Here is a 123,890-nt window from a genome sequence, read left to right on the forward strand (position 1 = left end):
AAAGCTAAAAATTGCTTTCTTTCCTTGGCAAATCACACTACAAGCTGAGAAATCGCTTGTCACAGCCAAGAATACGGCTCTGGTCACAGGCATTGGCTGATTTGAACATGGTGCGCTCGTCGTTACCGAGGCCGCCACTTGTCCACGAGTACTTGCGCGATCGCACTGAAAAGCCGTGTCACGATGTGCGTGTGGAGTATTTTCTTTCACCGTGCTACTCCTCCCTGCTTACCTTCCAGCTATTTCATGAGGATGAGAAGAGAGAATGCGATTGCAACATGCAACAAATTTTTGAAACTCTACTCGTACTGGACAGATTCTAGAAACTTTGCGGGGGTAAATTTGTGAGGCAACAAGCATGTTTACTGGCTCCATGGCTACTTGAAAAAGTGTTGCAGGGCTCTTTTAAAGGAACATGTTACCCTCAAATAAATTCATTTTGTTAAGCTGCTTATGATGGCTTATATGATCGAAGTATAATAAATTCTAAAACATTAAGTATCTTACAGGTTAACCTGATAACCTGAGTGAGGTTAACCTGAGAGATAATTATCACTCACATCCTACTGAAACTACTACTCAAGGTTGTTTCGACTTCCCTTGAACGAAAAAATATATGGCATTTGCATAGAACCCCTATTTCAATTGAACCCCTATTTCAAGATATTGTGCAGGTTGGCTGGGTCATGATAAATATTCTCTTTTTTTATATGTCATACATACTATTCGAATTCGATTCAAAATTATTCGATCAAAATGACTGTTCACTTCAAATTCTCTTCGAACCGAAAATTCACTATTCGCACAAGCCTACACATATTAAAGTGACAGCCTTGTCTGTTCTTGAAATAGATTATCTACAAGAAAAATTAGAGCACACCTATTTGAAATAGGCATGAAAAATAAGAAAAGTACTATATACTAGCTTACCAGACTTTCAAATCTGCTCTTGCTTGATGCAGTGTAGGGAGCAGAAATAATTTGAATATATCAAAAAAGAACAGCGACAGCAAGCAGAATTTCGTGCTGTTTATTGTCACATATATCTAACTGCCCTCTTACTTTGCTGCTTTGCAACAACTCCTTTCTAGTTCCACAGGGCAACAAAAGCTATACAAATATATTATACATACAATATACATACATGGTAAATGTAATATATGGTCGTGCATATTTATATACATACACAAACACACACGCACAAAAGTGAAGTACATTAGGCCAGTCTACGAGCTTCCCATTACTCCAAGGAGGTGTTGTCGTCCTCCAAGTTGAACCTTAGCCGACTAGTAGGCCTAAAACCTATGAACACTATTTACAGCACTAGCGTTTGCAGGTCACAGAAGACATGTGCCCCACAGAAATGGTGTTTTGCATTTTTGACAAAAGTTTTTCTTGGGAAGTCGCACATGGTGGCAGTACTGCCAAAAAGCATTCTCGCAACATGACAGCGCAGTCATTTTAATCGTAATGAAATTAATTCAAAAATGCACAATATGCTTACAAGTTTTTACGTAAGGTAAATTGCGTAATGATAAATTGTGTAATTATAAAATACATTAAATCGAATTTGGTACAAGTGAATGATGATAGGGGCGATTGTGTATCTCCAGGGACGGAGTGGACTAGAGGGTGAAGCGATGCTCCGTGCCATCGGCCACCATGAGGATGACGATGCGGCTGGTGACCCACACGAGCCGTGCCATCTTGAGCGGGTTGGCAACCACACTTTCTGGCAATTGAGGCGTCGCGTGGGTGCGCACACAGCGCGGCTGTGCATTTCCCAGCCCAAACAGGCCCGACGCCGTCTGCAGCAGAGGAAATAAAAAATACGCGTTCAGAACTTAATGGTGTCACTGTTTTACACAACTCAACAGTGAAGGCAGGATCATATAATAATATTCGCAAACAAAGCTCCACACTTGATTTAGGGTTGCACACCACCAATTCAATGTGAGAGCAGTTAAGTTGAATTGTGTTTATGTGTTTGTAGGCTCGCAATTTCATTTTATATTGAGTGGAAATCGAACTTAAGTTGATAAATATGTAAATAGCAAAACTTCAAAAGTCAGCTTTAAATTAATTTACTAATTCACCTAGTACACACTGCTGATATCTTCCATTATCTCGAAGGGCACCTAAACCGTAATGAGCAACAGTAACTTGTCTTTCTCACTCCTTCCTCTCCTGAGTGTTTTTGTCCATGTTTCTATATACTCGTACTTCTTTGCAAGACATATAGATAAACTATATTAATGGAAACTGACAGACAGTGATGCCAGGAGAAGTATAGGGTAATTTATCTGACGTAATTCTAGCATCAATAGAAAACAATAAAAGGGGATGAAAAGGTAACTTGCTTAATCAATATCATGTCAAATATTAGTATTAGTATAATAATTATTAATTCTTCTGTCTAACAAAGAAAATGAGCCTTTAAATTTACACTTCTTTCCTTTGTATAAGTACACTGCCAGTACATCTGCATGACAAAAATGTTCAAGGAAATAACGATGCCATGCACATGATGATGCTGATACCACCAACTTGTGAAGAATAAATCAGAAAAGTATGCAGAGAAGCACATGAACAATTTTTATTCAATTGAAGAAATTTTTTTTTTTGAATTGAAGACACTTTCTTTTCTGAAGGTTTTTTTCTTGCCTTCAAAATTGTGGCACTTTATATTCCATATTATACTAGTAGTGGGAAAATGCCCTGAATAAAGTTCAATGTCACTGATCAGAATAATTCTAAAATATACAATCTTCAGTATGCATACCAGTGCATACTGACAAAGATGACAACAAATTTGCAATCATATCTACAGAAAATCAAAGGAATTAGAATGCTACAATATTGCCCAGCTTGCAAGTCAATAACTGCAACTGGTTCATGCAGGAAGTTCATAACATTTGCCACAGCACATTCCGACAAAAAGCAAGACTTTTTGTACCTACAGTCATCGTTGCCATGACGGACAACAGGTGCACATTTATTATAGTGTGATAAGATTTCTTTCATGATATCTGATACTTAATCCATTACATACAGCCCACATTTTTCAAGGTAATCAGTGGGCATCTATTGAACGTACGTGGTATACTAAAGGTGACATAATGTGATAACGTTACCTGCCAAAAGCAGAGCTTGTTCTCCCCGTTAGAATATGTGGCCAAATACTTGCCATCCGGAGAGAATGTGCAGGCGTCCACAGTCGCCGCGTGGGCCAACGTAACCTGCACCGAGAACAAGAATTCCCCAGCAAAAGAGGGCGAAGAGAAAATCAACAGGTTCAAGTGCCTCCCTGATCAATCAATCCACAGACCAAGCAGCCACACAACAAAGGCCCATAAACAATGACAAGCACCAATGACTATTCTCTTGTGAACTGCATTCTCCAACTACGAATCTGTACTTCGTGCATGCTGACCAAGCCAGTTCAAAGTATTATCACGCAAAACCTTTGGCTCTTCTCCAAAATTACTTTTACACAATGTACAACTCTTGAGGAGGTGGAATCGCACATTTATTACATTAAACTCTGTACCAGTGAGGAAAAGGTGAAGTTTGGCTGAGTGGCACGCTTGTACAGTTTCTCTAATGTGTCTCTAAATATGCAAGCTTGCCTGAGAAATTTTCAGGGTGTTTATTAGGATGTGTATCTGCCAACATGATGCAAGTATATTCATATATTAATACACATACAGGTGACATGGCAGAGAAATTTCACACAGTTTAATGAAATGAGCATGACAAGAAGCTGACACATACCACAACACAATCGTATGCCTTTGCCAGTGCCTTTTTGATAGCTGCCACTCTAGAGTTTAGATATTTGTATGATTCAAACTTGTAGAATGCATTCAGTAATAGGTGTCTCGATATTGTCACGAGGTTGTGATACACGCAGCACTTGAGAGGAAGCACGCAGGAGTCAGGGCGGTGTCAGGCGAACTGTTTATTGGGCGAACTTGTGCCCAGCAAAACAGGGCCAAACACAACTCACAGCAACAGCGGCGTGAACAGTCGTCGGCCGACGGAAAAAAAAAAAAGACCCCCAGTGGCGCACTGCGCCGGCTTTTTATACACGCGTCGTAACGCGTTCCAAAGTGGCATACAAGATAAACGCGGCCTGCGTTGCGCTTAACAGAAAGTGATAGCGTCTTCCTTCGCAAACGAAAAGAACCGCACGTGTCAGTTTTTTATACACGCGTCGTAACGCGTTCCAGAGTGGCATACAAGATAAACGCGGCCTGCGTTGCGCTTAACAGAAAGTGATAGCGTCTTCCTTCGTAAACCAAAAGAACCGCACGTGTCACTACCCCCCTCTGAAAAAGCATCGTCCCGATGCTAAAGACAGAACATAAGAGAGAGTACATGCAATAAATTACATTAACAATGCGTCACAGCTAATCAGCGCGCGTAATAAGGTTTAAGTCGCACCACGTGTACGACTTCGGGTCGTGCACGGCGTCGTTGGGATGACGTTAAGCCATCGGGCACGACCTCATAGTCCAGTTCACCACGACGTCGGACTACCTTGTAGGGTCCAAAGTAGCGTCGCAGGAGCTTCTCAGACAATCCCCGTCGTCGTATCGGCGTCCAGACCCAGACAAGGTCACCTGGTTGGTATTCGGTGTGGTGTCGTCGAAGGTTGTAGTGGCGCCTGTCGACCGTCTGTTGGCTCTTGATACGCAGGCGGGCTAGCTGTCGAGCTTCTTCAGCGCGATCCAGGTAGCTGGCGACGTCGAGGTCTTCTTCGTCGGTGCCAACCGGTAGCATGGCGTCAAGCGTCGTTGTTGGGCTCCGTCCGTAGACGAGCTTGTATGGAGCAAACTGCGTCGTTTCCTGCACGGCCGTGTTGTACGCGAAGGTTACATACGGGAGTATGGCATCCCACGTCTTGTGCTCGACGTCCACGTACATGGCCAGCATGTCGGCGATGGTCTTATTTAGACGCTCGGTGAGGCCATTCGTCTGTGGGTGGTACGCGGTGGTTCGGCGGTGGCTTGTCTGACTGTACCTCAAGATCGCTTGCGTTAGGTCAGCCGTAAAGGCCGTACCTCTGTCGGTGATGAGGACCTCGGGGGCTCCGTGGCGGAGGACGATGTTCTCAATGAAGAACATGGCGACCTCGGTGGCAGTGCCCTTGGGCAAGGCCCTTGTTTCGGCATAGCGGGTGAGGTAGTCAGTCGCTACGACAATCCATTTGTTGCCAGAAGTTGACGTCGGGAACGGCCCCAGTAAGTCCATGCCAATTTGTTGGAATGGCCGTTGAGGTGGTTCGACGGGTTGCAGAAGTCCGGCTGGCCTAGTTGTCGGCGTCTTGCGTCGCTGACAGTCTCTGCATGTTTTTACGTAGTGGGCGACGTCGGCAGCGAGGCGAGGCCAATAGTACCTCTCTTGTATTCGTGACAGTGTGCGGGAAACACCAAGATGTCCGGCTGTCGGGTCGTCGTGTAATGCTTCCAGAACCTCTGGACGTAACGCTGAAGGTACCACGAGGAGGTGGTCGGCGCGGAGCGGCGAGAAGTTTTTCTTCAGGAGGACGTTGTTTCGCAGGAAAAACGAAGCCAGTCCTCGGCAGAATACTTTCGGCACGTCGGCGGTCTTGCCTTGCAGGTAGTCCATGAGGATCTCGAGCTCCGGGTCAGCTCGTTGGCGTTCCGCGTAGTCGTCGGTACTTATGGGTCCCAGGAAAGAGTCGTCGTCCTGGTCATCCTGGGGCGGCGGATCGACAGGGGCGCGAGACAAGCAGTCGGCGTCGGAGTGCTTTCGTCCGCTCTTGTAGACGACGGTGATGTCAAATTCTTGTAGTCTGAGACTCCACCGTGCGAGGCGCCCTGATGGATCCTTCAAGTTAGCTAGCCAACACAAGGCGTGGTGGTCACTCACGACTTTGAAAGGCCTGCCGTACAGGTAGGGGCGGAACTTTGATGTAGCCCAGATGATGGCAAGGCATTCCTTTTCTATTGTGGAATAATTGGCTTCTGCCTTCGAAAGTGACCGGCTAGCGTAACTGATGACCCTTTCAAGTCCGTCGGTCCTCTGCACGATCACGGCGCCGAGCCCTGTGCTGCTTGCGTCCGTGTGAATTTCGGTGTCAGCTTCTTCGTCGAAGTGCGCCAGTATTGGCGGCGTTTGCAGGCGTCGCTTTAATTCTTGAAATGCCTCGACTTGCGGCGTTTCCCATTTGAAGTCGACGTCGGCCTTCGTGAGGTACGTCAGTGGCTCGGCGATCCGCGAAAAGTTCTTCACGAAGCGCCTGTAATAAGCGCAGAGGCCAAGAAATCGGCGTACTGCTTTCTTGTCGGTGGGTGCAGGAAAGTCGGCGATCGCAGCAGTTTTCTGTGGATCAGGGAGCACTCCCGACTTGCTGATAACGTGGCCAAGGAACAATAGTTCCTCGTAGGCGAAGCGGCACTTTTCTGGCTTCAGGGTAAGTCCCGAGGCTTTGATTACCCGAAGAACAGCTTCAAGGCGCCGGAGGTGCTCGTCGAAGTTGGAAGAAAATACGACTACGTCGTCCAAGTAGACGAGGCAAGTCTGCCACTTCAAGCCTGCGAGTACTGTGTCCATAACCCGTTGGAACGTCGCAGGCGCCGAGCAAAGACCAAAGGGCATGACCTTAAACTCGAATAGGCCGTCTGGTGTTATGAAGGCAGTCTTCTCTCGGTCTCTCTCGTCTACTTCGATTTGCCAGTAGCCGGTTTTGAGATCCATCGACGAAAAATACTTGGCGTTGTAGAGTCTGTCCAGAGCATCGTCTATCCGTGGGAGGGGATACACGTCTTTCTTCGTGATGTTGTTCAGGCGACGATAATCGACGCAAAAACGTAGGGTTCCGTCCTTCTTCTTCACCAACACCACGGGTGATGCCCACGGACTCGTAGACGGCTGAATGATGTCGTCACGCAGCATTTCGTCGACTTGTTGCTTGATGGCCTCGCGTTCCCGTGCAGAAACTCGGTAGGGGCTCTGACGGAGCGGACGGGCATATTCGTCGGTTATGACGCGATGTTTCGCGAGAGGGGTCTGACGAAGCCTCGACGACGACGAGAAGCAGTCCTTGTATTGGTGGAGTAAGGCTTTGAGCTCCTTTTGTTGCTGCCTGGAAAGGCTTTGATTGACGTCGAAGGCGGGCGCGGACACTGCTGTCGACGTTGCGGCTCCCTGAGAATCAGTGAGGGCGAAGGCATTGCTCGCTTCCACAAATTCGCTTAGATGTGCTACCGTCGTGCCCCTATTTAAGTGCCTATATTCGTTGCTGAAGTTCGTCACCATTACCTTGGCTTCGCCGTTATGAAGCTTGGCTATGCCTCTTGCGACGCACATCTGACGGTTTAGGAGCAGGTGCTGGTCGCCTTCGATGACACCTTGTAAGTTGGTCGACGCTTTGGTGCCGACGGAAATGATGACGCTCGACAGTGGCGGGATGGTTACCTGCTCTTCTGTCACATTCAAGGCATTGTGAGCGACGTTGCAGTCTGATGCCGTCGCATTATCCGTGGACAGCGTGATTGACCTGGATCTTAGGTCGATTACTGCGCCTTGCTGGTCCAGGAAATCCATGCCTAAAATGACGTCTCGCGAGCATTGCTGCAGGACCACAAAATTCACAGAATACGTCTGGCTGTGAATCGTGACTCTTGCCGTGCAGGTTCCAGTCGGTGTTATAAGGTGGCCCCCTGCTGTTCGGATATCCGGTCCTTCCCATGCAGTCTTTACCTTCTTGAGCTTAGCGGCGAAGAGACCACTAATGATAGAGTAGTCGGCGCCGGTATCGACTAGGGCGGTGACGCTGTGGCCGTCGATGATCACGTCGAGGTCGGTGGTTCGTCGTCTGGCGTTCCGGTTAGGTCGGGGCGTCGGATCACGGCTGCGTCGGCTTGGTCCGGTGCTGCTATGTCGCGTCGGCGGCGAGGCTTTGTCGTAAAGACTCTGCTCAGGCGGCGTACTGCGACTACGTCGGGAAAGTTCGTGCGTCGTGGTCGTCGTCATCGGCAGCGGCGGCGGCGGCGGAGGAGGATCTTCGGCATTGCGTCGTGCAGCAACCGCACCTCCATCGGTTGCTGCCTTTAGTTTCCCGGGTAGGGGCTTGGGGATCGGCCCCGGTTAGGGCCGGTGTACTGGCGGCGATCCGGGGAGACGTAGCGGCCAGGCGAAGGTGAACGGGATGGTCGTCGTTGTTGCCACTGCGATCCGGCGATGTAGTCGGCGATGTCGCGAGGTCGCTCACCTGGGCGCGGACGCGGCGCGTTCACGTCGAAGCCACGCAGTCCCATCTCACGGTACTGGCAGTAGCGGTAGGTGTGCCCGGCTTCGCCGCAGTGGTAGCATAGTGGGCGGTGGTTCGGGGTGCGCCAAACGTCAGTTTTCCTCGGCGAGCGCTGGATTACTGGCGAGCGGGAAGGCGTCGGGGGTGGCGGCGGTGGCTGGCGACGAAACTGCGGAGACGTTGGGTCCTGGTGTTGGCGAGGAGCGGCGACAGGTCGTCGTGCAGTAGCGGCGTAGGTCATCGCCTCCGGTTGGGGCTGTGGCCGTTCAGGAACGCTCAGTGAGCGCTGTAGTTCCTCGCGGACTACGTCTTCGAGAGAGGCGACTTGGGGCTGAGACGATGGCAACATGCGGCGCAGTTCTTCACGAACAATAGCACGTATGGTCTCGCGCAGGTCGTCGGGGCAGAGTCCTCGGACTTCTGCGACGTCTGGCGACATGCGCCGATCGTATTGGCTGGTCCGCATTTCAAGAGTCTTCTCGATGGTGGTAGCCTCGGAGAGGAACTCTTGTACCGTCTTTGGCGGGGTTCTGATCAGTCCGGCGAAGAGCTCCTGCTTCACTCCTCGCATAAGCAGGCGAACCTTCTTGTCCTCAGACATGTCGGCGTCGGCGTGGCGGAAAAGTCGCGTCATCTCCTCCGTGAAGATCGTTACGTTTTCGTTGGGGAGCTGCACCCGAGTTTCAAGCAGTGATGCGGCTCTTTCCTTCCGCACGACGCTTGCAAAGGTGCGCAGGAAAGCAACGCGGAAGTCGTCCCAGGTTCGAAGCGTTGACTCGTGGTTCTCGAACCAAGTCCTTGCGGCGTCTTCCAGGTAAAAATACACATGACGCAGCTTGTCGTCCGGGTCCCACTTATTGAGGGCTGCGACGCGGTCGTAAATGTCAAGCCAGCTTTCCGGGTCTTCGTAGGTCGATCCGCGGAAGGTAGGCGGCTCTTTGGGCTGGTTGACGACCACGGTTGCCGAAGACCTTGCTTCCGTCATCGTGGATGCCGGCTTCGTAGCAGCCTTTGTTTTCTTGTCCTTGTCGGGGAGTGGCAGGTATTCGGGCGGTAGTCCTTGTTGTCTTCGGCTCACTCGAACGACCGGGTCGGCGTCGTCCTCTTGGCGGCTTGGGCTTGGCTCACGGCTGGACGGGGGCGTACGGTACATGGACAGAGAAGCACCTCCACCAGATGTCACGAGGTTGTGATACACGCAGCACTTGAGAGGAAGCACGCAGGAGTCAGGGCGGTGTCAGGCGAACTGTTTATTGGGCGAACTTGTGCCCAGCAAAACAGGGCCAAACACAACTCACAGCAACAGCGGCGTGAACAGTCGTCGGCCGACGGAAAAAAAAAAAGACCCCCAGTGGCGCACTGCGCCGGCTTTTTATACACGCGTCGTAACGCGTTCCAAAGTGGCATACAAGATAAACGCGGCCTGCGTTGCGTTTAACAGAAAGTGATAGCGTCTTCCTTCGCAAACGAAAAGAACCGCACGTGTCAGTTTTTTATACACGCGTCGTAACGCGTTCCAGAGTGGCATACAAGATAAACGCGGCCTGCGTTGCGCTTAACAGAAAGTGATAGCGTCTTCCTTCGTAAACCAAAAGAACCGCACGTGTCAATATATTCATGCAATGTTTTGGATATTTCCTTTGAAGCTTCTGGCACACTCAATTAGACAAGCTCTAGAGCATAATGAGCATGTTTTCAAAAAGTTTGCTGATATTGTTACTAATTTTGTGGCAAGACGTGCTTGTCTCATCAGACTGTAAATGTAATGCATATAGTACAGTACAATCTGGATTATTATACATAAATAGACCCAACTGCTCTCAAGCGTAAAACACTCCACACGTACTCTACAAAATAGCAATAAGATTTCAGCAGTGTGGTTTATCAAACATTGTGTTCAGATACTGCTAGCCATGCTCCCAAAATTACTGTTATTTTGGTGTACATTAATTTTTTTTTCTTTTCTGGAAGCCCTCTCCAACTATTCTCATGAAATGAATGAATGAGATATAGAGGCCACATTCTCAGTTTGACAGCACACATTTTCATGCAAACACTTTAATGCAACACAACAATGCTAAACGTTTGTGAAAATTTCAAATGTTTAAATTTAATATAAGAGTGTACTTTGTTGTTTTGTTTTATGTGACAAACCTCCACAAAATGTGAAAGAGTCTGGCAAGTGCTGATAAAACAAACAAGCTAAAAAACACATTAAACATATGCAGCCTGTCACACAACGTTTGTCTAATTGTGAATATACATGTATTCAGCAGCTGGTGTCTAAGCAAGCCAGAATTATAAGCACATCTCAGATCACTAAGAAGTCTGCTGGTGTTTGAAAAGGCGTGTATCGAGGACAAGTGATAGATCCCGGTTACAAAATGAGGGGCGACTTGCAAAAACACTCAGGCATGAAAAAAAAAAACACCGTAACAGACATGCCTGCGACTTTGAGGCCTTCAGTTCAAAGATGGTGAGATTGCCATTCTTGCCTCCGACAGCGATGCGCCGTGTTGCCTTGCAGTAGCTGACCATGTTAAATCTGCACAAAATGCAGAGTTCAACACACATTTTCTTGAAAGAGCCCTGCAACACTTTTTGAGCATAATCAGTAAACACTGCCGATTGGTAGTAGAGGCTCCCAAGAACATGTGAGCCAAATATTATAGTGCAGCGTGCGGCCTGGAATTCACAATAAATTATCAAAAAATGTCAGCTAAAGATTTCGATTCCTTCTCTCGACAAATGATGTAGAGAAATTCAAAAATCACTCGTAAAAGGCCATTTATCAGCCATTGGCTGATTTGAACATGGTGTCCTCGATCATTACAAGGATTGCCGCGGGAGGTCGCCGCTTGTCCACGTGTGCACGCTTAATAACACTCAAAATGCCGCGTAATCGAAAAAAAGAAAAGAAATAAGAAAAAGTGCTCAAGGTCACAAGGCGCGCGTGAATTATTTTCTTTGCCCATGCCATCCCTCCCAGCTTAGCTTCCAGAGCTTTCGTCTGGATGAGAGAAGAGAAAATACAATTGCAGCTTGCGACAAACTTTTGTAACTCCACTCGTACAGGACCAATTCTTAAAACTTTTACAGGATTGAATTCGTGAGGCGATAAGTTATTCTAGAGAATTCATTCCATGGTTACTCGAAAAAGCGCTTCACGGCCCCTTTAGGAGATTACTGTAACATCGAAACCATGCAGTAAATGCAGTAAAAGAGATTCTGTGTGTTATATACTCCACATGCATACAGGTTCAATAATCTCAGCAACTGTGACAGCACATTACTTATCACCACGAAATTAACATAGAAATGACGACATTGCTGAAATCATTATCTCCATCCTGCACTGTATGATGGCAGTAGTGTAACAAGATTATGCGTACATCGCAACAGTAAGTTTATTTAGTACATACCGATGCGACCTGTCTCAGCCTTTGTTCCCATGACCCATAGTTTTATTTGGTTGAGCAGTTTATTAGAGCTGGCAAATAAAACAAATTTTGGGTTCATAGCAAGTTCAAATATTAAAGTTTATGTGCAAATTGAATCAAATATTTTAAAGATATTTCTGGAATATTTGTCGAATACTTTAAAGTGATATTACAAAAGAGAGTTGGAGAGGATTCCTAAGCATATTCTTATGAGATAGCAACATTAAAGTGTTTTTTTTTTGGCTACGCTGCATGCTGAAGCACTGGTGGGGTAGTGTTTCATAGATGTCATATCAAGATTAAGGCAATGCGAGGCCTAATTGTATTTATGTACATGATTTGGTGCAACCCTAAGTGTTAATGCTAACAACACTTTACACGTGAAGGGCAAAGATGCCATTTCCTCAGCCTCTCCTCCTCTTTCAAATTCTGTGGAAGCCCAAAAGATGTGGCAGAAAAAGGTGTGCTCCCTTCCAGTCCAGAGTTTAAAATCTGCCTTGTAGACAGTAATCCATAAGAACATATGAAATACTGGGCGCTAAGAATGTTTGGCATCCAATTTTTCGAACTTTCTTCCTTAATTATAGGTCCAAAACAGCATCGACTCAAAACAGCATCGATTCAAAACAGCAGCACCTCTGCAATATCTATCCTCTCCATGTTCGAACCAGCATTTTTTTGAGTCAATACATTAGCATTCATAGCAGAGCCTGAAGGGCTGCTTCATAAAATCTTGGTAAAGTGAAGCTTTGTGAAAATCTGGAGGAAGCCACTGACACTTGGACGACTGTATTTGTCTTTGGGAAGTCTGAATAGTTTGAATAGTGAAATTCCAGAGTGAATCAAACAGCAAACACTGTTAAAAAAAATATTCGAAATTTATATTATTAGCACACCCCTGTAGATTAACTGTCCTGAAGCCACAGCCAACTAAAATCAGCTAGCATTTTATTTAGGAATAACTATGCAGGTATGTATTGTTCACACAGTATTTAAGGAAAATAAGTATGACGGCAAAGCTATTAAAATAAATTTAAATGATAATTATTGAGTGTGAAACTGTGATGAAATACACAAAATGCATACTATGCCCTTCAAGTTCTTCAAAAGAAAACCACACACACACATAAAAAAATGCTACGAGATCCCAGCAAGCATGGCAAGAGAGGGAGAAAAAAATGTCATTAATGGTAATAGAATACACTAAACAGATGGGTAAGAATAGCAAAGAAAAGACAAAGTACTGACTGGTAACAACACTTCATTGCAATGAGATGTGAATAAATATACAACTTAGTTGAGTTGTGGTGGGTGGGCCAGCTTGATGGAAAGTAAAAAAAAATAGATGGAGATGATTGAAATAAAAACAATTAGTCACCCACACCTCATACAGCTTAATCTGAGGTGAGCTAGCACTTTACCCAGTGTTGCTGTTTACACAGCACCATGGCCTGTCACATTGCACTAATCAAGAAGTAATTGATACGGCAATTACTGCAGTGTGAAACTTCTAGGTGGCCATATGCAAAATCTTGCACACTGCTCAAAAGAGGTATGCTGAAGACAACAAAATGAAAGATGCACCTGCAGATTGGAGGGAACAGCTCGCCGAGTCCGCGTGCCTTCAGTTGGGTGGGATCGACGCAGTGTAGCACGATCTCCATCACCTGCGCCGAAGTGAAGACAGAGCACTAACGTAGTTACACACTCTGACAAGAGATGGCCTAGGGCAATTCATTGCAAAAGACGATTGAAAACATTCAAGACAACTTCACAATAGTAGTACAAAACCTGAAGGAACAGTAGTACTGGGCAGCTTTTCTTGTTTTTATTTTCTTTCCTATCTTGCCTTCTCTTTTCTTAAAAACATTTTTGTCTTTTCCTTGATAGTAGTTTTTTTTAAATTTATATCTGTGTCTCTCACTGCTCGTATTTTTTTTGCCTTTATTCCCTTTTTTTCTGTCTCCCTTCATATCTCACTCACTGTTTATATTCTTTTTCTATTTCTTTATTCTTTGTTTCTCCTTCTGTATTCTCTTTCTCCTCCATTTCTAGTTTCCTGTTTCTACTTCTTTCTCTCCACTTATTTCTCTCTCATCCTTTCTATGATATGCCTTACTCTCTCCATCCCTTTGTTTCCCTACTGCACACCCCGATTTCCCTTTTCAACCCACTCGCAATACTATGTTTACACAAGGTTGCATTACGCTCTGCTAGTGTGCCTAGACAGCATAGTGGTTACAATGCTTACCTTCTGAATATGGGTATAAGTGTTCGAATCCCACCTGATGACATTTTTTTAGCACAAATTTCTTGCTCGCTCTTTCTTATATTTCTGTCTCCCTCTCTTTCCATGGATTTTCTCTCACCTATCATAGTTATCAGAATCATGCAACAGACAAATTGGCAAGCCTGTTTTGTGATCGAAGCATAGGTTAAAGAATAGCACAAACGGGTAAAAGCAAGACATGGCGCATCCTGTTCATGATAATTATAGTTTTCTGGAGACAGATTGCAACCAATGGCTCGCATAAACAGCTCCACTGTAATAACACACAAGCAATCACGGGGAGTTGCATAGTTACGTCCAAGATGAAAATATATTAGACATAGACGGTGACACTGAAATCAATATAGCACAGCAAAACAGAGTGAAATCGCTTTTTATCTAATAACATGTATAGTGAAGCTGCTCATAAAGAAATAAAAAAAAAATCAATACATGTGCAACTGTTCCGGCTGAACCTTTTTGCACCAGCCACAGTGATCATACGAATGAAGCAAGCAAATAGTATAGTGTCACGGCACATTAGCCTCGTGAGTATCGAAGCCTAACATATAGCTAATAAAACAAGTAGGAAGCAAATCGTTTAGGTCGTTCTAATCTTTTCTGGTATTTTTCTGCAGAGTTTAGAAAATTTATGTGCCACAAGAATTGGTAAGTAAATACTGTCATGCAAGTCTCCGTTAACCTATATTCTTCCTAACCAATCAGGCATCCCAACCACTTGCCTCGGCAAGCAGCTCGGCCACTTCCACCTCCATCTTGCTGATGAGCAAATCTACAATGCGCAACATCTCGGGGCGCGCACGACACAGCACTGTCTGATGCAGGGAGATGTTGAGCGACTGGGCGTCCTGTGCGAGTGTGGTGTAGCGGCGCACCTCGCGTGCCAGCGTCGTTATGAATACTGGCGGGCGCGACGTCGCAATCAGGGACAGCGCCTGCCGAGCTGTGCGGCAAGAATCTGCCGCCGGCGCAAGCGACAGCCCGTATGATGCCCTGTGAATGAATAGATTGCCACTGCTAAGGTGGGGGCATACATAAACGTTATTGAGAAAAAAGGGCTGTTATCCTGCTTTCTTAAACAAGACAGGGGGACTCATGAGAAGATGGGTGGTTAATAAATGGTGGTCAAACAGAAGGCCAGCTTCTGCAGCCAATCTTCTCACAAAGACACTTGGACAATGCAGAAAACAGAAGAATAAGGGTCCCACTATCAAGACATTGGCACCTGAGAGATCACTTGTCTGACCAATGTTGACTTCTTTCTTTGTGTATCAGTGGCACTTTCATTCTGAATCATAGATCAACAACCTGGCCCATACCCTATGATGCATGCCGACTTATATATACCAGACAGCAAATTTGTCTGTCTGGGCACATACCTATGAGCCATGCTTCCGCCTAGGCCTCAGTAGCAAGTTGGTCCAAAGCATTTTCTTCTTGCACTTTGTAAGCCTTGATTACCTTCTTATTTTTGGTTATTTGCATCTACTTTACTATCCGTGTGTCACTTTATTTTTGCTGACTCCAGTTTATCTATTTACCCAGCTTTTTGGGAGAAGGGGGGAGAGGGAAGATACTTATACAAGTGGTTAACCACAATATTAATGAGATCTCACAGACAATCATGCAAAGAAAAGTATAGGGGATGTTATTAGAAGTAATTGTCATGTAAATGTGATGAAATAAAAGTGGACAGAAAGACAAAGTTGATGAAGACAAAAAGACCTTAGGGCCTCGTTCTGGCAGACTTGATGCCTTCAGGTGGTACGCGAGAGATTATTGGTCAGCTACCAGCTCGTAATAAGTTCACATGCAACGTTAAGCCAAACAGGCAGATAAAGAGTGTTCCACACTCGCCATCCTGGCTACTAGTGGCGCTGACTGATACTCCCAGGTTTAATGCACTCCATAAAGCGTACAAGGGGATAGCCACTGTGGTAGCTCAGTTGGTAGAAATGCGTTATTTGAAGGTCGCATGTTCGGTCTCTGCCCACGGCAAGTTATTTTTTTGTCCTATTTTCTTTCATTACAATTACTTCTAATAGCATCCCCTATACTTTTCTTGGCATGACTATCAGTTAGATTTCATTATCACTATGGCTGACGAAGAAAACGAGCCCTTAAATGTACACTTGCTTCCTTATACACGTGGTTGAATTTGTGCTGAAGAAAAAAAAAAGACACCATAGTGTGTCCTCGACATGCAATGTCATGTATTGTAATATTGTCTTGCTAGTCAACATAACGTACATCAGCAAAAAATGAGCTTGCCAACTATTCTATTTGCATAAAAATAAGTGCTGTACACATATATGCTGTCCACTTGGGACGTAAAGCCCTAGCCATTATTATTAACAGATATTGTCCACAACTGGGAGCCAGCTCTCGTTCTTAAGTTGAGATCTCCAATCTTTCAGAATAACGAATTTTTATCATTTTATTGTAACTTTCAGAACTTCAAAGGCGGAGAACTTGCACTCATGATGCAAGCACATAACCACTGATGTTGATTTTTCACTCTAGTTAAATGATACAAGTGAAGGGATATTATTTCCAGTATTTATAGAGCACAAGATATAAATTGGTTGAATATTATGTAAGACTATTAGGAACTTGCAAAAAAATGTTTAGTAACTTGGAAGTTGCAGAATTTACGCTTATCTGCTGCATTTTCATGACTCCATAACTATCTTGACAGGCAGTGCCACCAGGACAGAAGAATACAAGATAAGGCACTGACCTGGGGAGCAGCTTGTCTGCATCACAGCAGAGGTCAAACAGACCGAGCAGCACGCGGGACACGTCTATGTATGCCTGCCAGACTGCGAAGCCCCGACCAATCAGGTCAATGGCCGCTCGGCGCAGCGATGAGTGAGCCGGAAGAGATGAAGACGGAGGTGTCAGCAGCAGGTGTGCCAGTGCCTGGCCTGCAGTCACACAACAAGTTCACTCTCAGAAAGCCCCAGTCATGCTCACATAAAAAAGACAGTGAACCGTAACTGCATGCTTATGTTCACATTTCTAACTACAGTTGACATTTAGTTAGCTTATTACATTCTCTTCAATTTTTTTTTTCAATCTGCAGAGCCCTTCCTTTGTGGCTAAAATGCTTTGGTAACTCGAAATTTTAGCACCACCCTCTTTCCGATGGTACACTTTTCTATGCCGCAATATCCAACCTTATCCATGAAAATACCTTTGCTAAATCTGATATTTAAATGTGTCTTCATTAGGGCTAGGCATATGTTTCATTGCACTTCAGTACTGAAACAACTCATAAGAGTGCCAGTGCTTTGTCAGAACAAACTCCCCAGTGCCTTCAGTGGCAGTGGATTACATGTGCACACATCACTCCCTTTCCACTATCCCAACGTTAGAATTATTTCAAACACTGCTCACCTGCCTGGCGAGAGGGCAATCAGGGATATTGCATTAGCCTTAATGACTAAAGCACAAAAAGTGTTCTCGCTGCAATCAAGGGCATTCAGTATTTCATTCCGAACTATCCAAATATCATTTGTGTATACAAAAGAATGTGGATTAAACATATGATAATGTTCTTATGTCTTATTGTTAAAAAGGAGAGTCATTAATGCTAATGAATGAATTAATGAATGACACTCGTGCAAGGAGACTCACTGGTCTGTCGTGCAAGAGAATAGTTGGTGGGTCCAAATCCCTCCACAACAGACTTCTTTTTCTGGTCTTCGGCGCCCTTCCGCTTGCTCTGTTCCATCTCCTGGCCATACTCGGCTCCAATTACACCAAGAAGAACAATGGCTGTAGACTGCTTTCGGCGGGCTTCAGCAGCACTCCAGGAGTGCTTGGTCGCCTTCCCACCTGAGCGCATGCAGATAATCAAAGCCTCAAAGCATTAGAAGGGACTGTGTATTGTGACCCAAGAATACTATGGCAAACAGTATAAACTATAAAGGCAGAACAAGCCTTGCTAAGACGCTTGTCTGGTGCGGATTTCGCACTTTTATACCTTGCCACATGCCGACATGGAATGATTATAGACCCAATCCAAAAAAGAACAATGTATTCAGACCAAGGGTGGTAAATGTTAGCAGTGTCAGTTTTGTAGAATAAAGAAACACTGACATAACTGACCGTTAAATAGGGCTTAACTGTGCATTCAACTAAGTTTATGTGAATATTTTTTGTTATGCTAGGTGGCATTAGCTTGAATTCGATTTTCCGTATTCTGTGTTCTCGAAGCGCTGCTCGCAACTAATTTTTCCGACTTGCTTGACTACAGAGCATTCTCGAGGGCATGAAAATAGGCTTGTGAAAATAGTGAATTTTAGGTTCGAGGTGAATTTGAAGCAAATAGTGATTTTGCACGAGTAATTTGGATCAAATTTGAATAGTATGCATCACACTTTATAAAAAAAAATGAGCATATTTGTCATGAACTAAGTAACCTGCACAATACTTTAATAAAAATTAATACAAAGTCTGTCCATTCTTTCAATTCAAAGTAAGTGAAAACAACTTTGATAATAGCAGGATCTGACGTTTGACAGAATGCAAGTGATAACCTATAAAATATGTTAAATTTTAAAATTTATCATACTTGTCATATAAGCTGGTAAAACACGCTCCTAAACCTAAAAACAATTATGAATTGAAGTGAGGGTAAAATGTGCATTAAAGTGAGGCCTCAATGAACACATTACCCTCACATCCTTGAAGTTCGACTTCGTGGCAGGGCGTATTTTCTTTGAATAGGCGTTTTCACAATTTAGCATTTTTCTGTTGCAGTGAAACCACCTTTACAAAAGATCACATGCAAATTAATATACATTTAGATAAGTGCTTTCACCGCTTAGCAACCTCAACTGCAATGAAATCACTTTTATAAAAAATACATGTGAACTAATATACATCATTTTGTTGATTTTGAATCCTTTGAAGTTTTTGATACTTTAAATTTGAATCGAAGTGAATTTGGATACTGTATTAGTCATTAAAATATTCAAAGCATTCAAATATTTACACAAAATCTATATGTAAAGCATTCTTTTATTTCTACAACTCTGCCTGTATAATTTATTAACAATGATAACTAGACCTTCTCATATCTTAAATGGCAGACAAGAAGAAAGTTGGAGTCATTTGAATAGTTGCCCGTGCCCTGTTTTTTGTCAGTCATGCGGTTTCTTGGATAGCATGGCTGCTGTGTCAATTTAGAATTAAACCTTAACTTTAGTGCCCAACACAATGCCAAGCTGTACTTCTCTGGCATAATTCCCAAGTAACTAAGTATGCAGCAAACTGTCGCAAAATGCTTGGTCTGTGGTAATATGTTCAGACAAGTGACTCACCTTTCATGACATCATCTAAGTCACATAATGGTTGTCTATAGATTAAACCAACAATGCATTTCCAGCCATCTCAATACAGTGTGGTATCACTGATATTATAAATATGTGCATTTTCCCATCAACAGACCAAGATACCCACAATTCTTAGGAAAGATTCATTACTTGCATGGACTACACAATTCCCACCTTTCACTGATTCAAATGAATGGCGAAGGCAGGCAGTTAGGGTCACTTCACAATACTTGTTGCTGGGCTAATTGGTATACATGCTGGCATACAGAAAATGTGCAACATATTTTTCTCTTTTGCCTACTTTCTACGGCAGTCACACATCTTGTGTATTCCACTTAGCTACTGTTTGTTCACATGTGCTATGTATAAAAAGACGAAGGCAGAAAGGCATGAATAGATGTATTTTGTCCAAAGTTCTGTGCCTGAATTAATTTAGTACGCAGCGCAAAAACAAAATAAGAACGTACATCTGTGCTCACACATGTTCATGTTCACACATACACTTTGGCAATTCTTCACTTGTCCCTCAAAACAGTGAAGTGGGTGAATGAGCATGCTTATCACCATTGAGCATGCCCCCTTATATGCAGCGCAATGTGGGTGCCCGCTCATCCTCACCATCTCTCTCTTCCTCCACGTCTTCGTCAGACGAGTTCTGCTCATTGGTCGTTCGCACCGACTGCGTCTCACCCTTGAGTCCCGAGGGCGTGCTTGCGCCTGAGGAGGCCCGGCTGGGAGGAGCACACTTCACCTGGAAGCTCTCGATGCTAACCTGCAAGTCATGCAAGCATCATCAGCGTGAAGTTGAAAGCAACGATGCCACGAGAACAAAATGCAGCTCAACTATGATAAAATGAGGTAGCTAAAATCGTCATTCACAGAAAGTACACAGACACCTACATATTCTTTATTTACATATTTGCATAATGGGCAGTGTGAAAAAAATTTACTCTATTTACACCATTGTAAGTCAACCCATTTCATCTTAATTTGAAATTCGAAGTTGGGAGAAGGTTGACCTGGAATTGAAAACTAGTTTTGATTATAGGTCAACCCCCCTCTCTAACCTCATGTCCCCATTCCCCGTATTCTTGCAAAGCTGGCTTTTTTATACAGCTTTCAAGCACTGCTATGAAGCCACCTTGGCAAAATTCCGCTTTTTTCGATTTGGCGGAATTCGACTGATAGTTGCCTTGTTGAAATGGAGAATTATGTGCATCTTCAAAGCAACTTTAGTCGGCTACTTTTTCTGCAGCAGTGCATCCATCAAAATAGCTTCTATTTGTGACAAAAGTGCCTGTTGGTTCTACCTACATTCACTGGGATCATAGCACCCCAAGTAGAATGGAAGCTGTGGCCTTTTCAAAGAATAATCCAATGTTCAGCCCTATAACATGTGCAGTTGAAGTGCAACTCTATAGCGAAATTTTATAATGCATACAGGAGCAAAACTGTGGCAATTCTCATCTAGGTAAATTGTAAAAAGCTCCATGCCTGTAACCACAGGTAGTGTAAAAAACTTCAAAAGTTGGAGACATGCCTCGCGTGCAAGAGAGCGCGGGGTGCCACCGCCGTCAGGAGGAGGCACCGGCTGTGCTGCCTGTCCCGGCTGAGGTGCTAATGCAGTGGGCCCACCAGCCGAAATGTGGGGTGTAGCGGCAGAGGCATCGATGTACTTTGGCAGGTACATGGCCCATTCGTCCACAACCATCTTGCGACCCTTGTGACCAATGCGCCGTAGCTCCGCAAGAAGAAGTGACTGAGCTGCCTCGCGCACCTGGAACACAGCCAATCCGAACCCAATCTTGATTCTTTAAGCCAATCTTTTTTTTCAAAGGCAAGTGCAGAAAAACATTAGAACTTACAAAAAGCCTAATTTAATGTTTAGAGGAACCTCCATGTAAGGCTTAACATCTGAAATACAAATGAAAGTGTAACAGAAAGCTTGAAAAAAAGAATGGAGATTTTTATGCTAATTGAAGAAAAATTTAATTTACCATCATTAAGGCTCACTAGAAGTCCCACACAACAAAGGTATGACCTTGCTGACACGCGAGTGCTTCTCAGCACAACCTTTGAGAAAATAGGGTGCTAAATTATGCTGAAGACAGTGTTCCTGAACCTATATCATAGCGCAACCATCAGGCACAAGCATCATCTACTAATATGCTCCTTAAAAGATGCTCACAGAAAGCTATATCATCACAGGTTCTGTGGCTTTCACCAAGGAAGCCTCAACAGCATATATATTTCAGCCAAAGTGAAATTGCACTTTGTAGGTCTGCAACCACAGAACACCGAAACACCATCCTACACCAATGAAACAAAAATGGCAGCATGTTCACGGAGTGAATGATAGATAATGGGGCGAAGCATCCGTCCGTCCATTCGTTCTTGCTTCCATCCATCCATGCGTGCGTCTGTGTGGCCGCCCGTGCGTCCATCCGACCGTCCGTGCGTGCGTCTGTTCATGCGTCCGCACGTTCATCTGTGAGTCCGTCCCTGCTTTCGTCCATGCTTCCGCTCCTGAGTCCATCCATGCGTCCATCCATCCGTGCATCCGTCCATGCATCTGTCTGTCCGTTCGTCCACCTATTCAACACTCCAAGTACCACCATCTCGCATCTTTTCATCATATATTCCTCATATAAAAGTACCGCCATCCAGCGGACATTCCAAGGACTGAACGAGAGGAGGCACACGCACACTTTCTTATGGCTTGCGCTTTGTGTCTACTTCCCACCTTTAACCACCTCGAATTCATGGTATATACTAGTTCAATGTATTCATGGCACTGCGGCCCAACGCTCCCTAAACCTTTCTAAAACCTAGGAGGTTATGTCCAGCGAGAATAATGTAGCAACCCTTTCTTCTCTTCTGTGCGGTGTTGAACAATAAAAAATTCGCAGCGTGTGCGTTAACTAAAAGCCGAATTCTTCTGTCTCTCATTCCCCCTTAGCCGCCATTGGCATGTACATTGAGCACTATTTTTTATTGTTCAACAATGCACAGAAGAAATCTCTCACCGGCACCACCTTGGAGGTCAAAATGTAATACTTGTTACACAGTACTACTACGGCTACGAGGGACGAATGGGTGCCGCTATAAGGAGCTTCGCCCCTAAAAAAATAAACAAGAAAACTTCGCCTTTATTTATGACCACAGAGAGTTCAAATATAAATAGAAAATACAGCCATTTCTATGCCATGCTGCTGCTGCTGCTGCTATGATGGCACAGGGTAGACTAAGACAGTCTCAGTGTGAAAGAGAGGGGCAAGAAGAGCCTACCTCAAAACAGCGGTCCTGCCACCGGCGGGCGAGTATTTCGACCTGAGGCTGCTTGAAATCTGCCGTGTCTACCAGGTCAGGCAGCAGGATGGTGTGCAGTGCAGCCAGCAAGCTCCAGCCTTGCCTGATGTCAGCCTGCTGCTGCGACAGAACCTCCTGGAGGACAGCCAGGGCACCGCTGCTGTCCACAACACCTTCAGCAGGCGTCATCATGAAGGCACGGCTATCGGCACGGCTCAGTCGCCTGCATCACCGACAAGAGTTAGCAGTACAACCACAAGCTTACAATACAGTACCTACATACTCAACTCTAGTATGCAATGGGGAGGAGCGCAAGCTTGGAAAACACAAACCAGAGAACACAAGTAGGAGGGAGCAGAAAGGTCGGGCGCTATACTTTCTGCTCCCTACTACTTCTGTTCTCTGATCTCTGTTTTCCAATTTCATGCTACTACGTAACCCATTGGCGTTAACAAACTTATGCAACAAGTCTTACTCTAGTATGCAATTTTTTGGGTCCTGACAAATCAGTTCAGCCATCAGACATCCCGACACCCAGAAAGTGCAGCAAGATTGAAAGAAGAAAAAAAAATTGTTGATTCATAGCACGAAATAAACAAGATTTCTCAGAAATGAAAGCTTCCCAGTTTCTGAATAATCTGGTCTGAAATAGAAATTGTAAACTGGCATGGTTGAGTCCCAGACCTGGACAAATTTTTAAGCATTAATGCCTCTATCGATAGCAGAAGAAAATGCTTATTTTCCATATCTCTCAGAAAAAAAGCTTTTGCCAGTTCCAAAGTATTCCAGCAAACTTTACAGCGTACCAAATGATGTATAATGAAATACTCATTCGAAAAATATAAGTTGCAGATTAACAAAAATATTCTGGAATGTACAAAAATGTGAAAAGTGTCACGTATTGAGCCGGAATTGAACTTGGGTATTTTGCGTGGCAGAAGTAGTCTACCACGAAGTTATGCAAGAGTTTCGAACTATTTCGAAAAAGACCATATCTCAGGAGCATGATTTCAGGAGGCCTATTTAGGTAGCAGTGCAGGATACTTGCTTTTATATGAATGTAATATAGATTAAATATGTACACACACCATTACCCAGACTGTAGTCAAGTGTTGCCCGAACACACCCATGGCTGCTATTTATGACATGTACATTACACCGCATCGCGCACTTTGTGGCAATAAAACTATCATCCCTGCACTAATGTGAGTGGGAACATTGCATCAGATGATGAGCTACCTTTTAAATGGCAGCGTACTTGGCATGCCTCATAAGCACCAAGCTTCACATTAATGCTTGGTTCAAAGTGAAAAATCTAGTACAGGCTGCTACTGCTTCTCATACAATTAATTCCTGTGTAGGATAAATTATATGAGAAGGTTTGTATAGCTTATTTCTGGCAGACAGAAGTAACTGCATGAAACGTTAAACTTTGCCACGAACATAAAACTGCAGACGCTATTTCCTCTATTTGAACTTGCACGTTACGATCACAAAGGTGGTCTACTGTTGCTTGTGTGAGAATTATGAGCAACTTTTTAAGAGGCAGCATATTGTAAGCCTCCCCAGGAATTTCTGAAGTGTGAACTCACCTGTGCAGCCTTCGGCGCTTCTCCTGCTCGGGTACAAAAGTGGCGCTTCGCATCGACTTGAAGGTATTGGCCAGGGCAATCGCGGAGATCAGGTGATTGGTCGTGACAGCGGTCGATAACTCCCAGTGGCCTTTCGATGAGAAGCATCGTGCCCGCTCCTCCTCTTCAATCTGCTCCTTGGGCACTGGCATGGTCACCACCTTACGCTCCTTGCTGCCGCTGCTGCTTCGTTGTGATCAACAGCCAAATATTGAAAAGACAATTTACATCGATTCCTTCCACTCAAGATTCATGTTTGTGGGGCTTCTTTTATAAAAAATGTTAATGCCTGACCTCTAAAATGACAACTGTCTTTCTGTAATGCACATAGTGTCTTCATAGGTACTCCAGCATAGGCAAAGAAGAAAATGACTGGCTTTAGCAAGATGCCGATGGGACTGATATGCATACATATAGGAACACCACATACTATACTGGCAATGTCATACAGCATGAAAAGCCGAGAATAAGCTATGACAGGTAAGCTAGAACAATCTTATCATGATAATCAACGTGCATCACGGCATCAAGTCGTTGCTGTTATATAGACTTTTCATCGGAAACAATGGGCAATGTATGTTAAGACTGGCAGTCATATCTGTGTTTTTTGCCGCGAAGTAGAAACAACGCTGTGCTTCCCTTCTATGACGTGGAAATAATTTTTCTGTGTAAAGACTATGCACCATCCAATAATTAATCAAAACGGTAGGGACAATCAAGTTCTTTAAAAAGAATTCTGCAAAAGATTTACCTGGTATTTGTATCATTAGCAACGAAATTTCCTGCATGGGGGCCAATCAACATGGCCTCAGCAATGACAGCACATATGGCCGGCATTTATGACCCTTTGATGCTACAAAGTTGTTTTTGGAAAACTTCTAAACAGCACCACTGCTTCTTTATGAGCTAGATGTGGGATCCCAAGTGGGAGAGGAACAGAAAAAGAGAGGCAGGGAAATTAGGTGTAAGAAAAAGTCCAGCGAGTTATCCTGCATTGAGGTACAAGGACAGGATGGTCGAGCTTAAAAAATAGGGTAGAAAAAGAGACGAGAAACACAGACACACCATACAACATAAGGCACATGGCCTGTGGAATGATGAAGCAACTCTGAGTTCATGTACTGCTTTGCTTGTGACTGAACAAAAACAAGAGCATTTACCCTGTAGATCCAGCATTTGGAGAGAGAGGCATCATGCTGTACATGTGGGTGGGAAGCAGCAGGCTCATGTGGTGGCCCCGGGACAGCAGGCCAAAGCAGGTGGGTCGCATGGGGCACAGTAGTCCTAGCTTACTTTCACATACCTGTGCATGTCGTACGTGGCAGACAACAGAAAGGTCTAGCACCCACTCGGTTGCACCATAGCAGCCTAAAGAGACGACACATTTAGCACAGAAAGCTCCACAGCAGTGACAGCATAAGCTTAGTAGGCAACACACTGCGTGTAACTAGCTTGGAATAAATGGCTCCATGCAGCAATAGTGACTGAACTTTAATGAAATTACACCAGTTGTCGCTCAGTAGCAGATGGCAGTGCAGACAGGCAAACACATACAACTGTGTTTGCCTGTCTGCACAACTGTATTTGCCTGTCTGCTCACGGCAGTGCAGACAGGCAAACACAGTTGTGCGAAACAACTGGGAGCACAAAAAATGACCTCACACTGTTATGCTCATTTCCACCTGTTAGTAACTTTCTGCCTGTTAGTTTCCACCTGTTATTACCTTTCTGGCAAGCATGATTAATCAGCACCAATGTTCAGCTTATCGTCAAACTACAGGCATACAATACACATTCCAGCCAATAGATCTTATGTGCAACAGCGAAGTTGTGAAGCATTCACAATCAAGAACAGTGGCCAGCTGCGTTGACAGCTTTCCTACGGCACTGCAGCCTGCGTCACTAAAAAACATTGACATGCTCTCTTCCCTCATAGATTACGGTGCCGGCCATTGTACACATTGAAATCACAGCTATCGCTGCCAACCTGATCACAATAAGTGCAAATATGGCAGTATGCATGTATCTTTACTGCTGTTAGTACTGTTAGTTTTCTGTGCTTTGGTGAAAGTAAGCCGAGGCCCTGCTGTTGGTGCATTAGGCAGCATTTACCGTGCCATCCCATTTTTTTTTTTGGATCCTACAAGTAGGGCACGTATGGAAATACAATCTTGTACCTGATGGTTTTTACTTGCTACCACTGTTTAGCCATGCAGTATTCTTGGCAGGCAAATATGTGCTAATGAGGTTTAATTGTATAGCAATTAAAATTACCCATATAGCAAGCCAGTACATCCACGATGGACAGTGTTTCACAATAAACTGGCAGCCTCACCTTGTCGAGGTCAGGGTCGAGACCCCAAGCATGCAGAACAGACAACAGTAGCTGTGAAATCTCCATGGTTAGATTGGTCTCAGCTCGGCTAAGATGTGTCATCTTGGCACTGGCTTCAATGGCTGCTGCATTCTTCATGTCTCCTACCTGTGAAAACAGGCAAGCAGAGAGTATTTTGAATGGGGCCTACAAAACAATAAATGCTACTCCAACTGGGAATGCAAAGATCACCAATTACTTCAAGAACACTGACAATTTGTGCCAAAAATAACCCCGTTTCAATGGCACACATTGCTGTGACATAATTAGCACTGAACTGTACATGCATTGTGCATTTATAGCTAAAAGTGATACATATAAAAAAAAGATATGTGCTTATAATGAATATTGGATATATGAAAGGGCACCAGGTTAAATTTTTTTAAGGAGACTAGACTGTACTATAGTTATGAACAACATCTCGAACGATTAAGTGCTGCCATGTCAAAACGTAGACAGAAACATACGTCTTAAATAAAAAAAGACTATGAGCTGTGAGCAAATAAAGGTGATATTTTGTAGCATTAGCTACACTGGCCTCGCTGAGCCAATTTCGCGTGGCACAGGTCTGCGCATGGGCAATGATACTCCGTCGTTGCTGCGCGCGGCTCGCCACCGGTGTGCGCGCAATTCAATGCGCTGCACAGGCGATCAGTGGTGTCACGCACCGAAGCCGGCACCTCCCTCGCTATCGGCCGCGCGCGACTCGCCACCGCCGGTGTGCGCTTTCCAGAGGAGTGCCGTCATAGCCTTGGTAGACATATGGACGCCGACACGCGTGCCTTCCCTGTGCAGTCACCATCTGACACTGCGCTGGAGCTGCTTGACAGCACCTTTGACTGGCGTTTGCCACTGTGGTATAGCCATGGAGAAGGAGAGTGCAAATGCTGCTCAACGGTGCAGTAGAGCGGAAAAGCTTAACTCATCGGATTCCGAAGTAGTTGCCCGGCAAAATAAATATTGCCACGTTCCATTTCCCAAGTTTTCGTTATCGTCCCAAAACACCACACGATTCTCAGCGCAAACCGCGCCTTCAGTTTTCAAAAAGGTTCCGGACTGTAGTAGATCATTTCGATAAGATCACGCCCACTGTGCGAATGGTACAGATTGTTCTGGAACCTACGCCACCGCCAGCGATAACGCTAGCACATTCGATGGCAAGAGTATAAATGCCGACGCGCTTCGCCGCTTGTCGGTAGTTGAACGAAGGCTGACGCTCCGTTCGCCGCTTTCAGTTCGAGACTGCTATCTGTGCAAGACTGCTGCTGTAATCGGACTTTCCGTTTACTGGGCACAGGTTCGCCCAAATAAACAGTTAAATCCCAACACGAAGTCTCCTGTCTTCGGCCACGTCACGACCCCGTGACATCTGGTGGAGGTGCTGCTTCGTTCATGTACCGGACGCCCCCGTCAAGCCGTGAACCCAGCCCACGTCGCGAAGAAGACACCGACGCCAACCAAGAGCAGCGAACAAGCCGCCGACAGCAAGGTCTCCCACCGGAGTACGGGCTTCTACAAGACAAGGCGCGGAAAGTCCAGGCCATGACCTCTACTGCAGCGACTATGACAACCGGAGCGTCCCAGCCCGCGATCGTCATTCATCAACCCAGGGAACCACCAACGTTTCATGGGTCATCGTTTGAAGACCCGGAAACCTGGCTAGAAACATATGACCGGGTGGCCGCCCTCAACTACTGGGACAACGAAGAAAAGCTCCGTCGTGTGTACTTCAAGCCATCAAGACGTCCGGACTCACACTGAAGCCAGAAAAGTGCAGATTTGCGTATGAGGAGCTCTTGTTTCTGGGGCACGTTATCAGCAAGTCTGGAGTTCGTCCCGATCCACGGCAAACAGCCGCCATCGCCGACTTCCCGCCGCCCACTGACAAGAAGGCCGTGCGCCGATTTCTGGGCCTGTGCGCCTATTATAGGCGATTCGTGAAAAACTTCGCCCGCATCGCCGATCCTCTCACTAACCTTACCAAGGCCGACGTGGAATTCAAGTGGGAAACGCCACAGGAACACCCTTTCCAGGAGCTTAAACATCGCCTCCAGACGCCTCCGTTACTTGCCCATTTCGACGAATTCGCCGAGACAGAAATACATACTGACGCAAGCAGCGTAAGTCTTGGCGCCGTTCTTGTGCAGAGGGCTGACAGACCTGAAAGGGTTATTAGTTACGCCAGCCGATCGCTATCCAAAGCAGAAGCAAATTATTCCACAACAGAAAAGGAGTGCCTCGCCATCATCTGGGCTACGTCGAAATTTCGCCCCTACCTCTACGGCAGGCCCTTCAAAGTTGTGAGCGACCACCACGCCTTGTGTTGGCTAGCCACCTTGAAGGACCCTTCAGGTCGCCTCGCACGATGGAGCCTGAGACTTCAAGAATATGACATTACTGTCATTTACAAGTCCGGCAAAAAACACTCCGACGCCAACTGTCTCTCTCGTGCGCCTGTCGACCAACCGCTACCCGACGACCCGGATGACGACTAGTTCTTGGGAACGATAACTACAGACGACTTCGCTGAACGACAGCGGGCCGACCCGGAACTTAAGGCCCTAATAAAATACCTCGAAGGCAGGACCGCCGAAGTCCCGAAGGTATTCAAGCGCGCACTTGCATCGTTCTTCCTACGAAACGGTCTTCTACAAAAGAAAAACTTTTCACCACTTCGAGCTAAGTACCTCCTTGTGGTGCCTTCAGCTCTGCGACCAGAACTCCTGCAGGCCCTGCACAACGATTCGACGGCAGGGCACCTCGGTGTTTCTCGCACGCTCGCGAGGATACAAGTAAGGTACTACTGGCCACGTCTTACCACTGACGTCACTCGTTATGTCAGGACATGCCGGGACTGTCAGCGACGCAAGACACCGCCGACAAGGCCAGCGGGACTTCTGCAGCCAATTGATCCACCTTGCCGACCTTTCCAGCAGATTGGTATGGACCTACTAGGGCCGTTCCCGACGTCGGCTTTCGGAAACAAGTGGATCGTGGTAGCTACCAACTACCTCACCCGCTACGCCGAGACAAAAGCTCTGCCAAAAGGCAGTGCATCCAAGGTAGCTAAGTTCTTCGTCGAAAATATCGTCCTACGTCACGGCGCCCCGGAGGTCCTTATCACCAACAGAGGAATGGCATTCACTGCCGACTTAACTCAAGCGATCTTGGCATACAGCCAAACAAACCACCGCCGGACGACACCATACCACCCACAGACCAACGGCCTCATCGAGCGGCTTAACAAGACGATCGCTGACATGCTGTCAATGTACGTCGATGTCGAACACAAGACGTGGGACGCCATTCTTCCGTATGTGACCTTCGCATACAACACGGCGGTGCAGGAGACGACGCAGATATCTCCATACAAATTGGTCGAAGGAAGGAGCCCGGCAACGACGCTCGATGCCATGTTACCCAACGTCACCGACGAAGAAAGCCTCGATGTGAGTGAGTACTTTCAACGCGCCGAAGAAGCCCGACAACTCGCGCGTCTCCGTATCAAGAATCAACAGACGACCGACAGCCGCCGTTACAATCTTCGACGACGCTTCGTGGAATACCAGCCCGGTGAACGTGTTTGGGTGTGGACGCCGATACGCCGACGTGGACTAAGTGAAAAGCTTCTGTGACGATACTTCGGACCGTACAGGGTGGTTTGACGTCTCGGCCCACTTGATTACGAGGTTGTCCCCGACGGCATCACGAACTCTCAACGACGCCGATCGCGACCTGAAGTCGTCCATGTCGCGCGCCTCAAGCCGTGTCATGCGCGTTGACAAACTGAAACGGTGTTTTTTTGTATTATTGTATCGTAATTTATTCATTGTACTTTCTTGCATTATTGTTGTACCTTCATCTTTAGTTAAAGCATCAAGACGATGCCTTTCTTCGGAGGGGGGCAATGCCACGTTCCATTTCCCAAGTTTTCGTTATCGTCCCAAAACACCGCACGTTTCTCAGCGCAAACCACGCCTTCAGTTTTCGAAAAGGTTCCGGACTGTAGTAGATAATTTCGATAAGATCACGCCCACTGTGCGAACGGTACAGATTGTTCTGGAACCTACGCCACCGCCAGCGATAACGCTAGCACATTCGATGGCAAGAATATAAATGCCGACGCGCCTCGCCGCTTGTCGATAGTTGAACGAAGGCCGACGCTCCGTTCGCCGCTATCAGTTCGAGACTGCTATCTGTGCAAGACTGCTGCTGTAATCAGACTTTCCGTTTACTGGGCACAGGTTCGCCCAAATAAACAGTTAAATCCCAACACGAAGTCTCCTGTCTTCGGCCACGTCACGACCCCGTGACAATATACATGTGCCACATGATACGTATACCGTGTGTGTGTCATTGGAACAGCTGTAAGCATGATATATGGAAAGCTAAGAATAATCAGCTGAACCTTTGCTAACGCTACGTATATCCTGGCATAGCTGAGCTAAGCCACTGCCATTTTTTTAAAACAATTTGAAATCGAAAAATCTATCATTTCCACTGCAGGGCCTCTCCTGCACCAGCCCTCAATAATCCCATACCTATAAGATTCCTACGTTTGCCATGCCATATAGGATGGCTATGGCATTAATTAACGGCGCTGTCACAGTTTAGTGGCTACGATGCTGCATTGCTAAACACCAGGTTTTGGCTTCCATTCCTCACCATAGCAGCTGCATTTTGATGGGAGTAAAATGCAAATCTTGTGCGCGTATCAATGAACCCCAAATTATCAAAATAAATTTGAACTCCAGTGATAAAAAGGTGTGTCTCAGTGCCTATGTCGAGGGAGAGAGTGGACTGTAGAGGAGAGGTGGTGAAAGGGCAGTAGCAGCACAAAAAAGCACCCGTATATGTTGCTGCTGCTTTTGTGAGCATTGGCACACATAACATCACAGCCGTCAATGCACAGCTCTGCCCATGCTGGTGGGCCTCCAAAAGATGGTCCTCCAAAGAGACGTGCATTTGTTCAAATATATGTGAAATAAACATCGTTTATCAGAATAGATAGACCTTAAGGTTGAACACAAACGTTTTCAACATTTTTCATATTTATGTTCTGTATCCCTTAAGTATTACACCTTTGAGTTTTCATTTCATCAACTGTTCAAGCTCCTTCATTATCTTCCATGAATAAGCAGTTTAAAATGAGCAACGGGATGCATTACAATAGATTATGCAAGAGCTAGAAAATAAGGCTGCATACCTTTCCGCCTGATGCCTGGTCTGCTTTGATGCCAACGCTATGTGCCGTGTCTCTCACTTTGATTCCAACGCTCTCTGCGGTGTCTCTTACTTTGGCAATGAAACCTGCACCATGAGGTCATGCAATGATATGCAGCAATTTTTAAATGGCAAAAATTTGTGCAGATTGCCCAATTAATTTAAGATATATGTTGAGCTAACTGCATACACACTGGCTTAGTTAATCGTATTTGAAGACCATTATCACAGGCTAAATCATGTCAGCCATAAAGCTTATAACATAGAACGGGATGCTACAGGCAAAAATTCTGAATATGTATGAAAAGAAACGAGCTGTCTTGTATCTAAATGACAAGGTCATCTTACATATCGTGGTTCATTGTTGTCATTAATGGAGGCAGTTTAGCGCTTCATTACATTAAGCTCAGTTAACATATTTCAAAGTCTTTTTGTGTTTGTGCCAATCTAAGACCATCCTTCATGTATCTTTTATCTTTTTTTTGATGCTTGTGCCAATTCGTGATCATTCCTCATGTCTTTTTTTACACCAGGGCTTCCTTTTCATGATTTAAACAGTATAGTTGAACTGCTGCAATAAAAAAATAGTCAGTTCATCAATGAGCTCACAAACACACAGGAGGAACTGAGGAATGTCTAATGTCTCGCAGCTAAAAAACAACAGGAGAAATTTCTAATGAGATGCCACCATTAAGTTTCATTTTCATGCAGTGAGAGGCTGTTGTAGCTTGCCGCAGTTTGTGCCATGTCACCAGATAGCTCCTCGGGAGGGTATGTGCCACGGGAATCGAGCAAGCCCCACGATTGCGCCCAGCAAATGAGGCAAGAGTTGAAAGAGAGAAATAAAGAGAAAGAGAAAAATGGAGTAAAAGGAAACGCAGACATAAAAGGTAGATCAAGAAAAACATAGAGGGAGAGAGAAAAAGATAGAAACAAAGGCAATGAAAGGAGAATGATGTAGAAGGAAATAGAGAAAAAGGTAGAAAAATAGAGGGCAATATAGAAAGAGAAAGCAGAGAGAGGTTTGATTGATAAGTGGGGTTGAACATCCCAAAACCACTATATGATTATGAGAGATGCCGTAGTGGAGGGCTCCCGATATTTCGACCACCTGGAGTTCTTTAACGTCCCCCAAAATCTGAGCACACAGGCCTGTACAGCATTTTTGCTTCCATCGAAAATGCAGCCGCCAATGCAGCCACCGCAGGCAGGATTCGATTCCTCGACCTGCGGGTCAGTAGCCGAGTACCTTAGCCACTAGACCACCATGGCAGGGCAAAGCAGAGAGAGAGCAAGGCCAAAGGGCAAAGACAGAAAAAGTGAGAAATAAATGAAGAGAGAGAGATAGAAAAAGAGAAACAAAGGTAACCCAGCTGTAATTCTGCTGCAAGTCAACCAGTATTGCAAAGCTGCCACAATTTTTTTTTTTTTTTTTCAGGTTATGGCTTTGGGCTAGCAGAAGCCTTAATACAAAGTTCCTCTCTGCTGAGCTTTGCAAGTCGCCTTGATAGTTCACGACCTAGCACAAACAAAATATAAAAGAATTCTCTTTGATATGTTCACAAAGTTGAACCTGCCCCGAGCATCTCGTGACCCTGCCACATGTTTTAAAGTAATCATCACAACTTGACCACATTGCAGTGACGAGACTAAGCTGACTGAGGCATGCGTTTTGCTAGCATCACTCATGATCTATACCACCCTGCAGTCTTCCTTGAGAGCAAGAAGGAACAGCAAGAGGGTTTCAAGAAAAACTCAAGCCCGTTGTCAAGTTCGACTCACACAAAGTTTAGATCATCTTCTTCACGCGCACTTGTCATCCTGTATATGTCCTCATTTTATCATTTGTTTAGCGAGCAGCCCATCTCTTGAATTTTATGATGGATGTGCAGAGCCAAGCATATAAGCTTACAGAATCAAGGTTCCAGAAGAAAAATCAAATATCATTACCATTTTAGTTCATAGCCTGCATGTGCAGTACAAACCACGTGCCCAGCCACAGGAAATATTGCACTTCAGTCTGACACCCCACATATAGGCTTCCTATTCTATCTGTACAAGACACATCTGTGCAAGGGCCTCTCAACATACCCGAGGATGCCTTTTTGTGTGCCTCTGGTGACGTAGACAAGGCGAGGTATTTCTGGTACTCTGACTGATTGATGTGGCCCCCGAACTCCAGCGTACCTGCTGCCATTCCGAAATTCTGTTCGGATTGCATATGCACTGCAAGGTGCAAACACAAAGATCTGTTAGGGAATTTCATTATTCAAGTTACTATATCTGGTTTAAGCAGGCATGCACCTAGGTTTCGGAGGTTTTAATATTGCTTGAAAAGTTTTGGTAGAAATGGAAAGATTATTCATCATATAAGTGGCAATAAGCGTGCTCTTGCCCCCAAAAATGAAATATTTTTAATCTGGCTCTGAAAGTCACGAAAGTACTATGGCCGCTAGTGTCATCCAGAGGCAACGTGGTTCAAGCCATTGGCGGGACTCAAACACCCCGCATATATGCTTATTTTGCTTGAAAGCAATATGTATAGCTTTAAATTGTAATTCATTCACTTTTGATAGCTTTTGCTGGTGTCAAATACACGGAGAAGCTGCACCTTTGAATTCAGCCAGCAGTTGTGACATGTCTCGTGAGGAGCTCATCCCCGCCCGAGCAGTGGAAGCATCCCTGCGTTGCCTTCCTTTCAGGGAATTCAGAAATCCTTGACAGGAATGAAGAATAACATGTGCAGTTGGGGATCAGGCAAGGCAAGAAACAACAAAAACAATGCATCTAGCAGGGACAGAAAACAGGCAAACACAAGCAAGAGTTGACAGCTGGTAGACAAGTATAGGTAAGGAGAAATGAAAGATGAGTAAGACGGAATAGAGTATGATATTACATTTGCTAGGTGCAAGATTTCTCAGCCATCTAGAATGTTTTTCTTTTCCCTGTCATTCTAACTCTCAGCTGCAAATGACAGCCAAAATTTTTTTTGTATGGTGTGCTGTGTACGTCCTCAAAATGTTGTACATTCTACAGCCCAACTAACAAGGCAGTCATCAAACAAAGTTCCTGCCTTGTTGGCTAGGCATAGATCCACAATATTAAAGGCACACTATTGCGAGACACTCTGGATTGACGAATTTTACTCTTAAAACTAGTGTAAATAATTTCACTCCCACAGGTTCATTAACAGAACGGAAAATTAATGTCAAAACTTAAATTTTCTATCGAAATTTTTTATAAAGTCATGGAACATTTATTTCTTTCATGTTTTGACCACATTAATCCAACAAAATTTTCACGAAAATGAGTGTGTAGAAATTCTGGCTCCCTCAGAAGATAATGTACCTTATTTTTACCATTTAGAAAGTATGTGGGCTCTAGCAGATGCTGTCGAAATCTATGATGTCACTGCAATTGGTGATGTCACTGCAATCTATGATGTCACTGTCACACATTTCTGTTTTACATTTTGTTGCAGCAAGTGTCGTCTGATCAGTACCATAAAGAGTAAGTAACGAACACAAGAAAAACCATTTCTTTTCCTAGTGTCCCTTTAAGGTTGCCTAAGCTTAATTAAATGGCATTGGTCAGTGCTAAAGCAAGGGGTCTCAAACATGCAACACGGTGACCACTCACTAGTTGTACAACCTGCACATGACCGTTCTCACCCCAAATATTTCTTTAATTTGCTTAATATGTACATTCATGAGCTATAATCATATTAGTGGTTTCAAACAATATTTTCGGAAGGCCACCTCCCATGTGGTCACCAAGTCATAAAACATGACAGTAGAATGTAACATAAAGGTGTCCCGATTTCAGTCATTCTAGATATCAGTACCAATGTATGTTTCTCGAAACATGACATCGCATTTTCCTTCAGAGATATGAGAAAGACCTGCTAAGTGTCACCATAAGCTGACATTTTAGTCAAACTTTCAGCTTCCCTCTTCCCCAACTTTTAGTTCCAACCTTCATCAAGGTCTGAGTCCTTATGACTGCAGCCTGCTAGACGAGGCAGGTTTGATACCCCTAGCCTAGAGGCAGGCAATGTGGAGCCGGGACAAAAATTTAATGGTGGCCAGCAGAGCACATGGCAATATGCCACCATGCACCTAATGCTTTCTGGTCAGTCAACTTCTCACTTTGCACAATTTAACTTCATTCAATTAATCATAATTAATTAATCATGCTTGTGTTAATAGTGAATTTTAGGTTTGAAGCAAATTCAAAGCAAATAGAAATTTTGGCCAAATAATTTTGAATTGAATTCTATTATTATACATCACATGTAAAGAAAATGGGTATATTTATCATGAGTTAAATACCCTCCACAATATTTTTTTAAAAATTGAAATAATGCCTTTGTGCAAATGCCTTTTTTTTCAATCAAAGGAAGTCCAAACAACTTAGAGTAGTAGCAGGATTTGACTTTCGATAGGATACAAGCGATAACCTGTAAAATATGTAACATTTAAAAAATTATTATACTTAGGGGCATAGAAGCAGGCTTAACAAGCTTGTAAGATGATAGAAAAGACGAATAAATTTGAGGATAATATTTAAATGTGATGTGAGGCTTCGTGGCAGACCGGATTCACTCTGATTATGCACTTTCATGGCTTGACACTTCTAAACTGCAGTGAAACCACCTTTACAATAAGTTACATGTGGATTGATATACACATTCGTTCATTGCGAATACTTCAAAATTTTCAATAATTTAAGTTTGAATCAAAGTGAATTCAAATACTCTACTATTCTTTCAGATATTCCAAGCATTTGAATATTCACACAAGCATAATCATATTCGCGTCGCACGCCTTCGAACCATTGCATCTCAACAGCGCTCCAAGACCCGGTACGACGCCCACCATCACTCCGTTGCCTACACAAAGGGTGACCTGGTGTGGTTGTGGACACCTGTCCGCAAACGTGGTTTATGCCAAAAGTTTCTGGCCCACTACTCCGGACCATTTGTAGTCATTGACCGTCTCAGTGACGTCACATACGTCATCTCCGGCGTCACAAGCAATGGTCGGCGCTCTAGCAAGACACAGCTGACACACGTCGCGCGCCTCAAGCCATATCACCACCAACCTTCCTATTGACTCGCCCAGTGGGCATCGTCTGCGAACGGGGGAAATGACACACCTCGATGGGCGCATGAAGAGGAAGAGGTGGAAGCGGTCTGGCTCACGAGCAGCTCGGTCGCCGGTTTTCTGGCTCTGAGCTGTACCGATCTCAACCATTTCCTGTAAATAAACGCGTTCCTTCGTCACAATATATATTTTCTGCAAGGTACCGTATTCTGTTCCTTGAATTGTGTTTCCTCTTATTTGTTTCCTTGTATCAACTGCACTAATGAAAATGGCAGGATTACTAACCCTAATTTCTTTCCCAGGCTTTTGTAGCAAGATGTGCAGAACAAACAAGCCATGCAAAATACCTACCAATGAGTGCCTCAATGTCAAAGAACAGCACATGACTGTCTTGATCAATGGGGTTGGTCCTGAGCCCCTGAACCATGAGCGGGTGTGCCCGAGATCGCGCATGGGCACCATCTCCAGCTTCATGTCCTCCATGCTGCATTCGGAGAGTGGAAACAAATGGCACCCGTCAGTTGTGGCCATTACGTGCCAACGAAAATTGTGCCCTGTCTTGCATCACCATACCAAATCAGCTAAAGCAAGAGCTGAGTAACTGGAGATGACGGGAAAAGAGCGTCATCCCACAATAGACAGATTTGGCCAACGACAACAAAGCCCAAGTATTCTTGATACATTTCTTTCTGAGGTTATTCTCTGAAATATTTCATTCATTGAAATGAGAACTTTGATGCTTTAATACATATCTTTCGTTCTGTGGAAACTAAAGCCAATATAAAATTACACTCTTGCACTCCTTGGCATATCTAGAATTCAGTGTCCAATAATTCAGTAAGATCAGTGTTGCCATTTCAAATTTTTTTTTCATTTTTAGTACTCATGACAGTGTATGCAAAAGCCATGTTCATATGTATCTATGCATGAAAATACAGAATGGCTGAAGTTTTCATCACACTAGCCCATAAAATATAATAATGTATAAAAACCATTTCCCCCTTAATTCATGCTTATTCATTTTGTAGCTACAGTTCTTGTTGCAGGTTGTCAAAATCCTCGATGTTGTTACTAACACTGCAATGTCCACTCTGACCAGGGAAAACTGTGAAAAAATTAAAGTACTATCTCTTTCCTTGCACTGCAGTGCAAATTTTGCTGGTGTTATCTGTTCAGACAGACTGAGTGTGTCACACTTGTCAACGCAGTCCTTACAACTTGAAGCACTGTGTCTTTTCAAAACGGGAGAAGTTACCATTTTGCACTTTTATGACATTAGCATTAAAAAGAATGCACCAGTCTCCATGAAAGTAGATATTCCTGAATGTACCATTTTGGGGAGGCTGAATGCGCTCTTTCTAGTCTCCCTCTCTCGTTTTTCTTTCAGCTTGTGCAGCAAATCAAGTTTTCAACTAATTCATAAGTCAAAGCTCATGTCATGCTTTGTGCACGTTTGAATACTTTGGAGGCTGATTCTGTATGTCCTTGAATAAATGAATAAATGTTCCAACATTCTTGCAAGCTCAGCAAAACTATGTCTCTAAGTTGTCGAAATCCTCCACTCTGCAACACAATTGCTAACGAGTCCGCTGTCCCTCACTTTTAAAGTTCACCATGGCTAACAGCACGATTAACATGGATGAAATAAGAAGTAGACATGGCACAGTGCTGACTTTCAACTGAATTTTTCGCTAAGATAACGATAACATTTGAAACACGAACAGCACATGTTGTGACCAACCTGGCCTTGGCCTTTTAAAGCCAATCGATTCAATAAAACTTACAAGGATCATTCACACATGTGTCTATAGCACGAACTGCATGACAATTTGTAACTGGCAACCAAAAAGCAACTCCAGGTGACAGTTGTTCACACCTGCATGTGATCTATAACTCCTGCTGTACATAATTCATGTCTACTTGCATTTCTGTTACCCCAAAATAAGGTTATGCAAATAAGATGTTCCTGAGCACTTGATTGGCTCAGAGCTTTGAAACTGCAGTCGTGTGACAGAAAAGTCAAGCAGTGAGCAACTGAGGCAAAGCAGTTGCTTTGTGACCAAAGTGGCCAGTAGTGATTAACTTGGTGCAATTAACTTGGCGATGTGACCACTGCCGGCCGTAGGTATGAACGAGCTTTTACTCAGAGCCCGTATGATAAAAGATATTCTCGACCTGGTGTCCTGAAGCATGGTGGTGTGAAGAGTGGTGCCGATGGCCCATTCCACGATGGCTGCCATGCCTGATTACAGCCATGTTATGATGATGCCCAGCCACGTTTGCCATGCGTTCTGCTGGGTGCCCAGAGTAGTCTTCGCATGCATTCAGGACTTCCTCTGCTGCCAGACCCCGAAGCACTCTGTCCAAATGGCCTGTACAACCAAAAATATCTGCCGTTCACACCATCATCTTTGCAGATCTACTGATGTCCAATGAAGCACAAAAGCTTCTCTAAAAATTCTCCACTTGCTAAAGAAAAAAAAAGAAAGAAAAGAAGAAAGAAAAAAAAAACTATAAAGAAGAATGACAACATGCCTCACTCTCTCTTTTTTAAAAGCTCATTTGTGCATTGGCTAACAAGAAGTGCACCCATCGAAATTGCCACACAGCTCGTTACAGGTATATAGAAACAGCTAAAATATTCTCGGTCTATATTAAAATGTTCTTAAAACAATTTCGAGACATCACGCATGTCTCAATTATTTCTAATTCAAAGTGAGTGAAAAACTAGTAAATAAATTGAACCCAAAACTCGATCTAAAAAAAACTCAAGCTTAAGAAAAAAAAAACGAGGTTTGGGCATGCTGATATTCCATTTCACTACACGAGGACAGGATGACACATAACACACATAGTACATTGCGCTAGATGCTGAAAATTGTTCAGTGTACGTTTCCCTTGGACTTATCAGGTGCCCACTCTGTAGCCTCTAACGAGTAAGTTTGTGCAAAGGGCTGTATGTGGGAACAAAGGTTAGTAACTTAGTATGCCCATATTTCCATATGGAGTATACTGGTATTCCAGTGTTAACATGAAAGCCCAACCCTTCCTCGCCAGATATGCCAGCACTTTGACACAGGTAGTATTAGGCATCCTGTAAGCTCTCGCTGCTCCCCTTTCATTGGTTGGAATAGAAAGAGGAGGAACTTCAGAACAATCTGGGAAAGGGTAATGGTTTTCTATAACAACGGAAACATTAAGGGCCACTGTTTTATCACAAAGTTAAATATACATATTTGGAAAAAACACCTATCATTGTTTTCTTCACTTAGCAGTTTTCTTTATAATGCTACACAGTTGTCAGAGATGCAAAGAAGTCGACTACAAGAAAATGACAAGATGCACTGCAATACTGTGAAACCCCATTGTTTTATGCCACGTCCAGTTCCATCCTTTGGGTTGGCAGCTCATTGTGGCTGCACGCCAATGAGCACACATTCAGGCATTGTTTCTAATAATTCTCGTTCAGCTACGTACTCCCGAGCTGCACCCTGACCCGTGTGGCTGCGCACAGCCTCAACGCTCTCACCTGTCTCCATCTGCCAGACGTGAACAGAGCCGTCCAAGAGGCCGACCACCATGTAGTCATGTGAGGGTCGCCACTTGACCACAGTGAGAGGGAAGAGGTGCCGAGAGGCCAGAAAAATGCGTTTGCGTTCCTTTAGGTTCAGCAGCGCTACCGAGTGGTCACTGGCCACACTGCAGATGCTTTGAAGCACTCGTGGCTGAAAGTAGAACATGTTTATCAAATATGAACTTACAAAAACTTTTACACCTATAAAAACACCTTCTTCAAGTGTAGAAGTTTTTTTAATTGACCAAACTTAACTCTGTGAAATGCTGGACTATAATTAGGAGATGCTTCTTTTGTAACATGCACAATTGCTATGCGTACATCGCATGTGTGTTCTTGATTTCATGTTCCGCATGATGCATTTACAGATCACCGTGCTTTTCACTCCCAGACAAGATTAAGCTAGGGATGGGCGAACAGCAAGTTTCATGTTCAAAATGAATTCAAACCGAATAGTATTTGGTAGAACAATTTTGAGTCGAATAGATCAAATATATAGTAGGTATCCCACATTGTAAAGGAAAACAAGCATTTTTGTTATGACCCAAATAAACTTTTTAAAGATTGGCGTGTGATTGTAGCTTCAATTTTAGTAAACTGAAAAAACTAAATAGTACAAGGATTTGCATAGCAGTAGTGTGCAAGCTATATTTGGTAAAATATGCTACATCAAAAAATTACCAGAGTATATAAGCTCTTATTACACACTTTTAAACTTAAAACATAAATAATTGAAGTGAAGGTAACATGTCTATTCAACCTTGAAGTATGGCTTCGTGGCAGCGAGTGTTTACTCTGGATGGGTAATTTCACGGCATACCAGCAACATGCTACAGCGAATCCACCTTTACGAAGGATTATTTGAGCTTCAATATGCATATGCTCATTCATTTCAAGTTATCTAAATTAGTGTAGAAATGAATTCAAATACTCTAATATTCGTTCGACATTCAAAGCGCCCTAATATTCGCCCACCTCTTGAATAAAGTCAACCAATGACCACACTCACCGCTGTCTCAGTAGCGTGAGCATTTCATTTTCGTGGGCACAGGTGTGCCCAAGAAGACCTCAACCTTTACCAGTTTGACTGTTGCATTCTTCACTGTTCTTACTATGTGAAAATAACTGTCACAGAGCAAAGCAATGCTATGGAAGACACCACTGAAGAAATAATCTGGGAAAAAATTAAGTAAAACAGCCCTGTAACTTTCATCCGAGTAAGGATGCTTTAATTACGCAAACTTTAGTACTTAAACTGTTTCATTAAGCAAATAAATAGAATACATTATTGCAACTTATGGTTAATTTTTACATTGTTTAACATTTAGTTGCCATATTTGTCATATACTCAGAGCTGTGTAAGTACATCAATTTTATCCAATTCAGATTTTACAACTTGAAAAATATCAGCCAATCTCCACTACTTAAGATCTGATCGCTTAATTTAATATTTATTCAGTAGCTTTGAATTTGGACACTACAACATGGTGGTCTGTTGAGCGTTACTGCCATGTGCATGAATTATTTTCATGTCGTCCTTGTCCGTAACGTTAGACACAAGCAGCGCAGTATAGCTAAAGCAAACACAGCAGCTCTGGGAATCTGTAACATTTTGATACACCAATTAAAAAAAAAAACAGCAGCCAGGGCACTCACATTGCATTCGTTTGGAGGCACAAGAAGCTGCAAGACTTCGCCTGCGTGATCACAGAATCGGTGGAGCAGCGTGCCCCTGTACAGGTCCCACACGCATACCGAGAAGTCCACGCCACCCGATACCAGGATACCAGAATCGTAACGCGAATGCACGTGGTTCGGATACAGCAAACATGTTACTCGGCCGACGTGGCCGCTCAGCACTAGTAGCTGTGGCTGATCTGTGAGTACAGGTTAACACAGAAAACAAGTTACGAAGGCACTGCTTTTATATGCAGCACTTTGAAATTATCATTGTTATTTCTCATTTTGCAGTGCCACAATCTCCTTGTAATGCTGAGCTCACATGTACGAAGGCCTTGCTTTCCAGCGAAAGAAAATTCAGCTATAAAAGGTGTACCTTCCGTTGCTTATGTGTCTGTGATTGTGCAACTTTTGCATAATGGTTTGAATGTCAGACCAGCTGCACGAGTTCATTTGAATACACATGCTGCCTTCTTGTAGTTCAATTCTTTTTCTGCTTTAGGGCACAGATTCTCTTACACAAATGTCAAAGTTGAATTCAAGTAAAGTAGCAAATTGGGCTAGTTGGAACATACTCATTACATGTTCCTTCCATTAAACTTTCAGTTGTTAGACAGCACTTGTGTGGTGCACTTTCTCGTGCTTTTTTTGTACACTGATCGTGACGAGAATGGTGCATTCGCCATGTGCCACGCTCTTACCGTCGTGGTGTTGTTTCCCATAGAGAATCTGCAGCATAACAGCCTGGGTGACTGACACGACAATGATGCTGCCGTCTTCCCTGCCAACTACCAAGCGTCCTTGCAGGGGTAAATAGACACTGGCCGAAAGCCTCGACTCATGGATTTCTTTAGGCAGCTCCTGGGATAAGCAAGCAACAATGCTTGTAAGAGTGTATGAAAACAAACAAGCACTGCAGGCATCTGTGTAAGTTTGCGGAGTTAGTTCTAAAATTGGGACAAATAGGCATTGAGCTAGTGATCTGAAAAACGTTCTCGTGCAGAAGACAAGAGGACCCATTCATATGGTAAAACAAATTATCATTATTATTTTTATTTATGCTTTGTTCTCATCATTAAAGTGCAAATAGTATTATTAATAGTATTCTCAGCAGTCTTAATGATTGCAAGTGTAGCTTTCAGAGTTAGAAATTTCATGACAGCTAAAGTAATGTCAAAGTCTGACACTTCTCACAGTGCCCTATGTGAAATGAAAACTTGTTGCTACACATTCTACTTTCCCGACAATGTAGATGGAAAAAAAATCTTCGAAAAATAATTTCGAATATCACAGGTACTTAAGTGTTGTATTTTCTGAAAGCTAAGGGCAACACAGAGGTACCGAAACCACATTTTTTTTTTTTACCCTAGTCACCCTACGTTACCTATTTGAGTAACTTCCGCACATATCTGTCAAAGAAGCAGTACATTTACTACCATGGTATCCTGTCTAAAATATCGCACCAGCTTTGAGATGCAGCTGCTTCTAAAAATTTATGAACAAAATTTTGCATAATGTACATATTTTTTCTCATTGTAGGTTTGCTGCCATCATAAGGTGGTCTAGAATTATTCCCGGATCACATGGTGCATGGCAGCATGCTCACACTTGTGCTAGCGTAAATATTTGCAGCCATCCCAAACACCATTATGAATCTTTTTTTGTTGTTGCTCAAAATTACTCTGTGAGGCCCTTGCCCATGCAACAATGCCATCATTTTGTAGTGCTTAAAGATTGAAATGCAACAACTTATAGCTAAGTGATACACATACTTATTCATTTCCACTGTTTGTAGTATGGGCGTATTGCCAAAATTCAAAATCGAACGCTCATATCGAAGCCAACATTTCATTTAGCAGCCAGATTTGCAACAACATTATGCACCTGTCCCAAGCAGTTATGCACACAAGTTGTTATTCTAAAAGTGCCGATGTTGTGTTTCAATCTGTGAGTAGCGGCCAATTACAATACAAGTGAGTGTACCCAAATGAACAACATTGTTAAAATGCACACATTTTATCCTGCTATACATATGAGAACCGGTTATAACTTATATGATAGGCATTTTGTTGAGAATGTATAGTTATCAGTGTTCGTGTATGTGTTTCCTTAGAAATGTTTTATTGGTCATAGAGATCATGTTGTAAATATATTGAGTGAAAAAGCATGTAGCTGTGTTTCTCAGATAATTATGCTATATGTCACAGAGTTCATCTTACGATTTTTCAAATATTTAATTTTGTGCAACTCGATTCTTCACCCTCCCTGTGACGACCCTCAAGTGAGGGTTAACAGTATGACAAATAAAAAAAATCTAGCTTTACCAACAAATAATGAATGCATGAATGCTAGTTTCTCAATTGCTTTGTTTTTCCTATGGATGCATCACCACAAAATGTACTTGCTTGCACGACATATCTCACTTTCACAATGATTTTCCATGCTGGAGCCACACCCCTTAACAACATATATTTCTTTCTTGCATTCTTATTGGTACAGGGTGAATGAAGATGCGGCTATGTCTATAGCGCAAAAACACTTTTTTCAAATATGTGAATGTGCTCTTCATTGCTTGAAAGCGAAGAAATTGTGTTAAGTTTTTCACAGTGTAAATTGATGTCTGGCTTTGTAAGGTCAAGCTATAAGAAATGCACACAGCAACACCTTTCTCGTTTTTATATGGTGTATCTTCTAGCTCACAAATCAAACCACTTGTGTTTCATGTAAGAGCAAAGCAAAAAGTGATGATACCAGACCTACCCTTCAAATACTACAATGCCCAACATTAAATACAGTCGAACCTTTTTATAAGAGACATTAATTTAATAGATGAATGGGTATGAGAGGCACCAGTGTGCTTACAGTAAAATGCGGGTTGATAAGAAAATGCATGCGAGGTACTGTGCTTGTAAGAGACATCTCACATATAAAAGACGAAAATCGCTGCCCAGAGTGCACCTCTTATACAGGGGTTTAACTGTATACTACTTGCATAAAATGCACAAAATAGCTGGCTTTTCTTTTTCAACTTCTCTCATGCTCTTTTAAAATTCCAGGGCAGCACCTCAAGCGCATTTGAGCTTTGTAAGTTATTTGAAACTGATTTGCACGAAGCGAGGCCCTAATGTTCACAGGCATGTCGCTGTGACTGCAATGATGCATGCGTGCAGAATAAGTAGCAAACAGACAATGTGAAAGCGACTAACCATTTTGTCCAGAATGCCAGGAGGCGGAGGCTTCATTTCATTCCAAGCATCCTGCAAAGCTAGGCTCAGAAAAGGGTTCATTTCTGCAACAAAAATAATAATAATAAATAAAAATAAAAAAGGCATGAGAAGATAGCCAAATTGTGACCTGTTAGTGATAAGAGTGCTCCTAACAAGCGCCACGTCAAAGCTCCGATTATGGCACTGCTACGCAGTTGTACAGTGAAGCCCACTCTAAAGACCTGCTAATATATGCACGCAACGCTTGGCCTGGAACATTCAAGGATGAAAAACACTGAAAGCACTTGGCACTAGTTGGATTCTTAATAAAATGAAATAGAGGTATCAGGTGTGGTTAATCTTGTTAATCAATTACAATTTAGTTACTACAATAATTAAATTTTCCCTTGAATAATTAACTGCACAATAGTTTGCTATTGCACTGATGTGCTCTTCACACACAGAACTGAAGTTCAGAAAGACATTTCAATTCTTGCTTGATGAGAAACTATATTTGGGAGATATAGAGAGGTCCTCACTTTGTTGACACTCTAGTAGTTTAGAACACCTACAGTGTTGGTCTAGAGTTGGACTAAGTGCTAGCTGAAGTCACATCAGCACACTGCACAAATGAGCAGAAAGATATAACCATCACCAGAGTCACGTCTGGCATAAAACCAGGCAATTTTACGCTGGCAGTGGAGAAAATATAGATCTGTATATTATTTACAATTATGTCTTCTATTTAACAATGAACCACACTGTACCACTAAAAAAAAAAAGTCATGAAATCACTGCTAAAAACAATGGCACCCAAAGCATGGTATGTACACCTCTTCACACTTTCAAATAAACCTCTACTGCAAAACTGGTTCACAGGGACCAGCAGTGGCATATAAAAAATATGCACCTGCAGTGTGTAGTTGAACAGCGTCTCGCGACTAACCTCGATTGAGCAAAATAATTATTTAATAAATATTCCATTGCATTTATTTAGGAGAAAATAAATGCTGAAATGAATTATATTCTCTGCCTCTGTATCAGTTTTGTTCACTGTACTACACTCGAAGCCCTGTTGCTTGCAAATTTTAGAGAGAACAAGGATTCTACTCACGTGCACCACAGTATAGTCAATCCTTTTGAATCATTAAACCACTTTTGCCACAGGGTGGCCAATCAACATAATTACATTCAAAACTTCTGAATCAGCTGGTATAGCGGTATCCCAATTATACTACGCGGGGATCATACTAGATCATCGTATGATAAAAAACTAAGAATATGTGTAGTGCAGTGCAGAATTGCCCAAAACAATGATACACACATCTTAAATAAGCCAGCACCACATGCCTGCACTACAGCAAGAATAATTGACTTTGTTGTTTAAAAAATTAGAAGCAAGCTTTAAATTAGAGGAGGTCCGTGGGAATCCATACATTCAAAAAAAAAAGTCAAAGTACACCGTTTGTCTAACAAAACATGTTTGAATAATGCTTGTACGCCAGGATAGAAATGAAACAATAAATACATTGGCCACAGTATTCAGTAAATACATTGCATCAGGGTGTCAAATCGTGACAGAGCATATTAGCAGAGTTTGTACAGGCCCATCCCACATCCTGCATCACACAACCTCCTCAGTCACAGTTTTCACATGTGTGGATGAAACATTTCCAACCAAATTTTTTCGAGTGGCGAAGAAAGGGCAAGATACACTGTGCATAGAATGAATTGAACCTCCCGCACTGACAACATGCCTTTGCATAACTTCAATGCACAGCATAGGTATGACTGTAGTGCCTTCACCAAAGTGAAGGTACTACAATGTTCAACAAGTCATATGATGGGGCATTTTCCAGGAGCATTGTGAAAAGTATTGTTCTTTGCTCAAAATGAATGCAACTAGAAACAAATTGTTCACACATTTTCACCCTAGGATTTTATTATGCAATATGCAAAAATAGAACATGATTGACAACCCTACAGTAAATAATTGATTACTCGCTCATTATGACAACATTTAACCTCCCTTTATTCACCTAAATATAATATTGAAAGCATATATGTAATGCAATGTGTGGATTTTATACATTTGCAGACAACATCATATTCACTTTTGAAACAGTGATGTTTTATATGTACTACAAGATTTTATTTCGAGACACCACTGATGAGATAATATGCATTATGCAATGGGGAAAGCCTGGAAATAATGTGTGGATTCAACAAATTTGCAGACAGTATCATAATTCACACATGAAAGGTATAATCAAGGTTTTTACAGCAAAGCCACGTATGGGTCAGGCAGACTCGTAAGCAACAAGTTTCAGCAAACAGATTAGCTCGACGAATCCAGCATTTATGCGTAAAAAATGACCATGTTTAGAAGTAAACATAAAGAAGACTTTTGCCTCAAGCACAAGGCCACATGCACAACGAACGAATGTCACGCTATTTTTGTACTTAGGAAACAGTGGGTGGGGTTTCTTATGTACTACAAAATTTGATTTTGAGATGCCATTGATGAGATAACGTGCATCATGTACTAAAGAAACAATTAAAGGGACCTTTTTTTAGTTTCTGTCACCTATTCGCTCAATATATTCAGTAATGATAATATATGCATACGGTATGATAATATGATAATATATACATTCACTATACCAGACACCCCATTGTCACAGCTTTCTTGTCTTCTATCTTCACAGTTGTTGAAGGGCTCTGAATTAGACTACATTATTGGTATGAGGGGCATTTGCGAAAACCAAGCCGACTTGTAAAATGTGTGCGGTCACATGATTGGGAAATGTATAATATAGATTCCACAGTACAACATATATGTGCAAAGCAAATGTGAAATAACAGACACAGCTGTTGTGAAACTGTATCGAGCTAGAAAGAGCCAGCATGTCTAGCATCGCAGTTATTAAAAAAAATTTTCCTGTAATGTGGCTACCATGGCATGCAAGAAATTAAGCTTGCGTTAATTTTGATAGAGATCTTTACGATTCAGTGGGAGCTCCCAGGAAATTGAGCTTAAGTGCACGCAGGGAGTAATGATTTTTAGTGCACACCTTTTGCCTTGGCAACTAACTGGTCATTGGTGACACTCGCCGACAACCAGATCACTACACCTACCTTAACCTTGATTAAAATGCACTGGCTGCCGTTACAAGATATGTTTCAAGCTCCACAGGGAATGCAATACCTTTCGATCTATGTTTTGGGGACATGAGACATTCTAGATTGCTGGCATTTGTTAACCAAAAAAAAAAGGATGACATGTCGTCCAGTTCAACAAAAGCCATCTGATGACATTCTCATGAGCAGTGAGGCAAATGTTTACACCAACTGTCAAAATCATGACTCATAGATATACACAACACACAAAGGTACACTAAAGGGAGGGCATGAAAATACTTACGAATTACATTTCTATTTTGGCGTATGCGAGTCACATCACAAGTGGCTCCATCCACAATGTTCCATACTACAATAGATCCATTAGAGTCTCCTCTGAGGAGCGTTTTTTGAAAGCCACCCCGTGTGCTCAAGAAGTACCCCATGGCAGGACGGCACATGAGCCTCTGTAATGGGACGTGAAAACTATTAAACTGCATTTAAACTACCTATGCAATGTGCAAGCGCGCTTATGCCTTCTTGCTGCATAAGGTGACTAAACACTGTTGTAGGGCATCGAACAAGAGAAATAAAGAGGTTTGATTTAGGTCCAACGTGCTACATTTCCCTCTGGTTCAGTTATGATTAAAAAATATATACGACGGCTCAAAATTTAATTTGCAACACTGGACCAGTTCACAAACTGGTTTGGTACAGTAAGCATTTTTTTCAGCATGTTGCACCGCCCTGCTGACTTATGTACGTGTGCGGGAGCATTGCTCAAGTTATATTAAGCAGGAATTTTGTAACTTTTCATTAATTTCTTGTATGCTTCCAATCACGTGTTATTCTAGCTGGATACAGGACACATTCGCAAGTTTTGTCAGGAGTTGAAAGCGACCCATATATAGGCGGATTGGAAACGGCAATCGTAAAAACAACAAACAGCAAGCATCCCCATAACAATGGCCAGCTTATGAGCACAGCATTGCATGGCGTGTGCAGCTTTTTGACTCATCAGTTACTAAGCACAGTAGATCCTCCTTACCACAATACCTCATTACTAAAAATGTCGCTCTATTAAAACCTTTCCCTTGTTCAGAGACCAACTCACCAATTCTAGGAGAGAGCATTCAAGGTAGATCAACATAAAAATTGGTTTTGTCACAATGCAACATCTGTAGTAGGTAGATTTTGCTTCGGCACTAACAAATGTCTTTGTTAAAGTGTATTATTGGCTCATAGTATGTATTTATAGTGCTGCTACCTTACACTTTCCCTCCCCAAGAGCTTTGTAAGGTACTCATAAAAAAAATAAGAAAATCTGCACAATGTGTGTGCATGTGTCTATAGACACGCGCATACACAAACAGTATTATAACGAACTTGCACCAAGCATATTTTTTTATTTCATACACTCTAGAGAAAACGAGGAAAACAAACAGGGCAGCTATCTCAGCATAGATGAAATAATGAGACACTGAACAACTGTTACAACTTCCCTATAAAATATTTTTTATTAAACTTTATAAGGTTAATTTCACAATTTTTGTTTAATCACCCAGATTATTGGATTGGCAGCGAATAATGCAAGAATGGAACATTCAATCCTTTCAGAACAAGTGCTATAACGCAAGATTTTTCTAGCTTTGTTTATTAAAAAGTTACCCTACTTCACAGATTGGAAAAAATATTCTGACACACGACTCAGGATAGAAAATGCTGGGCCAATTTAATATGCATAGTGCATGTGTTTGTTTTTATATATACAAGGTGCAAGTTAGCTGAAACATCCTATATATCAATCCTACAGTAATGTAAACAAACAGTACAAAAACATGCATCAAAAGCCACTCCCCTATTTAGCAACAACTCCTCAGATATGTTCTCATAGACAGATATGTTCTCATAGACATCTAGAAAATTTTGCCATTTTTTTTGTACAGTCGACACTATAATAGCAAAGTTGGAACCGCCATAATCAAACCTTTGCAGTATTCAGCATTGCGATATGGCTGTTACGTGCTAGTAAAGAAATGTTTTAGTTTTAGTACTTGATCATTGGAATAATTCGTTCTTCCCATGTTCGATATACAGACATTCATATGAAAACAAGTGTCTCGAGCTTTCATGCTGCACAAATGTTGTAACAGAACCTATTTCTTGCTGCAAGGGCTATATTAATGAAACAGAGTTGAAGAGCTCATGTCACAATAATTCCAGTGTCGGCATCAGTGTTGCTATCGGTATGGGCATCGTCGGTTGTGAACGAAAAATCTTTTCCAGAAGGCAATACACATACGGCCCAATTAGGCTATCACCATTCACTCATGAAAATGAAGCTGAGGTGTCCTCCATTTTTTTACAGTTGTTTACTGCAATGGTCTGACCATGACTGAAACTTGCCTTATCATTGGGAACAGCAAGAACACAGAAGAGGAAAGCGTCATCTTCAGGGTTGGGCCCAGTGCGAAAGTCCCTGCTTTCAACAATGGCACTGTAGCAGCACAAGAAATACGTGATGCATCAATGTTAGGTACGAACAGAAACAGTTTATCAGACTTTTTATAAGAACTAGGCTGGAATTAATTTTGTAGTAACAGGCCGATCATTACGTGACAAACTTAAGGTCAATATTCTGCTTTGTAATTTCATCAATACCCTTGTGCTGGTACAACAGTGTGATGTCTGGGATTTCTAGTTATTTTCTTGTAGTGAGGTCATTTTGGCTTGGTTATCTCTCTACCCTGCCGTGCCAAATCAACAAGAGCTGAACAGATGTGGTCAATATTCAAGTCGTCATGGCCACGTTGAGTGACAGCATTCCCACTTGGCATTTCTTGATTTTTTTTCTGATTTACAATACCTCTTCTAAACGCAAGTTTATTTTTATCAATTGTTGTCATTGAAAGCTAGTTTATCAAAACTGTCAAAAAATGTTTTTTTCTTAAAGCAAGCAATACGCCCGACTGTTAGATTAGCACTGTACTGTGACTTGCAGAATAACACTGGTACAAGTGATATGCCCAGACTTCTGCTTTAGGCTATTTTGACAAATGTATCAGTAGAATCACTGCACATACAACTAAGCAAAACTCACTTGGCTGGAAGCTGATAGAGATAACCACGACCTTTATCACTCCAAACGCACACACGATCAGCAGAGATGAAGTCCCCTCCCATCCAATGCTGGTCTGGCAGGCTGTCCGTTGAGCAAAGCAACGCAAAGTCATACGCATCATAGACCTGACAAAGGTAATCAAGAAAATTGTGAGTCATTAAACTATGGTTGATGTAGAAGAGAGTTTTCAACAAGAATAATGTTGCATGAATGAAGCTCCAGTAATACTCCCCCCCCACCAAGAAAACAAACAAACAAAAAACAAAACCGATGTCACTTTCCTTCTTTTCATTACTTGCCACACATTCATTGTTAGCCCTTTAAAAAGTACTTCACTGCTGCCTGTGGGCTATGGCACATCTTTTTTTTATAGAGTAATGGGCATCTTGTATTCCACATTAACCAAAGAACTCTGCAACAACAGTAAATAGGATGGTGGCGAAAGCATTACCTATTCACTTTGATGACTGTCTTATAGAGAAATTCTGTCACAAGCATCGTTTCATATTCAGATGCACAATGCCGGTGGTTCCTAGAATATTGTTGTTCAAGTGAAGTCTGCATTGTAAATGGACAAATACGGAAATCACTGATAGTGAGCTGTTGTTTGTGCCTGAAAAATTTTTCTTGGACAGGTTAAAATAAGTTCTGGGCGATAGAGGGTGCCGGTCACATTATTTCCTCATACAACAGAGAAGTGGAACGTTCTCCCACCAGAACAGCAGTATTACGTCAAATGACAGGCTTTATACAATGCTGTGTATTTGTATTTGCTTTATGTTTTTACTAAATGTACCGTCAAACTTCTGCAATGGTGATAAAGGTACTAAACAAACGAACAAAAAAGTAAACTCTAGTGCACCATAGTATGGTCAAAATAGATACTGCAATAGTTTCAGTGCACGCCAAGTTCTGCTGCAGTAGTGTGTACATCGCACATTGGAAATTCAAAGCAGGAAAACTGTTCTATCACCTGCCAAGAGTTGGCAGTCACCACAAGTATGGTGCGCTGGTTGTAGGCACAGCACGCTAGCCACAAGGTGCGCAGGCACTTGAGAATCTTGGACTCGCTTTCGTACAATGGACTCGGAGACTGCAGTAAAAAAATGTGCTTCATTTGTAACGACGTCAAAACCAACGTCACTTTCGTTACATATTGTTGCTCGCTGTAAATATAGATTTTAAATTCTACCAAAAAAATAAAAAAAAATTAGTTGACGGTAGCGTTTGAAGGGTGGAGCGTCTGTATCATTGCTAATGCAATAAAGGGTGTCGCAAATAGATTCACAAGGTGTGTAAGAAGTATAGTGACAACTTTAATGGAGACTGTTTGCTATGCTAATATGTGGTGCATGAACAATCTTAAATAGTACATATACATTGCACAGCAGATAACATGCGACTGAGCCATCAGTTTGATCCCAAAAATCAATACATTAGCTTGTCAAAAGTGGCTGTATCAAGCCAAAGTAGCTGGCCAGAACATGCAAGCTGCCTCAGAATTTTATTTTGTTGAGCCCATCAATTTATAAATGAACAATTTTATGCCAAAAAAACATACATCGAGCCGTACACAAAAAACATTTAGTTCGCTAAAGATGACAACTGCAATGGTCTGTCATTTCTGCTTCAATACAGCAATTAAATAACAATTGAAATAAAGCATGAACAACAATACATTACTTCATTGCCCCTGATAGCTGGGTATCTCAGTAATCGTCTTTAGCAGCACCCTTGACAAACAAATTGTAGCAAAATTCAATATTATAAATAAAAAAAACTAACTGCACGAAGTTCCACCTTGCATTGTGCCACAAAACTGAACGACATGTACAAAGCATACTGAATAGTATTTGATTTTTCTTTTCATGCATAACATGCCTGTGAAAATACAAGTGAGCTATCACATTTCAGTTCCTTCTAGTGGCACTGATGTTTCAGTTCGTTCATGCATTTTCGTCCACCAGCTCCACAGACACACCTGTACATTTTTCCATACATTTTACTCATTTGAACTCATTAAATACAGAACAAGTTCTTAGGCGATGACTGTGCAATAAGTTGCATTTTTGTAAAAGTACATTTTCTCTTTTGTGTTAATCTAATTTCTAATGAGATTTCTTGTTAGTGGCCACCTTACATATGTTCCATTGAGGACATGGCTGCACTTCCCAGAGCTCGTCTGCTCCTGCCAACAAAAGTCATGGCTTGTGGACTACGTACTTTCTTTCCACAGTAGTAATTCTTTATTCAAAAAGTTGCACTGCAGTGGAACGCCACATGCTGCTATATGCGTTGCTGCCATTTGTGATATTTTTTGCAGAAAGCCATCTTTCCAGTGTCCCGCCATTTTCGATATGGTAGCTATCGTCATCTTCTTTTTATTTCACATGTAAGCAAAAGCAAACCATAATGTCTTTATTATAACTGCGGAACAAAAAATTTACCGTTGACACATCACCTAAAAAAAAAAAGAGAGTTCAAGGCAGAAACAATGCGCATGAAAATTTTCCTAATATCTTTATGGTCTCTTCTGCTGTTTTATATTATAATAAAGTTGAAGATAAAACAAATGTGCTGAAAGTAAAATTTTCAGTATCTCACAAATAAATGGCACAGAGAGTTTTCCATGCTTCAATAAAGTCTGCCGTTGTAGTGACAAGTGTAGATTTTTAGGTCAATACGGCTTAGAACACATTTGGAGTAGTTAGAACATATTTTAACCTAAATGTAATAAAATAAAGTTTAACAAGATACTATATTGATTTTCAAACATTGATGTCATGAAAACACACATTTTTGGGCTCAGATAATTTATTATGTTTCTTCGCACTTCCACTTCAACAAAATACAAAGTCTAACATGATGGAAGCCCAAGGCATACACTGTTACATTATCCCCGTATTTGTACCATATTCATACCAGACATACTGTGCCACAAGGTAGGCTTTGAACAGTGAGAGAGAAACATTTGGCTAAAATTCTAAAAAAAATATCTGCATCCTACAATTCTTTATCAGCATGCGCACACAACGTGAGCCCACAGAAATAACATTCTCGGAGTTTTGAAGAGCAGATTCTTCTAATTGAGGAAGCCTTGGCTATTTCTCAAGAAATTTATACATGTCATAAGACAAACCTTGTAATCATCGTGCGACAGAGTCCAGACCTTGGCCACACCACCAGCGCTAACGGATACGACAACGTCATCTGTACAACAAAGCATTCGACATAAATTTGGCAAGATTAATACCTTCGAAAGCTGTACACACTGAACCACAGCAGAAAATAATCAGTGCTTAGAGCTGAACTGTAGTGAATTTTTTTACCATGTCAATCAATTATAGAAGCAGTATTTGAAGCAGCTTTAGGGGCAAAAAAAAAAAAAAAGCCTAGAGATCAGTACTTACAGAAAAGAAAAGAGTTTCAAGGAAACAAGTTTAAAGTAACAAAATATTGGCACTAATATAAAAGAAATGCTGGCAAAAGCTCGCGCGTCAGTGAGTTCAGGCTTTCGAGAATTCTGAACATGGCTGCAGAGATGGAACTATGCACCTGTCACAAGGAGGCGCATTTTCAGTGATTACTTTAATGCTTTGAAGAAGCAATTATAATTTAAGGCCAGGTATGCAGAAGCCCACACCAGTCATTAACGTGTCACTGCCACCTCAACTGACCAACATGGTTATCAAGAACCAGTGTCTGTCGTATAGGTGCCACTACACTACACTTTTCATGAGCTAATTTGCACACATGCCACTGGAAGGCATCCAAAGATAAAAAAACCGAGTTTACTTTGGCTTGGCTGAAGCAAACACACATCTGAAATGCAAGCCTAGTGTAAAGAACATGAAAAGCAGCTACTTTTCACACCATGTACAGCATTAGTACTATTTTTATCTTGGCACTAATGCAACATAACTTCAACTGAGCAATACTACTGCCTTGAGACGTTCCAGCCCTGTCAGTGGTAGCAGAAATGCCTACAAAGTACGAAAACTATCTTACATGGGAGAAAAAATGTAGTGAAAAATTGGGGCTCCCTCAAGTTTTGCCTTTAGGAGTTGAGCGCGATATCGACATCTTGTCCGTAGTGCGTACTTCAACCACGTTGTGCATACTTTAATTGTTTGGTATTAATTGATAAGCTTAAATTGTATGTGCCTACAATGTAATTGATAAAGTTAAAAGTGGCCTGTGTCAGTGAAGCTTTCCCATGTGGCTGCATTCTGTGTCATGGGTGGCATGCTTCAACTACGAGGAATTATGCGTGCAAAATGTTTTTGAACTTGCTATGCACCCATTACATGCTCTTATAAAGGAATAAACACAGTAAAGAGTGTGCCTTTAGTAATGGAATGACTATTTTAAAACACAAAGTCATTATGGTAATCGCATGTTCTGTCATTAGATGGCAATGTACACTTGTACTACACAATATTACTGTAATATTACATGTTGCAATGTGAAGCCTGTACACAGGATGCGTGCTATATAAACATGAACATTATATTTACTATTTTCCCAAGCAAAGGAAGTTATGCTAACTGTATAACAAAGCAGGCACTTGGCTGTGCGGTAGAACAACTGCTTGCCACACAAGCGACCTGGATTCAATCCTCACTCGAACCCAATTTTTTAAAATTTATTTTGTTTCATCTTTCTCAATATTTAAATCACGCACAAGATTTTTTGCTCACAGCCAACAATGCCCATGCCAATACTGGAATTTCTGTGAAACGAGCTTTTTAAACTCTCGCGTTAAAAACTGAAAACTAATTGAACAATAACTTTTTATTTAATGCATATGAGTGCATAAGCTGGGAAGCTGTGCAAAACATGATGGTCTGGATACTTAAATGGTGAGAAAACAGCGAACAACTAGCCTAGCAGAAACTACAGGCTTGTGACCCCTCCATGTCATTGAAACATGCTTTCTGAGTTGTCTAACAGTAAAGGCTATAATGCCAACAAATTCAGCAGCCATTAATGGTCTCTCATGCAAAATGCCACCACTAAAGCCAGTGGCTGAGAATATTAACCCAACATAGCACATTAAAATGCAAAGTATAATGACGAAAGCCATGATTGAGTGTCTCACTGAAATTTTTGACACATATACGTCACTGACTGAGAGTAATGTCATGTTGAAAGTATAAATCAGACAACTGCGTCCCTGCAATTGAAAATTTAAATGGGGGACTATACATTGCAACTGACATTCAAAAGTGAACCAGTGACTCACCATTTAGCTTGGGCGACCTAATAACATGCGCAGCACTGATCCAGTCCGAGGTGACCCGTGACACCAGTTGGAATGCTACAGTCAACGTCATAGTGTCAAGAATGACAATGTCTGGATAGTAGCCATTGCAGAACAAGTGAGAGCATTCACTCCCAGAGAGCATGTGGGACTGGAAGGAGTGCAAAAGTGCGTGATCCATTATAAATGACGAAGTAAGTTTTTCTTATTTCAGAAAATGCGACAAGAAGACAACTATGCATTCCAACGAGTTTTCATACAAAAGATTGTCAAAAAGTAATTCCATGACAGTTTAATTTTAAACATGTCTTACAGTTTAATAAAGACTGGAACCTACAAAGTCAAGCATAAAAACAGGCAAGTGCTGGGTCACTGCAAGTAACCTATCTCATAATTAGTTTTTAAAAACAATTTTTGTTCTGAATAAACAAATGAAGATGCATCACAATTTTATGCTAATAACAAATGAATGTACGACAAGAACGTACATTTTATATGTAAGAATTGCAACTACCACAATACTGATTGCTTGAGAAACGGCAATATGAGGTCCGCACATACATATAATCACAACTGTGAAAAACCACAAGATGCAAAAAAGAAGTATGCATGTTCCCAGCTTCATATTTTAAACCTGTTCACAGCTCTGGTATTACACTATTTGCATAGCAATGCAGTGCGGTCTGTCAGTGCTGGCAGAGTGACGCTACCCCTCTCACCCGGCTGCCAGTGTTGACTGTGGTGCCTCCCTCAAGTCTCCCGAGATGTTTCGCATGCGCGTAACAGGAGTCAATTCCTCTCTGGGCATCGAAGATTGAGCAAGCCTTTCCTTTCCATTCGTCAACTGCCTTTGTTCTTGGAGCTCGTTCAGACATGCCAACAATGCCTTATGCCTGCGGCGAATGCTTACCTTTCGTTGCCTCTTCCGAATATTAGGTCGAAAAGCAGTGCAATGCGTTCGTGCGTGGTCCTACTACGCCAAATCCTGCCTCTTAAAACCAACGTGAGCAGAGTTTGCCCTCGCTTGAGCAATTGGGCCTGGTGGTCACTGATAGTTAAAAGCGCACAGCATAGTCGCGAGAGCCCATTTCCCTCAGTGGCGTGTCATTACGAACCCTTTTGCCCATGGAGATCTGCTCGTGGCATCATTCGTGTTGTACTTTGACCCATGGCATGAATAAGCCTGTTGCTTTCTTGCTGCCTTTTGCAGCGGGTGCTGCTGTACTGTGTTTTTGGTGTTGCCACAAGCAACAAAATGTTACAACTTGTTTGAGAGCAGTACTGTGTACCATTGAGGTGCGTACTTGCCACGCTGCGCTCAACGCCTAGGCTGTCAGAACACGCGTGTGCAGCGATGTTCGTCAAGCGAGGCAACAGTGAACACGGCCCTGTTGCTCACTATGACCGAACCCATGCTAGGGGCCGTACTCTTTTGTGGCACGTGTAGACTACACACTTGTACACTACAATCCATTCCTATTTTACATTGCAGTTGAAAATTTCAAACGTCCTAAGTCATTTCAAAAAGTGTTTTACTTAGAAATAATGGCAATTTACTGAAGACCAAACAAATCAACATTCTACTTGAGCATTCTGATTATCCTGCATCCATATTTTAAGTGGGAATGCTGATAATATTATAAAGAGGAACAGTAAATACAAAAGCTTCTCGTAAACTTTTAGACACACAAATATGCCCCTAGTAGCCATGACACTAATAAATTTTGATCTAAATGTGCAGATACTAACTTGTGTGCACAAGGAATTAATGCAACCAGTATGTTACCAAGAGATACTGAATGACAGCCGTAGTGGAACATCTCATCATTGATGACCTAGCAGGATCAATTCGATGCACAAAAATACCTAGTGATCTGGTAACTATCAGCCAGGCTTCCATTATAGTAATATCACTCATGCGCTTGCATAAAAAAGAAAAAAACATACTCTACCTGCATACGTGTATGAACATAAGGAAGAATGCTGGACTCCAAGCACCTGCCATCCGTCAAGTCCCACAAGCACATTTCACTGCACATAGACATGTATCGTACTACTAGCGTGCAGGTCAACACAAGGCAAACTTGATGAGAAAAACTAACAATTGGAACATCAACTCACTGGTAATACACATATGTATTTAAAGCAGAATATGCATGCAAAATAGGCACGCAACTTGTAAATATGGGCTTTATTGATTCGTTATAGAGATAAAAAGAGTGTGTCTGAAAAAGCATGCTTGCTTTGAAGAACGTGTAAACATACCCTGTCTCAGAAGAGCTGACCAACAAAGAGCCATCCCCAGTTGGAGAGGCGCTTGTCAGGCACCGAACTCGGCCGGTGTGGCCAAAAAGCATGCTGCGTGGTACAATCTGCAGAGCATATACAACCCAAGAGTACTTTGTTATGATGAAAATACAAAGAGAAAGTGAAACAAAAAATATGTGAGTGCACAAGGTGCTGAACAAGCAAGCGTCATGTTCAAACGCTGTTCTGAACGCAGAGCACACAGCGTTCGGAGTGCTGACTACTTTGCCTATTGAACAGTTTCGGAGCTTTGTGTGTGCGTGCGAGTGTGTGTGTGTGTGTGTGTGTGAATGTGTGTTTGAAGCTGTATGTGGCATCATTCTTGAAAATCAGGGTGCTTTCAGTCGCTAACGATTCCGGGAACTTAGAGGTGACCCCTCGCATGTACGTGGTGACGCTGCATGCGAGACCAAGACTCCTCCTGCTTGTGCCAGGGTGCGAAAAGAATCAGGACTTCACGCCTCAGTTCGTCCTAGTGTGCCCAAGAACTCACACCGCTTTTTTAAGGTGTCGAGTGCCCCATCAACTTGCTTATTCATTGCTTTGTAATCCTTGTAACCCAGTCATTCAATTAAAAGCTTTGGTTTAAAGAAGATATGATTGCACTCGACCCGTTATCTGGCTGGCTAGCAACACGCTTTTCCCAAGTCCGTTAAGAAAAAGTGACCGCGAGGCCAACACAAACACACCAATTCAATGACATAGCAGTACATAGGTAGTTCATTATCTTGTTTCAAATGACTTATTATTTTTCTTTCTTTTCCTTTGCATGGACACTGCAATAAACACCAATAAACTCGTCCAAGTTGGCACCTTAAAATAAAAATAGCATCCAGCAGAACGAAAAAAAAAAAAATACGGGTTCAGTTTTTTTAAGGTTTGTAGTGTACATGCATTCCAAAGGAGTACGGCCACTAGCGTGGATTCGGTTTTAGCGAGCCGCAGGGCACACGTTAACTGTAGCTTCTGCACATGCGCGTTCGAACAGCCATGATGCCAAGAGCAGCGTGGCAAGAGCACCGTATTTCTTTCTTTCTCAGGCCACAACACTTTATTGCCGGCAACAACCAAAAACACATTACAGTGTTCATTGCAGCAGGGGCGGCGGGAAAGCAAATAGGCTTAACCACGCCACGGGCGAGAAGTGCTATGCAAGGTGCCGCGAGCTCGTCTCCGTGGGCAAAAGTTATTCACGGTGACACTGGGACAACAGGACCCGATCGCTCGAGCGAGGGCAAAATTCGCTAGCGTTGGCTTCGAGAGGTACGGGAACACGCGCTTAGGACACCGCACCACTCTTCGTCCTAGCGTTCGAAAGGGGGCAACGAAAAGTAAGCGTTCGTCGCGGGCGCAAGGCACCCTTGGCAAAGTTCGAACGAGCCCCAAACAAAAGGAGCCGACGGATGGAAAAGAAATGCGTGCCTATCCTCTGTTGTCCCAGAAAAATTCTCACTCACTCCCAATGCGCGCGCGTGCGTGAAACGTCCCGATCGAGAGACTCCGCGCACAGTGGCACATTCGGCATCTGCTACCGGGTGAGAGGGGTCACTGTCACTCCCATTTCTCCAGAACGATGGACGGAGGAGAGGAGAGTCATGTTGGGACATGGGAACTGCAGAAAATAGACGAGAAAGCCCACACCATGGCAGCACGCCAGCCTCAACCCCCACAGGGTCAAAGTGGTCCATTTCGTGCTGGTTCAGAGGAATGAAAACATACAATGGCTCGCAAACAGGTTTGGCACCGTGAACCTTTATCCTTTACAAGTAGCACGTCACTACTGGCTAACGCTTGAGATATGGAGCACTGTTAATGCACTCATGAGTTCACCAAAATTTGCATTTTATAATTTTTTCCTTTATTTTCTTTTTGTTTGTAATCATGCATTGAGCTGAGCTTATGGCACATTTGCAAGTTTGGTCCAGAGGGGAAAAAAGCTGGCCCACTAATAAACTGAGAACAGCTATCAATGTTCTTATGTAAATATCAGCAAAAGTTAGTCAATAGAATCAATGTTATTATGTAAATATCAGCGAAAGTGAGTCAATAGCATACGATAGCAGCAAGCACAGTAATTCATTGAAATCTTACATACAGGCAAAACATGTGAGCTTCTAATTTATATGTCACAGTATATTTCAGTGTAATTGATGGGGCTCCTGTAATTTTTAGAATGCATATCACCATTGGTGTAATACATGTAATCTGAATAAATTATTGACAATAACATTTGAGAAACATTAAAATGAAGGCATGTCTTGCACTAAGCAATTACTTTCTAATAAACCTGGGAAAAATGGTCATTGAAAAAAATAACCAATTTAGTGAGCCAACATTTTCAATGGAGCCTGGAGAGGACCTACTTTCAGCCCATCCATAATGTCCCAGACGCATATTTGGCCATCGTGGCAGCCTGTGATGATTATCTTCTGATCCTTTGTGATGAAGATAGATGACACATTATGTGTGGGGGCTACCTTGCCCCAAAGCGTCATGGGAACCACCAGCTGGCTCGAGGTGATCATGGTGGTGGAGGCCGTGTTCTGCAGGCTGACAAGAAGATACTGCAAAGCCATAAAAAGCACTTGACCCTCTGTGGTGACCTTAAAATGATTATTTGCTCTAAAGCGGAGCTCTTTAAGCTTTCCATTTCACGATCTCAGATGACCGGATAACTAAGCTGCACCTAGCCAGTGCAACACAGCAACTCGACCGGCACACACTCTTTATTCTCCTCTTCATCTTAGGATTGACTATAAATAAGACAGTTTGCTCATGGTGAGGTGCATTCAAGAAATGAGGACAGTACATTTTTTTTATTGCCAAGTTTTTTGGCAGATAATAAAGTTTAACTACAAAAACTGCTTGAAAAAGAGACTGCACGTGGTGGCAGCTTCAGCAATTTGAAGATTAGTTTTAAAGAAAGACTAAAGAACATTTAAGACAGCAGAGGGAAAGACACAGCGTACTGGTATTTGTATTCGAAGAGCATTGACTCACACTTGAAAAACGAACTCGCATGACACAGAAGGCACATGCACAAGCACAGAATATCAACTGAAAGTTTATTCAAGTAAGCGCAAATAGAAATAGCAAAAAATAACGTAAAAAATTAGAGATTGGAAGTTAGATAATCTATCTCTAGTTGGTGCAATACGAACAAAGGCCTTGCGACACACGTGTTGCTATGCTTGTGAATATAAAAAAGCCTAAGCAACTTCCCTAGCTGTGCTATCTCTGTGCTGGGACAACAACTTTGTTTTTCACGAAGGGTGACACTTGCTATCTCTGCAAGTGTCACCTTGTCTACAAGTATTAGTAGTTATGGAATGCCAACGAATCTAGCATTCAGTCCTCTTGAATAATAAAGACTTTAGCCAGAACACCCACTAAGGCTGACACGATAGATGTGCAATGCAGGTGTACCTTTTGAAGAAAACAAAAGAAAAGGAGAGGACGAATAAACAGAGAGAAAAACAGACAGGAACAAAGAGCGTTTTTGCCAATAAAGACTGTTAATTAAGACCTTGCAAATAGGTTTATTTTAATTAGAAGCTAGCTAAGTGAGATCGTTAGGCCAGCCACAGGCTTCACTGCTAGTCAAGTGTTACACTACTTGTGCAAACTGCCCACATTTTTTACTGCTCCTCTTGCTACTCCTGTGAGGGGGCAGCACAGTAACCAGCTTACAATTTCACCAGGTTTCACGTATGCCCACAACGCCTGTAGTTGAAAGAAATTAAGGAAAAGAGAGGCTCATCAATTGTGGACACAACTGCATCGACTTTGTTGACTTTATGCAGTTCTAGCTGTTGAAGCAACCCTCCAAATCCACTACTATGGCAGCAAGAAGCACCCAAATCTTGGCCATCCCTAGATCAGATGTCACACACAGATACATTAATTTGCAAAGAAATTAATGAAGCTCAAATGCCTGGGTGTTCTATACATCACCTAGGTGTAGCAGGTTTGTTAACATTCATAGACTGCCATGTTAGCTCCTTGTTGGCAAAGCTCAAATAAATGATAAATTAATATTTACCTTCTGAATGACTGAAAAATAAAACGATGCTCTTTTCTGATACATAGTCAGCAGGAATAACTTTGACCTGCAATATTTATCATAAGCGAGATGGCTACAAAAACAAATTACAGTCAGTAATCGGCATCAGTGTACCATCTACCACTGTAGCATATGACAGCAACTGCAGCACATCATATAAATCAACTGTACAGTCACATACCAAGCAAAAATATGCAACTGGTTATTAACTGTTTTCAACTGGCATTAACTGGAACTATATGGTTACAGTTGGAGACCAACTTGATACAGCAATGGAAGCAGCTGGTTCCAGTTACAAGCCAACTGGAAACCAGTGGCAACCATGACTACTTGTACTGGAAGTAATTGGACCACACAGAAACCTATCAAGTACTAACATTAACTGACGAAGGCAGCCATCTAGAATGGCATGTCATATGAATATATATAACACTCAAACCTCATTATAACATTATCATACCTGCCACAAAAATACTTTGGTTCATCCCAAAATATTTTATAAACAAATATTTGTTGCACTGTACTTATGATTGAGCCATTCTTCACTCACTTCGTTATGACCAGCAATACATTCTACACGGGTTCGTTATATCGAGGTTTGAGTGTGTGTGTATATGTTTGCATGTGTAATGAACACTGTTCGTATTAACAATCAGACAAGCCACCATATATAATCAAAATGGTGATCGGCACATGTTTCTGTGCTAGAATACAAGCTTCCTTAAACAGTAGCATACCCATATTTTTTTTTCTTTTTTAGGGGGTGGAGGAGAGTTAAACTATACTCTATGTATGTTCATGTGTGAATTTGTAGGCATATGCATGTGTGCATTAAATTGAAATTTGAAATTGTTTGAGGGAGGGAGAAGGACTGCAGTCATCTTGGGCCATTTTGACAGAATGCATTTGTCTCTAAAGAGCAGCATTGTACAATTAAATGGGAAGCAGTGTTACTAACCTTTCTTTTTAAATACCTTACGTCACCATCGAAATTGTCCTACTTTATCCTACACAATGTCTTATTACCCTACATTTTTTCCTACACCTAAGACAGTGCAATGTAACAATAACAAAGTACATATTACACTTTTTTCTGTACTACATGCAGACACGTGGTGGCAGCTTCAGCAATTTGAAGATTAGTTTTAAAGAAAGACTAAAGAACATTTAAGACAGCAGAGGGAAAAACACAGCGTTTTGGTATTATTTGTATACGAAGGGTATTGACTCACACTTGAAAAACAAACTCGCACACTGATCAGCAAGTATACCACTGGCAGTGTATGTAACATAGCAAAGCATTAAGTGAAATGTGAGAGACAAAAGGGAAATGCCATAGAAAGGAGTAATAGAAATAAAAACAGCTCAGGGTAACTACAGAATTAAAGCAAGCAATGATGCTTTAATTGAATGAGGAGATAATAGAATCAGCCATGTGTTAAGGCACTAGCCTACATAAACCCTTGGGACAACATTGGAAAGGCAGACAGGTTGGCATTATAAATAAGTAAAAAATAACTGCCAGATCGAGGGCAAAAAAGTAGGCTGAAAGAGTAATCTGCAACAATTAGCACATGAAGTTGGGCTTTGAATTCAAAGGTTTCTTTTGTACTTAATGGAAGAAATGGAAGAAACCTTAATTTAGCTGGACTGGACTAGGCTGTAACAACAACAACAACAACAACAACAACAATAATAATAATAACAATATTAACTTTTTAGTTGTATCTCGCATGGTTCCTCTTGTGTTCACCTAAGGTGACTGGAATCAAAAGCCATTTTCTTCTTACTTATTTGTATTGACCTCACAGCCTTCAAAAAATTTCTGCACCTAGCATGAATCTTGCACTGCCTGTGGGCTCGGAGAAATAGCAAACTTCCATCACCTCACGTGCCTCCATGTTCAGCTCACCAATGACCAAGCAACAAGGTCATGTGACGATGTGAAATTCTGACATTGCAGACATGTTATGATGACTACACATCATGAGGCGACATAGTTATATTTTGTTATGACTTTCCGTAGGCCTCGTGTTGACGCAGACGGTCACAATAAGTGTTTGATGAGGCATCTAAGGCACCAGAGAACGCTTTAATTATGTGGAACTCACTGCAGAGGAAAAATTTAGTCCCTCCACGCAGGGAACAAATAAAAGATGATGGAGAGTGAAAAATTATCCATAAAAAAACCAATGCTAACATAGGAATGTGTGACATATCTTTCGTCTCTGCCCTATGCTGGTGACATGTGAATGAAGACAGTTTACACTTAGTTCAAAGAAAAATTTAGTTATCGGAACTTTTTTAGAACGTAACCCTTGGGTATGCCTTGCGGATCATCTACATTTTGGCTGATCGACAAGGAGCAAAATCCGGAAATTATCCTACATATCTTACAAGAAAATGATACTGCCACGCTGCTACCCCACACTGGCCACAAAATCACGAAAATAACCCACAAGCATAGGCATTTGCAGGGGAATACAAAAGGGGCACTTGCCCCCTCAAGCCATCCCAGCAGTTTAACCCTCCCCTTAACCCACACCACAACGGTGCTACCGCTCCTTTCCCCCACCCACTGCAAAGCGAAATGACTTTGCACCTGGTCCCCAATACAAAATCCTGCAGATTCCCGTGCCTACAATTATGTTAATTATCCTGCGGTTGGCAACACTGGTGGTAAGTGCCAGGACTCATTCTTAGATAGCTAAATTTTGCTATTTTTTCAAGATTTCGATAATGAAACAGATCATAATTGTTTTTCTCCATTAAACTGCATTTTCATTTTAATCACACTAAAATTTTGAAGTAGCTTGAAACGAGCGTGCTTCGAAATGTGAATGCATTTCTTAGACGGGGCATGTCAGGCGTCTGTCGGTGTCCGCGTGCCGGCAAGTGTTCTCTCTTTGCTCTCACTCCATCTCCCATAGTAACAGCTGCAGGCGCACGCGCTTATCCTCGCCCCTAGCAACAGGAAAAGGTGGTGTGGGCCGAATAGTGGAGGGTGAGTGGAAAGGAGCGCACTCTGGCGTGTGAGGGCGCTCGCATCGCGGGAGCTCAGCGGAGCTCCCGCGAGTGTGGAGAGAGTAGAGGAGAGGGTCGGTGCAGTGCTTCGCCGCTCTTTCTCTGGCTGTTCTCTCTCTCTCCTCCCCGCGCCCCACTCTCCCGTCCGCTCGCTCGTACTTATATAAGGAGCGAAGCGGGCGCCTCACTCTCGACTGTTCACTGGCTGATGAATGTGTAAATAAATGGTTACGGTACAAATCCTCGTCTGGTCATTAATTTACGCCATTAAAATCTACGCCGTGTACTCTCAGCGCAAGAAATGCATCCGCATTTCCTCATGATTCCCTTCAGCTGGGAGGTGGTAAATTTTTTTTAAGATTTTTCAAGAATGTGTTTTTTTTACACCATCTAGCTGTTAGGTCAATTATTATTCGCAACCGTGACTAATTTGCGAGATCACCCCAAGGGCGTTGCTAAGATTTCTCCTGGCAGGCCAAGCTCCTGAGAATTGCCCCCACAATCAATAACAAGGGAACAATCTGGTGTGCAGGCATTGCGAGGTCAATACAAACAATAAGAAAAAAAATTCTACGCATATTTATAACGTCACAACAATACATTACCACGCAGGGGCCAGGTTCGTAAAACGATCTCTCTCGGTAAAAACTTCGTGTCGGTACAGAAGGGAAGCGGTTATCGGCAACCATGGAGGAAGGAAACAACTTAAGTTAGCAGAGGCCCTGGCACGGAGGAAGGAAAGATAGGAGAGGGCATGCCCAGCCGGCGCGGTATACGTGAAAAGTGTGGAGAAAATGACATCATGGCGGCCATATTCACTGGGAACAATGTTGCCACACTGTGTTGCGCAGTGTAGCTGGTCTAGCAGTAAGCGGCCGAGGCTGGCGGCGGCGTGTGTGCCTCCGCAGATCTCGTGCTGAGCCGTGACGGGCAATATCCGTGCTTTGCGCCGCGTTATTGGTTACGCAGTGTTCTCCTGGCAGTTACTGTACTCCTAGCAACGTTCCTCCATGCAGGGCCATGGAAGAAGGAAATCCTTGTCGGCGACAAATGGCGGCCAGAAATGTGAAGCTTAGTTTACAAATAAAAATACGAAAGTGACACGCGCAACAATGTGCGCTAAAGATTTTTTTTTTCGCAGTTAAAAGAATGATGAGACCTAAAAAAAGAAAGGCGCTAATTTCCCACCTCACCCCCCCCCCCTTCTTTTCTTTAAAGTAAACATCGTGTCATTATAGGTTCTTTGCGCATACACCAAGCCACCAGCATTTACACAATCGCTACTTTTGCCCGTCGGGTGCACCAACGCGTGCACGACGAAGACGACGTGAGTGTTTGCGTTAGGTGCTGTCACTTGCGCGCGCCCGCTTCGATCGGTAACTTGACGCTCCACGTTATCCTCCCCCCGCCCCGGTACACCCGAGATAGGGCTAGTGTCCTGCGTCTGGCCGAGCCCTGCATTAGGTGCAGCCGCAGACGCCTGCTAGAGTAAAAGTACGCGCGGCACTAGCGCGCGCACTCACGTTTCCAAAAATAAAGGGAATATTTAGGTGCATCTTGGTTCCATATATATTATTATTATTAGCAAGTTATTATCCATCGCAACGTTTCGCTGTTGTGTTTCAAGACGGCGCTTAATTAAGACTCGCCAACCGAAGAAGTATCGGGCGCTCGCGGCGTTAAAGTTACTGGGATCTGCAAGATGAAATCGCTAATGATTGATATCCCGATCGTGCTCGCATGCCCGTCATTGTGGCCACGCCGCAAAATCGTGCGTGCAGACCCGCATGCCGCGCTGATGGCGTCGAGCAAAAGTGCGGACGCAACTTGCCTTCCGTCAGAGAATCCTGGAGCTGTCGTCCAAGGGCCGCGATCCTGAAAGGCGCATTGGCTGATGGGAAAAGAACAGCGAGAGGCGCGAGCTGCCGGTGCGGCCGATATTCTGATGCAGGAGACGCAATATATCGCACGTGTTACGCGGATGATGATGATACTAACAATAATGGCACAGACTGGCGCAAATCAAGGGTAGGTCAAGTGGTGTAGCCACGGTGTGGCACACATAAGCCCGTGCCCCCCCCCCCCTTTTTTTTTTTTTGCCAAAATGACGTTCGAACACATGCATCTGCTTGCCCGGCTCCCACTTGAGATAAAGGTGGTGTCCCACTTTCCTCCTCCTAGCCCTGAAAAAAAATTCTGCTTACACCCTTACATGCCCCAGCTGACCACCTTGAATACAGGCTGGGAGGGACAGCACACTTGCAAGTGTACTGCTTAAGATTCACCTTTCTAATTTACTTGAAAGTCAAGTATAGTGAATCCTCTGTAGCTCCATCGTGAAGCACCCTTCCAACGAGAAGACTGTAAGTGCAAAAGTGAAAACTACTTTTCATTTCAAAAGACATCGTAGAGCACAAGCTTTCTGAAATTAAATGCTACGAATTGATGTGCCGCAAATGGTTTATTTTGCTGGGCCTTGCGATGCAAAGTAAAAAGATTGCATATTTCCCACCTTTATTTATGTTGACGATTAGGTGGAAGCTATTTATGATAATCTATGATCATGTTACATAAAGAACAATTCTTCATTTTGATGTTCTATGTTAAAGTGCAATTTAAAAATTTATATATGATTGAAAAGAAAGCTTGCATTTGTAAAAAACAAAATGGCCACCATGGCAGATGTGCCCGCTTGTGATGTTTTCTGTGCTTAAGACACTGTTGGCACATACCCCCCCACGGGGTGTGCAAAGTTCCTCAGTCATGGCCAGTTACCTCTTTCCTAATCACACAGAAAGTTGGGAGAGTTAATTGACATGAATCGCTTGTTACATATACCGTGCACACAATAGCAGACATGGGCATAAGGCAAAAGAAACGAATGCTTGTTTGAAGAAAGGTGAAGGATGCAGCCCACATAGACAAAAGAAAGGAAGTAGACAGGATGGAGCATAAACCTGCAACTGACTTCATCTGAGAAAAAAAAAAAAAAAAAACAGCTCCTTTTTGCAATAAGCACATGTAGACGTCGGTTGGGTCTTTTTAAAGGGCCTCTCACCAGACCTCATAACCAATTCTATTTAGATGCTGGCAGTTGTTGTTCGTTCGAAGAAGCATCCAAGCAAACAGTCACATATGCATGACGTCCCCAAGCACGTGAGCGGCGTTGTTTTGTTGACCAGCGTTATTTTGGGGTCTACTGTGTTTTTGTGGGATGATTGCCTCGGTGCACGCTTGTTTGAAAATGCTGGCTTAAATACGGCAGAATAGGTGAGCATACTGAGTGCTCGAACGCGCAGGGGCATCAATTTAATTTTTAGAGCTGGCATCTGCTCGATGCGCTAACCGCGGGAACATGAACGCATGCGAAACGCAAACGCATTCGTCCCGCATCTCGTTAAAATTTTCGGAAAAAGGTGAAGAAGACTCGCACACTCTCTTTTCGAGTCTCATTATTTATCTCATTTTATTCATCTATTTAAGCGAGAAATTCCACAAACTACATATGTGTGAAATAATTTTCGCTGGGTCACGTGCTACTGTTGGCGGCATCATATCACAGTCTACGTAAAGGACTGACGTCAGAGCACTACCGTCTACGTAGCGCAATTCATACATCTACGTTATGCCCTCATTTTCCCAGTGCGCACCCGCGAAAGGAAGGGCAATTGGTGTTTATCTTGAAATTTAACCCATTTCTGTGGCGCGTAGCATTGCAAGTTTTGGCAGACGTGATCGTGAACGCCCCATGTATGCATTGCGCTCGTCAGCTCAAAATTGTCAAGCCTTGTGAGGGGCCCTTTAAGAATGAACCATTTAGCCAAACAACACATTCCAGTAAATGCTTGTTTGTTTTCTTTGCCTTCATTCATCATTTGTTTTGTGTACGCTGCAATAACGTAATAGATTTTCACCTACTATGGAACATTTTCAAACAAGCAAAGCAAGAATATAACATTTAGAGAAGAGAAATAAGAAAATGTTAGCCTGGAGAGTGTCTTTAGCCTGCTACTCTTCGTCAGGGTGAGAAAAAAAGGGAAAGAGGTAGAGGAAATTATGATGACAGGTGACAATGATATAGTAAAACGTATTACTGCATACACATTGTCCTGTGCACGAATGTGCACCACAATCAAGCCTCTTCACATGACAGTACATGCTCTACAGACTAACATCGAAACCTGTCTCGATAGAATCGATAGTTTGACGATGGTTGGTCTAGTTGAAAAGAACATTCAGATTCAGAAACTGCAAAGCACTGGTTACTAGTAAAAGTGAAATGTGCTGCCCCTGTGTTTATCACCAAGTTATTCCTGATAATTCGTTCCCAATTATTGGTTCAGCCTGTTCAGAAATACTAATGGGCATTCACTGCCCATGTGTTCCTTACTCCATTTTCAGTAGGCCAGTGGTGACCAATGGGACTATCCCAATTTCAGTGGCACATGTTCTTGCAACAATACTTATTGTTGGCCTAGTTGGTACTTGCTTACTGACATGATTTGGCCGCAAATAATACACACACAAAGTAAAGAAACACTCGATGACAAGCACAAGCGGCACTTCCGACAAAAGTAGACCGGGCGAAAATCCAGGCTTAAGTAACAACATACAGACATGCGCAGTCTTCACACAGCCTTACGCTATCTAGCTATCGAACAATCTCTCTTCCGATAAGTACAATGTCACCGACGGTTCGCTAATACCATTTTCACCTTTCTTTTTAATGTAATATGCTTCCATCAACCCACGCACAGTTTTATGCCTACTGCTACCTAGAATCTTAACCTCATCAAAGCGTGGTACACACCCGCAGGCTTTACAATGCATAGGTAAATGCACCAAACCATCTTTCATTAAATTTAATTCATGCTCCCTAACCCGTTCATTAATACCGCGCCCGGTAGTCCCGATGAAATGGTAGTCCTAATGAAAGATGGCTTGCACGAATGTTGTGTAATTGAGTATGGTTCGGGAATGCTTAATTGTTATTTCGTCTTTATTGTTCTTATTTATTGAATGAAGCAGAAGCATTGCCTTCAACGAGTGGTGGGACGCTGGTGTTGGGTTGTGCCCTACTAATGGTTGAAGGTACTATTGCTTCAATTGCATCTTCTCCAGTCAAGTAAGGCGTCAAGTCAAGCGAAAGCCAAGTAAAGACGCCCTTGACCGAATTTCGAACGCGCGCTCCACCGCTTATATACACACCGCCCGCGTTCGAGGGAGAAGTAAGCACCCCCCCCCCCTGCGCACACTCAACTTGCTGAACGCTCGGTGTTGTCTTATCCTTCAATGGCTCCTGGGGCGACAGTTCTGCAGGCGTTTTTCTCGGCAGACATGAGACGCGAGCATGCGCAGCGGGGGTGCGAATGGCAATGCCGATGTCAAAGCGCGACTAAAAAATGCTCCTCATTTCAAAATATTTTTCTTATATTAGTGCATTATTCTTTCACAATTTCAAAATCACCCCACTTACAGCAGTTGCTGCAAGATGACGCAAGGTAAACAAGAAAACGCAGTAAAATAATGTTAAAATTTAGGTGCGAAACCGACAAAGACAGAAATGAGCACGGATACACAGGACAGGGCACAATTCTTCGTTGCGCCGTGCCCTCTTTATCTGTGCTCCTTTCTAGCCTCGTCGATTTTGCGTGTCCAAGTTTTAATATTATTACCCAACTAGCCCCGCAACACATCTTTTGAAGTGGTAAAAAAAAATGCAGGTGGCAGCACCACTTTGAGGTTCCTGCAAGGAACGTTGTGACATCAGAGATTTCGACGGCACCTACTAGTTCACCAGTAGAGATGAAGTACTTTGTCCTCTGGGGGCATTAGTCTAATATACCAAGTTTAAGGCAATTTGTTGGAGCTGATGTCAACAAAATAAGAAAAATAGTAATCCACAAAGCAAAACACAGAGATTGTCCTGTTCGATGCATTGCTTTTCCATTTAGCTTCAAGACTACAACACTTCAGACATGCTACATTGTTAGTACATTGCAGCACAATCCATCACTGTTCACATGCGCATTTAAACCCACCAAAGTATAGGGCATGGATCTTCAGGCAATAATACCTGGAGAAGAATCTGGTTATGCGATCCTTGTATGTACACCCATGGGAATGATGGGAAGTACAGGCTTTAGAGTGGATTGCGTTAGCTGGTGAACAGTCTATTAGTTCATCGCACAGCGTGGGTGGTGGGGTGTGGTGCAAAGCACTGAACCAGTGCCATTGTTGTTGAAAAAAGCTGAAGACCGCTAGGTCTTTTGATTTGCTGCGATGTTGGAGCTTTACAAGTTGTATTTGACAGTTTAAGCGAAGCGTCGTTCACTCACCGCTGCGCATAGATTGAGCGTCCCATATCAAAGCAGGATATTGCATAGAGTTCATGTTTTTTCATTATCCCTTCTTGCTAAAACTCGTTTAAATCAACTGCCATACGATGGTGAAGCTATATAAACTCACCATCACACTCCTCCAGCTCCACAACAAAACGAGAGGTACGTTGGGGGCAGACCACTTGGACAGATGCACCTGGCATCGTAGCAGACGATAAGTTAAGTGTTTCTTCCTTAATACAGTACTGATTTTTCTATGAATAAATAATGCGTACTTCTGAAGAAAAAACAAGTGTGTTTGTTTTCAAATGTGGTAGGAAAAATTTATTATATCTTGATGACAAATCTTAAATGCAATACTAGTGTAATGCATACACTGGTTGTTAAATTCGTACAGCTTTCACTTCTACCTCATGGTCACAAAAAACTTTTTCATGTAAAGTTTACCTACAAATGAATGATGCAAGTTTCAATTAAATATATTTTCATATTTCTCTGTTTTACTCTTGGCAAACAAACGTCACGAATCTCAAGAACGTGATTCATCGGAAGCAGATTAGAAACAAGTCTTCAGATGGGGTTACAAGCGCTGTTGCAGCAGCTTGCCTTGACACAAGCACCAGATTCCCCTCTAGGTATTATTTTATAAAACTGTACGATATGGGGCGTAATTCCACTGCGTTTCGGACGGTAACGCTCAAGTCACTCTCCAACAAAGGCTTTTTTGAATGCCCATAAGCAATGCACTCAGAGACCTCACACCACTCAACTTTTCCAATTTTATTGGATACTCCACGTCAACAAGTGGCTAATGCCAAATAAATACTGTTGTCAATAATTATAAACAACACTCGTTTACCTTGGCTATTTTAGAAACCTTCTCTTTCTTACAACACACACAAACAAATGCAGTTAAACAGCCATGTCGCCACATAATTTTCCTATTGAGAAAGAAAAGGAGTATTTTTTTTTTACATATCTAGTCTTCTGCAATAGGTGCCTCCAGGATGGCCTCGAATGCGAATGGCACAAACATGTACCCTTCTCCCTTGTAAAACTTGCTTTGGAATTCCACCCTAAAGGAAAAACAGCAACAAATAAAAACATTTTCAGTTTTATGCAGTGTTTTGGTTGTTTATGTAGACATGCAGAATACTACTACGCCTATCAAGTCTTTTCAGAGGACATTAGAGTAATGCGCCTGAACTGTTATAAAGGTGCTACGTTGCCAGCAATGCACTAGTTAATTTAGTTGAAGTAATTATTGTGTCTGAACTGGTGTATACGTATGAGAGATAATGGTCAAATACTGCAGCAGGGTGGCCAATCCTGCAGCAGGGTGGCCAATCCTGGTGAGGAAGTGCATTACTGGCTGTGGGGGCCGGTGTGGTTGCACCCCAGGCTTGTGATAACCTGTGAAATATATTACGCTCAAAATTTACTATACTAAAAGCATATTAAGCTGGTATAACAAGCACTTAAACTTAAAAAATGATTGCTGTAAATAAAGTGTAGTCCTTATCAGTACTTGGCTCAGCTATAGCCTAAGCTTCTATGTAAGAATGATTTGACAACGATGAATCGATGTGAGGGTAATATGCTCCTTTAAGATTGAAGCGAGGCTTCACGGCAGTAAATTTCCCCTGAATAGATGCTTTCGCAGCTCAACATTCTTTTATTGCAGTGAAACCACCTTTACCAAAATTTCATGCAGTGTTTTCATGATTTAGCACCAGTTTACCGCAGTGAAACTACCTCCACAAAGAATTACATGTGGATTTATATGTACCTATTTGTTCACTTCGCAAGATTTTCAATAATTTTAATTTGTATCAAAGCAAATTCGAATACTGTAATATTTGTACGAACATTCCAATGTTTGCACAAGCCCAGTATAAATGCTTGCTTAAAGATTCTGTTGTTTTTGGCATCTATTTGAATTTGAAGCCTATCAATGTTGTAACTTAAGACCGAATTTGCTCTTTGCAGAAACGCCCAACACCTAAATGCGCCATAGAAAGTTGGCTTTATTGTAGGCTACCACCGATGCTTACTGTATTTGTTGATAAATCTAATGGTACTACGTGCCAAGAAGCACCAGCATTCTCTTACCTTCAACACCAGGACAGACAAAACTCTGCTAATACTTTTTGAAGACAAACGACACCAAGTACATCCTTCTTTTATTGGTTAGTTCTCATAATAGCTGAGATTTACCTGCCGAAATCGCCATGAGGCACACCGTATTAGAGGGATCTGTAAATTTCAACCATCTCGTGTTCTTTGACGTGCACAGACATGGCACAATACACGCGGGCTTCAAGCATTTCACTTCCACTGATACACGACAGCCCCTGCTAGGATCGAACTCATGACCTTCAGGTCGGCAGGTGAGCATCGTAATCACTGTGCCATTGAGGCAGACATTGGTTACTTTGTGCTAGCTTAACAGGTGTGAGTTGTGTCCATTTAGGTGTAGTCTGCATCACAACAGCGATGCAGTTTCCACTACTTGTGAGTGGGGTTGATGCAATCTCTATAGCTACGATAGTGAGAAAACAGATAATCAAAAGTGCCAAGTACAGCTCTAGATAAAACTGCAGAGAAGTATTACCAGTGGAGACGCAAGGCATGCAGAAAAGCTGACAGCCCTTCCATGATGAGCAACACAGCCACGGTGAGGAACGCCCAGGCGGCAAATGTGAAGTACATCACAAAGCCCCCGACCACACTGATGGGCATGAGGCCATTCTTCAGGACCATGTTCCACAGCACCTCCGACAGCTCTGCGCAACATGGGAGACATGGACGTCAGCTAGAATCCATGCAGATGCTACTGTATAGACACACTGCAGAAAGGCAGCTTATCGTATTTACTCAAAGATGCAATTAAATACTTTGCTTTACCACTGTTCGACCACATACGATGTTTGAAGTACAAGGATGTTAAACGGCCCAAATAAAAATGACAGTGCTTACACGGAGGTAGATTCAGCAAGCGAATGGTACAAGGTCGTCCCATTTCTACGTAGCCTTGATTCAATATTATGCATTCGTGCTGCAACAGTACATAAAATATGTACTATAAATAAGTTACTTGACAGTCACAAAAACCGTTTCAGAAAGGATTCAAATGAGACAAGAGGCTTGTTTGAAGAGATTGACATCCTTGAACATAGGGTGCCACTGGATCCGCAGTTTCGAAAAGTGGACTTGATGAACGCAAGATGATTTGTCTATTTGGTTTTGCCAAACTTCTTGTGGCTTCAGCGAATTCACATGGCCTGCCAGTAAACGAGTCGACAGGCAACCTTCAGAAATGACACTCACGTGCATGAGCCAGGCTCAGAGCCCAAAGTCGGAGGTAGGAAGCAGTGTGCGACACAGAGCCCAGGCAGTACTCGATGGTGTGGATCGTCTGGTTGATGAAGGTGTCGCCAAAATCAAATTCACCCAACTCGTTGCCGTGACCGCCGTGGGCTCCTCCACCGTGGCCGCCTCCACCAACAGCTTTGGGTGGCTCTGATGTCACATTGGCCACTGCCCCTTCTTCGGCGTCCTTTGGGTCGTGATGAGACGAGCTGGAGGCAACAGCCTACGCAAAGACAGGTGAAGATCTCGAGCCTGTTTGACTGATACTGATGCCACAGGGGTACGAGAATTGACATTCAGTATTAGGACATTAGGTTCCTCAATGACATCTTCTTCGGGGGAGCTGCCACACATCTAAATTCAATTACATTTGACCTAATGCTGATAACAGCAACCTTTGAAATTAATGACTCAAGGGTAATACTAATAAAATATGAACACGCCTCTAATCTGATTTCAGGGGTAGTGAAATGCAGACGCAAGCATACTACGGTGGCAATGGCCCAAGTTTGTTCTTGCATTGCAAAAGATCACAGCAACTTCGGTCATTCCATGTTAAATTTGAAGCCTGGAATCCAACATGATACTTGTCACGTGGAAGCTGTAGCAACTCTGAAGTGAACTTCGCTACAGTTATCGGTTAAAAGTCACGCATAACAGATGTTTGAAACGACAGACGTTAGGTAAAATGTTTTATGTGTACTGCACTGAGCAAGCTAGCTTGGTGTCGAGAGTACGCATTCTTCAGTCGTATGGGTTATAGCGAAGGCACTAGGTGATGAATGGCATTAGGGGTGAATGACATTATCTATGTGTGTCACATGTACATGAAAAAAAAAAAAAAACTAAAAATAAGAACTATCGTTACATAACAAGTTATGAATAGAGTTGCAAGGCTGCAGTATAGTCTACGAGGAATGCTACAATAGAGGCCACTGAATGAGGCTCTGGCTCCTCTTTTCATAATAGAGAGGAATTTGCTACATTGAAGTTGATTCTATCACAATGCAGCTGTGATGGCCAAGCATCAACAGGCACAATTTTTAAATAGCCAGTGTAAGCCATCAAAATATGTTCCTTGAACAGGATTGTAATAATGCCTGGGGTTCTATGTCCCAAAACTATGATATGATTATGAGGAGACACTCCGGTAGAAGGCTTGGGAGATTTCAATCATTTGGTGGCAAACACTGACATCAAACAGTATACCACTTTACCATTTCGCCTCCACTGAAATATGACTGCCATGGCCGGGATCAAACTCGTGACCTTCGAGTCAGCAGCCCAGCACCGTAGCCCCTGATCACCATGGACGACTCTTGAAAAAGAAGCTTTGCAAGAATTTTGTCAAATTGCACTGCGAGTTCCTTAACGTCTTCAAAACAATGCGTTTTTTGAGAGATGCTACTTTGAAGGACTCTGGAAAATTTCATACCGAGGGTCCATTATTGGGCACCAAAATAACTAGTACCACTGGAGCATTTATCCATTCCACCCCCACAAAAGTGGAGCAGCTGCCACCGGGAATCTAACCCACAACTTTCTGCACCACAGCACAGAACCATAATTACTGTGGCAGGCAGTAGTTTGTAACAATTGTGGCAACAAAATAGTGTACGCACACGAGGCACATGTGTTCTGTGAGAGCGCCTGATTATTCCCTCAAACTAAATGCCTTCACAGTCTGATCTTCATTAATGATGCTCGATGGTGTGCTGTTTGCTTGAAGGGTGAACGCATATGTCACTGAGTTATTAGCATCCATCTTTGAGTGCTGCAATTAACAGTTTTTCCTGGCCCATCGGCTACATTCTATGATGCTTTCCTGCCAAATTTTCAGATTTGATTTGGTTGATTTGTGGAGTTTAATGTCCCAAAACCACCATATGATTATGAGAGACCCCGTAGTGGAGGGCTCTGGAAATTTTACTACCAGGGGTTTTTTAATGTGCACCCAAATCTGAGCACACGGGCATATGAAATTTTCACCTCCCATCAAAAATGCAGTGGCCGCAGCAGAGATTCGATCCCATGACCTGTGGGTCAGCAGCCAAGTGAGTACCTTAGCCACTACACGACCACTGGGGGCCATGCCCAATTTTCAGGAGAAATGACAGGGGTAGGAAAAAATGTTGACATGCAAATTATTTGTGTGTTGTCAAGATATTAATGTTCTTAAAAAATTTAAGACAAAAACAGTTATAATCGGTTTAAGAATATTTGTTATGCAAATGCCACCTTGGTTATTGCTATAAAAACTCGTTCACCAATATTACTGGCAGAGTGCTTGCTCGTAGGCCTGCATTTTAAAATTTGCTGGTTCATCATTTTTTGGGTGTATGATGCGTAATAAACAGAGGTTATTAACACCCATTTAGCAGTTTCAAAAGTGGAATCACGTACGAAGATAAAAGTGCCACCTTCAATCGTATCCTCACGTGCAATCAAACATCACACAACTATGCTGTCTCCATGCTTAACACCACACTTAACAGCCCCAAACTGCAGACGTGAAACCAATAATCGTAACAGAACGACACAAAGCAACTTGAAATCAAGGAGGTGAAAATGGTGAACAAGTTGCATTATCACTGCCATTGCAGCAATGCTAAATAAAGTTGGAATGTTATATTTATGAAAGATAAAGGTGAAAAATTCAAGAGGGTGATCTTTATACGATTGAACATGGGACAAGAGAATTTCCTCTTTCCACCCCAGAATCATTCTTCGCAAGCTTACAATCGTGTTTGGACGGCCAGCCCTGGCGCTCATTGCCATCTTGTGCTTGTGGCGCAGATAGAAGGGCTTGGCAAGCAGGATCCATGGGATGCAAATCAAGGCCACAAAGACCAGCAAGCTCTGCAGGCCTTTCTGCACAAATGTAATGAGATAACTGCTGCATAAATGACCACTATTTCATAGACCAGCATGCTGCACTGCTCACCTTTTAAAGTAAATGAATGAAAACAATATATAGACAGCACACAACTGAAAAAATTTGCAGAATGATACGATTAAATATTGTGCAAATAGCATATGAAACCAGAAACATGGGTGCCGCACTTATTCCACTTCACGTCATCACTGATTTATTATCCCAAAAGGCCCCCGTTTAGGCATTACATAAGGAGAGGGTATCAGAATATAGTATTATATATTATATTATATACAATATTATATGCAAGAACAACAAGAAATGCCACAGACAATTAGGTGCATTAGTGGTGCACACTTCTATGAAACAGAGAAATAATAAAAAAGATACCATATGTTTCCATGTGTGTTCATAAAATATTTGCATTGTGTTTTCACAAGCACCAGAAAAAAACAAGGAAAAGGAAGACCCATTCAATATGTTTTCGCATGTGTTCACAAAATGTTGAATGCACTGGTTTAGAAAGCACAATCTACAAGAAGGCATAGTTACGTATGTTATACATTTTCATGGAAGTGAAGACAATGAAATGCTACCAATTTAAAGGCACAATTTTCAGGACTATAAAGGTGCAGGGCAAAATATAAGATATAAATGAGGAAAAAGAGCAGTTACAATGTAAGATTCTCATTTCTTATTAGAGTCGATGAGAGAAGACGTCTGCTGTTGATCAGTTTAATTCTGCCAAGTGAGTTGACACTAATGTTGTGGCTTGACTATTAGGGAATGAAAAAGGCCGTGGACGCCGCCGTAAGCTTCAAAAACCACTTTTTCTTTATTTCTCCCTTTTCCTCCTTGGCTTGGCCAGCCGGTGGATTATAGGACGTCTAGGCTCGGCACACTACAACTAACTGCCTGAATTTCGAATTGTCACACTCATGGACAATCAGAGATCGGGTAGTGAGTTTCATTCTTCTACAACCAAATGAACTTAATGAATGCACTTGTAAAGCCAGTTATACACTGCACAATCACGGCATCGAAAAGCCAACGCGATGTTCACACAGGTGGCATTACAATGCAGGTGCAAAGGTCAGGGAAGCTGTTATAGAGATTAGGTAACAGTGCCAGCTGCAGTGTCTTTCTCTGCTCAGCCAAGAAGCTTAGACTGATGAATGATTTGATGGTGCTGGCACGGCTAATATTTTCAGAGCTGATGAAATGACCCACCTAGTTCAAGATGCTTTCTAGTAATTCAACTAAATAGTTCTGATGTGGTCTCCATATTGCGCAGGCATATTCGAGTTTAGGTCTGGCATATGTACTTTATAGGGGAGTTTTCAAATGCAACTTGGAAGAGAAAAGTTAATGAAATAAGTGTTTCGGATGTGTTTGACTGATTTTGTGATGTGTTCAGACTGACTGAGCGTGTCAGTAGTATAGACACCTGGATAACAGTACCAATAAAATGCATAAAAGGGTCGTAGATTTTAATGTGTATGAATGACTTAGCGCAGAATGTTCTCACAGCACTAGCACACTTTTACATTTGGATAGATTTGTTTCATGAGCTTCAACCAGAGGTCACACCAGGTTTCTACTATCTCGAGGTTCCTCTGCAAGAGTGTCTGGTCAGTGGCAGAATTTATGCAGCGATAAGGAACGCAATCATCCACAAATAGGCAAATGGCAGACAAAATATTACAAGGAATGTTGTTGAAGACTGTACATTAGTACCATAGGCACTCTCATACGATCACAAGCAAGCATGCTTCAGATCGACATATATTAACGATGAAATGACATTGCGAGACAAATGATAATGCTAGGAAATGATGATATCAACCTTTATTTGATGAAGTCACTTGCCTGGCGCCTCGGAGTGGCTCAATGCAGGAAGCGACTCTTTCGACCCAAGAAACGATGGCCAACTGTTTCTCCCGGTCGGAAGTTCGGACTAGCTCCTTTAATATTGATTTTGAGGGAGCTAGTAGGAGTGACATTGCAGGGTTGAAACCCCCACATCAACACAAGACAATAATCACAGTGGTTTTATGAAGGAAAACCAAGATATGTTTATGAGCAAAACATAAAATAGGGCTCTGGAAACTTGAATTACCTGGGTTTTTTTTAACATGCGCCTAAATTTAAGAACACGGGCTTCAAGCATTTTCCCTCCCCTGAAATGTGATCACTGCAGCTGGGATTGAACGTGTGACTTTCGGATCAGCAGCCAAGCACCATGACCACCATAACACCGTGGTGACAACACTAAAGACAAGACACCGTAGCACTGCGCCAGTGGCGGCCAGCCGGCTGGAGAGAAAGACGACGAGCACCGGTGGCTCATGGCGCAAGGCAGTTGAAATGTACAGGTGCTTTTGGCTGGCTTGAAGCCACAAGCACTGCTCTGCTTTGGCCTCTTGCATCTTCAGCTGTACGCCTTTGTCTTCTCATTAAACTAGCGACGACAGCACGCCTACGTTGGACGCCAATATGTGGCTATAATATTGTCACGGGGTCGTGACGTGGCCGAAGACGGGAGACTTTACGTTGGGATTTAACTGTTTATTTGGGCGAACCTGTGCCCGGTAAACGGAAAGTGCGATTACAGTAGCAGTCTTGCACAGATAGCAGTGAACGAAGCGTCGGCCGTCGATCAACTACTGACAAGCAGCAAAGCGCGTCGGCATTTATACTCTTGCCGTCGAATGTTCTAGCGTTATCGCTGGCGGTGGCGTAGGTTCCAGAATAATCTGTACAGTTCGCAGAGTAGGCGTGATCTTATCGAAATGATCTACTACAGTCCGGAAGCTTCTCGAAAACTGCAGGCGCGGTTTGCGCTGAGAACTGTGTAGTGTTTTGGGACGACAACAAAACTTGAGAAATGGTACGTGGTATTGCCCCCTCTGAAAAAGGCATCGTCCCGATGCTTTAACTAAAGATGAAGGTACAACAATAATGCAAGAAAGTACAATGAATAAATTACGATACATGAATACAAAGAAAACACCGTTTCAGTTTGTCAACGCGAATGAAACGGCTTGAGGCGCGCGACATGGACGGCTTCAGGTCGCGATCGGCGTCGTTGAGAGTTCGTGATGCCGTCGGGGACAACCTCGTAATCAAGTGGGCCGAGACGTCAAACCGCCCTGTACAGTCCAAAGTACCGTCACAGAAGCTTTTCACTTAGTCCACGTCTGCGTATCAGAGTCCACACCCAAACACGTTCACCAGGCTGGTATTCCACGAAGCGTCGTCGAAGATTGCAACGGCGGCTGTCTGTCGTCTGTTGATTCTTGATACGGAGACGCGCGAGTTGTCGGGCTTCTTCGGCGCGTTGAAGGTACTCACTCACATCGAGGTTTTCTTCGTCGGTGACGTTGGGTAACATGGTATCGAGCGTCGTTGCCGGGCTCCTTCCGTAGACCAATTTGAATGGAGATATCTGCGTCGTCTCCTGCACCGCCGTGTTGTATGCGAAGGTCACGTACGGAAGAAAGGCGTCCCACGTCTTGTGTTCCACATCGACGTACATTGCCAGCATGTCGGCAATCGTCTTGTTAAGCCGCTCGGTGAGGCCGTTAGTCTGTGGGTGGTACGCTGTCGTCCGGCGGTGGTTTGTCTGGCTGTCTGCCAAGATCGCTTGAGTTAAGTCGGCAGCAAATGCTGTTTCTCTGTCGGTGATAAGGACCTCCAGGGTGCCGTGACATAGGACGATATTTTCGACGAAGAACTTAGCTACCTCGGATGCACTGCCTTTGGGAAGGGCTTTTGTCTCGGCGTAGCGGGTGAGGTAGTCGGTAGCTACCACGATCCACTTGTTTCCGAAAGCCGACGTCGGGAATGGCCCCAGTAGGTCCATACCAATCTGCTGGAAAGGTCGGCAAGGTGGTTCAATTGGCTGCAGAAGTCCCGCTGGCCTTGTCGGCGGTGCCTTGCATCGCTGACAGTCCTGGCATGTCCTCACATAACGAGTGACATCGGTGGTAAGACGTGGCCAGTAGTACCTTTCTTGAATCCTCGCGAGCGTGCGAGAAACACCGAGGTGCCCTGCCGTCGGATCGTTGTGCAGGGCCTGCAGGAATTCTGGCCGCAAAGCTGAAGGCACCACAAGGAGGTACTTAGCTCCAAGTGGTGAAAAGTTTTTCTTTTGTAGAAGACAGTTTCGCAGGAAGAACGACGCAAGTGCGCGCTTGAATACCTTCGGGACTTCGGCGGTCCTGCCTTCGAGGTATTCTATCAGGGCCTTAAGTTCCGGGTCGGCCCGCTGTCGTTCAGTGAAGTCGTCGGTAGTTATCGTCCCCAAGAAGTAGTCGTCATCCGGGTCGTCGGGTGGTGGTTGGTCGACAGGCGCACAAGAGAGACAGTCGGCGTCGGAGTGTTTCTTGCCGGACTTGTAAATGACAGTAATGTCATATTCTTGAAGTCTCAGGCTCCATCGTGTGAGGCGACGTGAAGGGTCCTTCAAGGTGGCTAGCCAACACAAGGTGTGGTGGTCGCTTACAACTTTGAAGGGCCTGCCGTAGAGGTAGGGGCGAGATTTCGACGTAGCCCAGATGATGGCGAGGCACTCCTTTTCTGTCGTGGAATAATTTGCTTCTGCTTTGGATAGCGATCGGCTGGCGTAACTAATAACCCTTTCAAGTTCGTCAGCCCTCTGCACAAGAACGGTGCCAAGACCTATGCTGCTTGCGTCAGTGTGTATTTCTGTCTCGGCGAATTCGTCGAAATGGGCAAGTAACGGAGGCGTCTGGAGGCGATGTTTAAGCTTTTGGAAAGCGTGTTCCTGCGGCGTTTCCCACTTAAACTCCACGTCGGCCTTGGTAAGGTTAGTGAAAGGATCGGCAATGCGGGCGAAGTTTTTCACGAACCGCCTATAATAGACGCACAGGCCCAGAAATCGGCGCACCGCCTTCTTGTCAGTGGGCGGCGGGAAGTCGGCGTGGGCGGCTGTTCTCCGTGGATCGGGACAAATTCCAGACTTGCTAATAACGTGCCCCAGAAACAAGAGCTCCTCGTACGCAAATCTGCACTTTTCTGGCTTCAGTGTGAGTCCGGACGTCTTGATGGCTTGAAGTACAGCTTCAAGGCGCCGAAGATGCTCGTCGAAACTCGAGGAAAACACGACGACGTCGTCCAAGTACACAAGGCAAGTCTGCCACTTGAATCCTGCCAGTACTGTATCCATAACGCGTTGAAAAGTTGCAGGCGCTGAGCAAAGACCGAAGGGCATCACCTTAAACTCGAAGAGGCCGTCCGGTGTTATAAACGCAGTCTTCTCTCGGTCTCTTTCGTCGACTTCGATTTGCCAATAGCCAGTGTTGAGGTCCATTGGCGAAAAGTACTTGGCGTTATGGAGCCGATCAAGTGCGTCGTCTATTCGTGGGAGAGGATACACGTTATTTCTTGTGATTTTGTTCAGGTGGCGATAATCGACGCAGAAACGTAGGGTCCCATCCTTTTTCTTCACTAACACCACGGGGGATGCCCATGGGCTCTTGGACGGCTGGATGATGTCATCCCGCAGCATTTCATCAACTTGTCTCTTCATGGCCTCACATTCTCGCATCGAAACCCTGTACTGACTCTGACGGAGTGGTCTGGCATTTTCTTCGGTTATGATGCAATGTTTCGTGATTGGGGTCTGCCGAATTTTTTATGACGACGAAAAGCAATCTTCGTATTGCAGGAGCAGGGCCTTGAGCTGTTCTTGCTTATGGTTCAGAAGTCTGGGATTGACATCGAAAGCTATGGGAAGGGCTTGGTTCCCCTGAGCAGGTTCCGCAGAATCGGCGAGGGCGAAAGCACTGGTGGCTTCGACAATTTCTTCGATGTATGCGACCGTTGTTCCTTTGTTGACATGTTTGTACTCATTGCTGAAATTCGTGAGCATAACCGTTGCTTTGCCTCCCCACAGCTCTGCAATTCCTCTTGCGACGCAAATATTTCGGGTGACCAACAGATGCTGACTGCCTTCAACGACGCCTTCCAAGTCAGGTGGTTTAGGAGCGCCGACTGAAATAATGACGCTGGAACGAGGCGGAATGGTGACTTGTTCTTCCAGCATATTCAAGGGATGGTTTCCTGACGGCGTGCGCGGCGGTAGTGCTTCTGTGGATAACGTTATCCATTTTGTTCTTAGGTTGATGACAGCACCATGGAGGCATAAGAAGTCCATACCAAGGATGACATCTCTCGAGCAACGCTGTAGGACTACGAAGTCTGTAGGATAAATACGGCCGTTAATGGTGATTCTCGCTGGTCAGATTCCTGCAGGCGTTACGAGATGACCTCCGGCTGTGCGGATTTCAGGGCCTTCCCAAGCTGTCCTAACTTCCTTTAACTTCGCGGCGAACGACCCACTGATGACGGAGTAGTCGGCTCCAGTATCGACGAGAGCGGTCACACTGTGGGCGTCGATAAGAACGTCGAGGTCGCTAGTTCGCCGTCTCGCATTACAGTTAGGGCGTGGCGTCGGGTTACGGCTGCGTCGGCTTGTTCCGCTGCTTCCATGTTGCGTCGTCAGGTCACCTTCGGTAAGTGAGGTTTCGCCATTAGGGCTTTGCCTGGTTGGCGTTGTGTTCGGAAAGCTCCGTCGCGTCGTCGGAGGAGGATCTTCGGTGGTTCGTCGCACAGCAACCGCACCTCCATCGGTTGCTTCCCTTAGTTTCCCGGATATGGGCTAAGAGACCGGCCCTGCGTTGGGCCAGAGTACTGCCAATGGTGCGGTGACGTGCGGCGGCTGGGCGACGGCGAACGCGAAGGGCTTCGTGGTGTCTACTGAGTTCCTGTCAGGTAGTCTGCGATGTCACGTGGTCATTCTCCTGGCTGTGGACGCGGTGCATTGACAGCGAAGCCACGCAGTCCCATCTGTCGGCACTGGCAACGGCGGTATGTGTGTCCAGCCTCGCTGCAGTGGTAGCAGAGCGGGCATTGGTCAGGGGTGCGCCAGACGTCAGTCTTCCTCGGTGCACTGCGCTGGGCCGCTGGCGAACGGTATGACGTCGGTGGGGGTAGTGGCGGCGGTGGCGTCTGTCGACGGAAGTGCGATGGGGTGGCGTTTTGGCGTGGACGGGGAGGAGCGTTGTGGCGCACTGCAGCGGCGTAGCTCATAGCTTCCGGCTCGGGCAGCGGTGCTTGGGGAATTCGAAGCGATTGCCGAACTTCTTCTCGTACAATGTCAGCGATCGAATCCACTTGAGGCTGCGCCGAAGGCAACAGCTTGCGCAGCTCTTCCCGCACGATCGCTCGGATCGTTTCACGCAGGTCTTCGGAGTTACTGGCTTGAGCAGCAGCGCATTCTGGAGTCAGGCGACGATTATACTGTCTGGTGCGCATGTCCAGAATTTTTTCGATAGTGGTCGCTTCGGCTACAAATTCTTGGACGGTGTTCGGTGGATTTCTCATCAGTCCTGCGAAGAGCTCCTGTTTGACCCCTCGCATGAGGAAACAAACTTTTTTCTCCTCAGGCATGTCTGGGTCAACGTGACGGAATAGTCGGGTCATTTCTTCTGTGAAAATGGCGACATTTTCATTTGGTAGCTGAACTCGGGTCTCTAATAATGCAGCAGCCCTCTCTTTGCGAGCGACGCTCGCGAACGTTTGCAGGAATGCGCCGCAGAAAACATCCCACGTTCGGAGCGTGGACTCCAGATTTTCGAGCCGGGTCCTTCCGGTGTCTTCCAAATAGAAGAACACACGACGGAGCTTTTCGTCATGGTCCCAGTGATTGAGGGCGGCCACACGGTCGTATGTTTCTAGCCAGGACTCCGGGTCTTCGAACGATGACCCATGAAAAATTGGTGGTTCCCTGGGTTGATGCATGACCATCGTAGGCTGGAACGCTGCGGTTGTCGTTGTCGCTGCAGTCGCAGTCATGGCCTAGGTCTTCCGCGCCTTGTCTTGTAGAAGCCCGTACTCCGGTGGTAGCCCTTGCTGTCGGCGGCTTGTTCGCTGCTCCTGGTTGGCGTCGGTGTCTTCTCCGCGACATGGGCTGGGTTCACGGCTTGACGGGGGCGTCCGGTACATGAACGAAGCAACACTTCCACCAGATGTCACGGGGTGGTGACGTGGCCGAAGACAGGAGACTTTATGTTGGGATTTAACTGTTTATTTGGGTGAGCCTGTGCCGGTAAACGGAAAGTGCGATTACAGTAGCAGTCTTGCACACATAGCAGTGAACGGAGCGTCGGCCGTCGATCAACTACTGACAAGCGGCGAAGCACATCGGCATTTATATTCTTGCCGTCGAATGGTCTAGCGTTATCGCTGGCGGTGGCGTAGGTTCCAGAATAATCTGTACAGTTCGCTGAGTAGGCGTGATCTTATCGAAATGATCTACTACAGTCCGGAAGCTTCTCGAAAACTGCAGGCGTGGTTTGCGCTGAGAACTGTGTAGTGTTGTGGGACGACAACAAAACTTGGGAAATGGAACGTGGCAATATTCTCATGCCCAGATTTTCTTGCCTTAGATCCTCACTTACATACTGCTTACCATTCTACTATGTATACTTACAAACCTGTCATGTGTACTTAAAAACCTGTTATGTACACTTACAAACTTGCCATGTATACTTTCAAAACTGCCCAGTTTTCCATTTCTATGCTGTTACACATTTGCCATATAATGCATGTGCCTGGAGTAAAAATAATGCCTAAATTTAAGAAAAAAGGTACAGCTTTTGCATAGGAACCCTAAAAAAAAGTTATGTTCCCTCTCACCTGTCCATTGTAGAACTGCGCCTGGTAGCAAGGCTCGGTTGGGTAGGAGAAGAGAAACATGTTGATGAGTGCGATCAGGAGGCTGGGAGCACAGAATGTGTCCTTTCCAAAGTTGATGGTCCACTTGGCAAAGATGATGATCACGAGGTAGCCGAAGATGGAACACAGGAACAGCAGCTGAGGCACAAACTCACACCACACGTTGGCAATGTTGCGGAAGAACCTGGATGACAGCCATGAACCCTTCAGTGTTGCTCCAACAAAAGAAAACTTGTTCCTAGAAAGGAGAACACTTATACAGCCACGTAAGTTATATTACTGTGCATTTAACAGGTGCAACCAGATTACTTGCAACTACTTCATGGTGGAGTTTCTCACCAGGCGCAAAACTAGCCACAAAAAAAAAAAAAGATAAATTTTGCAGTTTTAAATGTCACAATTGTAACACGATTTGTTGTAGTCACAGATCTCAAAATAATCTTGAACAATGGGGGATCTTTAATGTGCACCTAAATAGGCATACAGGGGTGCAGTTAATCATACAGAAATGTCAGCTGATTGATATGTGGGGTTGAACTTCCCAAAACCACCATATGATTATTAGAGACGCCGTAGTGGAGGGCTCCGGAAATTTTGACCACCTGGGGTTCTTTGACGTGCACCCAAATCTGAGCACACGGCCTACAACATTTCCGCCTCTATTGAAAATGCGGCCGAGTACCTTAGCCACTAGACCACGACGGCGGGGTAGAAATGTCAGCTTTCTGCCCATCACCACCACTGAGATTAAGGCATTTAGCCAATAGCATATAACAGCATTTAGCCAATAGCATATAAGAGCAAAAGAGTTAAATTGCCAAACTGAGTGACATGTGAAAAATGTCACAAAGCAAAGCAGCCGGGAGTATTGGAGGCTTATTTCTTTGCAAAGCAGGGCAGACACACAAGAGAGGTAATAATTATTGATGGCACGTGAAATGCAACGAGAGACTGAATTGCCCATTCTCATGTCTATCTTTTTTCTCACATTCAACTGAGAATTTAAAGATGCTCAAAAGAAAAACTAGTTCTGACCTTAAAAGAAGCTGGCAGTACCCTCACCTGTGGTTCCAAAGACTGAGAAAAACTCCAAAAAGCATCTGCGACACACCAAGCACAATGGACATCTTCATCTTGTAAGAGTTGGTGAAAGGAATCTTGTTGGTAGCCAGCTGCCACACCTGCAGACAGAAATTATACGTTATAAATAAAAGCAGGTAAAAAACTACAAAAATATAGTAACGAGGCTTACAGGATCCACGCCAAAAGGGTAAGGCAATCCCAAGTAGTTGTCTACTGGGTCCAGCTGCTCATTCTCGTTATAATCCACCCTGAAGACAGAATAAAAAAATAACGAGGTATTTAGCATGCAGCGAGTGATTGGTATCACATGGGAAGCCTTTCGCACAGATTTTGTATTGAGCATACAGAAATATTTCCTACTCATTCTGCTACATAAAAATGCCTCGCCACATTTAATCAAACGTTTAATACTACGGTTTCGAAGTGAAGCTGCAATAAGTATAACTTGAACTGCATACAAGCCATTCAAGATCAGAGTTATTTGAGCCTCAACAAACTAATTGGCCAGTAAACAGAGACGTTAATTACACAAAGGGCCAGTAACCGGGTCTTGCTGATGTGCATAGCATGGCCTCCCACTCATAGTAGGCTCCGATTTGGGAATTTATAAGCTAAAAAGGCTATGCAAATAAACTGAACAGTGTATTCTTCTTTCTTGTCCTCATCGTGATTGTGCGCTGGTGCGTTGCAATGATACACCAACAAGCGCAAGTTTTAGATATTTTGAACAGCACATCTGCATGAACAGACATTTACACGGGCTCTTGACGGAGCTGGCCACCATGTACACAATCAATATTTACACTGACCAATGAACTTTTAAGTGGCCATTACGAAGCACCTCTTTTCAAAGAGCAAAAAATGTGATACCTTCGTCTAAATACAGTGCATTGTCTCAGTCTAATCAAAAGGCTTAGTGCAAGCCTTGTTCAGTAAAATCAACTTATTATTGCCATAATAGTTGACCAAGTAATGCTGATGCCATTACCACCCATGTCAACAAACAGGTCTTAGAGAGAAACAAGACACACTTATTCAACATTGTTGGCCTCGACTTTCCAAAACAGGTGCAGTGAGTCAAAGACAATTTTTTTTCAGTACAAGTACTAGCGCACATAGTTTACGCAAAAAAAAACATGAAATCTTGCATGTTCCCCTATTCTGACACCCCAAAAAGCCATTTAGGATATACTGAAATAAAAAATTAGGGGAGTAGAAATATGTAAAATTTTTAACTTTTTCTATACTGTTTGCCATTTGATTCGGTTCACACAAAAATTTTAAAATTCGAATTTCCTGAAGACAAATACAGTCAAAAGTGGCCCCTTCAGATTTTTAATATGCATCACCCCATCACACTTTCATGTTGCAGCAAATCTTCCTTTTCAAACTCTTGTACGCTCGCAAATGTATTGACTGGAGAAAACACTGATACCTGGTACATGGCGATAGGTGTGGGCTCAGTTAATGCTGTTTTGGATAAATTTGGGTAAGAAGTCGGAAAAAAACGGATGCCAAAGATCTTCAGCAAACAAAATTTCAGGTGTTCTTATATAATGGCATCTATGAGGCTAACTTGAAACTCTGGACTCGAAGGGAGCAGGCTGTTGTCTGTCATTTCAGTTGGGCTTCCAAAGAAGTTGAAAGAGGAGGAGAGGCCGAGGTGCATCTCTGCCTTTCACGTGGGAAGCATTGTCATCAGCAAATCATGTACATATACAATTGCGCCTATGGATGCCTCATTCTTAATATGATAACTATGAAACACCACCCTGCCAGCGAGTCGTCAACCTAGCTGAAAGAAATGCTTTTATGTTGCTTTCTTAAAAGAATGTGCTTAGAAATCCTCTCCAACATTTTCTTCATGCAATTTCAATCCGTAGTATTTGAAAAATATTTTATTTGGTTGGCACTCACAAATATTCAAATTCTCTTCACATACAAAATTTTGATGTTCGCCCAGCTCTAATACAAAACGGAAAATGGCTTAAGAACCTTGTGTGGTAATAAATGAAAGAAAGTCAATTAAAGGCAATAATATAAAGCCAACAAATAATGAAGCCAAGGAAAGCACTGGAGCACTGAAGTCAAGGAAAGCACAAACGGGGCGATAGCAAAGCTTGAGAAACGAACGTGGCATTCGCTAACCTTACCAAGACCGACGTGGAGTTTAAGTGGGAAAAACCTCAGGAGGAAGCATTTCAGGAACTGAAACGACGACTGCACACGCCTCCCCGCTACTCGCACATTTCGACGAATTCGCCGAGACAGAAACACACACTGATACAAGCAATGTAAGACTCGGCGCTGTTCTTGTGCAGAGGACTAACGGACTGAGAAGAGTCATCAGTTACGCTAGCCGGTCATTATCAAAGGGAGAAACCAACTATTCTACAACAGAAAAGGAATGCCTTGCAATCATCTAGGCTACATCGAAGTTCCGCTCCTACCTTTATGGCAGGCCCTTCAAAGTTGTGAGTGGCCACCATGCATTGTGTTGGCTAGCTAACTTGAAAGACCCTTCAGGTCGCCTCGCATGGTGGAGCCTGAGACTTCAGGAATTCGACGTTACCGTTATTTACAAGTCTGGAAGAAAACACTCTGGCGCCGGCAGCCTGTCTTGTGCCCGCGTCGAACCACCGCCGAAAGACGATGACTGCTGCTTAGGAACCATAAGTGCCGACGACTTCGCCGAGCGACAGAGAGCTGACCCGAAACTCAGGAGCCTTGTAGAATACCTCGAGGGCAAGGCTGCTGTTGTCCCAAAAGTATTCAAACGAGGAGTTGAGTCGTTTTTTTTTTTGCAGAATGATGTTCTCCTGAAGAAAAACTTCTCCCTACTTCGGATCAACTACCTCGTCGCAGTACCTTCAGTCCAGGAGTTCTGGATGCCCTATACGACGACCCAACGGCTGGACACCTCGGTGTATACCATACGTTCGCAAGAATATAGAAGAAATACTACTGGCCACGTCTTTCCGCCGATGTCACTCACTATATAAAGACATGCCGGGACTACCAACGACGAAAGACCCCGCCGACCTGGCCAGCCGGACTTCTCCAGCCCATCGAGCCACCTAACCGGCCATTCCAGCAAATCGGCATGAACTTACTGGGGCTGTTCCCGACATCGGATTCCAGGAACAGACGGATCGTCATAGCCATCGACTACCCCACGCACTACACCGAGACAAGGGCCCTGCCCAAAGGCACTGCCGTCGAGGCAGCAAAGTTCTTCGTCGAGAACTGTCTTGCGACACGTAGCTCCACAGGTCCTCATTACTGACAGAGGTACGATCTTACAGCGGACCTAACTCAGGCCATCCCGAGGTACAGCCAGACAAGTCACCGCCAGACCACTGCCTACCATCCATGACCAATGAATGGCCTCACTGAGCGTCTAAATAAGACCATCGCCCATATGCTGGCTATGTACGTTGACGTCGAGCACAAGATGTGGGATCAAACCCTTCCGTACGTGACCTTCGCATACAATACGGTCGTTCAAGAAATGACGCCGTACAAGTTGGTCTATGAAAGGAGCCTGGCAACGACGCTCGACGCTATGCTTCCAAACCTTGCTGACGAAGAGAACCTTGACGTCACTGCCTTCCTTCAGCGGGCGGAAGAAGCTGGTCAACTCGCCCGCCTTCGTATCAAGAATCAGCAGGCGACCGACAGCTGCCAAGACAATCTTCGACGAAGCTTCGTGCAGTACCATCTCGGGGACTGTGTCTGGGTATGGACGCCGATATGCCGACGTGGGCTCAGTGAAAAACTTCTGCGACAGTACTTCGGATCGTACAGAGTAGTTCAACGTCTCGACCCACTCGACTACGAGGTTGTTCCTGACGAAATTAGGAACTCTCAAGGGTGCCGTGCTCGACCAGAAGTCGTCCATGTGGAGCGCCTCAAGCCATTTCATGTGCGAACCTGAGGACTGTATTTTGTTATTGTTGGCGTGCTTTATCGCTTATACTTGTTGTTTATTGTCTTTAGTATTGCATCTTCATCTTTTGTTAAAGCATCGGGACGATGCCTTTTCAGAGGGGGGGCAATGCCACATTAGTTTCTCAAGCTTTGTTATTGCCCCGTTACACTATGTTAAGCGCAAGCCACGCCTACGATGTTTGAGAAGCTTCGAGGCTGTGGTAGATCAATTTGTTAAGATTACGCACACTTCGTGAACATTACAGATTTTTCTGGAACCTGCGTCGCCGCTAGCGATAACGCTAGAATATTCGATGGCAAGGGTATAAATGCCAACACGCTTCGTCGCTTGTCAGTTGATCGACGGCCGATGCTCTGTTCGCCGCTATCAGTGCCAGTGTCTCCCTTTTCTTTTACCTGACCACAGGTTCGATCGAATAAATAGATTATTCTTCCCAGTACTGTCTGCTCCCCTTCGTTGACATCACAACCCCGTGACAATAAATAGGAATCAATATCGATGGATAAGCGATTTGCAAATGACGAGGACTAGGTAAATTTACAACCTTTTGTTCCTTCTTTTGCAAGTAATAGGTGTCACCATTTCACTTAGCGAACAAGGGAGACTCTCAATCGAACGAAATGCCAGGCCATATTGCCTTGCACACTGCTCATAGAATGTGTTCTCAGCATAAATTTGTCATGCTGAATGTTCAGAGGGAGTCCAAGAAGCAAGATGTCAGTTTTCAAAGGCAAGTACTCCACCAACCCTGAATGCCATATTGGGCACCAATGTAGAGAAGCTGCCAAATTTGCGTAAATGGAATCCGGGGTGATATCTGCCAATCTGCAACAATGTTTAGCTTGGGTAAGTGAGGTGGCTTATGTGCATACATGTGCATACTGGAAGGTGAAAAAGCGAACATTGAAGGTTGTTACGTCTGTGACTGGAACCAAGGCTTGTTGATGGGGAGATCTCACAGCCACCAAAGTCAATCACACAGAGCACTGAGCTCCTGTCACTGCAGTGCACCACCACAACACAGATGCAGAGGGGGAAAGATCCAGGTAAGCAAGGGTGCTCTGTTGACTTAGCAGAAGACAGTGCCATCTTTCTACTTCCTGAAGAACTACCTCTCTCTGTGCAAGACCACATTTGGCAGTTGCGATGGTACTTATTCTCTTACATGTTGCCAGAGTTTACGGTTGGTAAAACGTCACCCTAATTTCTGCTGGTAGCAGGGCTGACAAGGTGAATAAACGACTGCCACCACCCCCTGATGCTAAAAGAAATCCTCAAGGTCATCTTGAATGTTTTCTCCACCTACTAGGGCCACCTCTACAACACCTAAGTCTTCTTTCCCCTCCTCCACTTTGCCTCTCCCCAATGCCGATATCTCAGATGGGGCAAGCATATTTGTGTGTAAAGAAAGGCTTCCGTGCTTGCTCTCATAGCTATAAGTGATTATCAACATTCCCTGGCTTACGCATAGAGAAATACCCTATAATGTAGACAAGGGAATGATCACCACCATAACTTAGTTGGTAGAGCACTGTGCAGGCAATGCAAAGGCTGTGGATTGGACCTTGTGCAATGGCAACCTTTTTTTTAAGTTTCATTCCTCTTTTTGTTCATACATTCTTCTTGTTCAAACATAGTACACAATTCCCCTGCGCTCTCTTTGTCTTCATTATCTGTTGCTTCATATAGTTGCGAAATGCACTAAACAGCTGCAAAGGTTGGGCTAATTATGCACAAGCATATCATGCCAGAATAAACAGAAAAAGTATTGGCACGCACTTCTTTGGAACGAACCAGGACGAGCCAAAGATGTTGAAGGATTTCGAGAAGGTGTCATTGTAGATGACGCCGGTGTAGATGCTGAAGGCCCCCATAAGCAGGATGATGTATCGGCCACCAAAGAAAGTGTTCCAGATCTGTTCATGTTCAGCGCACACAGCAAGCAAAGATCAATGAGCAGCAATGAAGTTCATTTCCACAGCACTAGTAAATTCCATCTAGAACAGTGCCTTTTGCCGTAGACTGCAGGTACATATTCTCTACACTGGCAATAGGCACAGAATGTCTGCTGGACTTGTATTAGCACTTCATTAGTGCAGGGCTTCAATTTCGCAATTAAAAATTCCACTCTGGAGTGGTTAATTAAGAGATATATGTAATGAGAATAGTATATAAAATACCTAACATCACTCTGCAATCTTCCTTGCAAGTAATGCCTGCCTGTAAGTAGTCCATTAGCACAGCTGATGAGAAAAGAATGCATTATCTGTTGTAGGAGACCTACAGATGACATCTGATGTTGCTCTTGCAGTGCGTACATTGACGGCAAATCTCCTTTATGTTGCCTATTCCAAACTGAAAACAAAACATGTCTCATGTAACTCATCCTCTCCGAGCCCTATAAGTGTCATTTTATTGAAGCCTCATTTTAAGAGAAAACAAACATGTTTTATAATTTCTTTCGGTTGAAAATGACACAAATTTGTTCAATGCATGCAGTGCTTTACATGGTTTATTGAACCAGCTTAATTCATTTGTACTTCATTTAAACTCAACCTAACTAGTACATTGCGAAGCTATGAAAGTCTCATACCGAGCCAATGATCGCAGAAATGACAATGCGACAAAATTGTGTTGCTGTCGTAAAAGCGAGCCATGTTGCAGAGTGCCTACAAACAAACTCAGGTTGTTTATAGGCCCTCTCATCGCAACAGCAAACCCTACGACTTTATCATTGTGCCAGGTTTAGCGATAAAAATGCAAACAGTATGATGATTGCTATTGCTACATGATGAAGAAATATTAAGCTGCACATGTCATTAAATAACTACTAATTCAGATTTTCCGGTAGTGTGCAACTGGATTAGTTGACGCCATGGTCCAGCTCTTATGGCACATGCATGGTTTAATAATCAACAGTGAAGAGTAATTACCAATACAACCTTAGAATAATTACACACCAACCTCATTGTCAGACTTTTGAGCCTGCAGGGATTTCTCCTTGAGAACCATCCACAGTGCAAAAAGGAACATCAGGGTACCGTGGCCAGCATCTCCAAACATCACGGCAAACAGGAACGGAAATGTGATGATGGTGAACGGGGCTGCAGCAATTCAGAGCAATGGACATCAGCTAAATACACTGAAAGCTTCCTCCTGCCTTTTTTTTTATAATGACACTGCTAAACTGTTCCCTGTGCATGTGTACACAGTTATTTCGAAAATATGCTGCAAGTGAATATTATAGTGAGTAGCCAGAATGCCAGCACATTTCAAACAAGATTCATGAAAAAGTAAAAAGGCACTCGCAACAAAAAAAAAAACAAATATAAAGCACAAAGTTAATTATTTGTGTCTCGATTATAGCGATTAGCATTAGCGATTATAGTAGTCATCGCAGGCAAACATAGCAGGAACAAACTCTAAAAAAAAAGGGGGGGGGGGGGAGCACAGGAGAGTCATTAGGGAAGCTTGGTTTTAAAATATCCTCAAATAAACAATGTTGTGGGCAATACGAGCACAGAAAATTGGTGTCATCATTCCACTTTTAGTCCAATGCTATTCATAAGCAACATACACGTGTGAAAGCTCCTATTCTACATTGTATTATCTTGCTTTTAACGTCCCAAAACCCCAATATGATTCCGAGAAATGTCGCAGTGGAGGACTCTAGAAATTTAGACTATCTGGTGTTCAACAAGCACTGACATCACACAGTACACGAGCCCCCAGCATTTTGCTGTAGCCGGGATCAAACCCATGACCTTGTGGTCACTCCTGTTTTGCGTCGTATGTTCCACATATAACACATGGCTATGCTTTCTACCCTGCTGCATTGAGTTGGTTCCTTGCCAAGTCCACTCTGACAGCATGTAGCTACGCAAGACAGTTGCTAAGTATGTACAGCCAAACATGACAAACTGCCCAATAGAAAGGCTCAGCAGCCAATCTTGAATTACCCCTACTGTGCTGCTCACCTGGGTTCACCTCCCGGTAACTTGGCACAGCATAGGCATCAACGATGCTCTGGAATCCCACAGTGAAGCGATTGGTGCGGTTGTAGGTGGGCGGGGTCTCCTTTGTCTCCATGCGGTTCAGGATAGACGGCACTGTGTTGCCACCACGATCCTGGAGAGATACGGCAAGCTTGTTCAAAGTGTGGGATAGGACATGAATGGTCATGTGAGGTAAATGTTTTTTCAAGTACTAGTACCTCCAGACTGAACACACACTCGGGCACCCAAGCTATCAGAGACCTTCAGTAAGGTCTCTGATAGGCTTATTGAAGGTTATCAGAGGAGGTATTAACACTACGTAAAGCACTGCTCTGTAACGTACCTTTGAATACACCGCATGAAAGCGAACATGCCACAGGTTTAAATCACAATTTTATGCTCTAGTGGAATTCGTAGTGTGATTGTGAACAGACAAACATTCATTCACTTGGGATGTCATGCTTGGTAATGTACAGGAAAAAGGTTGTTTTAGTATTGGCCACTATGTTGGAGTTCACTATGTGGTGTTGCTCACACATGCTGCAGACAGTCTTCACATTGACCTAGTACTCAGTGGATTTTGGCATAGTCGAAGCTGTGCTAAATATGGCATTGTGTTTTCGCAGTGGCACCACCTGGCGGCGGGGATATATGGGGCAACAAGGGACAGCACTTGCTCTCTTGGTTCTTAGCACTAGGCGATGATTAACAAATAATGAAGGGCTCGCGGGATGATTACATGAATTATCTCCACAGACGCCGTCCCATAAAGAGTTAATATCGTCACAGCAGCATTCATACTTCATTGTGTGTACCATATTAGCATTCTATTATGCTGTTTGTACGATTCATCTAGCAGGCTCAATAGGTGAATACTCTCACGTGTTAATATTGGCACAGTTATGCTCGTGGGCTAGCTATTTACAAAGTGCAAATAAATGGCCATTGTTCATTTGCACTATGTCGTGTACTCTCTTCATTGTGCCAAGAGCAAGCGAGATACATTCTACATTTTAGACCCCCCCCCATCATAAAAAAGAATACAAAATACCATGATGCAAGACTTAATTTGTGTTAAGAGCTGGACAAACCTCAGTAAACAGGGAATCTAGTTATTTTCTAAGTGTTCATGGCACTTTCAGATAAGAAAACTGCAACAGGACTGACAGTTCCTAAAGAGACGAGCTGTTTCAAATGGCAGACCGAAGAGCAATAAACCTTTCCTCTGTGATATTTCAAGTGTCCCTCTTAATTTGGGTCTTCTTTTGGTGGCACATCAGCCTCATGAGACATTTTGATTAAAGCAGCAAGGTGTACGAACCGTGCCTCGGTGCAGGGCTATCTGGATCTTCTCAAGGTCGGAGACAGCACACCAGCACTCGGCTATGAGACACTTCTGTGTCACGTCCAAGTTGAATAGGTTAAGGGCGTGGTAGATGGCCTTGATCTTGCGGACCTTCACAAACCAGTTCTTGATGTTCTTGGCCGCAGCTGCTAACACTCTGTGACGGTGGTCCTGTGTTTGGCCCAGAACCTGCAAGACACGAAAGTGGCACGAGCTATCTGGAAAGAAGTTTAATCCATATGCTAAAGAAAAGGGCCAGACTGTAGATGAAATCTATACATTGAAAAGATTGTAAACAACAAACAGACAAATGCAATCTAAATGATTAAAAATATCCAAGGTAGTTAATAAGTTGTAGTTCAGAACACAAACCTAATTAAAGATCTATACATCTCAGAGGATGAAGATGATTGTGGTCACTGTCTTGTAAATCGGACATCTGGTGCCACCATTTTACAACATTTATATACTTGTATAGCTTTTACTATTCAGTCACATTGATTATAATGCCACTCTTGTCATCATGTCATCCTGACCTACATGACCACGCTTAGTTGACAGCACACAGCTAATTTATCAGAACAGTTTTCAAAAAGCTTTGCATTTTTTTTTCTTGGTAAAGCCAATAGCTTACAGACTCACATTGCAAGATCACGGATTCTGTGCAACTTGTGTTCTGTACAACTGAAATATTACTATAGAATATTTACATTTTTTTTCATGCATTTTCTTTTCAAGCGTTTAAGTTATACTACCATTTTTTTCGCTTCTGCCTTAGTTAATGCTCAGAGAACTTTAAGGCTATATAATGAATTAAATGAAGTACCACGGCTGCTGCGACATCATCAAATAAATATGTTTTTGAATCAACAGTACCTTTAACCTGCAGAATAGCATACATACTATGGCACTGTTCTTACGCCTGGCAATTTGCCCGCTTTGACAACCATGGTTTAATAAACAGTTTGTACACCAAGCCATCACACAATGTCAACTATGAAACTCTAGGAAAGAGCTCAAACACTCGAGTAAAGTATGCAAACTACAGGTTTTCCCGCTCACTTTAATCCAAGTGCCAGCTTAAATAATCTGCACGCCATAGAAATAATCTGAGTGCCGAGCTATTTAATCCTTGTGCCAAACACTTAACCCAAGCGCCAGCATATTTAATCCAAGTGCCAACTCACTCAGGCCGCGTGCCATTGAGTTTAATCCAAGTGCCACCGTGTTTAATCCAATTGCCAATGACTTTAGTTCAAGTGCCAGTCAGTTTAATCCATGCACAAAAATCAGAATACGGGGTGTAAAAACGGCAGTGCAATTGAAATGCAGCTCCTACTGTATAAAAAAGAATAGTAAGGTAGAATCAATCATTATTATTTGTATTCACCGATAGTATTCTTGAAAAAAATTACTGCCGTGGTTCGCTTAAACCATATTTGGAGTGCTTATACTTTGCTATGCGCAAGTTTGTATAATGAGTGCTTGGCCCAGGTGAAATAATTTTAATGAAAACGAAGAAAACGTAGGAACATATTTCTGAATATTTAACAGTGCAATGAAATTCAGTATCCGTCACTGAAGCTCATAATTGGCTTTGGTACACACTACAACATTACATGACCAGGACAGGTCATGTAATGCGAACGACACACTATGTTTGTTGGAGTGCCGGAACGCACACTAAGAGATTAAAAGCATGGTCGCGGGCAGTGATGGGTCAAAGACAGCTACATAATAAAGAAATTAGGAAGCCGTCGCGCGGCACGCACTGTGAATTAGAGCTAATTCCAATATGTTTTTTTTTCCTGTAGTGAACATAAAACGTAAACTGATCACCCTGATGTGGCAATAGAAGTTTTATTTTATATTAATGTATGCTTTTATTTTTTATTCAAACAAAGTTAAATGTCTCCAATGATACGAACAGCACTGATTGTTCGTTTAGCTTGTTAGTTTTGTGACGTACTTGACGAATGCGATGAAACGAACACGGAGGAAACAAAATGATAACACGCAATTGACCTTGGGCCTAGCTTTCTTTTTTAGTGTACGTGTTTTTTTTTGCGCAGCATTATGCCTCTCATCGCACATTGAAAGCTTGCGGATTCAGTGCAATCACTTAATTATTTGTTCTGTCCCCCCTCTCTATCTCTACACGCACGCGCGCACACACGCACACACATACACATACATGTACACACACAAATATATATATATATATGTGTGTGTGTGTGTGTGTGTGCACATACATACATATACATATACAGGAAAACAAGAGTGATTACTACTAATTATTCAAGAAATACAACATAGGCACAGGTTAGTGTACTTATTAAAACAGAACTGTCTCATAGGGCTCGGAGACGGATGTTCCCAAGTCATCTTCACGCAAAGCGGCAGGCACGAAAGAGAAATTGTGCCGATCAAAGGCCGCGCAGTCCACGCGCTGTATTTGTTGCATGGAGTGGCGAGCCGCATCCAGCAGCAAAGTACGCCTGTGCTCCTTTTTCGTCATGCCTCGCGGTGTCACTAAAACTAAATTACGACGTTCGCTCAGGTAGGCCTTCACGTGTGACTTGAATTTCGAGAAGGCTTCTTCTATAGTGTTAAAGAAGGGACTGTACGCTGGCAGGCGCTTAATTAGTGCATGGAGTTAGCCAAAGCCGCCTGTTCTGCTCGAGCGTGAGCAGGTGCATTATCAAAAAGGAATACAGCTTCGGTATTTGGCTCATCACGTTCTACGCGGGCCGAAACATCACTGAGGAAGTCATTTAAAACAACCCGATGAACTTTGTCCACCACAGTCCAGTGAATAACTCCATTTGCGGACATGCATGCTATAATGTTCAAGTTCAGTCCCTTTGTCGTTGTGGTCATGTGCACAGCTGGTTGTCCTTTAGCTTCCCTGCCGAAGTTCCTGGAACACCAGATATTGAAGTTAGTCTCATCCAAATAGAAGCGGCAAACACGCGGTCCATCAGACTGCAGCCATTGGGCGTACAGCATGCGGTTGTGCTTGATATCGTCACGGTTGCGATCTGTGGCCTCTGTGTCAATAGCTTCATCGAGTAGCAGTGGGCATCCAGCAAGCGGTCGACTGTGCTTGCACTGATTGTTACTCCTGGAATTTCTTTCTCCAGGGCTTCTTTTATTTGCTTCAATGTAAATGTACAGTTTTCGTCGACAATTCGTCTCAAAGTACTCACGACGTCATCTCCAAACTTCCTTTTTGAATCCCCACCATGCTTTGATGTTTCTCTGTCGGTAGCGGCAATTGATCTTGCTGTTTTAATGTTGATGGCTAGAGTGTCGGCCAGTTGCTTTAAGTCAGCGCCACGCCTGTAAACGTCCACAATCCTAGCCCTGTCGACCACCGATACTCTGCTGTTTTTTCGACGAGGTTGGCCGGGTTCTTAAAGTGTGGTCCTCGTTTGCGTCCAGCCATGACTTCAAGCAAAGCTCTCTCTTCGTCTGCAAATGTTCCCATATGAAAACACACGTTGCAAGTAAACACGCTTCAGCTACACTAAGCGTCGTCTGTTACATGAAAACCGTAGTATCTACTTTGATGCTTTTATAACAACTTATTTCCACATGAACCCGAATAAATGCAAGTTTGGTATTTTTAAGTGGTTATTTCTGATTTCAAGAACGAATGGATATCATCTGTCGGTCACTGTTCTCCCTGGGCTGAGGAGACGGCTGCGGTAGCCTCAGCGCATAAGTAGCCAAATGCCGTCTGCTCAGCAGACGACACGAATCTATGCATATGCGATGGTGTAGATGGTTAACCGGAATGAAGCAATAGCAATGCAATAAAGACTAACATGGACTCTATGAGCAAATACATTTAAGTACCCATAAATGCAATTACTCCTGACTGTTTTTTTTTTTATTTTGAAGCTATGACACCAAAATGTTAAGGGGAAGTCGCACTGCGCACTTCATTTCATAAGTGCTACCATGTATAGCCGAGTCAAAAGTTCTTGCTGTGACGCCATGTTTACGTTATTCTGACATTTATACTATATATAGTGGCTAACTGTGTGTTTCTAGCGCATAGATTAAACTGACTGGCACCTAAATTAAAGTCATTGGCAATTAGATTAAATACGGTGGCACTTGGATTAAACTCAATGGCACGCGGCCTGAGTGAGTTGGCGCTTGGATTAAATATGTTTGCACTTGGATTAAATGTTTGGCACATGAATTAAATAGCTCGGCGCTCAGATTATTTGAATGGCATGCAGATTATTTAGGATGGCACTTGGATTAAAGTGAGCGGGAAAACCTGTAGTAACTTCTTGTTTCCAAGCAGTGCAGATAACTTCCAAGTCGCTACTTGCTGGATGACAAGAATAGGACAATCAATGTGTCATCTTTGCATAACTTATGCGCTACATCAAGCCATTAACTATTCGTGGTAAGCCATCCTATTTCATCGATCAATTGCTATGATGATTTGATATGTTGGGTTTAACGTCCCAAAACCACCATTTTGATTATGAGAGACGCCGTAGTGGAGGACTCCGGAAATTTCGACCACCTGGGGTTCTTTAACGTGATCAGGCAGGTGTGCTCCAAATCTGAGCACACGGGCCTAATCAATTGCTATGAAGTTTACCATCAGAAATAGGAGTGAAAATGTTGTAAAAGTTGTAGTTTTTAATGGTTAAAAAAACACCTTGCCATCATACTTGGTGGCTGAGGAATATGCCCTACTCCTTGGCACGACTTCCAAGATAAGCTGGCCCCTTCTGAATATGGCATGCCATATTCGGAACATTCCGAATATGGTATGCCGAGTGGTACGTCATATTCAAAAATGGCAGCTGTATGCATTATGTTTAGGTACTGCTTAGAGACTTGTAATAAAAATATGCAGGTACCGACTCCAAAGCTTTTCCAAGATTGCTCGCGCGATATATAATGCTCATTCATAGCAAAAGTGAAATTCTGCTGCATCATGTCAGAAGTACAGGAATTACAACATTCACACTGCCATGACAGTCATTAATTAGGCATGACCCTCCGAAGCACACAACCCATTTATGTCAAGTACCACCTATAAGTGATGACAAAAGAATCATTGTAGTTTTGTTTTACACTAGCAGTTGTATTAACTGCTAGTGTAAAACAAAACTACAATGATTTCTTAGTCAACCTTGCTAGTGTCTACATACTGTGTTGAGGTCTTCAATGCGGGATATCACGCCAATGGACATCTCCCGCCTGTCTGCCGGGGTCTCAGGGCATGGATAAAGTGTAGCACGAAACCTGCAAGGTTGTTTCAAGCGTGGTGAAAGTGAATACAGAGTGACTAGGTGATAAATAGTTGAATGATTAGATTGAATGATCAGATTAAATGATTGGATTTATTTTGTTCAGAGAGCAAAGGAATGTTGCTTGTTGTGCCTACAAAACTAACTGTACATAGCTTTTTGCAATGTACCGTCAGCAAAATCTAGTTCAGCTGGGAAAGAAACCCACAACCATGCAACCCCATGTTAGCAGCAGAATGCCATGGATACTGAACGAAAAGAAGGAAAGAGAAGAGCTGATGAGAAAGCCCAGCAATCGCAGGGTAGTGGCCATATACACAGATTTTATGTCACCATGGGCTACAAATAAGGCTGTTTTCTCTACTCTTACGAGCAGTCAAGACAAAATTCACTTTCAAGAACCATGCTAGGAGCATTAAGCCCAGGAATATTACCATACTGTCCCACCATACTAAAGCTGAACTTCTGCATACCAGTAGAAATTTTCCTTAGACCTATCCTGAATACATGCACATTGTGATGTAAAAGACATGACCGGAATCATACAGGTTTTAGTTGTAAGCGATACAGAAAGGAAAAGTTTGGCCATCTCGCACCCTTCACAAATCTTCTTGACTCGCGTCTTCAGCTGCTCTCCTTGGAAGAAGATAATGAAGACCGTCTTGTAGACTTGGTCACCCTGGAGCAGACGTAAGTGTATGTTTAAGAAAAGTTCATACAAGAACATACCATAGGTGAAATTTAGCATCAGAATGTTTTGAACAACATTAGTGCATGCAGCTCACTTGATTAGGCTCCTCTTAGAGCTTCATAACAGAAGTGTCGGTGAAAAATCTGGCACAGTTTTTTGTTAACTGACCTTGAGAGTGCACGTGGTAATTTTTTTTTTTTTTGCAGTATAGAAACATTTCATTTTGATAGAATATGTAATTTTTCTAGGTCAAATGCATCCTACCAGTCACACATTTATTCAAAGCGGTTGAATAATTTTTTTCTCATGCAAGTCCAAACACTTTTCAGTAAGTGCAATGCAATGTGTACAGCCACAAAACTTGCCATGGCCACTTTCTTCATAATGCCCAATTACATTAGTTTTCAATCTTCTAAAAACACTTCTAAAGTAATAATCAGGTGCTAATTAAGACATTTCTAATAAAACTAAACTGTAGCACTAGCTTTTATTTAAGGAACTCACAATGCTACTCAGAGCCATAAGGCTTAACTTCACTCAAATCCATGAATACTGATCACAGTAGCCACCAGCCATACTGACAGCTTTTTTTTTTTTATACGGTAGTGATTTTATTCAAGATCTCAAGCACTGGCTCACTAGCTCACTTTATGTTCTAAAATTCGTTCATGGGCAAGCTGGTACTACAGAAATGTGGAATACAACATCAATGCAGTCTGAACAGACAATATAAAGCAACAAACAGCATAGTATTTTTGAATCAATCTATGTATAAAAGGGCAAATTAAAAGCTGGCATAAAGAGCTTTCCACTCACGGTGACTGGGTCTTCCAGAGGGGTTTCGATGGCAGCCTGGCGGAGAAACACGTTCCCCCGGCACACGCGCCACAGCATGCGCTCGAAGGAAGGCAGCCGCTCCCGCAGCACCACACCAGCCACAAACCTGGCCAATTCAAGCACCACAACAATTAGAGGCATTTATGAGCACACACACAATACCATACTCTGTCAACCAGAGCACATTTGATAAAGCAAGCCCTACAACACAAATGTTTTTTAAGATCTACTCCTAAGGCTATTTTCTCTGAAACAAGTTTTCGTCTAAACTACACCCCAGCAATTCGTTGCGATAAATCAATTTTTTTTTTCACTATACGGTTTAAATCCGAGTTGTATTGCTCTAAATGTCCTGTTGTGACTATGAAGGAACACACCACACTTATAGAGTTATACAACTGATGGACCACTGCCCACTGATAACTTCTATCACAATGTTTGTAAATATGAAGAGAGTTTACCTTCCTTCCTAAAAAATGCATAATCTGGCTCCCTACAATCCCACAACTCTGACAAGAAGTGGCTTTGGTCTTCCCCTTGTACTGTACAGACTGCAAGTTCGATTTCATTCTTGTATGCAACAATATCTTCATATTTGCAGATAAGTAAGCTATCACAAAACTAAATGCATGAACATAAACCTGCGCTATTTATTGTTATTCTGCCCATAAGTATACAACAAACATAAAAAAAGCCGAGTATACTGTCTCAAGTAAAAGAATAATTTTTTTAGCAGAAGAATCTCTTTTATACTATCTGACAAAAAAAAAAAACAGGGGCACAGGGCTGTCATGATGGGAGTGGTGCTACGTACATCTGGCAGCAGATTTAGTTTTGATTCAATGCAATCTGCCCCAGATTTTAATTTTAAGAAGAAATAGTAAGAAGAAAGGGACCTAGAATATAAATCCACAGATACGTGCCATTGTAGTGCATTAACCATTGAGTGAGTTGGCAAGAACTATTCACACAAGATAGCTCAAAAACTATCCAGTACCATGCTGCTAACTTGGCACCTTAACTTGGCACATTTCGAAGTTATGCACACATTTGTTGAACACGTTTTACACTCTAAGGAGTGAGAAAACAACAGACAAAACAATACAACAGGACAAGTGAAAATGAAGAGTTAAATGCAAGAAGTATTGCTGACCCTGTCGCTACCATATAAAAATAAATTGTACCAAATTTATTGAACGTTTCTTGCTCAATTTGTAGAGCTTTTTCTTCTGAATAAAACGGTACCGTCCCTTCGTTTCAACCGGAACTGGGTTCCCTTACTATCACTTATTGCATAAGAAAGATAACTGGAAGATAACTCCTAGCAACAAACCATTCGTTCATAGTTGTCATATATACTTTTCATTTGTTCAAAACCACCCCTAAGAATGGCAAAATATTTGTCATTGAATACAATGACATTTATTTAATTAAACAGCATAACATTTCACATTGCACTGCGAAATGATGAAGGGGAAACATCTGTACAATATGTGCCTAAAAATAATAAGTACCATTTATTTTTAATTAATGATACTTCTTTAATAGATTTCGTAGTTATTTGAAATATTAGAATTTTGTTTACATTAGCAAGAGATAGACGTTATCCACATTCGTGATTCATGCCTTGCAAATATGGTATTCAGTGCAAAAACGTACTCCAGCATTCAGCAGTCAATCACTATGAACAATCGTGCTAAAAGATAATCCAACAGCATTGAACGTGCAAGTGATGCACTGTATTCTTCTTATGTGCAAATTTTCTTGTATTCAGTAGGCGAAAATACCCCAATAAACCTTAAACTGATTCAATTGCTAAATTCTTATTGTTTTGAAGACCTAATATACCCACACAGCAGCCACTCTATGATGCTACCCAAGATGAAGTTGATGACACGTCTTCTGAAGCTACGGGGATAAGAGCGATACTGATGGGGGCCAACTTTAGTACTGTCAAGGTTTTTACTATTGCGGCCTGCAGCACGCAAGAACCAGTCTTATTCAAATGAGGTAGTGTGGTATCCAGAACAAGCAATGTGAAATGTGGCGCTAAGCATACCACCGGCAGGGGGACTGAATATTAAGACATCTGAAAGACGTCAGCACTCAGTGAATGAGATAGGAATAAACTTACGAACAAGCACTAGTAGAGAAAGAGTACGTTCACAAAACTGGCCATTAAGAATCCAATTTCGAAACGGCTAGAAAAGCCAATAGCACAGCAACAAGCTTACCTGTTAAGGCTAAATATGCAAAGTTCAAGGCAGTGCTGTCAACTCAAGTGCAGCTGATGCTAATACTATGAGCAGATTAAGCTATAATCATACACAAAGTTGGTGATGTGACTCAAGATGAATTATTCACATCAATGCGCTGGAAAGGATGCATACTCTTAGGCTGACGCTTCCCTACCATCGTTGTACCAATGTTTGTCCAAGTAGTTGACAATTTACACACTGGGAACTGAATCATGGTACCAACTGAATCATGATATTGAGAAAGAAAAGTGCACCATCTAGCATAATACCCTCTAACAAAAAAAAAAGATTGCATAAAAAAAGGACCTCCTTTTTACTTATAATAATTGCCATCTAGCTTGCCTGCATTTCTTTTTCTGGAAACTCGGCGCTTGCCATGCACACAATTTTTTACCTCAAAGTACCAAGCATGCAGTGATAATGCAAGGAAAGGCCCATGATACCAATTATTATCGCGAGACAAAAATACACTTTTCTACTTGCTCTCTCTTCAGACATTAGGATGCTCTAGATTAATTGTAACCACCTGCGAATGATCCAAACTGACATAGTACAGTAGAAACTTGTTAATTTGAATTTAACAGGACCAGAAACACCTTGCAAATTAACCTAATGCCAATTATAAAAAACATCAAGACAACAATAAATAAATCACTCATCATGCACTCATTTGCTTGAGGAATATGCAAATACAGGAATTATCTTGCATAAGAGAAGTGCTAAAGCTGTTATTTTTGTTATTCCTGATTTCGTTCACAAGGTGAATGTGGGTCAAGACACAAATGTCTTAATTTGAAACGTGCTCTAAAAACTCATATCTTTTCTGTACCAACAACGCGATTACGAATGGCAACCATGCCTTTCTGAAACCCCAGGGTCGTTTAGGCTGTCCGTGAACGCTGTTTTCATTTGTTTGCGTTGCACAACTGCACCACTTCGGGCTTGGAATGCTCAGACTATGGTCCGAATTAACCATTAATGACAGAATAAATAAATATGATGCTATTAAATCATGAATATGCTGGCTGGTGCCACGAAACTTGTAATACATTTAAGACAAGGTTATATAGCCCTGTTAACCCTGAACTCCATATTCAGGTAGGGATGAGAACCTCTGCAAGACCATGGTGAACATGTTGACAGGAAAAACGGTGTAAAAAATAGGAAGAACCGACAGGATGAGTTGCCTCAGTACCATTCGTCGCAATCCTCAAAGATTGCAACAATTACTCCAGTCTGTTCTGTCTGCTCACTTACGTCAAATTGTTGTAGCAAGGCTCTAAGAGGCTTTTGTGGTAGAGACAAGTAAACCAGACACAACCACTTCAGATCTAGTAAGCAATGCCAAGATAAAACTCAGCACTCGCAAGTAGAGTGCTGTACATTCAGGCCCAGTACTACTGCATATAATGGCGGAAAAAAAGAGCTTGTTGCTCTGCCTCGCCTTTTCTCAGCTGTGTCCCACATGCAATGTGACAAAAGCGTCGACGTCAGCTCACCCGAGCCTGAGGGCCTGTCCGCCAGCCCTGAGGCCCTCGTCTCCCAGCAGCATGACGTGCTCTTCCTGGGTGCTCTGGTCGTGCATCTGTGCACGGTGATGAAATTCCACCTAGTGTGACAAACGCACTTGCATTGTACGCACAAGCCTGCTCTTCTGTACTCTTGGCTCATAAAAGGAATAGGGAGGTCTAGGTGGGGGAGAGGGGCATTGAGGGAAAGGGTACTAACAGGGAAGGAAAACGCTGCAAATTAAAGGATTGCCCATTCTTTATCATTTTACCCTCACCGAGCTAAGTGTGACGAGTCCTAGCAAGTCCAAAGAGTAGTACAACTGCAGCCAGCTTTTCATTTGCCAGTAAATTCCAGCACATAGGCATTTTTGCTCCAACCACTGTCTCAATATGGCCACAGCGGCATAACACCACGTGTTTAGAAATGCTTTATATTGTAATGCAAATGGGTTGTCTAAGCTAACAATAGCCTTTACACATAGCTATACTATAGATATGCCAACTGCTGAAGAAAAAAAACAGGAAATTGCACAGTACAGTTAATTTATTGGCCACTCTCCTACTGTGAGGAATAAACATCTTAGAATGATGTTCAGCTGCCACAGCTGAGCAAACATGACATTTCAGACTTTGCAGAAACATAGTGCAAAAAATAGGAAGAGCAGATAAAATCAGTTACAACACTTTGACAATCGGAACACTTCCTCTAGTCCGCTCAGCCTATTCATTGCTGTGCCTATATTTTAAAAGAACATTTTAAAAGGACCACATTAAAAAGGGGCCCTGCAACACTTTTTCAAGTAGCCATGAAACAGATTCACTCAAAAAGCTTATCACTTCACAAATTCTACACTGCAAAAATATTTAGAATCCGTCCTGTACGAGTAGAGTTACAAATATTTGTCACATGCTGCAATCACATTCTCGTTTCTCTTGTACTGACGAAAATGCCGGAAGCTAAGCAGGAAGGGATGGCAGAGGCAAAGAAAAGATGTCACGTGAGCTTTGTGACCTTGAGAATTTCCTTTTTTTTTCTGTCGAATTTGCAGACTTTTCAGAGCGATCGCACGCAGACGCGTGGACACGTCGCGGCCTCCCGCAGTGATCCCTGCAACGACTGAGTGCGCCATGTGGCTGATAGAACAGCTATGAAAAATGATTTTTGAGTTTCTTCTCTCATTTGTCGAGAGAAGAGAAAGCAATTTTTAAGTGACTTAATGAATTTATTGTGAATTCCAGGCCCAAGCTGCGATATAATATTTGGCTCGCAGTTCTCGAGAGTCTCTTCTGAGTGGCAGCGTTTTCTGAGCATGCTCATAAAGTGTTGCACAGCCCTTTAATTAAAAGGACCATCCAGCCAAAAACAAGTTCCTTTGTAAGTTACATACATTAAAGTGAATTTTCAAAACATTATATTACCAGCTTCCATTGCCTCTTACAGTTATTGGACATATTCATAGTGCTCTTACACCAAGGTTTGCCTGTAGTTAGGAAAACCAGCATTCAGCATATACATAATTAGAACTTTATGGTAGAGTGTTCAACCATCAATGCAAAAGCAAAGGCATACCAGCAAAGATTCTATAATAGTACTAACCTGGCCAAATGAGAGATCATGACTCAAGTTTTTATCTTGCTTTTGCTTTCATTGAGCTGTTGAACTGGACATTTATTACCACACATATGAAGCAGTTTACCTAACTAGGAGTACTACTATGGCTGCTTCAGTGTTTTCAAATGACTTTGTTACCCTTGCAAGAATACCATCCTATTTGCCGCAATACCTGCATATCGTTTCGTGTAATATGCAAGCGCAAGTTAATCAATTCTTAAGAGAATGCTCAACAATAAGACCTATAGCAACCTCCTCGAATAAAGCCCTATCAACAACTTGTGCCGACTGCAGCAAAGTGTGCAGCCTGAAACAGTTCAAAGGTGAACACAAGACTGTATTTCACTCGTCTGATCCCACAGGTAGTTATGCTCATCAATGTTCTAATGCTACACATGGACAATTTCACCAAAAATATGAAACCCACTTCATGTGAAATGTCACGCTAAAATGAAATGACAAAGCTAAAACACATTATAGAAGTCAACTCGCAGTGCTGGCTTGACAATTATGCAAAATACTGACTGGGGCATTTTGCAGAGCCGGCACATGCCAACACGAACCACTCCCTTTAAGATCAACTCTTGATAATGAAGGAGGAGGAACAAAATGAAGACAGGCAAACTAGAGTGCAAGCCATGAAAACGTAGCCATGGATGCATCACGCCTTATGAAAAGTGATATGTGAACATGGATTCGAAAGTGTAAACTCATGCAAGCATGCTGAAGTATGTGCCCTGTGAGCCCTGCGTGCGACCACAAACACAGTAGACTCTCGGTAAACGGAAATTCGTTAAATGGAACTACTGCTTAAACGAAACCGTTGCCTCTACAACGCTTGGTTTTGGGATTGTATTCTGCCCCTACGTTTGCCTCTCAGTAAACGGAACTCCTGTTAAATGGAACATATTTTCCTGGTCCCTTCAGGTTCTATTTACTAAGAGTCTACTAAAGATATGAACGAACAGATGGCAAAACACTCTCGGGAAAACTGCTTAATAGCATCAAAGATTCTCTCTTGCCTTCTGCAACAGGTTACAGCTTGTAAAGGATAAATAACACTGCTGTGTTCATTAGACCTGCAAAGGCTATTATCCCAAAGCAGGAGGGTTGCCTGATAATGAAACATTACTTGCAAGTACTTCTTGAAAAATACTTAATAAAATTGGGAGATAGGAGCATTGTCTGGGAGATAGGAGCAATGTCATGACATAGCATTGAAACAGGTGCTTTTTTTCTTTTCAACTAATGTAACAGTATGTAGGATTGTAGATAATATGAATGTCTTTTCCAAGTACTTTTCTGAAATTATTTTATTTGGCAGTACAAGGTAAACGACAAAATTAGTTATACTGGCGAGTAGAAACCCATAAATGTTTACATTTGATGGTGCATTTTAGTAGATGCACATGATGTTACCGAAGGACGCTGTACCAGTAAGTTACACTGAAGTACCAGCGTGAAACCGAAATTCAGTGAAAGGAAGGTAAATAGGTGCAGTGGAGCACAAACTGTCAATAACCTGGTTAGGGCAGTTATAAAATGTTATCTTTTAACTGAACAAAGGCTCGCACACAGACACAGACACTAGAACAGGAAATTGCACAGACCAAGAGCGCCTACTCTCAACTTTTAGTTGCGAGTAGGCGCTCTTGGTCTGTGCAATTTTTTGTTCTAGTGTCCGTGTCTGCGCGCGTGCTCTAATTCAGTTAAAAAATAAACCAATACCAACTAGCCCAATTATCCCTGCTACTACAATAAAATGTTAGGCTTATAGAACAACCAGGAAAAGTGTCATAGGTAAGAAATGTAGAGTGAACAAACTGACAAAGTAATAAATTTCAAGAAAAAATGGAGGGGCACATCAAGGCCCGACATTGGCTTTAGTTTTTTCAATAATGTTCTGGCCCGCAATATCGATGCAAGAGTGCCTAATCACCACCACAGGTGCAAATAAGGGCATATGCAGACAAATACAGTAGCACGAGCACCATTATAAGGACAGCACAACTTGCTAGGTCATTGACAGTGCTTATCATATTTCCATCATCCCACGCTCCCACAAAAAGACTCGGTGCCTTTGTGAAGCACAGTCATCCACTGTAGCACACACTGTGCCACAATAAATGACTTCTCCACTCTTAAACTGGAAAGATGCACGTGTGATGAGAGCACATCATGCATGCCCACATTATAACAAAAATAAGATAAAAATTTACGCAAGCATAGCACCTAGATTGTGCCAAGTAAAACAAACGATGCCACATGCAGGGTTTTGAGCCTGTTAAGAAGAGCGCAGTTGTCGCTTCAGGGCTGAACATCACCTCGTCTCCTAGTCTTGTGCATGGAAGGAGCATCAGTAGTAAGAATCAGAGGGTTGCACCAGGCAACAATTCTGAGAGCCTAAACTAATCACAGAACAACACAAATGTAGCATGTGAGGTGAACACATGGCAAAAAAAGAAGTTTTATATTGAGGAATATAGATCCGTAACAGAAGGAACTGCACACACCATAACCAGGATTATTGACAAGATATTGAAGCTGACCTTAAGATGTGCTACATCAACTAACATGAATGTGCTTATAGCTATGTTTTTCAGTGTGCATGTTGTCCTACATCTGTCACAATGCAATCAGACTTGCACAGCAAAGACCTCTATGCGGTGCAATTTACTGGTTACAATACATTACCCAGATCTGCCATGGAGCATGCCAGCCAACAATGCAATTTTTACAACTACAATGCACAGGAAAAGCATGCTACCTCCATCCTCTCCCCCATCCTTTCTGTTGGGAATTCAATTTTTGGCAAGCAAGCATAAAGATTGTGAACAGCATCAAAGGGGTTCTCAAAACGCAGAGCACCAGAGACAGAAGAGCAGGTTAGTTGCAAGCAAAGCAAGAAAGTGAGAAGACGGTGAAACCATCATAACAAAGCACCAAGAGAAAGATCACTGTGCAAGAAGAGGCAGGAGAAATTTCAGTTTCTCAATGTTTCAAGCAAACACAGTCACGTGAGCAAGCAGCAACTTTAAAAATAACTTCAAGTGCAGTAAAACAATGCCTCTGTTTTCCCCATTTTCATACAACAGACTGTGTAAGATGTACTGCTTTGATAAATAAATAATTTGCATTAGTGACAAAAAAAAATGCAGAAAAAGAGAGGCACACAGCACTTTCTCCTGCAGTGGCCAGAGCAAAAGGCACTCCCTAATTGTGACAAGGATTACAGTTGTGCCCATATTTAAAAATTTGGTAAAAGTATGCCACTCGGCTACAGTTGCTGCATGCTTCACAAGTTCACCACAAGAAATGAAAGACTGTAGAGAAAGATGGAAATTAGCACAATTGGTCATGTCTTCGCTAAATGCACAATCAACTTCATGCTTCATGCTGTCAGTTTCACATGTGGATTTCCTTAAGTATAAGCGCACCAAATGGCTCCTGACATCAGCAACCAATAAAGGTTCTCGTACTGCAAGTATTGCTTGTCTGTATATGTTCGAAACCCAATCCCACTAAGAGGCTACAAAAGAATGACCCTGTTCTCTTTGCTTTCGCCATTAGAAGTCAGCGTTAGTTAAAAACATAGTGGCAGGGTTACCCTGCAGATCTGCTTTCATGCTTTTTTTAAATAATAAACCTCACAATTGTAATTATAAACTTTCATTAAGGCAGATACAAGTCTAGTGCGGTTCAATGCACATATTTCAAGTATGAGGTCACTGCTTTGCATGCAAATTAGGTCATTAAATTAATATATTCCCAGTAGAGGAAAACTCTGTATATAAGAGGTCTGAGTGCAATACTTATATAAGTGATAACAGATTTTAAAGAAGATAATTGCACTCTTTAGATGTTCAGGAACATGTGGGCAAAGTTTCATCGCAATCTGGTCATCATAGGTATGAAAAATATGATGTCCTACTCGAGAATCTGCCCAAAATTTCATCTTGAGAAAAGCTTATTTTTTACGTATTTATGAACGCTTACCTGGGTGGCAAAAATACGTTTTTCAAAATAATTTCTTCCATCACGAGAGCTTGGGAATCATGGTTATTTTGAGCACATGGCTTGAGTGAACTCCTCATGTGAAATGCAATGGCGAGCGGCCAGTAGACAATTTCCAGGGGACTCTAGACAAGGAGCTATTCTTAGTTCTTAATAGCCACCTGGTGCTCTTTAAAAGCGATTGTAACCTATTTGGAGTTTAAGTACAACCTTGATGTTTCCTGTCACGAAAGTATAAAAACTGAACTTGTGAAAGCAAATAAAAACAAAACAAATCTGTGATTTCAGAAAAATGTTGCGTTTTCCGAGTAGCACTTCCCCTTAATTCTTTCTTTACATTGAAACACTAGGTACCATTATGTAGACAATGAATATCAGAACAACTCTGCTACAAATTTACAATAAAGCTACAATATGTCAAAAATATAATGATGCTCCACAGCAAGGCTGGCATGGCAATTTAAACTTTAAGATCTTTAAAACTGCTTTCTGTGAGAAATTTTTTGAGTGTGAATACCAATGTCTTCCTTAAGAAATTATTCAAATATAAAGTCACATGATCAACTTATCAAGTCTGAGATTCTGAGATAAGAGCTTGATTATGCTAATTAAATATTTTTCTTTACAAGATGATAAGCTGCAGTGACTTAACCAATCTGCTTGCCAATCGACATAATTCTCATGTCAAGCATTATTACGAGAATACACTGTGCAAATACATTACATAATAGTTGAATGGCCACAGCAGAAAAGAAAGAAAGATCTTGGCTTTGGCTTAATTTTGTTGTTCTCACTATTGCTTTTCTTTCACCTATGAAAACATGCACATGAAAACAAAGACAGCACCAGGACAAGACTGAATTGGGAAAAATTTCCAGCTACCTGTACTGAAGATATCTTTAAAACAACAAGAGAAAGAAACTCCAGAATAAATTTGTCAGAAATACATGTAGCATTCAAGAAAATATGCATATTTTTCACCATTCATACAGGGTTATATAAACATTAAAGAAAAGAAAGGAAACGCCAGGTCTGTAACATCACAATGGCCTGTTCTCCCAGCTCGAACGCATTGCAACAGGCTGAACATCAGCCAGTGTTTTACTTCCTCTCCAGCTGTTTTTATGCAAGAAACCGAGTACGCCGTAGTGCATGAATGCCTTGACTTTTATGGCACTTCCTAGATCATTTTTACGAGGCAGTTGAAGGTAACATGAAGACCCACTTCGCACAGCCTCAATAAAAGGCTTCAAAGCGATAAAATATTCTACCAGCTGTTCATAATGGCTCGAAAGGCCGCTGCAGTGATAAACCTCAAGCGATTTTAGAGAATATTAACTTGAGACAAACCAGTTTTTTTCTAGACGTGAAAAGGAAACATAAAATGACTCGGAAAAAAGACCAAGGAAAGGATGCCATTTGTTCAACTGCTTCAGTTGTTCACTTGCAAGATTAAGTTATATAAGAAATATAGCTACTAACAACATTGTTTGTTTTATTTACGATATTTTTACAGCATGATAAGATACTTTTGTACCCCTTCACGTGGTACTTTACAATGTCAATAACTACAAAATACCTATCTATATTCTTGTAATACAGCAACAACGCTGCACTATACTACTGCTGTCACTAAATCCCTTCAGTATACTTCTAATTATTTGAATATATTATTTTGAGGTTGCTTCCAATCCTAAGTACAGTATGAAAGTGCCACTATCATATTGCCACAGGACAAGCACAAACATGTCTTTTACATGGAAGGATTGTGCACTAACAAACCATTTTGCTGGTGGTAAATCACTCCACACTAGCAAAAGCAACTTGCAGTCGAACTGCATCTTCTAGACATTTTGGTGTGCGCAACTTGCACATAAATTGTGCGTTGTTTATTGGGTAAAACTGAGAGGAGCAGGCCACTGCTCAGCATCTCAAAGATGATTGATTGATATGTGGGCTTTAACATCCCAAAACCACCATATCATTATGAGAGACACCGTAGTGGAGGGCTCCGGAATTTCGACCACCTGGGGTTCTTTAACATGCACCCAAATACGAGCACACGGGCCTACATCAATTCCGCCTCTACCGGAAATGCAGCCACCGCAGCCGGGATGCGATCCCTCGACTTGCGGGTCAGCAGCGAAGTACCTTAGCCACTAAACCACAGCGGCGGGGCAGCATCTCAAAGGGTACTCATCCTATTGTTAAAGTGGCATTTTATTCTGCATTCTCAAGTCCCACAGCGATGCAGCAGAACTGCCTTATAGACTTATATTAAACTCTTCCGGCATTTAATAAGGTTGGTGTGCCCACCAAGTTGCCAAATATCAAATAAAAAAATGTTTTGATCTCAAGACTCAAATAACGTTCCAACTATGATAGACATCAAGACGTGAATCTGCATTTTGCAGAAGCACTGCTGCAATGTGCTATATGCATTCGAACCCTACAGCATTTCAGCTTCTTTTGTACAAGTTCATTAGAAATGCATAGGAGGCTCTATTTTGGTCACCTGCAAGGATTTCCAACCAAACATTGCATACCTAGCTGGCACACACTAAAAAGACTGGAAGTTTTGAATGAAATCGCGCTGCACTCCATTTCGCTGGGTACGTTCCTTTGCACATTTCGGTCGTTTATGTCAAATTACAGGCTTGAGACAAGTGCCGATTGTTTTCAAACGAGTTTTAAAGATTTCCTCAACTTTCACCTGGCTTGCCAGAATTATTGGCAACACTGTCCATGAGGCGTGATGTTTCGCATGTCAACGAAAGTGATGCAGCCAATAGCATTGCTACTTTGGCTGCTACAGTGTTTATTGTGCTGGCCACAAGACGACGGCCACGATGTTTGGCACTGGAAAGCTTTGTTCTTTCCTCTGTGGTGTTTGGCTGGCACTTCGCTGGTCTGGCTTTCACAGTTTTCATACGCTGCGCCCGCGAGACTAGTATACGACTTCCGGTTCTTACCAAATAGTACCTGATATGTAGACAGTGTGCTCGGTTGGGTTTCGATTTTGGTATTGTACCCTTTTGCTTATTAAATATTATTTTCTAATTTGCCGAGCATTTCAGCTATTTCACTCGTAATAAGAGTGCCTCAGGATAACATAGAAACATTATTACCTTGATATGGCTGAAAAATCACCAGAGTGCGGCCATAAAAGTTTCCCTTGCCATGTTTCACAGAGCATTTGCTTATCTGCAACTCCTTATCACAGTTTCAACCTGTGGTATCCAGGTTTATGTACTATAATCCTTATCTTGCTAACTGGAGCATGTGACATCCAATGCAAAATAACTACCGCTTGACATACAGGCATAATACCTTGTTGTTACACACACCTACATCTTTCATATTACACGCACTTCTTTCAGTCCCAAATTCAAGCTAGAGAAACCTCTCTAGACTTTGTAGTGTTGCCAGCAGAGTATGGCAAGCAGTATAAAACAAAGAGAGATCAAACTGCAAGAATATTATGCTCGGAGATCATGTCAGGGAAGCCACGTACCTCATCAAAGAAGGCCTGAGTTTTACGCAGAATGTGCTTCAGCTCAGTGAGCTCGAGGTAGGTCTTCTTCAGAGCCTCGGCATTGGTGTTTACCTCTTTCATTTCATTCTCAAGCTTCTCAAATGTGGCCTGCATAATGACAGCAAAAAAGGCATTAAGCCGCAGGAGCAAATTAGATACCACATTTCTGGGCATGCATCCATTTTTTGTAAGCATAGACATGAAAGCAGCGGTGAAAACTATTTGTACATGCAACGAAGTTCAGAACGTAGTGCTACCTACTCTGGCTATTATGGTTAGTAAAATTAATGGTAGTGTGATGCTGCTTTGTGGCTTTCACAAACATTACAATGTGAAACAAGTTATTATTATTAATACATGAAGAAGCACGCATGAAAAGGGTGTTCTGAAACAAATTGATGCAGTTCTCTTAAACTTTGTAGTTAACACTACACTTGTAATTGCCAGGTTATCATCATAAGTGCTACATAGTTTTCTGGAAACTAAAATTGTGAATATACAGTACAATAACTTAGTAAAGTGAAATAGTTTGCGGGACTATGGACAGTTTTTAAATAGAAGTTCGGGCTTTGAGAAGAGAGCCAAAAGTTCAACACCATTTCTTATTCTTGCACTAGCTTCTGATTATCAGCACAACATTAATTTGGGCAAGGAGCACTAAGACAATGATATATATAGCAAACTCAATTTCAGGCAGAGTTATAAAATAGAGCTTTACATTGCTGGGCAAGGAAACATGTGCATAAGCACATCTGCTGTAGTGAGAAAAAAAATTAATTATTTAGTGGCAACAAGTATTTTCATGACCATTTCCTTACATGCACCCGAGGATTTTCAGAGATAGTTTGTTTTTTATGAGAAGAACATTTAGTAGTTAGCGATACCTCCAGCAGTCTTCTCTTACGAAATGTATGCTGCTTTTTCAGCAGGTTATTTACGAATCTTTAGCATGCCATAATTTCAGTGAAATTGTATAGTTAAGAAATTAAGCACCACAAACATTTCCCACAAGTTTTTTTTAAAGGGACCCCTGAAAGCAACAATATGTAGCTCTGAGTTCGATAATTTCGAAGTTGAACAGTTAATGCTTTAATGTATCACATAGTTGGTATAATAGACAATTATGAACAGTGTTTTTAAATAGAAATTTGGGCTTTGAGAAGAGAAGCAAAAGTTCAACACCATTTATTATTCTTTCACTAGCTTCTGATTATCAGCACATCACTCATTTGGGAAAGCAGCACCCGCTTAGATCTTAAATTAGTGCCTTACTGCATCAGAGCACCATAAGATTATGTGCACTCAAGCTTTGGTGATGAAAAAGCAGTTTTACAGCAAAAGCTGTTATGAGATCAAAATTAGGGTCACGCGCTGCGCTATCGCCGCCGTTGGTTTCCGTAACCACTATCGTGAAATAATAATAAAAAAAAACTAGTGCTAAGGACAGAGTGTGGCTCGAACCAGGGTCCGCTGCGTGCCAGCCCAGTATTCTACCACTGAGCCACGCCGGAGCTTGAGACTTGTTCCCAAACTTGCCTTAAGCAGGCTTGCTGTTAGGAAAGGAATCGCGTTAATATGAGTAATAAAGCATTTTAGAACAGCAAAAAAAACAATAAGGCATCATACAATGCGAATAGCGTAACGAGTGGGTCGTCCAATGCTCCAACCCATTACAAAAGCTTGTTTTTGATCACCTTAATATTAATGTGATGCATGCGCACTTCAGCCATAATTCCTCATCGTCGTCAGCCACTGCATGAACAATTGGCACAAAATTCCTTGCAAGTGTTTAGCAGATACAACGCTTCTCAGAAGAATGACGAAAAATAGCAGAGCAAATGCTGGTCTACTACCCATAAATTATTATTGTTAATGCCAAAGTGGGTACCGAGCAAGTGCACTTGTAGCAGTTACCCAATGAGTGTTTAGAAGGCTCTGAAAGGCCACTCTTCTGGCTTTTGCACAGGCCTGTAGTTTTTTTTTTTTTTTAGTGGGACAATGTGTGCAAGAAATAATTAAATGGCAAGTGCTATCAAGCTTTGTGCTGGGCCATTTTAACAAAAATGAAGAACCGAGTAGCCCAAACCACAATTCTGAGTACAAAGAAATGACCCACACCACATGCCAGACCGACCATGCGCCACTTATAATATGCCCCGACTTATTTGACAGCAAACCCTGTTCTTCCAATGGATAAACCAAATTTGCAAAGCTAGAACTCTAGTAAGATTCTATTCTCCAGTTAAAACTGCTGCCTTTCACTGTGTTCAATCTATTTGTTCTTTTCATTTGCAAGATAGGTATAGCTTCTAGCTGTTTTCTAAAATCTGGTCCCACGATATGCTAAGCCGATTTATGCAGCAGCATGAAAGAGCTTCACACAAATCACGAAAATAAATTTTCATCACTAACCTCCAAGTCGATCATCTCTCGGGGTTGTGGCGCCTCTGGGTTGTCGCCGATGTCCAGCATGTGGATGCCATCCTTTTTTATTTCCTTCTCCAGAAATCCTGGATGTGATATGCATGACCAAAAATTATTACTAACACAGCTGGCAGCACACCATTTCATCCCCTGAAAGTTTGAGGCTTATTCGCACGAAATAAGCGTAAGCGCGCGTAGGGTTATACTTTCGTCGGTTCGTCACAGCACCCCCCCCCCCTCCCCACCCTCCGTGCGAACACCTATGTAAATAAGTACAAATTGATTGTAAACACCGTGTATGCAGACAAACAAAAAAGACGCATCCGCTGCACTCGACTGCTCAGGGCAGGAAAGTGTCACCCGAAAAGTAGCCGCCTTACTGTGAACTTCAAATATAAGTACACGGGTGTTCTTGCACTTCGACACCGTAAGAATGGGACTCCCGCGGACGGTTACCGAATCTGCGTCTCATCAGCGAACCGACAGTTTGAAAATGGCGCGTAAACGGTGCGCAAGCAAACATGCATATGGAAAATAGAACCGAGATGGATGGAACGACCCCGGGTTCAAGTTCACTCACGTAGTTTCCGCTCCATTTCATCGCAGCGACGAACCTCATTGACGAACTTTCGTTGGAAAACGTTGACGTCAGGGTTGAGCTAGAAGACACAGAAAATCGGGCAGCTCGGAAAACGGTAACGCAAGTACAAGTACGGCGGCGATTTTGCTAAGTCGCGCAGCGCCGGGTGGAAGCAGAGGAAGGAAATAACACTTACATCTCGGAACTGAACCAAGCCCAACTCTCCTAGCTCGGACACGCAGCCGTAAGCTGCTTCGGACTGAAGGAACAGCTGGCAAAGAGTCATCTCCTCGCTACGTAAAAGGCCGCCCATCTTTACAGCTACTGGAAGAACCTAACTGCCGAAGCCGATATATCACCAGACGTCCAGCCTAACTCGGGGCAGTCGACGAGATCGTTCGAACGTCCAACTGTCGGGGCCTTTGCAGCTGCAGCACTGGCTGCACCATGCACGTAACTTGCGGATCTCGCGCGCACGAACCAACTGGTCACGTGGCGAAGCCATCGTAACCAGACCGGCTGGGTCTACTTGTTTTTCCTTCACTATGTGGGCGCCGACCACACGATGGCGATAGTTATAGCGCGAGAACAGAACGACGACACAGAGACAAGGACACTCGTCTATGACGTTCTATCCTCGCGCTGTAACTATCGTCACGTCATATCAACTAGCCCAAGCTGCCACACTTCTAGCATTTGCAAAAGCCTTGATCTTTGTGAGCCTGTAATTAACGCTTTGAAGTGGACAACCGATGACTAGCTATCTGTACGACGTTCAGGAAGGGCGCGGAACGCACGCAGTTGCGAGCACATGTACTTGGAAAAAAATGCGTGCAGCCTTGAAAGACAAGACCGCTTGTTTGAATGATAGCTCCAGCAACACCAAGTGGTTCTGAATTTATCAATTTTCCACGATTCCGTTTCTTCCTCACATCCACGAGCATTATTGCCACGAGTCGGCAGCGCACAAACCAGCAGCGACGGTCATTACGAATTACAAGTGCCACCATGCATTGTAAACTGTCAAGTTTCTGCTGCAACACTTCGAGAGGACAAGGAAAAGCAACTACTCAGGTACTGCGTTGGTTCGCGAAATGAGTTTTGTGAAGTTCCCTGTAACCCAAAGCGTGCCACAAAATAGGTTGAATCAACATTCTCAGATCACCCCTGGCGCTGCACATTTACCCAGCACTTGCTACAGAGCTGTTCATATTAGAATCGCATGCACCAATACAGCGCGCACTAATCGGCAGAGTACTTGATGCACACACCGCACCTGGAGATTTCTGGAGCAAGGCCAATTTAGCCACCCACGCTACCATCACTGCAGAGCAGGGTGCATCACTTACCTTTCACTATGGGCTTGCATGAAATGGATACGTTATTACACACCACAAAACAAGCTTTTATAAAAGATAAATTTTTATTTTGGCAGGTCACGCGTTATTCTGATCACAATATTCTTAATGGATATGGTCTTCACTTGAGCCAATAAATGAATCAGAGGCCAATCGCACTTTACAGCCATATTGCATATGTAAGAGGGATGAAGTGTCGTTAGAATTAGAAATCACCGGAACAATCTTGTCAAAACGTGCCACCAACAGAAAATGCAGGGGCCAAATTACAATCAGTTCTAAAACGACAATCATTCAAATCCCTTCACTTGACAAAGAAAATTGCAAAAAATTTGTTTTGGCCTGGCGTTCCGAATAGTTAAAGTGTGCCCAGCAAGGAAGTGTGGAGCCTAGCTGTGGGCGACCCCGGGAGGCCAAATGACCCGAGGTTCTACAAATAAATTTGGGCGCCCACAGAGATTCTGGGCAATGTGCGAATCAATGGAGGAACTTCCTGGTCACTGTTGCAAATGACATTCTGCGACTACGCTAGTTCCAAGCCGTGTTGTTCTACCAGAACACTCATCGCCCAGCGTCCACACTTCCTGCAGGCTACGGCACTTCTAGAGCACGCCTACGGCGCACTCTGCAAGAGAAAGTGAAGGAGGGAAAAGGGGGAAGGACAAAGAAATCTTGCGGAGGCAGCATAGAAGAAAAGGGGGGTGGTGGAGTTTGAAAGGGGCTGAAAAGGAGACAGGCAACAATGTACGCCTGCACTAAACAAAGAAGCCCAGGGGTGGGGGGCGGATCAGGGGCAGTGATTTGGGAGTGTCGAAGCAGTCGCAGACAGGCAGGTGGTCACAACCACCATTGCAGCTGCATGCATGAGGGCATCTTTGCGTTGCAACTGTGCACAATCTGAGAACTGCACAGAGTTTGCGTGTGAGCAACGTAGTACGACGTGTTGTGTGTAAGCCGGCCAAGACCTAGTCTGCCTGAAGTGTCGAGTCCAAAAACTTTGTTACAACAGACAAGGCGGCCAGCTAGTTGTGAACATATAATACAAATATACACTTTGTACAAGACCTAAAAGGGAAGATGCACTGCAGCTGCAATAGTAGGGTGACGAGTTGTGGGCAAAATGAACATTTCTGGCCTGTTTGGCTGCGCTTGCTTCAATACCGGGAAGAGTTTTTCCCAGCTCCAACAAAACAGGTTTCAACGAGGCATGCACAAACCTCAAACGTTTACACTTTGTGGGCTGTCAAAATGTGCTCCACCATGCAAGGCACCTCCACAAACAGCCAACATGAACAGAAGAGTAATTGTTTAAGAGGAGAGGGAAGCTGGCAACTACACAACACAAACGAAGGAAAAAAAAATATTCCGTGTTAGTACAGATGGCTTAGATTATATCAAAACGCCAGTCATAGTGTGCTGCCGGTCACAGCATATGAAAATTTTGCATCACATTTCTGTTGCCAGCAAACTCCAATCCTGGGGGGCAAATCAAAAGCTTTTGCCTTTAGCCAATGCCACTTGTGAAATAAATTTAACTAAACATGAGGGAAGGGGAAAGAAATACCAGCTGAATGCATGGCCATTTACAAAAACCCTTAGTCCGCTCATTGAGAGTGCATAGGCCCTGCCTTATTCTTTCACTTGTAAAGTCCACACAGGTGTATAAAAGCTTGGAGTCCAAAACGCGCACTGCACATGACGAGGGT

The 123,890-nt window shown here is 43.0% G+C and overlaps 2 protein-coding genes across 3 annotated transcripts; both read right to left on the reverse strand.

Moving 5' to 3' along the window:
* Positions 1-1,014: 1,014 nt before the first annotated feature.
* Positions 1,015-61,939, reverse strand: LOC119172310 (WD repeat-containing protein 7-like). The gene is made up of 31 exons (XM_075893162.1): positions 61,630-61,939; positions 59,225-59,331; positions 58,912-58,990; positions 56,942-57,110; positions 54,836-54,906; positions 52,670-52,789; positions 51,676-51,821; positions 50,982-51,072; positions 48,880-49,042; positions 45,456-45,538; positions 42,951-43,110; positions 42,226-42,446; positions 40,525-40,720; positions 39,171-39,367; positions 37,347-37,479; positions 34,502-34,606; positions 33,982-34,116; positions 31,874-31,977; positions 26,629-26,775; positions 25,454-25,596; positions 24,255-24,476; positions 22,642-22,885; positions 20,795-21,130; positions 19,972-20,125; positions 17,651-17,851; positions 16,752-16,938; positions 14,734-15,004; positions 13,306-13,388; positions 10,727-10,826; positions 3,135-3,239; positions 1,015-1,808 (listed from the first exon to the last, which is right to left on the reverse strand). Exons 1-31 carry the CDS (start codon positions 61,840-61,842, stop codon positions 1,626-1,628), a joined length of 4,869 nt encoding a protein of 1,622 aa, XP_075749277.1. The 5' UTR covers positions 61,843-61,939; the 3' UTR covers positions 1,015-1,625.
* Positions 61,940-73,459: 11,520 nt separating this feature from the next.
* Positions 73,460-121,272, reverse strand: LOC119172312 (V-type proton ATPase 116 kDa subunit a 1-like). 2 transcript variants are annotated; one of them, XM_075893580.1, is made up of 19 exons: positions 121,023-121,272; positions 120,827-120,905; positions 120,235-120,332; positions 117,802-117,930; positions 108,650-108,735; positions 104,872-104,998; positions 103,961-104,043; positions 103,266-103,359; positions 98,056-98,268; positions 96,717-96,867; positions 95,704-95,843; positions 94,519-94,655; positions 88,957-89,035; positions 88,767-88,885; positions 87,666-87,888; positions 78,806-78,937; positions 76,025-76,289; positions 75,309-75,480; positions 73,460-73,770 (listed from the first exon to the last, which is right to left on the reverse strand). In XM_075893580.1, the coding sequence occupies exons 1-19, from the start codon at positions 121,137-121,139 to the stop codon at positions 73,674-73,676; spliced, it is 2,541 nt and encodes an 846-aa protein (XP_075749695.1). In that variant the 5' UTR covers positions 121,140-121,272; the 3' UTR covers positions 73,460-73,673. The 2 variants fall into 2 exon arrangements, with proteins under 2 accessions (XP_075749695.1, XP_037279262.2); XM_037423365.2 differs by having other exon boundaries at positions 108,650-108,759.
* Between the last annotated feature and the right edge of the window lie 2,618 nt (positions 121,273-123,890).

The sequence above is a fragment of the Rhipicephalus microplus genome, chromosome 4, assembly GCF_043290135.1.
Source record: "Rhipicephalus microplus isolate Deutch F79 chromosome 4, USDA_Rmic, whole genome shotgun sequence".
NCBI lineage: Eukaryota > Metazoa > Arthropoda > Arachnida > Ixodida > Ixodidae > Rhipicephalus > Rhipicephalus microplus.

What these genes read in the sequence shown, in the direction of transcription:
- LOC119172310 (XM_075893162.1), bottom strand. Translation starts at nt 61,842, where the DNA reads ATGGCTTTGCAGTATCTTCTTGTCAGCCTGCAGAACACGGCCTCCACC. An exon ending in TGACATTGAGGCACTCATTG is followed by an intron (nt 34,607 to 37,346) that starts GTAGGTATTTTG and finishes ATTCCTGTCAAG; the next exon opens with GATTTCTGAATTCCCTGAAA. An exon ending in ACCAGGCATCAGGCGGAAAG is followed by an intron (nt 26,776 to 31,873) that starts GTATGCAGCCTT and finishes CTGTTTTCACAG; the next exon opens with GTAGGAGACATGAAGAATGC.
- LOC119172312 (XM_037423365.2), bottom strand. Translation starts at nt 121,139, where the DNA reads ATGGGCGGCCTTTTACGTAGCGAGGAGATGACTCTTTGCCAGCTGTTC. An exon ending in CTCTGGAAGACCCAGTCACC is followed by an intron (nt 104,044 to 104,871) that starts GTGAGTGGAAAG and finishes CGTCTGCTCCAG; the next exon opens with GGTGACCAAGTCTACAAGAC. An exon ending in TCCTGGTTCGTTCCAAAGAA is followed by an intron (nt 89,036 to 94,518) that starts GTGCGTGCCAAT and finishes TTCTGTCTTCAG; the next exon opens with GGTGGATTATAACGAGAATG.